Below are 122,439 nucleotides of genomic sequence, written 5' to 3'. Positions count from 1 at the left end.
CTGCAGAGCTGCCATTGTCTATCAATACCCTCCTGGTCGTGTAGTCAGAGATAAGTAGGATGATGACTATCGCGTCATCGTGTGGGTGGTGAATTCGTCCTGCCTCCTCGTCCGTGAATGTAACAGCCTGTTGGTCTACCTCCCTCGTCCTAGGAGGTCGTCCAGACAGTTGGATGTTCTGCACCACCTTCAGGTATGTCTTCCTTGACTTGGACGACTGCGCCGTCGAGTTTCCTCCTACAATTACCCTTATTTCTCCTAGTGGGAGGCGTGATGATTCTTCCACCTTGGCCTTCATTTTCTTGTCTCTCTGGTCTCGTCCAAGGAAGTTCCTCAGTTTTTCCTGTCTAATGAGATTTTCTATCTGCTGCTTCAAGTCAAAGCACTCGTCCGTATTATGCCCATGGTCCCTGTGAAAACGGCAGTACTTGCTCCTATTACGCTTGTTGGGGTCTCCCTTCATTTTGTCCGGCCACTTCAAGGATGGATCATCCTTGATCTGCATAAGAACCTGCTCGAGTGGCATAGTCAGAGGCGTGTATTGCTGATTCCTCGCGGAGGAACTGGCCTTCTTACCCTCCTTATCTTTCCTCTCGTCTACCCGAGCTTTTTTTGGACGAGTTCCTTGATCCGAATAACAATGGTGACCCGCTTCTGAACGTTCTGCCCTTTTTCTCTTCTTGGCTATGATAGCGTCCTCAGCGTTCATAAAATTCTGGGCCGAATGTACCAGATCGGCCATGGTCTGCGGTTCCTGCTCGTAGAGCTTATGGATGAACAAGTCAGAATTGACCCCATTGTGGAAAGCGGCCAGTAATAGCTTGTCATCCATCTCGTCCACCGTTAGGGCCTCCCTATTAAAACGGGTGATGAAGGATCGCAAACTCTCATTTTCCCCTTGCTCTATAGCCAGTAAGCTGGAGAAGGAACGCTTGTGACGCTGTCCTCCAATGAAATTGTTGGCAAACAACTTACTCAACTCTTCAAAGGATCCCACCAAGTTTGGGGGTATTTTACCGAACCACACTCATGCCGGTCCCTTAAGTGTGGTGGGAAAAGCTCTGCACATAATCTCGTCCGGGACTCCTTGTAGGTGCATGGTCGTCTTGAAAGTTGCAATATGATCGCAAGGGTCGCGATTTCCATCATACGAGTCCAGAGAAGGCATTTTGAACTTTGGAGGTAGGGGGTGACTGCTGATGGAAGCCGTGAAGGGGGAGTCCGTTCGGTGAACCATATCATCCACTGGGTTTGCTCGCCTCATGTTTTCCCTCATTTCATCCATGGCTTTTCTCATCTGGTCCATTTCTTTTTCCAAGTGCAGCACCCTTCTTGAAGCGGTACCCCCTGTTTGATCTTCGGACTCTACATTTTCCCCTCCTCCTTCCTGACTTGGGGCCCTTCCCTCCATGTGTCCTTGACGCTGCCTCCTGAGGTTGATCTCCCTATTCAACTCCTGGCTCTGACGTGTCAGTTCTGCCATAGCGGCAGCCATGGATTGTATGTGCTGAATAGAAGGCGGTTGCATTACAGGTGCTGATCTGCGATCGCGAAGGGGATTGCTGGAGGCATCCCTACTTTCCTGGTGGCCTGGGCTGGTAGCCCTTGATCTTGTTCGAACCATTCAGCCTTTTGTCTGGGATAGAATAACTCTTCCCCACAGACGGTGCTAACTGATGATGCAAAGAAGATCAGTAGGCTGGATGCTTCAGAGTTCAAAGGACTATTGGTTCTCTCTGTGGACTGAAAAAGAAAGAAAAGTGAATCAAAGGCGACCGGGGCTACCGGCCAAAAACCCTCCGATGGCAAAGTTAGTTTTTCTCTCTATGTTATCTGAGTTCCAACTTTTTGGGAATAAAAAATGAACATACCCTGGCCTTGTCTGAAACAGCCTTTATATAGTGTTCTTATAGGCGGTTACCAAAATTGGAACTTCTCCTGGATTCAAGGAGAGGTAGAAATCAAACGTAACTTGCATAACCGTTTAGAAGTTATGCTTTTGCCTCCACAACGGATACCTGGCAGTTATGCATGGGATAAAGAATTACCGCGCTGTATTTGGAGATTTTTCTAATTATGATACTCTCGTCCCATAATTCCTTAGTCGAGTATGTTTTGGCACAGGCGCAGAGGCTGCCTCGTCTAACAGTCACTCCTTCAGGACGAGGTTATCCGCGCTTTGGACGAGTGTCTATTTTCTGGTGGTGCCTACCTCATCCAGAACTCTTCCAATCTGGACGAGGTATCTGCAAGTAGGTTTCGAAGGGTGTTTACAATTCCAAATGGGCCACGGACGACCTTTATGGACGACTTGGAGATAGGCAAAATCAGTACCCCATCAACTGCTATTATGGTGTGTTATGAATAAAAGTGCACTAGTTCTTAAACTTTTGCACTACTTACAGACCAGCTTATGAAAGACGAGGCTATGTACTTTAGTATCTTAATAAGGCACTACCTTATAAGCATGTGCCAAGTTTGTGAACAATGTTCATGTAATAATATGATTTGGATTTCTTATGTATTTGAATTCCAGTTTCCTTGATAATACTCAAGGATGAGGCAAAAGTCTTAGACAAGTAAAATCTTTGGACGTAGGCAAACTCGTCCAATATTTCCTTTTAATGAGGATAAAGCAAAGAGAAAAATGCTAAGGCATGCTTGTCTAAGCTTTCCTTAAAAAAAAAATGAGGATAAAGCAAAGAGAAAAATGCTAAGGAATGCTCGTCCAAGCTTTCCTTAAAAAAAAAAGAGGCCAGGGCCCACTTGTCTAAGAAATAAAGTAGGCATTAACGCATGGCATCCCAACGACGAGCATATGGTCAAGACGATTGTGAACTCGCAAAAATATGAGTAATAATCGCCTAAAGGGCAGGTAAAATGATCATCATCGTCCTAAGTAAGTCGTCCATAAGGGAATCGTGTAAATGATCACCCAACACTTGGGAACATTGCTTAAAAGGCAATTGAATAAAAAATAAAAATACGTAAACTCGTCCTTGGAATAACAATAATGATAATCGAAAATAAACATTCATTAGACATTAAAGGGTGGACGACCATCGTCCAAAAACCCTTAAGAAATAAGCCTTGAAAGGCAATTGTTTATAAACTCATCAAAAGTACTCCAGACGAGATAAGTGTACTCTTATACATTTTTAAAAGAAAAAAAAAAAAAGAAGAAGAGAAGAAAACACTTGAACAAAGAAAAAATCTTCAAATAACAAAGGCATCAGGCATCAGGGTCGTCTTGAGCAGGCTTGGTCAAGGCATCGTCTTCAACGTTGACATCTTCAGAGCTGGTCTAAATAAAAGAACTAGCAGCACCTCCAAGTTGAAGGACGATAGGGCTGAAATCAACTTCTGAAAACTTTTCTTTCGCCTCCATGCGAAAGTCTTCAAATCCAGCCGCATAGTTGGCGTCCAGAAGGTCAGTTAATTGCTTCAAAGCCTTGAATTCCTCCACAGCTTCGTCCTTAGCCCTCACAAGGGAGTTGCTTAGCTCGTCGATCTTCTTCTGAAAGTGGTCAAGACGAGAGTCTTTTTCCACTATGTCAGCCTTTAGCTCCTCGACGAGGTTCAGCAAACCCTTGGCCTCGTCCTTAGCCTCAGCAGCCGTCTCAGCCCAGCCCTTGCAATCGTCTTTGACCTCCTGGATCCTCCTCTCGAATAGCAGCCTTATTCTGTCCAGCTCAGTAGCCTGCCTGGACGCAGCTATAAACTTCGACATGGCCTGCACAAGCAAATAAGAATTTTCGTATTAAGCAAAAAAAAAAAAAAACTAGTGACGAGAACAAATTCATATTAATTACCTTGAAAAGATCATGGACACCTGAGTGTTCAAAATCTTTCAGGGACATGTTATAGCATGCAGCCACGTCCTCGTTAGACACTGCTTATTGAAACCTCTCCCAGGCCAAGCCCTCACTCTCAAGAAGGTTAGGCACAACGTCAACGGGAGGCTGGGACGAGGTAGGAACATTGGTTTTGGACGGAGGGGGAACAGGCTCAGACGACTCTACGTCGAGGATCTGGACGGACGGTATTTGAGGAGAAGGAACAGGGACAGCGGGAGAGACGACCCCAGGCTCGGACGACTTCCTGTGCTTGACTCTCCGGCTGGGGAGGTTTTCAAGGTTAATGGCCTTTGACATGCTTCTCTTGTCGCCAGCAACAGGACGAGCCCTAGTCTCGGTGTCTTGCTTACCACGCTCGTCTGTGACCCCCTTGCCTTTGTTTTCCTTCATGGTAGCCATTCCTAAAATAAACAATAATAAATATAAATATAGGTGAATAAGTTAACAAATGTGTCTAAGACGACGTAAAAAAAAAAATAATAATAAAAAGAGATGGGAAATGCAAGACGAGAACTCACGTCGACGAACTGTAATCTCGTGGGCTAAGGCTTCTGGAGAGGGCTCTGGGCCAAGTCCCCAAGTCACAAGATGCTGGAGGGTGACCAAGGAATGGAAGCCCCTCTTTGGGTGAAGATGAGCCTTCTGAACGCGTTCCAAATAAAACTTGTTCAACGAGGGCCTTCTAACACCTGCAATAAAGACGAGAAGTTTAACATAGAAGGATATGTAATAAAGGCAATGTTACAGTAGTGGTAAGCATACCTTCAGGACAAAGGTTCCCTATGTCTCCTGTATAGGGGGGAAACGAATCCCTGCTCAACTCAATAGGGCGTCCTGCCCAAAAACCGGAGACGAAGAAGAACTCCGTCTTCCAACTCCTATCTAAAGTAACCAAAGATTTTATAATCCTACAATCTTTTCTCCTGGCCGTAAACTGATAGAAGCCACGAGATTGACTAATTTTAGAGGGTTTATAGCAAAAAAGGAATTCGTCCACGTAAGAGGACAATCCCCTTCAAAAACCTCCCTCCACAAAACCTGCATAGAAACAACTAGTCTCCATGCATTAGGATTTAGCTGACACAAACCTAAACCTAACCTAGTAAGCAACTCCCTAGCAAAAGCATTGAGAGGAAGCCTAAGACCCCCTAGAAGATAGGCTTCATAAACCCCAATGCCAATGTGAGGTTGGCAACACCACTCATCACGGACGGCCAATCTAGGATTTAGCTCGTTTGGAATGTGGTACCAGCTTCTAAGGGACGCTAATTTTCTCTCGTCTGTCCTGGCCGGAACCCCTACAGCTGTAAACAGTCTCAACCTCGTCCTTCTGAGTGGACGAGGGCGCACTAGAGGGGCCAGCCTTAGACCCTGATGTCACTCTCGTCCTAAATTCCTCCTGGAAAACTTCTAGGGGAACCCCAAGAACCTCAGAAACATACTCGTCCGTGGTGTTACCACCGCTACTACTGCTATCACTACTAGAACCACTATAGCTAGTTGTGTTGTGATATTCGTCTATCTCCCTGTTAACACTATTGCTAGACGAAGAAAAAACCTCGGACATTGTGGAAATGTAAGGGAAGCCTAAAGACGAGCATAGAGAAGATACCTGGCTCTAGATGAAGGAAATTAGGGACGCTAGAATACTCCTAGACGAGACGACAGACGAGAGATGTCAAACAAGGAAATTTGAAAAATGGAGAGGGTATGGGAGGAAATCCACTATTTATAGGCGTTGAAAAGTGAAACCCGAAATAAAATATTCAATTAGGGAGAACCACGTGGCAACTTCCTTAAAAACTCAAATCGACATGACGGTTAACCAAATAAGTGATGACACGTGGCACAATTTGGGGGCCGTTGGAGCCCCACCCTCTACCTTGAGGCATGTGGGATGATATGTTGAAGCGTGTCCAAAAATCGAAGAGCTTTGGACGACCCTTAAACAGGGGGCAACTGATAGGGTGCTGATTCTGCCTATCTCTAAGTCGTCCATAAAGGTTGTCCGTAACCCGTCTGGAATTGTAAACGCCCTTTGGAACCTACCTGCAACTACCTCGTCCAAGCAAGAAGAGCTCTGGATGAGGTATGCACCACCAGAAAATAGGTGCTCATCCAGAGTACAGACAACCTCGTCTTGAAGGAGTTTGTCTGTCAGACGAGACAGCCCCTGCACGAGTGCCAAAGTATACTCAACTAAGGAATTCCAGGACGAGAGTATCATACTTAGGAAAATCTTTGAATATAATGTGATAATTCATTATCCCACGTATAACTGTCAGGTATCCGTTGTGAAATAGAAGCAATAACTCCTAAACGGTTATGAGAGTTGCATTTTACCCTTGCACCTCCTCGAATCTAGGGGAGGTTCCAATTTCAATAACCGTCTATGAAGGCACTATATAAAAATTGATTCAGAAAAGATAAAGGTATGTGAATTTTACTCCAAAAAAGTTGGAACTCCAAAAATATAGAGAGAAAAACTAACTTTACTATCGGAGGATTTTTGACCGGCAGCCCCAGTCACCTTTGATTCGTTTCTCTTTTTTCTTCAGGCCACAGAGAAAGCAAGTGGTCCTTTCAAGTCCGAAGCATCCAGCCTACTGATCTTCTTTGCATCATCAATCTTTAATGTTGATAGTATAATAAAATTCCATATCAAATTATTATTGTTTAATGTGTATATAGCTATATATATATATATATATATATACACACACATATCCAACATCGTCATGGATTGCACAACCTAGGTTTGGCTTTGGTCCATTGTGATGAGAACAACCAATGTGTGGCTCGTGATTAGTGATTCCAACATCACCAGAGCCTTCTACTCCCATGTGGGTTCATGACAGTCCAACATTGGAGGAGGTGAAAAAGAACTAATGCATTGGCAGCCAAGCATGAATAGAAGACACAGCGACAGCTTTAAGAATTTTGTTTAAGGTGTTCCTTAGAAAGCATAAATTACACAATCTTATTTCTTTTTAACCTTTAGGTAATTAGGTTTGATTTAATGTTATTAATTCCATTTCGTTCCGGCTGTACGATGCCAGTAAAAAAACCGAAACAGTAACCTACCCTATTGCACTTCGAAATAAATTTTGGGTTATTCTAGTCTATTTCAGGTGTTTTGGTAAATACTAGCTGAAATTCAAGATTCAGCCGGCATGAAGTTTGTGCTTAAAAAAAATTGTTCTTAAAACCAAAACAAATTTGCATTTTGTAAATCAAAAAACCTCAAAAATAATAAAGAAAAAATGAAATGAACAAAAGTACTTGTACAACTAAAAAAATCGTATTGAGAAATTTGAGACTCAAAACTTGAGAAAAGGCACTGCCGCACTGGTACTGGTAGAAGACACAGAAGTTAAAAATAATGAGGAAGGCAAAACGTAGATGTAAAAATGTAGACGAAGATGTGATAAAATTTAAAAGTATGAAGTGTAAAAATCGAGAAGACAGAAGACGTGTATGATTAAAAATAAATAAGAAAAAAATAATTAAAATTGAGAAGTAAGTAATATATGTCTGGTGAGGAAAAATAATACTGTAATAAAAGGTTGAAAATTGTGTTGTATTAGGTAGTGTGCTTAGTCGTAGGAATCAAGCCACTGGCCAAGTTGTAGTAGTTTTGTTTTTTTGTTTTTTTTTTTTTAGTTTTTCCTTTTTACTTGAAAGACCCCAATATATTATTAAGTTGCTCAAATTATGGATCAAAATTTAATTTTATTGACATAAAAAAAATTTCAGGATGGTCCCAATTTTTTTTAAAGGTAAATAAATATAAAATTTTTAAATATAAAACACCCTGACTATAAGGTGGCACCACTACTGAAAAGACATTGCCATTTGATTAGTCACATTTACTAGTGGTGACAATCAATAGAGTAAAAGGAAATTGAGTCCTAGTTTTGGTGTAGGGATGTTTCATGGTGGTTCTAATACCATCAATTGAGGTGATTGGGCTATTATTATTACTAATTTGTAACCCCATGCATATGCATAGATATACTTAAAAGATACACATTAAAATACATAGTATAATTCTTACATATATAATTTAAATATTATTGATAGTCATTCTTATATTTTTTTTTAACTCTTTAAAAAATCTTATAAGAATGTTATTAGGTAAAAATATAAATTGTCCGTGTTTTAAATATTTTTATATTCATTAATTCTGGACTATTTGGTTTTTTTACACAATAACTCACTTAAATGGAGATTTATGATGCGGTCCCACATTTTATTCCAAAATTAAGAAATAAAACCCTCTCTAAAAATAAATAATTTTAGTCATATGAAGAAAAATTGGACTTCAATTGTAGAATCTAATTGGATTTTTTCTAAACTTTACCTATTAATATATATATATATATATATTTGACTTATAAATTTGAATTGTTTTTAGTTATACAGAAAAAATGCTCATAAATATAAAACCATTCAAACTCTCTCTTCCTTTAATTTTATATATAGTGTTAGACATATGATTATGTTTTTTATGATTTATTTATATTGGACTCCTCATTTTCTACACTAAATCAACAAAAAATTTAAAATTTTGATTAGATGGGATATATATATATATATATATATATATATATATATATATATATGAATTATAAACTTGAATTGTTTTTAGTTTTATTAAAAAAAACTCATAAATATAAAATCATTCAAAAATTATGTTTTTTATGATTTACTTATAGTGGACTCCTCGTTTTTTACACTAAATTAACTCATTTGGCACAAAAATTAAAAAACTTAAATTAAATAGGACACATGTTGGAAAATCAAACTCTAATTGAAATTCGATTTTTACATTGAATTAACTCACTTAACACATAAATTTAATAACTTAGATTAGATAAGACATATGACACAAAATTATACTCCAATTGAATTTCAATTTGAAGTTTAATTGAATTTTCTCTCAGTTTTACCTATTATTATATATATATATAGACTTGTGCAAATGCAAAGTGCAAACTAACCAAATATTTTGATCGGTCCTAACAGGCTAACAAGATGAATTAATTTTGAGTTGAAAGATGATATCCTATTGGTTGACGATTCTAATTATAGTATACATGCAAGCACTAAACAAATCAATGTGGTTAATGTTATCTTTTTAATTACTTTAAGATAATTAATTATATTTATCTTCAATAAAATGTATTTATCTTGATTAATTAATTAGAGTTGTAATAGTGGACAAATACAATCAAGAAAGAGCCCTAGTCTATTGGGAGTCCATCTTTCAAGAAACTAATCCCATATGGACTCAAACACTTATTGAGATAAGAATTCCTCAATTGTTATTCATCAAAAAAAAAAGAGTCTTCAATTGTTGATTCATATATTTTTCAGAGATTTTTTTCCAGTTTTTTTTTTTTTAAGACTTAAACACTTCTATTTATTATATATAAAGTAGGAGTCTCAGCTCTCAAGGTCTACAGGTGACCCAAGGGATCCAGATTATCACTTAAGATAATCTAAGGAAACCCTTAAAGCTAGTTTACCAAACCCAGTAAAACCCACGAATTTGTATTCTTTTGGGCATATTTTTCACAGCTCACACACCTTCTCACAATATACACAAATCACTATAGTTCCCCTAGGATTCACCTATGCACGCCAGTTTACGGAGTTTATAGAAAACTACTTTCATCAACAAGAAGCATCAATTTTTTTGGAGAACCCATTTAGCAAGGTGGAGACCTAAAGGAAACAATCCCAGATTAATAAAGGAGCAAAAAGAATCGGTACACCCTGTGGCCATCAGCCGTTTGATACCCAGAGTACATGTAGGTAATCTTTTATTATTTGATGATCCCTTTTGTTTTTATAACATTTTGATTAGGTTTTCACTATGCTTTGATATACAACTAAAAAAAATACAAAACAAAACAAGAAACATCCATTGGGATAGATCTTTCATGTTATTTTTAATGTTTTTGTTATGATAATTTTAAATCTGTGCATCTCATGTTAAATGCTATGATCATGTGTTGCTATATTCATATGAACATATCTTTAATTAGAATTAGTCTCTGAGCACTCGTTGTAACGCGATTAAAATCTGCAGCAATTAAGATCTCATGTTATCTAGAAACATGTTTATACATTATTAATTTAAATTTTTTGAATAAAATCGTATAAGAGATAAATACGGAATTCTGTTTTTTTATTGTTTAATTCCATCATCGAGGATTGATCTTTATATATTTTCTTTACGTAAGAATGAGGTTGACTCGCATGAAATAGTGAGAAATTGGTTAGAAGTTAGAACAGCTAGATTTTTTTGAGAATAGGTTAGAAATAGCTTGGAACATCTAGATTTGATATCTTTTTGGGCCCAGAATTTCATAGGAAAAGACTGAATTTTTTGGACAAGGCCTAACCTGTGTAGAGTTAAGAAACCCTTCTAAGCTCTCTTTTGGGTTTTTAGTGGACATGGCCCATGATTACATGTTGCATTATATACGAAGCCCTGTGTTCGCACACCATGATGTGAAAGGACCTTATTTACTACCCATAAAGACCTAACGCAAGTGTTACCCATTCTACATAGAGTGAATGAGTCTATAATGGAGACATCCTTTTCATTCAGCCAAAAAAAAAAAAAAAACAAACACTGCAGCTTTATTAATCAACTAAACAGGAAAACCACAAACAACTAGGGAAAAAATGTCTTATAGAACATGCTCCACCCAAACTAAAATAGAAAAAGAAAACCTAGCTATCTTGGTTAAGGTATAAGCTACAATATTACCCTGTGGCCTAATATGAAAGAATGAACGATTCACAAGCGAATCAACTATAGACTGAATGTCTTTTACAAGGTAACCAATAGATAGGGGAGTTGAATTGCAATGATTAAGAGCCTTTACCACTATCTCGAAATTCCCTTTAAAAAAAAAAAAAAAAGAGCTAACCTATCACTGGTGTTTGCTATCTGAGACTTTGGATGCTACCTTAGTTAAGTCAATTATTATTAGTAAACAATAGAATAACCTTATTTTTTTTATAGAGTTTATAAAGTTTCAACCTATGGCTGATGACTATGCTATTTATTATTAGATAAAAACATTAGACAATTTTTGGTGTAGAAATGCTTCAACACCAAATCTAAATTTTACAAACAAGCCAATTTTCCTGGTGGGTGAGGCTTAGGTTCAATACAAGTAGTGCACTGAACCCGTTAAGATTGTGATATGTTCAAAAATAGACACTTATTATAATCTTAACAAGTCTAATACAACTAGACACTGTAATCATGTCTGACCCCTTCCTAATTAGATTGGCACCTGCTTAGGTTGGTACTATAGTATTGAGTCTTTATGACTTTTCCACTATTGGACACCAAATCGGTGTGAATGTTATGATTGCTTGTATATAATCATGATAAATTAAACCCATCGCCTACAATTAATTTTACAGCACGACCAAAAAAACAAAAAATTACAGTATGTTAGCATGTGCAATTATTTATGTTACCTTTCACCAATGAAATCGCACTTTTCTTTGCCATGCATAGAAGAAGAAGCGTCTCGTCGTTTTGCGTGAATTCCACCGATGACACGCTTTACTTTGTCTGACACTTGTCATAGTACCTCTTGTTAGTTTGACCATGGAAATGCAAATCCGACTTATAGTTCCCTATATATCATGCCACCTTTTTAAACAGGTTCTAGATTGAAGCTGTACATTTTAGATACCAGAAATGCTATGTTTATAATATTTTTACAATATTTTCACAATAAATTACAGGTGGTTAGTTGTTATTAGTTCAAATTTGAATCTAACGCTAAGATGACATTTTTACCCCAACAATAACAACCGGTAACAACCTACCACTTAGGATTTGTTGTGAAAATATTGTAAAAATGTTGTGGACATATCATTTCTCTTTAGATAATAAAAACTGTTTAGTCTCCAATCTTAAACTCATATTTTTATATTTTAAACAACTTTACATATATTTTCACACACTTTTTTACTCACACAAATTTCAAAAAATTACAAAAATCTCATCTCAAACTACTCTACCAAACACCCCCTAAGTTTTTTTTTTAAGCTTAGATTTGTAAAATTCAGATATTAGGGGTGTTTGGGAGAGAAGTTTGAGTTATGTTGTGTTGGGTATTTTTGATATATGTGTAGGTAAAAAAGTATGTGAAAATATGTGTAAAAATTGTTTAAAATATGAAAAAATGTATTCAAACTAACCCACCAAATACCCCTAGGATTTTTTTTTTGTTTAGAAAAAAAAAACTATTGGGGACATTTTTGCGACAAGGGCCAAAAATGTCATATTGGCCCAAGTCTCCCCTTAGGTTATTTAGAAGTGTTTATTGTGGAGAATCAAGCCCAAAATTCCAAATATATAATGAACAAAAGGTTGACGGTGCTTTGATAAGAGATAATCAAAATGCTAATAACAAAAGTGTAGAAAAAACATAATAACATAACAAGTCTGAAACTTCGACCCACAATCACCGAGAAGCAATGTTATTAATTCTACACCGTTCTGGCTGGAATTTCTCGTGCTGGTGTTTAATCCGGAATGGTACTACCACCCATTCCACCAAGGGTCAAATTTCGGCCTATTTCGGGGTGTTTCAGCCGTTCCAGTTAATTCTGGCCAATTTCGGGTGGAATGGGAATTTCGGCCGGTACTGGTTTTGCCTATAAAAAAAAAATTTATCCTGCAACTACGTTGTTTTACATCTCAAATCAAATGTTCACAGATCCATTCACACATGTAAAGCTTCTATTTTGACAAGATCTAAAGCTTTAAATTCAGAAGAAAATAATCACAACCCAAAAAGAAAATAAAAAGAAAGAAGGAAATTAACAACAATGGCAGTGTCCAACCTTCATCTGCATGCCCTATCTTTTCTTTTCCCTTTTCATTTTTGGCTTTATTTTCTTTCTGCAGTGCATTTTTTCGCTTGCTTGTCTTCACATTTCATCAAACCTTTAGAGTGCTAAGAGCTTCAGACTTTTTTCTTTGTTAAGTTGAATGCTAAAAACCTGAGACTTGTTTCTTTTTGAACAATGAGGTTTGGTAAAGTTGTGAATGGCTCCTACTTCCAATATATAATTGTCTTTTAGTGAATCTAAAAATTATTATTTTATTTAATTTTTGAATGGTGTGATGGACTGATGGGTTATTACTTATTAGTATCTAATTGCCTACAGAGTGTAGGAGTAGAGTTTTCTTTATCACACAATGTGAGGGAATTAATTTATTATAATAATAAGTATACAAAAAAATTATACTCTATATATATTTTTAATTTTTTTTTTAGAATCCGAAACACCTTGAAACGGTACGCTGGAATAAGCTGATACTGAAATATTTCGTTCCACTTGACAAACCGAAACGGGGTCCAAAACGGAATTAATAACATTGCCGAGAAGAGGAAATTGAGAGAGGTTGTGAGAAAGAGAGGGAAGGTTCTCCTGTACCTATATTTCCACCCCAAATGTTCATAATTGCGAGAATGTTTCCTGGCTCAGTGTGTTTTGCTCTCAAGTTTAAGTTCTATGGGGTAAACGTGGTTCAACTGGTCTGAAACTTCGACTCACAATCACCAAGAAGAGGAAATTGAGAGAAGTTGTGAGGAAGAGAGGAAAGATTCCCTTGTACCCATATTTTCATTCCCAAGTTTCGGAATAGTGAGATTGTTGACTGGCTGAATGAGTTTTTGCTTTGAAGTTTTAAGTATGTGGGTAGAATGTGGTTAATTGATTTTGAATTTGATTAAGGCCTTTTGTATTGAACTTGGGTGCTTTAAGTAACTGTTTTTTGGTCAATAGAAGAGGCTTTGAACCCTAAGGTATGAATCAAATAAGTTATGGTCAAATTTGATTTAATTGGGTAAGAGGGATGCCTTGTGTTTTGCATAATTTGGGAAATAAAGTAGTCTAAATTCATGGGCTGATATTTCCTAGACATGGCAGGTTCTTGGAGATTGCATTTGGTTGTTGCAACAAATAAGACCAGCCACTTAGGGTCAGCTATGTGTTTTAGGCAAAAAAAATGGTACAACAGAAAAGTTGGATCACAGTCACCCAGAGCATAAAAAGCTGTTTTGGGGTGGTAATTTCAAGTACAAGATCTCCTCCATGAGACTAAGGTGCTACCAGTGTCTCTTACCCACTTGGTAGCACGTATGTGTTAAGCTCATGCAAACGGTTTGAAAGGAACCGACCCATACTCTCCAAACCAAACTTTCTCAATTTCTCCCATAAGTTACATGGGCTTGAGCAATGCTTAAAAAAATAAAATATAATTTAAGACATGAATTGAGTCCATAATGAAGTCAGGCTTGGTTGAATTGGGCTTGTATAAAATGTGTCGCGAGAATGGATATCAACAAAAACCTATCTTATGTTTAACGTATATATATAATTTTTAAAATGCTTTTTTTTTCACTGAAAAATAAAAGTATATTTTTATTTTTATTTAATTTACTTTTTAAATAAATGAAAATAAGTCATCTCTAACACATACATTTTTTTTTTAATTTATGGAATCTCCACCACACACACACACATACACACACACACACACATATATATATATATATATATATATATATTTTGAGAACCTCTCCACCACATACTTAGTTAAACAGTAAGTAGCAATGTGGAAATAATTGTGTTACCCATATCATATAAATTTATGAATAAATGAGATTAAAAGTTGTCAAATTTACCACCGCACACCCTTGGTGCGATGGTCACTCTACAAGTATAAGTGCTTGTAGGGTGTGGGGGTAAGAATCAGGATTCAAGTCTTTAGGAGCTTCACACACATATATACACTTAAATTAAGATAGAGTAGAATTTCAATCTTGTATAAAAAAAAAAGTTGTCAAATTTGATAATAGTAAAAAAGTAAAGCATTAAACTGCTCAAAGCTAATTATAACTTGAATAAATTTCATAATCCTTAACTAAAAGACAACTCGCCAATTATAACAACCAAATGTAAGTTTAGGAAACTTGAGCCAAGAGTTTTGTAACTCAATTGATTGACACATTTTGGTATGTCCATGACATCAAGGGTTTAATTCTCTCATTTCCTACTGCAACTATTAAATGATAGAACAATTTTCATCTCTCTAGCAATTTTTTTTTCTCATTTCAAAAAACTAAAAAGTATGAGATTTTTCTTCTATGTAAGCAAACCAATGAGACAAAAAACTGAGTTATAATCTATCTCAAAAGAATACCCTAATACTATTTTAGGTCGAGTTCGAACCATAAACATGTCATTACTATTAGACTATCACATAAACCACAAATACTCTAATATCTTGAGTGTAACTTTACTCACTTACTAAGCCTTGAAATTGAAACCTAATGGTAGGTGGAAACTTCGGGGTCAACCAAACTATAGTTATCCTTCAAACCCACCAAAGCAGCAGCCCTATTGACATTCACATATGGTGGGCACATAAGCAACCATGTGTCCTTTGTTTTTTTTCTACCATGTCTCCCTCTCCCACGTGTGTACTTGCCAACTTGGAGGCAAAAGCACGTAAAAAAGAGAGTGTGAAACTGTTAGAAGTTAGAGCCGGTTCCACTTTTGCCCATGTGTCACTCCCACAGAGCGAGTACCCAAAATATATTAAAAAAAAAACCCCCAACCTCGCACACCACACTTTCCTCTCACCTATTTCCCACATATCCAATTTCTTTTCATTCTTCACACCAAACCCAAACCCAAACCCAAACCCCACACGCTGTTCAAAACCGACCCTTCCATTTCCGTCTTTCCCTTCCGAACCCAAAAAAAAAAAGCAAACCAAAAGCAAACCCAAAAACCAAAAAAACAAAACTCTCTCTTAAAATAATCTGAGCCGTTGGATTTGATCATATCTGAATCTTGAAAGCCGAAGCGAGCAATGGTACGAGAGCCACATCGTGACTCGCCGACATGGAACTCGGAGCCGAGACTCGGATGATGGAACTCACCGATTCAAGCGACGAACTCAGCAGGGTTAGGGACGAGTCTAGGCACTCGGCGGAGGAGACTCGGTCCGGTATCGGAATCGGACTCGGCCTCGGAATCGATCTCAATGAGATCCCCTCGCCTTCGCTCCACGAAACCCTACCCGATTCCTTCGAAGTCGTCCGGAACTTCCACGACAACCCTCCGCCGCCGCTAGGTGGCCCTGCGGAACTCCCCGGTGCAGAGAACGACGCCGGCGCCGGCAATATCAACCACGCGCGCCGCTCCTCTGGCGCTTGTGGTGCGTGCGGCGGGCCTGAGGTTAAAGGCCAAGTAGTGGTCTGCGATGGCTGCGAGCGCGGCTTCCACATCGGCTGCGCCGGAGCGAGAGCCGGCCGCCAGGTTTTGAGCCACGACGAGTGGATTTGTACGGAGTGCGAGTGCAGCGGTGTGAAGAGCAAGCGTTGGCCTCTTGGGGTTAAGTCCAAGCGGATTTTGGACATCAACTCTTCGCCGCCGAGCGACGCTGATGCCGACGGTGAGGCCACGTTGGAGATATTGGGTTCGAGGTAAGTGCGGTCGCTCGAGTTCATTCATTCAAGTTAGAATTGTTACATTTGAAGTTTGAGAATTGCTCTAGTAGTAATTTTTTTGATACATGCTCTAGTAGTTATTGAATTGAGTGAAATTGGTGTAACTTTTTGTTGGTTAGTAGTTAAAATATGTGTTTTTAGTGGCTAAAATTTTAGGTTTTGCTTCATATTGGTAGTTTACTAGTTTACAACCTAGTGTTAGGCAATGGGTTTAGAGGGTTAGTTAGTTTGCAATCTCTACTTTTCAAAGTTTGGTACTGTATTATTATGGTGTGGTTTGACTTGGACTTGGGGTTTGGCAATGCTGTGTTTGCCTAGCAGTTGATGCATCTAACAGTCCCCTGTGGCTAATGTGTGTCTACGGTAGGCCAATATATGGCGCCAATATGAAGGTTTGGCATCCCATAACTGCCATGCGTTGCTTCGTGCCAGCATTTTTGTGAGGTAGACACATCATTGCCAAAAATGATGCTTTAGGGGTCTTAGTTTGAAACCTGGGCTTGTTATATTTGTGGACTACAACTCGTGTTGGCAAGCAGTTGATACCATGTTTAGCATCCAACTCCTAGAAATTCCATTTATTGGAAGTGGCCCATGGCCTTGCAATGGTATTTGCCTTTATGGTGCTTGTCTTGTGGCTATTTTTAGACTTCCTGTTTTACCTTTTGTTCTATGCAAGATTTTGAGGTAGTCAAATACCTAATATGTCACCACTGTAATTTATCCCCTTGAAATAGTTAGCCTTTTTTTTTTGGCTCTATTGCAGTCTCTGGAATCTGAAACTGCCTTTCATATAGTTTCTTAGGCAAGCTTAGAAGTTCTTGGTTCTTGCTGAGGTATAGTTTATAATTACTGCATTATTTTTTCTATGTTGCTTTGTAGGCTCCCCTTATTTCAGAACTTGTAATTGTATCACCCACTTGTTACTTTCTTATTTATTTAGGAATGAAATTACCAACTTCTGAACATTGCATAGAGCAAATCAGGTTATTATTCAAAGTGCAAAAGAAGCAGTTTTTGTCCATATTTCATTTTGAAATGCTATCCTCCCCTTAGCACCATTAGAAGCCTTAAATTCCCTAATATTTTCCTGCCTCCCCCCGGACCCCAAGAAAAAAAGAAAAGAAAAGAAAAGAAAAGAAAAGCGCAGCCCAGGCCTAACTATTCCAAAACCCTATAAACTGTTGACGCAAAAGAAAATCCTGCCTTATGTGGTGTATGTTGAAAAAGCATATATATCGCATACATATCAAGCATTGCGGACTAAAAACCAATATCTATTTCTAGTCTTGCACAAATCAACATTTTTCGCGAATCTTGAAATTTAGATAAAAAGTCACACAGTTTAGATGCTCCAAATAAGAAACCCAATAAAAAATCTTGAAACACTTTGATCACGTCAATAACTGTGTTTGGCCATGAGAGTGAGCTCTTCCTTTGTTGAAACTCCTAGAAACCATGTATGCTTGTAGCGAGATGTAGAAAAATGTGAGCAGATTTTTCTCTTTTATGTGCTTTAGCTGACACTCTAGGGAGTTCTTTTTACCAAAATTTCGTTTTTTCCCCTATCACAATCAATGTGTTGGTTGGCCATCCCATGGGTGTTTTAAGTACATAACTTAGGTGGAACCAAAGGAAAAATAAAACTTAGCTCCCGTGGATTTTGGAGTTATGTTATCTCATAAGTAGCCCAACTTATCGTTAATTATATTTTTCTCACTTTAAAAAATAATTTCACTGTTGGATTCAGTTAATTATATTTGATATCCCTTGACTACTTAAAATTGCATTTGACCCATCCGTGAAATATCCATAGTGAAATGGAAAAAAAAAATTTATTGTCACTTTATTATCAATATATTAAATTAGGAACTCAAGGATTGAAGATTTTGTGATGATAAACAACAACAAAAAAGCCTTAGTCCCAAAATTTTCTAAGCCGACCCTAAAAAATTTAGGACCAAGGCTTTGTTGTTGTCGCTGTTGTTTATTATCACTATATCTTCAATCCTTGAGTTCCTAATTTAATATCTTGATTAGTTTGATCAGGCCTGATACTTTGAATAATTAATTCCAATTAAATCTATCTAAAGGGGATATATCTGGTCTGGTGTCGAGATTATGGATTTTATCTTAAGGAATGTATACCCAATATATTGAGATTTTTACCATTCATGATTTCACTTTTAGATACATAAAACACCCTACATTTTATGTTTGAATGCACCATGTTCTCAAGATTGAGAGTGAATGCTCTTAGCAGTCACAAGTTTAATTATTCAAGTGACAGTAATTTATAGAATATAATAACCCACAACAAACCTGTTCAATGTAATTTAAATACATCAACATATCAATAAGAGGTTTACTCCATTTCCTTGATCAAGATAGACCATCATTATTGATATGTTGTCTAATCAGATGCAGTACCCAATTTCATCACTGCCTAAGAACTAAAGTTTATGAGTCAAAAGGGCATTGTGATTTAGGTGTGTTACAAAAGGGCATTCTAACACACCTAAATCACATACATGAGTTAATGTAACTCATGGACTATTCATCAAACGAATTCATAATGTCCAATGTTGATATAATTTCAGAAAATAACACTTATTAGTGAAAAATTTCATTCAAACTGGATTTTAGGGCACTATTACTTTGTATTTGGAAGGAAAGAAACACCTGGTCTATCGAAGGTTATGAAATCTTGGTTTTAGAAGTGAAATATATGTTAATTAGGTCCTTATATGAGTAATGAGTGGCTATCAGCATCATGATAGCTGACATTTTCTAATATATTTGAGATGATAGATCTTTGTAATTTTAGACAATAGTTGTTGTGCTCTTGTATACTTTCCATGTACATGGGTTGCACTCCTTTGTGCTCTATGATGAATTGTTACTTATAATAAATAAATAAATTAATGCAACAAAAATTCTTGTTTTCCAACAACCTAAACCTGTCAAGATTCGGACTTCTTAGCTCAAATTGGTCTTTCCTGCCATTATACGTAACCACACATATATTTCCTACTTTTGGGCTCTGAAGACCGATCTCCAAGCTAGCGTAAGAGTCCTTCATCACTGTGGTCTTATGTCAGTGTCATTTGCAAACTTCACCATTGAAGCAAATTGATAATCGAGCTTAGTGGAATCCATTGGAACATAAGCTTGTTCCTTACTGCTTTTAGGTCACTCTTGTGCTTGCTAAAGCATTTAATAGCTTGTAGGGTTTAGCTGCCATTTTGTTTCTTTGTAAGTGAGTTTATCTTATTTCATAACTTATTGAATTTTCTTTTGATTTATTTCATCCATACTTGTTTGTTAATATATTTAGCAAATACCTTGAAATGCAGCTTGTCATAAGTAGTTACTGGTTACATTTATTTTGGTTTTAGAAAACACACTCCAGGTGATAATTCTTTTGGTCGCAATCCATTTGGTGCTCCAGTGACACTCTCTAACTTTTTGCACGCGGGAAATGGCTTTGGATTTCAAAAAGCTTCTGGGGTTTTGACACACACTGTCAAATTGGGTTTTGAAGATATATTGCAACATTCACAGAGTACTAATAGAAAATATGAGGAGGTAGATTTGGGTTTCCCACTAGGAAGGTGTAAGAGTAGTAATAATACAGTTATTAGACGACCATCTCCGAATCCTAGCGAGATTTTTTTGAAAGCTCTTAGAGATTTTGTTTCTGAAAGGCATGGTGTACTGGAGGAAGGTTGGCGCGTGGAATTTAGACGATCAATGGGCAATTGTGAACTGTGTGCTGTTTACTGTGCTCCAGATGGGAAGATATTTGATTCAGTGTATGAAGTTGCTTGTTATCTTGGGCTGAAGCCTAACTTCAACACTTTGGAACCTGAAGTAAGAAGTGAGGGGTCTCAGGCAATGTCTGGAAGGTCTCATCTATCAAGGAAAAGGAAGTCTTCAAGAATTTCGATTGCTAATGGTTTTGCTGAAAATAAGGAAATTTTGATAAGTGATAATCATAAAGAGCTCTCATCAAATGGCCTGACTATGGAAGTCTGTTCAAATACTGTTGGGAATAATGTAAAAGTTACAGAAACTGGGACAGAAGAGAATGCTTACTCTGGGTCTCAGCAGTCTAAAGTAAGTTTTCTTTCCCTGCTTACAGAATGATATGTAAGCTATTTGATTTTAAAAAACTGGATGTAATTACTTTCAGCTAGTTCTTCTTGCCTCATTTTCGTTTATTTTCTACATTTTCAGGATGGGTTTCCTGTGCAGTTTGAAGATTTTTTTGTTCTTTCACTTGGAGAGCTTGATGCTAGGGCTTCATATCATGATGTTAGCCAGATCTGGCCTGTAGGATATAGATCCTGTTGGCACGATAAGATTACTGGTTCTCTTTTTATGTGTGAAGTGTCAGATGGTGGTGATTCTGGACCTATTTTTAGGGTCAGAAGGTGTTCATGCTCTGTGTTGTCCATTCCAGATGGGGTAACTGTCATCTGCAGGCAAAACCTTGGGCAGTTTGTTGATCAAATTAATGAAGAAATCGATGATATTACTTTCCATGGTATGGATTGTGATAATGATAGTGGAATTCAGACTATTCTTGCAGACCCCTGCCCGCCTTCAGAAAATGATATTTTGTCCTGTCTTCGGAGTTGTTCAAATGGAGCTTGTAATGTTCAGACATTAGGCGATTTAGGTTTGAGAGATGAAATTGGCGAGATTTTAGTAGAAGATCGCTCGTCATCTTCTGCATGGAGAAAGGTGGCTAAAAAATTCATTACTGCTTGTTCTGAAGTCTGTAAACGGAAAGGCACTTTAAAGTTCTTCTGCAAGCATGTTGAAAATGAAATAGGCATACCTAATAGTTACATTGCATCTGATAAATGCCAAGTGAATTGGACATTGTTATCTAAATTCTGCAGTTCACAGGCTTCCCTCAGCATCCCCTCTGTATTCCAGGCTGACAATGAGCTGGAGACTTCATTTAACGTATTGGAAAAATGGTTGGAGCAGGATAGATTTGGTTTAGACGCGGAATTTGTGCAGGAAATCATAGAACAGCTTCCTGGGGTGCGAGCTTGTTCACGCTATGAATTTCTGATAAATAGAGGTAATTATTCTGCTTCACCAACAGTTGGAAATGGGCTCCTAATGGTCAAATTGAAAGGTGCTTTACATTGCATTGAAGAAGAAGCATTGGATGGTTTATTTAGGAGATCCAAAAAAGCCAGGTTGGTCAAAAATCATGTCATTTATGACTGTCCTCCTCCTGGTAAGCCTTTGTGCTCGAGGGTTCCCCCTGAACTTGTTGGTGATGTTTATCAGGTATGTCCATACTCTTGCAAGTGTCACAGTTGATAGATTTAATTATCATAATTGTACTTTGTGGCATATGATTCAATAGCTACTATCTGAGGTCTTACCGGTTTTCTGTTATCTTTCTAGGCTTGGGAGTTACTGTGGCGTTTTCATGAAATTTTGAGTCTGAAAGAACCTTTGTCATTGGAGGAACTTGAAGAAGAACTCATCAATCCATGGTCAGATGGCACAAATCTTCTAGAGAAATTTGAAAAGGAGACCCAGGGGAGTCGTGGTGTACAGTCACATAGAATTGATGGTACTGGGGGATCAATCTTATCCCCAAGCTCTAAATCTACTCCTTCACTAGATACAGAAAATCTGCATGTGTTTATACAAATGGAAACAGGGGCGACGAAGGAGGCAGCTCAAGCTAAACTTGCATCTCTTACTTACAGTAGAAGCTCTGGTGTAGCCTTGACTAAGGCTCATAAATCTCTGCTAAGAGTGCTGATAGGTGAGCTGCAAACCAAGGTTGCTGCACTAGTTGATCCAAATTTTGATTCTGGAGAGTCAAAATCAAAACGGGGGAGGAAGAAAGATGTGGATACCGGTATTCCTGCGAAAATAACTAAGATCAATATGCTACCTATTAATGAACTAACTTGGCCAGAATTAGCTCGAAGATACATCTTGGCCGTCTTATCCATGGATGGTAATCTTGACTCTGCAGAGATTACTGCTCGTGAAAGTGGTAAGGTCTTTCGCTGTTTGAAAGGTGATGGTGGGGTGCTTTGTGGCTCACTTACTGGAGTGGCTGGAATGGAAGCTGATGCCCTTGTAAGTCTCTTACTTTTTTATGGCCATTATTTACTGAACCTTCCTAATTCAATGATTTAGACGTGCTTCAACATCATTTTGATTGGTACTTATCCACCCAAAAAAAAAAAAATCATTTTGTTTGGTTCACATCTTTGAAGTAAAATGTTGAGAACAATTGCCTTTAATATTTCATGCAGGGACATATAAAAAATGACAGTTTAACTACAAAATTGGTTGTAGCCTAAGACTACAACCTTAATAAAATAAAGGACAAAGTTTAGCTCAAAATTGGTTGTAGCCTAAGGTTACAACCAATTTTGACAAATCCACCATTGGATTACATCTTTTTCTTATATCTATTGTGCTTGCAAAAATTTCAAGAAAATTAAAGATCACTAGCTATGTAATCAATAAATTTTTTAAATTGCAAGTTTTTATAATTTAAAATTATGCATAAATATAAGCTTATAGATCATATAGTAAATAATATTCAATTGACACAAAATTTGACTTGTGTATTAAGAGAGTAACGAACATGCAATTTAACGATTAGATTTCTAAAAATATGTAGTAATATTTATTTTATTGTGTGAGTTTGTAGTATTAAGTTACAACCAATTTTATAGCTAAACTTTGTCCTAAAATAAACTTATATTTTATGCATTTTAAACTACAAAAACTTGCAATTTAAACAATTTATTGATGACGTAGCTATTGATATTTAATTTTCAAGAAAGTTTGCAAGCATGGAGAATATAAAAAGAAGATGTAATCAAATGGTGGATTTGTCAAAATTCACCTCCAATAAAAATATTGCGTAAGGTTGTAGCCTTAGGTTATAACCAATTTTGTAGCTAAAATTTGTTATTCTGACTTTGAACCTTGTGCCCTTTATTGTGATCATCATGGTTTCAAATAATTTGCATTCTTTTCATGTGGTTTAGTTTTGTTCTTGTTGCCATACAGAAATTGCAAAATTGTTTCTGTGGCTTCTAAAGGAATGAAAGAGATTATTGGAGAGCATGTTGAGCTTTTCATGGACTTTTTGTGTGATCCATAGTGAACTTGCCTGTGTCATTGTGGGATTTGTTGTGTGTAACTCTTCTTATATGATCTGTACATTGACACTACATAAAAGTTTCCTATTGTTATGGCTGTCTTTGAAAAATTGTGAGTATAAAAGGTAATAGCTAAATGCACGTTATGTCAGTTGTTTGACTTGTTTTTATTTTTATTTTTGATATGTAAAAAGTTTATTGATATCAAAAAAGGGGAACATGTTTGACTTTTTTTTTTATTTTTTTATTTTTTCAATCTCTAGATTTTCATGTGTATGTTTCTTGGTTCCATGATATGTGCCTCACATTTTTTTTATTAGTTGTGCTTTCTCTGCTGCATTATCTAATTCCAATATTTGTTCCTTTGATTCTTGGATTTGTGATTCAAGAAAATGATTTTGTTTTGCCTTTTAGTTACTTGACTTTCCTGATATACTACAATGGCTTCACTGCTGTGTGATATTTTCCCCCTTTAATTTTAGTTATATAAAAAAAATTTGGTCCAGATCTCTGATTTATACAAAGTACATATATTTTCCAGTGTCTGTAGTTGCTATAACTCATGGTGCAGTTGAAAAACGGAAAAGAAAAAATAGGATGCATGCTAATTGCTTTTCTTCTTTAACCTTCAGTTGCTTGCAGAGGCTACAAAGCAAATTTTTGGTTCTTTGAACAGAGAAAATGATGTTCTTGCCATAGAAGATGAAGGTTCTGATGCAAATGCAACTGGTGCTTCCGAGAAGAATTGTGTGAATGGTGATAATATACCTGAGTGGGCAAAGGTGCTGGAACCTGTTAGAAAACTACCCACAAATGTGGGAACAAGGATTAGAAAGTGTGTTTATGAAGCTTTGGATAAAGGTCCACCGGAGTGGGCAAAGAAGATATTGGAACATTCAATCAGTAGGGAAGTGTACAAGGGCAATGCATCAGGACCTACAAAGGTGCTATTTGCAATAACTTGTTTCCTCTACTTTCTTTAGTGAAATCTTTGTAGATATTAAAACCCTAAGCAACATGTATGTTACATATTGTATCCTATCACCTCTTGTTTTTTAAATTTTTATTTCATATCTGTCCATTTTCTTTACCTGAAGTTAAGTTAAAACAATAATTCATGTTAGCAAAAATTTAATAATTATTTTCTTTAAATGATTAAACAAAAGCACTAAATCTTTAATGCAGAATTTGAATTGTCGCATCTTGAGACATGCAAGGCTCTGCAAGAGGATTGAATAGTGTAGCATCATTTGACCATTATATCTTAAGAATTTAACGAAACCTGCAAATTCTAGATGCCTTTAACCTGTAACTGCTATTTTCTTCCTTTTTACGACAATCTGATGGATTATACATAGGTATCCTTGAGTTCATGTTGTAGTCATGAGTTCAATTTAATTAAATTAACAATTTTTTAGTACTATCCATACGTTGTTCTCTTCCTCCCTGGGTCCTAAAAAGTATTTACCACCTATAAGGTATCTTTATTGTTGTTATTCTTTTTTTGAAATATAGGTTTGATTAGTTGTTTCTCATCCTGTTCAGGAATGTCAAAGCAATGATCATGTGTTTTCTCTCTTTGTTCAATTGAATGTTCCTTGTAAGTAGCAGTGTCAAAACCTATGCTAATCTACAAAGCTGACTCAAGCTTAATCCATTTGCTCTGCTTAATACAACTTACTATAAATTGACTGACTTCGGGTTGGAGGCTGGGTGCAATGGGTCATATGATTGTCCTGCTGTGAAAAAGGAATCTTGAATATGTGATTGAACATATTAGCAGAATTTGCTCTGCTTCATTTTCTTTTGATAAGTAAATAAATTTTTATTAAGAAGTCTAGAAAACCACGCAGAATTTGTTTTGTATACCCATAAATATTTAGAATTTGATTTCTTATTTTATTGTTTTATGTTACATAAGCTTTCAAGGTGTTTATTTTGGTCTGATCTATTAACCTACTAGAAAAAAAATGTAAGTAGAAAGATCAACCATGCAACCTTGCAAAGGTCAAACCTTGTAATTAAAAATCTGAGATGAACATTGCATTGCAGAAAGCTGAAATGAATGCTGTGATCAACCATGTAACTAGTCAAGCTTAGTGTCTTTTTTATTTTATTTTATTTTTTATAACAAACAATGCAGCATGATTGATGCTGAAATGAATGCTCTGATTGATGGAATGCAGAAAGCTGTTCTTTCAGTGCTAGCTGATGTATGTGGTGACAAAGTGCAACAAAAATCTGTGAAGGGGGCAAAACAGAAGACTTTTATCTCTATATCTGACGTCATCATGAAGCGGTGCCGTATTGTGTTACGTCATGCTGCTGCTGCAGATGATGCAAAAGTTTTCTGCACTCTGCTGGGGAGAAAACCAGTAAATTCAAGCGATAATGATGATGAGGGATTTCTTGGATCTCCTGCCATGGTATCTCGTCCTTTGGACTTCAGGACCATTGATCTGAGATTGGCAACTGGGGCCTATGGTGGATCTCATGAAGCGTTTCTTGAGGACATTCGGGAGGTCTGTTTTCTAGCAAAAGTTTTTGCTTGGCCTAACTGTTTTGCCTCTGGTTTTTCCTCACAATGTTCTTTCCCTTAAGTCTTTAAAAAAAGGTTCTGTCCATGAAGTTCCTTAAACGTGTGGAGGTTGATAAATTTCTTAATGTACCTATTTCAATAACTAAAGTACGCTTTTGGCCCCTAAGGTTTCAAATTTTCATTCCGGCCTATTATGTTTGGTTCTGTTTTCATATTGGCCATGCTGTACATATCTGTTAGTAATCAGGTGACACTTGGTGTTGTATGGGTGACATGTCTTAATGGACATTACTTATCTGGCTCTGGTTGGTCAGATTCTTAACAAAATGGACGGTAAGGCCAATATGAAAATGGAATCAAACATGAAGGGCCAAAATGAAAAATTTGAAATGTAAAGGACTAAAATGAAAACAACCCCAATCTTGAGTGGCCAAAAGTGTGATTTAAACTTTAGTGTGTTTTTATAGCAAATATGAGTGGGATTGACAAATTGGAATATGATCAATTATGTGACCTCAGAGGCCAGATCCTCCCCCCCCCCCCCTCAGAAAAAAAAAAAAAAACATATCAGGCTATAATGGTTATGAAATGTACGTCCTGCAGATGAGGGTTGACATGTTTCTTAACACAAGACTGGAATATTTTATTTCTCATCATTGTGGTTATTCAGGTTTCAGTTTTCACTGACACAATTTTATTTAACCTTTCAAATGTGATAAATGAAAACTTTCACCTTGCAGTTATGGAATACTATTCGCACTGCTTATGGGGATCAGCCTGATTTGGTTGAATTGGCTGAGACATTATCTCAGAACTTTGAATCATTGTATGAAAAGGAGGTTTGTAGTCTCTCTTATTCTCTTGGTGTTTTTATATATGTAACAGCCTATTTGACCAGTTATTCATGACTTAAGCTTTTCAATTGTGTGGAAGATTGAATATAGTTCAGCTTGTTTAGAATTTCATAAAATAAAATTTGGTTATGCAATTAATCTGGTATTTATTTTATTATTACCATATATTTTTTGTTGCCGAACTTTGTCTAAAGTCACCATCTGAAAGATACCATGATTAATGCTACTATGAAGTTTCTACCTCCTTCATTATCTACCTATAAAAAAAAATAAAAAAATTCCCGAACATGCTTGCTGTGACATTTTATTCATCATAAAAAAGCAACTATGAAGTTCAAGGTTGCCACCAATGAGCTATAACTCAACTGGTACTTCCTCCTCCCATGTTAATTGGATGTAGCCATGTAGGGTGAGTTTATGGTTTCAAGATCTTTCAAGATCCACTAATTGGGGGTGTAACTTACCGATTAAAAAAAGGAATTTCAAGATTGTCAACATTGGCATTTTGGAAGGGACCATGGTGGATTTTCTGGATTGATTTATGTGATTGGTTTAGAAAGTTAAGAGCTTAAGATGTGAAAGACTATAGTATGATAATCATATACTCTAAATAACAACTGCAATCTTTTAAGTAAAAAATCTTCGCAAGATTCCTCCTCCCATACTATTAATGATATTGCTCTCTCTCTCTCATGCACGTTCTTTTCCACACCATCTTTTGCATAATATTTTAGCACCAGTGTTGAGTTTGTTTTCTTTTGATGCAGGTTGCTACTGTTGTCCAGAAATTTGGGGAGTACACTAAATTGGAAAGATTTAGTACTGAAACAAGGAAGGAAATTGACGAGTTTCTTGCTTCCACAAATGAGATTCCCAAAGCCCCTTGGGATGAGGAAGTTTGCAGAGTATGTGGCATTGATAGAGATGATGACAGTGTTCTACTATGTGATACTTGTGATGCTGAGTATCATACTTATTGCTTGGATCCTCCACTTGCAAGGATTCCTGAAGGAAACTGGTATTGCCCTACTTGTGCTGGTAAACGCATGGTTCAAGATGCCTCAGAACACATCCAGGTCATTTGCCGACGCCAGAGTAAAAAGTATCAGGGAGAAGTTACCCGTGTTTACTTGGAGGCACTTACACAATTATCATCTGTAATGGAAGAGAAAGAGTACTGGGAGTTCAGTGTAGGCGAGGTTTGTCCGTGGAACTATACTTAAATATTGCCTTGCTAGCTGTGCTGATATTGATTGTGTTCTGTGGAAGTTTGCATCAGCTGATGTTATTTTGGCCTTTAATAAGCAGTTTATTGTTTATTTGTTTTAATCCCCGGTAATTTAATTCAACTTGGAAATAATTTTTGTGTGTGGTAGTTATTGTTTTGTGCAATTTCAATGGATAAATGGCACATTGGCACTATATAGCCATGCCATTGCAGCATTGATATTATGATGCACTGTCTGTTTTCCTTCATCTGTGGATTTATTTCTCTCTCCCTCGTTCACCCCCCCCCCCTTCTCCTCCTCCTCCCCCTCTTTTTTGGTGGCTTTAAACCTTTCCTCTGCTTTTGTTTGGGTTGGATTTGTTTGCATATTCTTATCTTGTTTTCATTTTGTCTGTATCCTTGTAACTTATTGTATACTTCTGTGTAATGGAGAAATTAAGAACTGCTGGTATATTTGACATTGAGGTTCCAGCATGCAAATAGATAATAAATACTACATTTTGAAGTTTTTCTTATAAAACTACAGGCTAAAGCTTGACTTGTTTGTGTTTGTAAAATGAGAACAAATTATAATGTCTACTTGTTTGTGTTTGTAAAATGAGAACAAATTATAATGTCTTTCTCAAACATTACAATGTCTTTCTCAGACAGTACAATGTCTGGCAATAAACTTCTTTTTGTTGCTTGTTTGGTATTTCTTGGACATGGTGATGGTTGAGTTGCTTTCTTGTTGGCTTAGGCTTCGTTTGGGAGTTCATAAGGGAATGTAATGGAATGATGATAAAGGAATGGAAGATAATGTATTTAAGCAAGGGAAATGAATGGAAAAGAATGGAATGAAATGAAATTAAGTAACCTTGACTCCACAAGTATGTGCTTGTGGGGTGTGGGAGGCAAGGATCAGGGTTCAAGTCTCTAGGAGGGAGCTTCACTCACATATATACTTAGATTAGGCTAGAGTAAAAATTCTATCTTGTTTATAAAAAAAAAAGTAACCTTGATTGGAAGTTTTGAAATAAAGGAATAGAAAAGAATGAAAATGAATGGAATGTAAGTAATCTTGTTTGAGAGTAACATAGAGAGAATGGAATAGAATGGAATCATTTTATGACAATATTATTATTAGACTCTTATTTTAAAATAAAAGGGTTGAATATATAGGGTATTTTGGGAGTTTTAGTAAAAAATTCATTAAATCTAACTTCATTCTCTCTCATTCCTGCCAATTTTGGGGGAATGAAAATTTGAGGTTTTAAGGGAATAGAGAGGAATGAGTGTTCCCTCTCTTCCATTCCATTCCTTCCCAATTAAACTCCCAAACAAGGGAATGGACTTTCCATTCCCTCCATTAAAACTCCCAAACAAGGAAAGAGAAAAATATTCTAAAATTATTTATTTCATTCCATTCCATTCCCTCCTCTCAAATGAGGGCTTAGAGGTGTTGGGCGACATAGGAAGGCATCTGTTTGGGGTGTGATTCTGCAGTTTATTATGTGGAACATGTGGCGAGAACGGAACACCAGAATCTTCAATGGGGAGGAGCGTTCTATCATTGAGTTGAAGCGCATTTTCCTTCTTGCTTTATTTGAATGGAGGACTGCTTTGAGTGGTCTTGACATACCCTCTGTTTTAGATTTTGTAGATTTATGTAATTTTTGGTAGACTTTTGCTTTCCTTTTACACTTCCTGTGTACCAAGGAATCTACTTCTTTTTTTTTCTCATATTTTCAACAAAGTTTTTATTTACCAATCCAAGAAAAAAAAACTCACATACACAGTTTTATTGGCCCTTTGATTTTAGTTTGCAATCCTTAAGGTGTAGTTTGGTACACATATTGTGTGTTTAAACTGCTTCCACTTTCTTAATAAAACTGGTCTGCTTATATATATTTAAGAGGTCACATTCACAACATCTGCTAATTATCCACACAAAAAAATTGATATAGACGAAAATAAGGGTGATTGGAGTCTTCTTCTGTGTAATCATTGGACAGGTATAGTTTGGATGTATTGTTGAATTGCTTCTGAATTCAGGATTTTGTAGTGGTGAAAGTAGGAGATAAAATAATGTGGACTCAATTGATATGGTTATCAACTGAATTCTTGGGCATACTTCTTTAGGTAGTCTGAATGGTTGGGCTTACTTCTCTAGGTAGTCTGAATCGGTGGGCTTAACATCATTAGTTAGTCTGAATAGTACCTTGCGATCTTTAGGCGCTCTTTTGTGCATGTAGGCATGCAATCCCGTAAATTCAAGTTATATATACTAGCTGATTATGTGTGTTGGGAGATTGGAAAACTTGTGTTCAGGACTGAGAACAGTGTCAAGGGAACTTGGCATGGAAAAACTTGTTATACCCTTTTTAGTGGTAATTAATGTCCATTTTTACCTTGCTAATCTTTAGCAGCCTGAATGGTGCTGTTCAAGATTAACTGTCCTGTGTGCCTTATGATACAGCATAAGCGCAAATCGTTTCTGAACTAGCTGTACTTTTTAGACAAAATCATGATACAGCGTTTTAACCTGATTTTAGAGATCCAGACATGGACCCTTGTAGTTAGACCTGAAGCCTGTATGTGCGTTATGCTCTATTTCTATATGTCTTGTCTATTACTTTGTCATTGATAACCTGGTAAATGTATTTTCTTATTTTGTTCTTACTGTGAGAGTAAAAGTATCTTGTACATATTGTTTGAGGAATCATTTTACATGCATACACCAACAATTTTTGCTATGATGACGAAATATGGACACAACTTGTATGTGCTATACATATTTTTAAAATATGTTTTAGAGTCTCTGTTTCTTTTTCTCACTTTGGTTATTACGTTCCTTTAATGATAAAAAAAAATGATGTTCCCTTTTATTGAAATTGCAGAGAACATTCTTGCTCAAATTTTTATGTGATGAGTTGCTTAACTCAGCTCTTATCCATCAGCACCTTGAGCAGTGCACCGAGTCATCAGCTGAATTGCAGCAGAAATTGCGTTCTTTATCTGTTGAATTGAAGAATCTTAAGGCCAAGGAAGAAAACTTAACTGCACGGGCTGCAAAGGTTGATACAAGTATGCTTAATGGTGTTGGGGAAGTTAATGTAAAGGAAGGTGTTGCTAATACACTTACAAACCTGGGAAATTGTTTGGGACGGACGCAAATTTCAACCCATGCTCCTAACCATTTTGGTGTCTTCTCTAATGAACTGCCACATCCAGAGGGTGATCAAGATGAATCTGGGCTTAATGGTGTCGATAAACACCCACCTGTTGTCACTGGTTCAGAGATTAACATTCAAATTATGAATCACATAGATACTGAAGGTCATTTAAAAGATGTCAATGGTGTGGTGGATGACAGCAAAGTAGCTGGCAACCTTTTCTCCCATAGTGCTTCTCAAGAGACTGACAAATCCAGTAGACCAAATGGGTTGCCCATATCAAATTCACCGTCCCAAGAAATTAATGGCTCTGCTGGAGACATCCATTTCCAGGATAACTTGCAAGAATACAAGGGAAGGGAGATTTCTTTGTCACCTTCTGATCGGCAAGGACATAGTGCTCCTACCAAGGTGAGCAGTCATGCAGCTCAGCATGCTCCTGTTGGTGCAAATGAGTCACAAGCCTATCATCTTGAGTTGAACTCCATGAAGAATGACATTGTGCTTCTGCAGGACTCAATTACTTCTGTGGAGTCGCAGCTTTTAAGGCTTTCTGTGAGGAGGGAGTTTTTGGGAAGTGATTCTGTGGGTCGATTTTATTGGGCTTCTGTCACACCGGGTGGACATCCGCGGTTTATTGTTTGTGGGAGAGCTATGCAGCGTGGGAGGAAGATGATGTATCATGGAGCTGCTGCTGACAAGTTTTCTGTTCTGCAGAATTCTGCTTTATCTGGCATAGATAATCATGAGGGGTCAAAAGCTTCCTGTCCTTTTCTATCTGAACTGAATGATGCTATGGCCCTTTGTTCATCATGGTTTTGTTATGAAACTGATGCAGAAATTCATGAACTGACCAGTTGGTTGAAGACTAATGACCCAAAGGGGAGAGAATTGAAAGAGTCCATTTTGCAGTGGCAAAAGCTGAGATTTCAAGACTCTTTTCAAAATGAAAATGAAGGTCAGGATGAGCACCAGGCAGTTCTGCCATTGAGCAGAAATAGTGAGCTAGCTGGATCTTCTAATTGTCTTGTTTCAAAGGCAGCCACATTGCTTGAGGAGAAGTATGGTCCCTGCTTTGAATTGGAAACAATTGACATCTTGAAGAAGCGGGGGAAAAAGGTAAGAGTAGTCAATGATGAGAAGATGTACAGATGCGATTGCTTAGAACTCATTTGGCCATCTAGACACCATTGCCACTCTTGCCACAGATCCTTTTCCACTGATGTGGAACTTGAGGGGCACAATGATGGTAGGTGCAGTTTTGGTGCACCAGCCTTTGAGAAGGGTAAGGAAATAACTGATGTAAAGAAAGGCAAAGGGAATCCAAAATGTGAAGTCGTTCGGGAGGAGTACACAGGAGAAATGGATGGTGTTGAAACTTCAAAAGGTGGACGTTCTCAGCCTAGCTCAAGGCTGATTAAATATCAGAATGAAGGATTAGTATGCCCATATGACTTTGATGAGATCAGTTCCAAGTTTGTGACAAAGGATTCGAACAAGGAGTTGGTACAGGAGATTGGACTTCTTTGTTCAAATGGAATCCCATCTCTTGTCCCATCCACATCTCCTTATCTTGGTGATTCTACAGTAGTCTTAATTCCTCAGGAAGATGTAGGTCTTGCAGGTGATGGGTCCAAGGCTATCGAAAGACCTGTTTCAGAAGGAAATACTAGCATAACTAATGCTGGCCATGATGGTAGATGTGATAATTCTCCCAGAAGATCAGCAAATGAAGTCAGTCAAAAAGTACTGAAAACCAACAAGGCAGCTTTAGGACGGGTAGAGAAAAGAGAAAAAATATCCTCTTTAGATGGCCATTCTTTAGAGACGGGTGTTGGTCGCTGTTGTGTGGTGCCCGTGTCTTCCTTGAGGCCATTAGTAGGTAAAGTTTCACAGATTTCAAGGCGACTCAAGATCAACTTACTAGATATGGATGCTGCCCTCCCTGAAGAAGCTCTTAGACCATCAAAGTCGCATGTGGAAAGGAGATGGGCATGGCGTGCTTTTGTCAAATCTGCAGGGACAATATATGAGGTCAGTCTTGTCTCTCTGAGCATCTAACTAGTTTTCCCACACACCCCCCCCCCCCCTCCCCCGGTGCTGGTTCCTACACACAAATCATAATTACAGAGAGGAATGCCTTAGGGGTGGTCCTAAGGTGGCTTGAATCCAGATTCTCGTGGATCAAGAGACCTTAGATCATTCCCTTGGGGTTCCCCCCCCCCCCCCCCGCGGGTGCTGGTTCCTACACACAAATCATAATTACAGAGAGGAATGCCTTAGGGGTGGTCCTAAGGTGGCTTGAATCCAGATTCTCGTGGATCAAGAGACCTTAGATCATTCCCTTGGGGTTGGTTAGTCTCGTCTCTTGGTATTGGAGCAGTTTGACATATCACTAGCAAACCACATTTAAAGTGCTTTAATCATTGTTAGTCCATCTACGCTGTTTATTATGTCCTTAATGAGTACTTTGGGGCAGGAATAGATTGGAGTTTCTTTGATTCACAATACCTTAGTGAACTAGGACCTGATATTTCTGATCCAAGACATATTATAGCAATTCCAAGATTTTTGTTTTTTTCCCCCTTATTTACCATTTTGAAAAGCAACTTCAAAAGAAAACTTTACAGAATCCTTTTATTTATAATTAGTGTACTTACAGAAGTTTAAGCCTATCCCCCTTTGTTTTGTGTTCAGGGTAAATTGGTTTATCACAATTTTTTTCTAGTGCATTTCAAAATGATCTACATTGTAGAGAACTTTGGACTAAATTTAGTATTTGTAAGAGTATCAACCTGGCTTGTTTTTGAGTATATAGTCTGCTGTTATCAATTCTTTATACCTTGTGGAATGCATTAGGTCTTGTGTTCTTACTACCTGGCATACAGGCTAATGCTTTTGCTGCCCAGGAGAGCATGTTATGGCGACCAGCCTTTTGGCTCTGAATTTATTTTAGGGGATGCTTGTGCATGTGCACTTGTGCATTCATCTGAAAGATAATCATTGTGTGGACTACACGGACAAAGTTTGCCTTCCTATGAAATTATCCAAATCTTTGGTATAAATGAATGTAGTGAAAGTGAATGCATAGTCTCACTACTCTGTTTAACTTGTCAGTTTGTTTGTCGTTTGTTCGCCATTAACTCTCTCTCTCTCTCTCTCTAAATTGAAATATTAGATATTATGCAATGAAAGGAGTTTAAAATTTTAAGTGAACTTAACTTGTATTTGATCTCTACAATTTACAATTTAATAATTGTTGCATATTTAATACATTTTTGATGTAGTTGCAAAGTTAAACTTCCTTGGTTGTTTCAGATGGTTCAAGCGACAATTGTATTGGAGGACATGATTAGGACAGAATACTTGAGGAATGATTGGTGGTATTGGTCTTCACTCTCAGCTGCTGCCAAAACTTCTACTCTCTCTTCCCTTGCCCTTCGTATATTCTCCCTTGATGCAGCTATCATGTACGAGAAGATCTCATCCTGTTTAGATTCAACTGAAAATTTGGAACCAAGCAGCATACCAGATCCAAAGCCACTTCCAAGCTTGGAATTAGCAGAGAAATCCAAGGTCACCAGGAGGTCTAACAAGAAGAGGAAGGAACCAGAGGCTTAATCTTGGGATGCTTGACCTTTTCATTTCCTGAGGAATTCATTCCAGACCAATTTTGATATGGGGCAGCAGTGGCCCATTTGTTGTATGCATAGTAGATATGATCAGAGAGCCAGTTTGTGGGTTTTACTGGGTCATATGGGATCTGGGGACAGGTGACTGAGGTCGCTGTGCTGTTGCCAAATCGTTTGGATGTACATATGAGGTAAAAGCTGACTTGCTAACTCAGGATGCTCGGTTGGGAAGATGAGTTCTGCTCGGAGGACTTTGAAATACCGTGAGCAGTAATGCACGAGGATATATCCAATTTTGGATCGATTCTGCTGCAGCTTTCAGATTTGTTGCTTGGAAAGAAGATTTGGGGGTACATTTTTCTCACTGAGCAGGATCAATATACGTATACAGAGGTAATTTTGTAAAAAAAAAAAAAAAAAAAAAAAAAGGTGGGGAGGGGCAGGATAAATTAGGAACAGTCAAAGTTGAGCAGGTGTAGTTATATTCCATTCTTTATTCATCTCTTTCTCTATCCCACCTTGCTTTTGTAAATTTTTGAATTAAATGAGGGTGTGGTAGAGAAGTTGCGTAAAAGTAGTCACCATTGTGCTCGGATTTTGGCATTTCACTAAAAACTGAGTGACCAATCTACGGCTCTGTAGGTGATTCGCCATACCAACTCCATTGGGAACACACAAAACATGCGTGATTTGCCATACAACTCCATTGGGAACACACAAAACACGCTTAAGATTCCCACGGAAGGCTACTGGGATGACTTAAATCATACTTAAGCCTAAACCCAGACTCGTCTTTTTATTTTTAATGGACTTGTCTAAGTTGAATGGTCACAAACAATCGATTTTGATTGATCATGTGCTGAAGTGATCTAATTATAGATGCAGACCGGTATATGCTTCAGGCTATCAGTTTATCGGTCCAATCAACCTAATTCTATGGATGGAACTTCTGAATTGGTGAAAAGCTTAAAACTCTCTACATGCAAAATGATAATAGTAACAACTTAAGGGGAAAAAATCACGTTTTTAATGCAGTATGAGAGAGTTAGTAGACGACCTATGCTTAAATTTCAGAAGGTTTCCTGAGTACCTAAACAAACAGGTTTATCATTGTAAGTGGTTGGAGGTCATTTTTTAGGAAGCAGGGATTTTTGGTTAGAAAGGGGGAGATAAAGGAAGGCAGTTCTTTCCATCCTGCGCTGCCGGCACACTGTATCTAACAACACTAACACCTGTCACTGACTAATACACACTCAACTGAAAATTAGTATTGACGTGTTCTAAAGCATTGGTTCTTTTAAAACTTTTAAAAAGCTCACACACTTGGGTTGGTCGGGTGTGGAACCCCAAGGTTTGGTATGGCTTGCCAAATCCCAATGCTTGGCTCCACTCCTTTACACCCACGCCCGCACCCTGATGGATTTTAGTCCAGTCGGTGTATGGTATGCCCACCAAAGCCATGTCATGCCCATGGGCATGTTGCCAAGGCCACGGGCAGCCCCCCAAGGGCCGCTTATCAATAAAATTTGGAGGAAATGGTCAAAAAGCAGTAAATCTAAGGTATTGGATGAAAGAACAAGGCAAGATGATAATAACAAGTTCTTATTTTGGGGTGTGTTGGAAAGGAAAGAACTGATTCTAGAAAAGTTAAATAGCAAGTTGGAAGTGGGTGTAGGTTTGTGACGTCGTGTTGAATCCCTTCACATGTAAGTGTCCAATCCAATTGAATTGGACACTTCGTCCATGGCCTTTGTTCCCTTACAGAAAGTGAAAAATCTTAAAAGATACAGATCAATACATATCCGTGAGAGGCCATTTGTTGAATGAGACTATCCAACATAAAAGTTGCCTCTTCTCTTGTCCTCCCACTTCTATTTTTTCTTTTCTTTTTTTGTTGCGTAGGCATCTAATATTTGTGGGTGGAATAAAAGAAGAAAAATCACAAAGTCGGTAGGTGTGTCTAGATTGTGTTCTACTAGCTTTCTAAGAGGACACCTTGAAGTGATGGAAGTGGCCTCTCTCTCTGGATTTTGATGTACACTCGTTTCAAAATTTGCATATTTGGTCAATTGGATATTACGTCAACGAAATATTTTACTGTCAACATGTATATATTAAAGTTTAGGATGGCATATTTATGGCCGTAGATAGTGCTCTGCTTATGTTGCTTGGTAAAGAAGAATCAGCATCACTCAGATGTGTCTTTGTCATTCTGAATTATATTTTCTTTCCCCCACCACCTCATCTCTTTTCAATTTTTTTTAACACGGCTCGTACATTTGATTATTATTATCGAGTAACACGCTTGACTATAAATGCTAAAACTTATCCTAGTTCTTTCTTGATTGTTATAATGTGAGATTGTGAAACTTCTGGTACTGGCCATCAATTACTAAATTTGTTTTCTGTGGTTTCCTATATTCTATAATTTCGATTAGATATAAAAATGAACCACCAACTACAGAGACATGCAACACAAATTTAGAATCACTTCATTTTGAATTGATTCAACCGATCTTAGGACCTATTAGGCTAGGCAAAAAGTCAAAGGAGTGAGCTTCTTGAGAGACTCTAAAAGTAAGAAGCTAAAGATCTGCGAGCGATGCTAAAAATATTACACATTATACTACTTTTGTTTTTTAGTGAAATCAACAAAAAGTTACTGATAAAAAAAACGGAAAACATGGAACATGGCTTGAGGGCACGTTGAAAACATGGCAAGGAGAACCAATCACTTTTTTTTTTTTGAAAAATAATTACAATATTCTGTTAACTTCGTAACTCTAATCATTTCTTCCTTAGACCCCCAAGCACTTTATACATGGGGAGGTGCCAATTCAACTACAAGGCCTTTGGCAGGACTAATCACACTTAATGTTTCATCAATTACAAAAACATAATTAAACATATATTTATTGTATTGTTAAAGTTGACCAATCACATATATTGCCATGTTAATTTATAAGTATTTTATAGTATCTGTTTGGATATTGCATTTCACGTGGCATCCAATGTTTGCTTTTTTTTTTTTGTTTGGAAAAGCGCATTTCAGCACTTCCAATGGGTCCTGTGCAATGTTCATGGAACCTACAAATCTCTTTTTTTAGCAATTTTTTCATTAAAAATGGGTTACACGATACTATTTACACATTAAAAAATTAATTTGCTACAGTATTTTCAGTTTTAATTTTTTCAAATTTCAGCAAAATAAGCGGTATTCAAACGCACATATAGTAAAAATTGTAGTAGTTTTAGCATTTTTTTAGAGGTCCCCTCCAATCTCTTGTTGTACAGTAATCTTTAGTTAGGGTTGTTATTGTATCATGTCTTCAAAAGCCAATGGAATGGTGTACTATTAGCAATCATCTATCGAATTAGCTAGGAAATATTGATTTTTTTTTTGGATGAATTGTTTTTTAGCCTTTTGATACGGTAAGAACAAGTCAAACTAAGTTTAAATTCAAATCTTTTTATTTTTTTGGGTTGTAATTTGTTGAAATTATTTGGCTTGAATTGTAAGTTGTCTTAATCTTGTGAGACACTACCTACTAATTGGGATATTTGATGTTTTATCATTTTAAATCATTTATTAATTGATTAAGTTATTTTTAATATTTAGAGGTGGGGAATGAAAACCTCTGAACTTGTACAAACTTTTCACAAATTTAAAAATAGTAATCCGCTTAAACATGCTTTTGACTAGAACTTGATCCTACCGTATAAGAACAAGATACTAGAGAATCCAACCGTATATAAACACGATACTAGAGTAGTAGTACACCTAACCCTAATTATAGGCTCTAAGGTACCAGGTGGACACTTATTTATTTATTTTTTTCAATTTATTTCTAAAAACCTATTCTAGGAAATTGAAATAATAAGTTTATGACGTCCAATATTGAATCCTCAACCACCAATGCTATATCCTCTATTATATTTGTACCTTTTGGGAATTGGGATGCTATTGTTCTGGGGGCTTGAAATGAAGAGTTCACCTCTCTTCGAACCCAAAATGCTATTCTTATAACGCAATCAATTTCAAGCAGTAGACATCTTCATATTCATTCTAACCCTTGAAAATTCTTGATTTTCAATTGCAGAACAAAATTAGTAGTCAACTTGCTTTTTAGCCTCCTGCATTGGAACTCCCCTGCTTATTTATCTCTTAGTAACATCCAGAAATTGCTACCATAGAATCACACACCATAAAGCAGGAGAGTAAGATTTTCCTTTCTTTCATTTAAAAAAAAATATAGTTTTCAAGGGATTCACCCCTGGACATGCTAGTTTGCAATAAATCTAACCGCACAAAAATTTTTCACAGTTAATCATGCAATTATGATTGGTACAAAATAAATTTCATATTAATGATGGGGGTTGATATAAAAGAAAAAATATTTATTCTTTGCTACATTTAGAAAACATTGTAAAATTCTTCTTAATACTTCAACAACAAATGCATCCACAATTAACCAGTTCTTAAAGCCTAGGAACAAGTAATTTACTTCTCATCCACATAGAAGGATAATACAAGACGCCATTGACTTTATTTATTAATTAACTTGGTCTGTAGATCTCCATTCTCAGGATCTCAGCCACTAAACTAAGCGTTTAATTACTTCCTCACCTTTTTTTTTTTAGTCCAAATAGTTTGCAGATACTTTTCTACTAAGCAACTATTGGAATATGTGACATGTTACAAAGAGACAAACACACCCAACTACTAGTTTAACTTTAAGCACATTTTATGACCACTCCAACCATTCCAAAGGCTCTTCATCCTCCTGGTGTTGAGGTTCTGCAGCTACAAACACATTGCGGAAGTAACTGTGGCCATCATCACTCCCATCATCCTCTGCAGGATAGTTGTCACTTGGGAAGTACGAATCACCAGTGTCCAAAATCTGTGGACCATCCTCATCTACCACAGCACTCCCACAACTCAGGCGGTCCTCAACCTTCACACTGAATTGGAGGGCTGAAACATTGGTGATATCCCCCGGAAGTGGCTCAGCTTTTTGAGCTGAAATATCTGCTCCAGCCACCCCTTTAGCTTGAAGTTTTTCATTTAAGGAAACCACCTGCAGTCCAATTGTCATATTATGCAAATCACATTACATAAACTTGGCAGTGACACAACATTTTTCTCAGTGAATGGTGTGTAATAAAAGTAACATCAGTAATGAATTTATGTAAAAATAATATTACTTCAATCAAAACATGCAATTCAATCATAACATGCCATCTTAGCATGTGAAAAATGCTGACCATGATATTCCTTTCATAAAATTAAAAAAAAAAAAAAAAAATCACTGTTTTCATTCTGAACAAGTTTACTTGGTCATTTTTTTCATAAAGAATGAGCCTTAAAGGCATATATAAATAAAGCTACCAAGTATATTCCTTTAGTCACTTTATAATTGCCTTTTTAAATCAAGGTGGGGTTTAGAACAGATGCTATAGTTGAAAACACGTTTGTTTAAAGGGCAGAATCTCATTGGTAGGACCCTCTTCAAGCAGGTTCCAATCATCTTTCTATTCTAGCTCAGGTTTCTCAATCACAAGATGGAGTTTTGATTAGGAAGGCATCGAACTTGGCCAATAAACACAATCGTCCAAGTTCTGTTCCTCTAGCTTTCCATATGCTAGTAGATGGTTTTACAGACATTCAAATAGTGTGTAATTGCTTTTATCTATTAGTATTCTTCAAATTGAAGAGAAAACCCAGGTATAAGAATCAATTATATGCAGTAACCATGATACCTATATGAAAATTTAGATAATTTTACAGATCTCAAAGTATGCACAATGAATAGTAAATAAAAAAAATGTTTAAAAAAGAAGAAGAAGTAAGCTTTATGCTGAGCATATATCTATAAATATACCTCAGATTTGAGCTTCTCATGCTCCTTGACAAGAGTGTCATAATTAGAGTAGAGTGAGTCATAAGAAGATTTGAGGACATCATAGTCCCTTTCAAGCTGCTTTGTCTTCCACCGTGCCCGGCGGTTCTGGAACCATACAGCCACCTGTCTTGGCTGCAGCCCCAGCTTCTTGGCCAGCTGGGTCTTTCGCTCTGGCTCCAGCTTGTTCTCTGTCTCAAAGCTCTTCTCCAGCAGATGCACCTTAACATGTTCATTCTCATAAAGTTAGCAAAGAATACTCACTAAAATCACTCAGCTCATCCAATTAGCATATCTTCTCATTGTTCCCAATTCAATATTTACTCAAAAGCTATCAAGGAAATCAAAACAATCATAAATAATTAAACTGCATAGTCGTAATAGTCACACCTAGGTGCCCTATTACTTTCTTTGGTCCCTAATGAAAAATTCAGTACTCAACTTTTTGATTACCTTGATTTATTTACCTCCTTGGCAACCAAACCCAGAATCAATTCTGAGTAGAGGGTTCTAAGATCCAAGTACCTTATGCTTCTTCCTTCTTAACTAATACTATAATACTTTTTATCCTATATTCTTGACACAACTTTTATATGTCGACAAGAATAAGCTTTAATCCCAAAAATATTTCACAAAAGTTGGTCAAATATAGGCCTCCTCAATCGCATGACACACATATATTCAATTGCCTACGAAGTGAATGTGATGCTGATAAGGTTTGAGAACATAAGTAATATAACATAACATGTGAACATGTCATATCATAAAGGAATATAAGGTCTTGGAAGAAAGTAGATACGTATAATAAGATCTCAAGCATATTGGGACTGATGGTGTGTCAGCTAAGATTACTGTCCACAAACCTGCTCAGGGCTTAGGCGGCGCTTTTTCTCCGGCAACTGCTCGTCGTAATATTCCTCGTCGAACAGATCGTCCGGTGAGCTGAAAAAGGATCGCCTCTTTGAGCTTTCCTCCATGCTCATTATTGCTCTTCCTCCTTCCAACACAAACCCAAAATAAATAAATAAAACCTACTTATTAGTATCATAAAAAAAAAAAAACATAACTAGTATAAGAAACAAATAAGAATTTTAGGTCTAATTTAACAGTATCTCAAAAAAAAAAAAAGGGTTTAATTGTTCTTTACATGTTGAATTTTGAATGAAGAGGTTTTTTTTTGGCTTTAAAGATATTTGAACTAACAAACTTTACAATTAATATTTGCTTTATTTTGAGAATCACAGACAGAAATATCAAGAATTTTGACTTTTTTTTTGTTTTGTTTTCCATTTTCCGGGACCAGAAAGAACAGTATGATTTAGAATCCAAGGAAAAATACACAAATCATGTCCTAATCTACTTTTAAGGTCTAAAATTCATTTCCTCGTACTTTCCTTAGCTTTCTTAGTAACCAAACAGAAAGTTTAAAACAAACAAAGAAACAAGCATGTGTAATAATTAATGAATAATAAGAAAGAAGAAGATATATACCTCGAAAAATGTTGTCACCATTCCCGAGGAACAACATGTTGCTGCCACGGCAGGCGGTAGGGTCGAAGAAAAGGCGGCCGGATTCCATCATCCAATCCTGTGTTGACACGTGTGTTTTTCCGACTAGACACGGGGCGCACACACAAAAAAGAGAGAGAGAAAGAAGAAAAGAGCTTAGTACGTACGTAGGAAGACAAAGTTTGGTGTTTTTTTTTGTTGGTGATGATGGATTTGGAGTAGGATGTTGTAGAATTTGGTTTGGTTTGTTTTTTTTTTTTTTTCAGTATATATATTTTGTATGATATAAGATTAAAAGATCATAATCTTGTGACGGAAAAAACTGGTGCTCCAAAGCAACCTCGCCGGCGTCTCCAACGGACATATACAAAATCCCATCACACCTGAGGCTCCTGTCTTCCCCAGCTCGCTTTGCTTGTCCAAGCCACTTGTGTTTCACTTTGTGGAGCTGGGAGTAGAGAGTGAGAGAGTTTAGCTTAAAGCTTTAGAAAGCAAAGAAAACAAAGCAAAAGATCAAGGTTTTTGGCTTTGAAATATGGGGGGGTCAGAAAGGTTGAGTGAGATGGAAAGGAAGAGTGTAAAGATATTTGGTTGGCCGGAAAGTGGAAACAGTGGTCACCGGAGCTCTTGAGATTCCGGTGAGGGAAGTGGGTTTGCTGTTGCACTCTATTTTTTTTTTTTTGTGTGTCACTTCTAGGTGTTTTTTGCAGCTAAAGTTGAGAGAGGTGAGCCTGCCGGCTTTTATATTGGTTCCCTGGTTTTGAAATTATGAAATTGCCCTCTTGATTCGAATTTCTTGGGTGAGATGTTGGTAATTTTCAATGTAATTGCATCACAACGTAACACCATCGCATCATCCTACTCGTTCGCTAAACGGAAAATAGCCACAACTTTTCTTACATATACGAGTTATTATTGGATAGTACGAGATTATATACTCTCATTTTCTCAGAACGGTGGGTTTCACTTCCACCCATGTGAGAAGGAGGTAGTATGGAGCTATACAATAATTTTTTACATCTTTGATTTGGTTAATTATATACTCTCATTCCTGCCTAGGTGTTGTACGTATGGGTCCCATGATTTGCTGTCGGAGATTTGTTTGATCCCAATAAGTCAACTTGTTGCCCATAGTGAACAGTTTTGATTCTTCTACAGTTTGTATTTTTATTTTATTGTTTTTACTGCAGGATGTAATAAAATCATTTATCACCTACCATTCAATTTAATCCAATTTTCTCTAATTTAATCCTTTAAAAAAAAAATAATAATTTGGTCCAATTTTAAGACATAAAGGAATGATCAATTCACAAAGGAACTCATTTGGGCATATCATTTTATATTTTCAGCTAGATATAAACTCGACTAGATGTCAATAACCATGAGAATAATTCAATTTTTGTTTGATAATTTAATCCAATTTTAAGACATAAAGGAATAATCAATTCACAAATAAACTCATTTGGGTGTATTATTTTATATTTTAGCTAGATATAAACTCGAACAGATGTCAATAACCATGAGTTATCTAAATTTCTCTAAATTAATCCAATTTTGAAACATAAAGAAATGACAAATTCACAAATTTAGGTGTATTATTTTATGTTTTAGCTAGATATAACCTCGACCAAATGTGAATAGCCATTAGTGTAATTATCTACACTTTAATGCTCTCACCTTGTTATTTTAACCTAAGTTTGTTAGTGTACAACGCCAGCACACCATGGCAATAGGGAAAGGAGGAATTAGAAAAATAGAGTACAAACAAAAGAAGCAAACAATGTTAACATCTTGGAAATGAGTGGTATTGATGAAATACACATGGTGGGGGCAAGAAATTTGATATGTTGCATAACCAATTATGACATATAGCTTCTATGTCTTAAGGAACTAGTGTATGCCACTATTGTCTTGCTAATATGATGCACTTACATTACAAATATTTGTTGGGAAACCCTAGTGGCAGACACTTAAGAAGCATTAGATCATGTACTTTTCCTCAATGGTTGTATCATGCTTCTTCTTTTTTCTTTTTCTTTTTTGTTGGAGAGAAAGGTAAGAAGAATCATGCACTTATAGTTTCATAAAGTTATGGTTTCAATTAATTTAACTAAAATATAAGAAGTACTATCTTAGATTTGATTAAAAAGATTGTGTATCAACTTTTCAAGTACATTTCTTGGCAATGAAGATTATGTCAAAATGTCTCATGTGTGAAGTTTCTAACATCCATTTTCACTAACTACTACTTATTTTCATTCAGGGGAAATTAACCCATTCAGTTTAATTTTTCTTGTTACAATATAATAATTAGGAACTAGCCCATCGGCCATCGTAATGCTTTCACAAGTAATGTTGAAATGCAACTTAGGTTTAATCTTATTGTTACGTATCAGAGTGCTTAGTCCACTAGTTAAGGAATAGGGGTTAATCTTAATAATTTAGTTGCACCAAGTGTTTTGAAAAAGAAAGTTATAGTATATGAAGGATTAGATTGCCACTCAACAATAAATTAACTTAGTAGTACAATGAATATAAAGAAAAAAAAATAAGGATGTCTCGAAGTAGCAACGTGATACTGTTTACTCCCACATTAACAGTGAATCATATCAGTTAACCATAGATTTAATTAGTAACCCTCATGAAAAAAAAAAATTAGGTTGCTGTACGAATGTTAAATAATTACTCAGAATCACCGATTACACATCAAATAGAATTCAGCCCACCAAAGAAGTTTCCAACAAAAACAATGGCTACTGTACTAGCTAGTCTTATCTTATGACCTTTACTTAATTATTTTATTTATAGATTGTATACTATACTCCTAAAAAAAGATACCATAACCGACAAAATTATTTGTGGGCACATGAAAAAATTTATAAATATTTAATGGAACTATGATATGGTGTTCACAATTGCATATAAGACAGTGTAATTTTTGTGAAATATGTGAAGCATAGGAACCCACTAATTAAATAGTAAGATAATTGGAGAATGCAAAGAAAGATGGAAGGGGCCATAGTAGGTGATTGTTTTCTATAGCTTGTGTGGTCACCTAATTGGCAATGGCTATTACAGGACAACCACGCAATGGGACCTAGAGAATCAAAGTATAGTGGGAGAAAAAGGGAAATACAAAAAGCACAAAAACCAAATATATTTTACGTAAACAAAGTTTTTTTTTTTTATTACGTTTAAAATATGACTCAACTAGCTTGCGCACCAAAAAAAATTTGTTTTCTATAGAAAATAGAGAGTTCTATGCTTGTATCTCCAGGTTGGTGTTTCTTGTTCTAAGCAATCTTAGGCTATATATATTTGGTTAGGGGGTAGAGATGAAAAGGAGAGAAAGAGAAAGGAAAAATAAAAAGAAAAGAAAATGAGAAATATAAGAAATGAAATGTATTTTACATTTTTATCATTTTAATTTATAAAGAAATAAGGATATAAATGTAATTTTATATAAAAAGTTAAAATTTTTTTTAAAGGTATAAGAGTAATATTATGGATTTGGAGGAAAAAAAATTGGTGGGATCCATAAAACAAAGTATTTTCTCCACACATTTCATTTATCCTCTCTATTCTCTTCTACCCAAACAAAGGACAATGGGTTATTTATTCTCCATTCTCTCCCTTTTCCTCAAACCAAACACAGTTTTAGCAAAAGTAGAGAAAAGATAGAGAAAATTAACATAGAGATTTACACAATTAGACAATATATCTACATTTACGAGAAAAAGTGACTAAGAATTTCACTATTTGAAAAATGAGGGTTATCAACATACTAACATTGTCCAAGAAACCCTTACTTGATACAATAAATTTTCCAATATATCTTTACTATACCACTAACGCCTCTAAACTAAAGACTTGTATTATTTTCTGTTTCAGAATATGAAACCACTAAATCTAACACACACAAATATCTATCATTTATCAATCTTCCACACCACAACCATGAACTACAATCACAAAATTGCATACGTTTTCTAGCCAAAATAACGAAAAGGACGGCCCATTTTTTATGCCAGAAAACTATGCACGTTCAATGTGGAAGACAAAGTATTATATTATATAGATCAAATGCTGGAAAATTTGCATTTTGTTACTTCCATTGGAAAAAGAAAACTCTTTGTGGCCATTACTATATCGCTTTGACTTGGAGGTTCTATGCATGTGTTGTACAGTTGTACTCGAAAAAAAATAAAATGGTGCATATGTAAGCATTGCACATGTTTAGATCCTAGTGGAAATTTAAGTTTAGTGAGTTTCTTAGAAAGCTCTAAAACTTTTTTTTTTTTTTTTGGGTTGCAGGAAATAAAATAGCTATATAAATATACTTTCCATGTGTTGGCCAGTTGTCCACCAATGACTTGGAATAGACGAATACATAATATTGATTTTGAATAATATTAGGAACAAGCAGGGTGGAATTGTGAATTTTTATTTGAAAAGACCGAGTTATGATAGTAATGCTTTAGTCATGATAATTTTGAGGATTCCAAAAAGTTGCAAATTAAACCTCAAACATAATGGATTGATGTTACTTTTTGAAAACTTGAGATTTAATTTGTTACTTTTGAAATTATAGACTATACTTTGTTTTTTTTTTAATTTTTTTTATTTCACTATTTAAATTACTAGTTATGAAATTACATGGTTCAATTTGTTACCCCTCTTAAATTATAAGGTGCAAAACATTTTTTTTTTAAAGCACAATTGCAATAAGTCAAATATTTGGTGGGCCAACTCCAATTTTTATAAGCTATGTCTTTAAAATGCTCAATAGTTTTACATACTATTAAAAAAAAATCAAAATATTGTGGTGGACATCGCCCCTCACACTTAGGAGTGGTTCTGCCCCTAAAAAAAGCAATTTTTCACAATAATTAATGTGATAAATTATAATAAAAACAATAACATCATTTTCACATAGATTTATAGTTAAATATAATTTTTATTAGTAGTAATTAGAGTATATCAATTAAAATATTATTAAAAAATGCGAATAATTTTGTGATGATAAGCTTATAGAATCAACAACGACACTCACTAAGATGGAACAAAAACTAAAATAAGGACTTCCCATTCTAAGAAGGAATGGGTTTCACTTCTCCCCAAAAGATAACAAAAGCTATAGAATCTCTTTTGGGGAAGATGGTGGTAACCATTTAAATAACTTTATTATTAATCTTATATTCTTATCTAGCAAAGCATCACTTCTCGCTTAATTTATGGAATCAAGGAAACAACCTATCAATTCTTTTATTTCTTTGACGCGTTAATCTCCCTACCAATGAGCATTCTGCATATATTTTTTTGTATAAGAATATGTCTTTTCTGAGCGAACATTGTGTCAGAAAATTGAAGATCTTGGAGATTATATGTAGATTCTCCACCTTGATCGACAAAAACTTTCTTTCAAAGCAATTGTATTGGAATGGCAATACAAACCTGTAATGCAATTGAACTTATTACTGAATTTATCCAAGTAAGTAAAATGGCTCACGTTTGGACTTTGGAGGTTCTAGAAGAACCCGTACGGTTCCAAAGTAGTATATAGCATTGTAAAGTACAATTGCATCATTTAGAAAAGAGCTAGCTACTAAAAGAAACATTTTTTGGTACATGAAAAGACCTAGTGAATGAATCATCAATAACTAATTTTAGAAATGCATCAAATACCATTAAGTATAGGACAAAGTTCTCTCCATAAATCCTTCAATCTTCCACTAAAAAATTAACATAGTTTTATATTTTGAGAATATAATATTTAGATCGCATATTTTTTATATTCTTAATATGTGTGTTAAATTTTGTTAAAATTAGATATTAATTACTATCTGATATATATATATAAACGTATTTTTCATGCACAATTTAAGACTATAAAAACTTGAAATTTAAACATTTTTCATAATTATTGATTTATTATTTTCTTGAAATTTTTAGTAAGCATGCAAAATATAATAAGAAATTGAAATTTAACTACAGATTTGTTAAAACTCTCATTATTTAGTAAAAATATATAATAGGAGTTTGGAATTTCCTTAATTATAGTTTTTAACTTTCAATTTATGGTAATTTCATTCATGATGTCAAATTATTATATATCGTAACATAGTTGAACAAGTTATATTAAAAAGGAATTGCCTTTTTTTTTTTTTCAGGTAATTGTAATTATTCATTATCGAAATTATGGTAGGGTTTGCAACTTGTTGTAACCATCAAATAAAATAAAATAAATAGAAAGAAAAGAAGAAGAAGAAGTCGGTAAGATGGTTTGCAACTTTGCAGAGAGTTTTAAGTTGATTGTCTCTGTAATGCACTGAATTTTGCCCCTCTCTCTCTCTCTCTATTGCTTTTGTTATTTAATACCTTCACTACTAAGGTAAGAGACTAAATGGTGGTATCTTTTGACTAGAAACTTTTCTTTTGTCCTTAGTTTAGCTTTAAGAAAAGTTGGAGATGAGAAGGAATGGTGAACTTCAGAGAAAGAGAACTATAATGGGTAAGAGAGAGAGAGAGAAGAATGTAAAGTCACATAAAGGAAAGAAGCACCTGAGAAAGAACAATGCTTTTGAGATATGGTTTTTGATCGAGCGTGTATTTTGTGTGTATAGAGAAGATAGTAAAGGTCATGATGATAATTGATAAATAAAGTGTGGGATCGAGCATAATAAGGTAGTGCTGCTTTCTTTTCTTTTCTTTTGTTTCTTTCTTTTTGAGAAATGCGACGAATAGATTGACTGCTGCATGTCTCATACATTTGAGTTATACCAATGTGTTGTGTTGTGTTTCTCTTTACAACTAGTCTCTATCTTTCTATAGGGACCATCCACTACTATATATTACAACAAAGATTGGTCTAATTTGGCCACCTTTGTGTCTATATTTATTTATATATCAAAAATTAGGCTTTTATGGGTCTAGTATGGCACCCACTATATCTTTCTTTTTAAAATACACTATATTTTCTGTCCAGGAAATTATTAGTAGACCACTAATCTTCTTACCACATCAGTCCAATTCATCTTAGTATATGTAGGAGAAGGAATCATTTGCAAGCATAAATGGTTTCTGATAAGGTATTGGAATCTAAGTCATTCAAAATGATCACTTAGTACCGTACAGTTTATTTTTATAATATTTTTTTTTATAAATAAAAAATATACTTTAAAAAAAAAAGTGAAATTTTAAAAAGAGAATAAGAGTTTATTCTTAGAGGTTGTGGTTGTGTCATATGACTATCTTCTCTATCTAACAATTAACAAGTGGTTACACTTTACACCCTTTATATAGTTTAGTTCAAATGAGACTCAATTACCAAAACATTAAGTTTACCCTAGTTTATGTTAGGTAAAATTCTATTCCATCAGTTTTTAAAAATTAAAATTATACTTCAATTAAAATTCTATTAAAAAATATTATGAAATTTAAAATAATATTTGTATATTTATTTTGATCACTTATCATGATTTTGTGTTTTAATATAGAAAACTACATGCAATGCTTACCCCCAAGTGACTTAGTATGTATGTGTGTGTATATATATATATATTTAAAATATTTTTGCTATATAACTAATTAATTTAGTAACATAGCTATTTTACATTTTTCCTCATATGACTCACTAATTTTTATAATATTAGATTTGTTTCCACATATAATTTTAATTAATTTGGGCATCACAAAAATTGCACCGGTACTTTTAAAAAAGTGTGGTTTTAAAATGTAGAAACAAATGGGTTCAGACTTCAGAGTATAATAATAAAAGTTTGTGCTTCACCAAAAAAATGAGCCATAAAACAATTGAAAAGCCCAAACCTAGCAAAAGGAACAAGGTCTACACCAATCCAATATTACCTATAGCTAAAAACGTAGGCCCAAGATCTTCAGTAAGGATCATGTGATAACCAAGAAAGAAAGACTTGGGTCGAGAATATAAATTTTGGTATTGCTTGGGCTCACCACCCATGTCAATTGGGTTGGCCCATAAGATATTTATATAAACCTGCTTGTGATTGGGCCGAAGCCGATGTATGTGCTTTAACTGTTGAAGAGTTAACATTGATTCGCCGTGTGATTACTAGATTTGGCCAAACTAATTATAGTCTGTTTGGCACAAACCGTTAGTTTAACTTTTTCTCTGTTTTTCAATCCAAAAAACACTTTTTACCTGTTTTCTTATTATATAAAATTTTTTTTTTTTAACCTTTAGTTTTTTGTCACAAATTTATCTTAAAAAAACTATATCTTTTATATCATATTTAGCAAATAAGTTATTGAAAACTAGTGTTAGGAAATTTAGACCCCAGTTGATAGAATTAACAAGTTTTAAATCCAAGTGGTTAATTAAATTTATTATATATAAAACTTGTTAAAACAAACAAATATCAATATCATATCAATATCATGCACAGCAAAAAAGTAAATAAGACAAGATATGATAATTTAAGAAAACCAATGAAACAATTAGTTTCATAGTAAAAAATCTTGAGGGGAAACCTTTTCGAAAAACAATTCACTATAGTAAAGAGAAATTTCAGATCTAGTACAAATTCTTTATCCCTAGACTCTACAATCTCCATAGATGAACTTACAGTAAAAATCTTCTACCGCTTCAAAACTTGTGAACTCTTCAATATATAAATGCCACCCTTTTTACACAGATCCCAGTAGATGACTAACCAAAGATGCACGACTTCCAGTATGTGACTAACTCACTAACTTGAAGAAAATGTTGGCTGCAAAGTTCTTCACTTCATCAACAATGAAGATCGAGAAGCACTTGGTTACAAAACTTTAAAGCGCAAAGACACAGTAACTTCTTACAGAGAGAATAAGACATCGGTCACCTTTTGCATATGTTCTCCTTGTATGTGTTTTCCTTGTATTCTCATATGTGACGGCCTTTAAAATAAGCATTATCTATTGAGAGCTGTTGAGCTTTAATGAATCAACACTTCTTCACTTGTTTCTTGGACAGATTTGCATGACTTCAATACTAGACTTGAACTCTTATTCTTTGAAGTATTAAATACATCCTAGATCTATCAAAATATAAGTAAAGTATGTTTTGTCAAAGGATTATCAAATTCTAAATGACATATGTTCTTAGCTTGATTCACATATGTCCTAACATAAAAGATACTTTTTTTTTATTAGAAAGCAAAAAAAAAAAAAAAATGAAAGGATACCTAAATGGACATTAAGTGCTCGTTTGAGATGCACTTATAAGTTAGTTTTTTTTTTTAGAAGATACTTACAAGTTAATTAATTACTTTTTTTTTTCTATTTGTGGGTCCCACACAATCACTTTCTTATTTTATTTAACTTTTGTTTATTTTTTCTATTATTTATAAGCCCCACGAGTCATCTACCTATTTTATTTAACTTTTACCCTTCATTTATATAGTATTTTTAATAAAAACAATTAGATAAATTGTTTTCAAATGAACGTTAAATGACTTGACGATTTTTTTTTTCCTTTAAAGGAAAATTGAAATGGCCCTGACTTTGAGCCCATATCAAAGAACTTGTTTCATGCTGTTTTATAACAGGTACTTTCAAAAGGTGATCTCACTGGTTGTTGAATGACACATTTCTAAAACTTAGACGCATAGTAGAAAAGTGTTTCAAATTTCAAAAAGGTGTCAGTAGAGTGAGCCTTCAAGGTGTCATCAGAGTGAAGCTGAAGCCTGACATGTTTCATGTTTATATAACAAAAGCGTACACACATTGGCTCTAAAATAGTTCTATAGCACAGGAGTCCAATATGGAGAATGAATATAATAAAAACACACCTATATTGTCTTCCCTAAACATTAGCTGAAATGCCATTCAGCTACAGTGCTTTCTTAAAAATAAGAACATTGTAGGCTTTCCAAATGAATATTTTATTGGTTTTTTGAAAATTAGGTGTGAGTGTTTTCAAAAATAGAGGAAAAGTTGGTGTTTGAAGATGGAGAAAAAAAAAATTAAATGAAATAAAATTTAGAATAAAGAATCAGATATGGATGTTTTGAACATTTGTTAGCTAAAAAAAGTAGACTTGAAATAGATAAAAAATTTTGCACGTTCAAATATGAATACTCTATAATGAAAGTTTAGCTTTTAGTGAAAAGGAAATTTAAATTAAAAGGAAATTAACAAGTACAGAGTTAGTCTAGGGCACACAACATCCTCGCGTTCAAAAAAACGAAACACTAGTAGGGCGATTAGGCTAACCTAAGTTAGAAATTTTTTTATGAGAGAGCCCGAAAGGAGAGGAGAGTAGGGGAAAGATGGTGGTGAAGACGTAGACCCAATTGGCTTTACTTAGAAAGGCCAAACACCTTAAAAAAAGAATGGCACTTCACAAATAAAAAGGCCAATGAGAGTGAAGAGAAAATGTCCTTGGCAAATGGGATTTGTGTGTACACTTTGATGAAAGAACATACCATAAAATCCCCTCACTAACATCGAACTCATTATTGGATTATTATTGAAAATTCGGATTTGTGTTAAAAACACAAGAGCTATTCAGACCCCAAATTAAAAGATTACGGCTCGTTTGATTTTACTCTAACTTAAACTAAGTGTGGAAGGGAGTAAATACGAGTGAACAAATAATAAAATTACTCTAAGCCATATTCATCATATACCAGTAGTAAAATGAATGCTAAAAGAGTAGGGAAGAAAAATGCAAATACAATATAACACATCAATGTGTTATCGAAGAGGAAACCGAAAAATTCGACGAAAAACCTCTTTGTTGCCCTCCAAGTGGTAAATCAATCTACTAGACAATAAGTTAGGATATACGAATAGTAAGAGACCTTCCAAGCCTAATCTACCTAGTGCACCTAAGCCCTCCAAGCTCCTATTCCAACAAGGCTTCTCGAAACCGTATCTTGTTTAGTTTTACGAATCCCGTAATGCGCTCGATTGCATCTGCCAAAACTTGGCTTCTTCCAATACTTCCTAGCAGCACCAAAACCTCACTTGACACTCAGATTGGGTGTGGTAAGTGTTTGAGATATCAATCTCTCAAAGATATGGATATGGAGAGGTAGGAGTATGAGAAAAACCAAAAAAGATTGTGTAGATGATTGTGGATATACAATTTCTAACTCTCAAGTGTGTATGCTAGGGTTTTCTCTTTGAAAAGCACTCTTTACAATATATTGGTAATATGAGTATATATAGTGTGGGTGAAGACATGGTGGAGTAGATAAGCCAAAATAGTAAAACAGAATGTTTCGCGGGTATCGCGAACTACTCGCGAAAACCAACTGTCACCAGATTGTCATGACTCTTCGTATTCTAGTCATGTGCTCTTCACATGGCTTACTTCACGAGAAGTTCACTCACGAAATACTCACAAAAACCACTCTTTCTTCAATGCAAGCTTGAGTCTTCATACTCTCTCTCACACACAGCCCATACAATGAAAACCCACATAAAATACAACCTAAACATGATTAAATAAAATTACAATCAAATTTAGCATGGAATTAAAGCCAACACAAAATAGTTGTCAACAACAACTTTACAATTATTCATTAAAGCCCATGAGGATTAGGATCGATGCTGCCTATTTTCTCATATACTTGAGCTAGGCCAGAGTCTTTTCCTAACTCGAACATGCACAAACACAAGCATTAATGCATTATTACTCAAATAGTACATGTATTTTGGTTGGTATGTATTTTTTCTCTAGTGGGTAAAATACACATCAATATACTCTTTTCCTATTAGAGTTATATATAAAACCATTGGGTCTCTTGAATTTGGATGTATCATAGGTTCATAGAAATTGCGGGTTTAACAGACAATTGATATATATATATCATATTAACAATCAAAACTTGTTCAAAGGAAAAAATCTTTTTTGACACCACTTCTTCCTATGTCTATGAATTTTATTTTACCCAAAAGTAGACATTGAAAGACTCTTGTTGTATTTCCAATACCAACGGCAACCTTTTGTTTTTGTTTTTTCTGAAAAAGGAAATTAGAAAGGTTACGCCAGAGCTTTCTTTTCTATGAGAAATTATTAGATTATTGAGTTCCTATTATGGTGGCTCACTGAGACATAGACTTTTTAACGTAAGAAATGACCTCTTTGCCTAATAAATTGAACACCACAGAAAGTATATATGTGATTGGGTCTTCAATATCAAATTTGAACGTTGGTGGCTTCACCTGTTCATCAACAGCAAAACCTTCACGGGGAGGAAAATCAAATGAATGTAAATAATATGGAAAAATACACAAAACTTTCCTGTGGTTTCCTTGAAATCACGTAATCTCTTTGAGTTTTTGAATACCACACTTGATATCTACGTAGTATTGTTTTATGCGAAAACGCAATTCTAAGTATGCTTGTGTCATCATATGAGAAACGTAATTATCACTCATTCGAACTGATCGATGTTTAATGGTTTTAATGTCAGGTTTTATGTGAAAATTCAACTCTAAATATAGATACATGTCATCACATGATAAACTTATCATTTATTTCAATGCATGTTTAAGTTTAACAATTTTCGTGACAGAGACTAGTAATTTTTTCAAGGGGTCAAGCTTGTTGGAAAAATAACATGGAGTAAATAAGAAATTGATGTTTCTATGCTCACTTGAAAATATTATTAAAAAGAAATTGATGTTTTCTATGTTCACTTGAAAATGTTATTAAAGCTTAAAAGTGGTAAAAATCATGAGTCCCACATAGGAAGAAAAGAGATAATATATGAATTTATATGCTTGTGGGCCAAACATTGGTTTGAGTTTTGGTATGTGTGGACTGAGTCCTCTTGTCCAAATAATAATTTTTATTATATTATTTTTTGAGTCAGTTAATTTGTGTATAGCATTTTTTATTTTGAACATTGTGTCTCTTCACTAACATATATAAATTCATAGTCCCTCATTCATGAAAACTGGTTTTTGGAAAAAAAAAAAAAAACTCTCATAGAGAGAAAATAATTTTCTACATTTATTTGAGTCAAAGAGAGAGAAAGAGACATAGAGTAGTTCGCAGAGCACGAACCTAGCATGTTTCTTCGTACTGTAGATCATTTTATCTTTAGAGGCTGACGTCTGTGAGTCTCAAAGCATCATAGATTGTATGAGGGGTAAAATCTGCTTTAAAGAGATTGTGTCAAACACAAGACTTGATTTGTATCATTCACCCTTCACGTATTTGGTCTGTGAATTTTTAATTATTTGCAATTTTCTTCTTATATACTTATATTTAGATTTGTATGTTGTTCCTTTTGCTTTATCACAAAAGTAAATTATTGAAATATATCCAATAATCTTAAAGCAGACTTATATATTTTAATTTATTTTTGTGATTTATGGGGAAAGGAATTTCAAGTTTGTTGAAAATCGTTATTGGCAATTTTATACTCCTGGGCAAATCTTGAAAAAACTGGGTTTTGATTTTGTGGGTTTGCCGCGCAATATCTACTTTGATCTATTATAAAGTTAATGGTCTCTGTCTTTTATTACATTTTGGTGTCGGTTTGGCTTTTGATACTATTTGTGGATTTTTGTTGTCCATGGGTTGAATTTAGATATTTGTATAGAATCATTGGATTAGTGTCTTAGATATTTTCTAAGCTTTTTTGATAAAGTTGATTTGTGTAGGACAGTGGGAGGTTTTGACTATTCAATATCTACCATCTTCTTTAATTATATTATATAATATTAGGATATTTTTCTCTTTGGATTTTTAATTGGCTGGGCATGGTGTAGAGTCATGTGTGTAGACTGTATAATTGATGTTTGCTTTGTTTCTAACCTTTCACGTTTATCTGTAATCTCTTATCCCTTGTTTGGCTTGTTATGCTTAATTAACAATGAGCTAGGATTGAATTAGTGGAAGACCATGCATGCCATTTATCTTTGGTCTGTGAACTTCATAGAGATGTTTAGAACTTCCCGTGGGGAAAGGATATTAATGTTTGTAGAAGCATTTGGTATATCACTTTCATGAAGAAGCAGTTTCAATCTGTTTGATCTTTGGCCATTTGATATATGTAATTCTTGCAGTTAAATTGTGCAAGTCAAGCATCATTAAAAATGTCCTCAAACTTGGTATTTTCATGTTTAATAATTCCTATGAGAATTATTTGGATTTGTGTAAATCTAATAATTCATTATGTGAATAAAATCACTCCTTAGTGATATATATGATGTTTGACCGGTTTATAGTTTATAGTAACTAACTATGCTTTGAATGTCAATCATGTGTCCTTGGTCTTTTATGCGCAATGGTGCATGGGCTAGATGAGCTATTATTTTTGGGTGTGACTTCCGTCTTAGTCATTGGTTAGCTTTTTATCATGGGGCCCTTTAATTGTTAATCAAAATAGCATTATGAGAGCTATTATTTACAATTTCAAAAGTGGGGATATAAGCACAATATTTGGTTGTGTCAAATTTTAAAAATAATGAGACAAATTGCACATTGGTGAGATTATAATGATCGGGTTTCATAATGGCTAAGTTTGAAGCCCAACGCCAAAGATATTATTCATTATAAGGAACACATTTTTTTGGGTATTAATAAGAATGATACATAATTGTTGTATTTGAGCACATATAGTCTTATTTAATTGTATACATGTAAATATATTTTGAGCATGTGTGAACTTGATTAGATATTAATGTGTTTAATCCCAATATATGTTTTGTAATATTTTTTTGGATGAAATATATGTTACATGCCTTAATTGACATACTTGAGTTGTCTAAAATTTGGAATGTACAAGAGTCTATTATGAGTGCTTATTAAGCAAAGATGAGGCATTAGAGATATTCATTCATTATAAGAATGAAGTTGAGAAATAACTCAATGAATGCAATAAGTTCTTGATTACCATAGAACTTGTGGGGGAAAGCTATTATTTCCACCAGGTTGTAAACCTCTAGGATATAAATAGATATTTAAGAGGAAACTGAAAGCTGATGGATCTATTGAAAAGTACAAGACAAGACTTGTTGTAAAGGGTTACAAACAAAAGGAAGATGTGGATTATTTTGATACATATACACATGTTACAAGAATAACATCCATTTAGATGTTGATAGCTATTGTAGCATTGCATAACCTTGAGATACATCAAATAAATGTAAAAACTACATTCTTAAATGGTGAATTACATGAGGAGATTTATATGGAACAACCCAATGAGTTCATTGTCCCTAGTCAAGAAAAGAAACTATGTAGGCTTGTTAAATCTCTTTATAGATTAAAGTAAGCTCCAAAGCAATGGTATGAGAAATTTGACAATGCAATGATGTCAAATGGATTTAGAATCAATGAGTGTGACAAATGTTTTTATATTAAAGATACTCCAATGGCTATGTCATTGTGTGTCTCTATGTTGATGATATGCTCATTATAGGTAGTAATAATGATATCATTAAAGCTACCAAGAGAATGTTGACCAGTGAGTTTGACATGAAAGATTTACAAAATCTGATAGATTTGTCTTATCTTAATCACATTATCTTAAGAAAGTTCTTGAGAAATTCAAGAAATATGATGATAGTTCAGTGAGAACACCTATAGATGTAAATTTACATCTAACTAAGACTAAAGGGCAAGGAATATCTCAATTGGAGTATTCGAGAATAATAGGTAGTCTTATGTATATAATGAACTGCACTATACCGGACATAGCATATTCTATCAGCAAATTGGGTAGATACACTAGTAATCCAGGAGAAGACTACTGGAAAGCATTAGTTAGGGTTTTAAGGTATTTGAAATACACCCTAAACTATGAGTTGCACTACACTTGGTATCCAGCTGTACTAGAAGATATAGTGATGCTAATTGGATATTTGACACAAAAGACACCAAATCTACGAGTGGATATGTCTAAACACTTGGTGGTGTAGCAATATTTTGGAAGTCTTCTAAACAAACATGCATTGCTAGATCCACAATGGAATCAGAATTTATTGCATTAGACAAAGCAAGAGAAGAAGTAGAGTGGTTTCGTCATTTCCTGGAGGATATGCTAATGTGGATAAAACCTGTGCCTCCTATTTGTATACATTGTGATAGCAAATCAGCTATAGATAGGGCACAAAGTTATATGTACAATAGTAAGTCTTGACATATACGTCGAAGACATAATATCGTGAGACAGTTGCTCTTTAATGAAATTATTTCTATTGACTTCATAAAGTCGAAAGAGAAGATAACGGATCCGTTAACCAAAAGTATAAGTAGAAAGTAAGTAAACTGCTCATCGAGGGGAATGGGTTAGAGCCTATGACATAAAAGTCTCTGGGATGGCAACCCAATCTGGTTGACTGGAGATCCCAAGATATAGGTTCAAAGGGACAATCGAATTGTGGAGACTAGTTTTATCACTATAGAGATAACATCTCCCACCCATTCCAATGATGAAATAATGATGCCTTTAAGCAATGTTCAGGGTAAGTTTTGATTTTAATGATTCTTATATCTTGGAAAACCAAGTGGGGTATAGTGGGATACTCTTAATAAGAGTCACCTATATGAGTGTGAAGTGGGCCGCTTTTATGAGAGTTTTTAAGGTTGAATTCTCTAAAGTACTTCATGAATTTACCAAGATATGTTCATGGCTGAAATGAACACAACTATATGAAAGAAATATGTTCGAAAAGGAAATTTGTGAATTCTGTTGTCTTGGTATACACAAACGGCTGAACAGTTCAAGACATCATGTTCACTGGTTATCTAGTATATTCGATAGTCTTCACAAAGGAAAGTTCAAAGCCACAAGCTACTTCTCTTGATATAGTAACTTTTCTTCTACTTTCTCTATGTCTGCATCATCATTTGCATTGTGTTTATTAATTTCTATTTATGTGGGGGATTGTTGGAAAAATAGCATGGAATGAATAAGAAATTGATATTTTCTATGTTCACTTGAAGATGTTATTAAAAGGAAATTGATGTTTTCTATGTTCACTTGAAGATGTTATTAAAAGTGGTAAAAATCTTGAGTCCCACATAGGAAAGGAAAGAGATAATATATGAGTTTATATGCTCATGGGCTGGACATTGGGTTGGGCTTTGGCATATGTGGACTAGGCCCTCTTGTTCAAATAATAATTTTTATTATTTTATTTTTTGAGTTAGTTAGTTTGTGCATAACAATTTTTATTTTAAACAGTGTGTCTATTCACTAATGTATATAAATTCATAATCCTTCATTCATGAAAACTGATTTTTGGAAAAAACTCTCTCAGAGAAAATAATTTTTTGCATTCATTTGAGTCAAAGAGAGAGAGAGATATAAAGTACTTCACAGAGCACGAATCTAGTTTGCTTCTTCTTTGTGTTGTAGATCATTTTATCCTAAGAGGCAAACGTCCATGGGTCTCAAAGCACCGCAGATTGTGTAAGGGGTGAAATTTGCTTTAAGGAGATTGTGTCAAATACAAGACTTGATCTAAATCATTCATCCTTCACACATTTTGTCTGTGACTTTTTAATTATTTGCAGATTTCTTCTTATATTTAGATCTGTATGCTGCTCCTTTTACTTTATCACAAAAGTAAATTGTTGAAATATATCTAACTAGCCAAAATATACACACATAAAATTCTTTGATTTAATGAGCTAAATATGATATGAGGGGCAATTTTAATACTTTATACATGAAATAATACCAAAAGAGGGTTAGGTTTTATATTTAGAATTTCAAAAGCTTTCATGTTTTAGAGATATTTAGGGAGTTCTATGTACTTTTTTTTTTTTCCTTTCCAAATTATAATTTTTTTTACAGTGATTTCTAAATTATACCTAATTTAGTAAAGTAAGTGTGTGAAAACCTAGCACGGAATTCTCCTTTTTGGTAATGCGAACCATTTATTTGTGGACTTGTGTGACTTTATTTTTATTTTTTTATTTTATATCAGTGTGTGACGTTACTTATTATGATTTATCAGAATTGATTTTTTTTTATAGAGAATTTCAACCTATGGTACTCACTCTTGATAATAGCTCTTTATCATCAAACCTAGACACCAATTAGCTTTTTGGTGTAGGCGAAAATTAAATATCAGATCTCTTATTTAACCATAAGAGATTTTACTAGTTGAGTTAACTAGAATCCACGAGGATTGATTTCCTTAATTTTATGGTGTAGAAACAATGACCTGTTAGGGTGAGTAGAACTAGGAGTGTCAATTCGAGTTAGTGTGTCAGGTTCGTGTCGTGTCGAGATAGGGGTATTTAATTAAATGGCTCAACCCAAACCCGACCCATTTAATAATCGTGTCATGATCCTTCAACCCTAACCCGACCTATTAATAAGGCAGTTTGACTTGACCTAACTCACTTGACACACTTAATAAACAGGTTGTGTTTGGTTGGCACAAACGTAACACAACCCATTTTAATTTACATAATATTAAATATAATATCCACCTAGAAATAATTTTTTTTACATCCTAAAAGTAGTGCATATACTTCAAGTCTTCAACCTACATTCAAAATAATATAGTTCAACAAAAATATAACATTCATATAGAAATAAGTTCTTTACACTCCTAAAGAAGTGCATACACTTCAACTCAAAATCAAAATAACATAGTTCAACAAAAATAAAATAACATAGTTTAGCAAAAATATAATATCCTTAAAACTCACCTAATGCTAAGTATCAATATTGAAAGAGTTGAAGCCAATAGTAGACTAATCATGGCTATGACTACAATTATCATCCATAGATTCTTTATTGATGTCCGAATTCATAACATCTCCCACAAGCTCACCTAATTTCATTTGTCCAAGTTATATGCCAAGAAAATATATAAGTATTAGTAGTTACAAAATATGATTATGCCTCAACAGTTTTACAAGACCTGAATAATAATAGTGTAAGAGTAATAATAACTAATGAAACAAATAAGATTTGTCTTTCTCTCCAACAGTCAATCGCTAGTGCAAACCAATTATAAGAAGGTTTAGAGATTTAGGGTTTGTAGAGTTTAGAAATCTAGGGTTTGTAAAGTTTCAATTTCCAATTATATCCTTTGTAAGTTTTTGTAATTACTTGCTTTTCTTTTTAAATTTATAATATAGTGTTGATATAAAAGGTATTTGACAAATCTAAAATAATATGAATATTTATTTGTTATATGAGTTGTGTTAAATTGGTCATTTCGGGTTGACACAAATAAATTGGCGTATCTATTGTGGGTTACACGAGTTAACCCTTATATGACACATTTCTGATTGTGTTGGGTTGACCCGTTTATGACCTAAATCCGCTAAGATCCAACCCTGACCCATAAAAACCTATGTCAGGTTCGTGTCGTTTTTGTGGGTTAGGTCAAACATTGACACCCCAAAGTAGAACCAGAATAATTTCCCAATTATTTTTGTACTTGTATGCAGTCTGTCACATTAGGGTCGTCTGGACTAATAAATACATGTTAATCTGTTCAAGTTGATGTTTATTGATAGAGTTATGGATATTAAAATATGAAATTTTTGGGACAAAGTTACTTTCAAAATATTCTATGCATGATAAATGAACCAAATTGGTTATATTTGTCTAAATATATACTTATATAGATTTGAGTTGAATTGTATAAGTTTGTAAATAAGTTCACATAATATCAAATTATTATTTGTAGTTTATTGATAATATAAATAGTCCATTTGTGATAATAATTCTTATATTTGTAAAGTGGTAAAAAATTTGAGTTATAGTTTTACTATATATAGGAAAAAGAAATAAATTAATCAAGTAGCTTATAAACAAGCTCGAGTTTGTTTGAAAAAAAATTAATCAATTTTAAATATAGAATCTTGTTTGGTGATGAGCTCAAGCTTGGCTTGTCCTCAAAATAAAATTAAACGAACAAGTCTTAATTTTAAATATAGGTAAATTGCAAATTGTACCCCTAAAGTTTGGGGATAATTGGATTTTATACTCTGAAATTTTAGAATTTGAATTTTACCCCCTAAATTTTGGGGTATTTGGATTTTACACCCTGACGTTTCAGAATTTGGATTTTACCCCCTAAAATTTGTGAGTGTTTAGATTTTGCACTCCAAAATCATGAAACTTTAGTGCGTAAAATCCAAAACGCCCCCCAAACTTTAGGAGGTAAAATTCAAACACCCCTAAAATATAAGAGCTAAAATCCAAATTCTGAAACGTGAGGGTGTAAAATCCAAACACCCCCAAATGTCAAGGTGTAAAATTCAAATTCTAAAATTTTAGAGTGTAAAATTTAATCACCCCAAACTTTAGGGGTGTAATTTGCATTTTACCCTTTAAATACTTGTCTTGGCTCAGCCCGTTTACAACCCTATTATAAGTTGTGATTAATGAAACATTACTCTCATGTGAGCCTATAACTGAAACTACTTTTGTCATGCACCAATTACAACAGATCACTTCAGTTGTGAAGGTTATGAAACTTTTCATACGGAGAAACTTATTGTTAAAATATCAAAAAATAACCATTGGCCAAATAAATTTATTAAAAAAATTAAATACTTTATACTCACTTTGCTGATGAATAAAAAAAATTATTAGGTTTTCAAGTGCAATTATGTATATGTGTGTGTGTATGTATATGTATGTATGTATATTTATATGTGTACAAATTTTGCCCCTTAAAATTAAATCCTAACTTCACCACAGATTTTACATTTTCTTTTATGGTACATTTACCATGAAAACCCTTTATTTTAAGTGGATACTTATGCTTTGTTTGTTTCAACATTAACATTTTATGAAAATTAATAATTTTTCAAAAATTATTTTTTACATCTCATTTTTCTATATTTGGTAGCAAGGAGCAACCTTAAAATGAGTTAGAAAACTATCACCTAACTTCTCTTATTTAGTTTCGTGTAAGATAAAGTTATTTTCTTAAATTATTTAACTTCACGTGAGATAGAGTTATTTTCTTTTCTAGAAATTTTTAATGGAAAAGAAATTTATCTCATGTCAAGCTAAATAGAGGAAGTTAAAAGATGGTTTTCTTTTGGCCCATTTTTTTTATAATACCAAACACAAAAAAATGCAAAAAATTATCTTCACATAAGTTTTTCATTGAAACAAACAGAATGGTATTATCAACTTCTATATATAGTTTCAAGAAACATAGGTACTAAAATATTTAAAAATACCTGCTTGTGTTGATGGTGAGTACCAAATCAGTAGAGAGCTACTATAAAAATCTCCCACCATGACACTCACGATTAATTACGTAGTAAAAACTTCATATTTTATTTTTTTATTACATTGATAAAACTAAAAAGGAAACAATCAGCTTATCAATTGACGAATTTTTTTTTGAGATAATAAAATTACAAAACTTAAATACAATATTCTAATTTTTGAAACTTTGATTTTACAATTAAATTCAACTGTAGGGTTTTATTAATTAGAGAAACTATTCACTCCAGGAGCAATGCAATTTCCTTTCATACGAAAGAGAGTTTTATTTATTAAATTCATACTAAAATAATGAAGAGTTTTCTCATTAATATTTTTTTTAAATTGTCAAAAATGTATTATTAATTTACGTAAGAAATTACACCACAATTTCAGAAAATAATAAATATTTCCTGCCTAAAATAATTAGACCTATTCTTTATTCAGGTACAATCGCCCAAAGACTGCTTAGCAAAAGAGGCAAGTACAGAAGCTATTTATTCAGCAAAAAAAGAGAGTGCAGAAGCTATGGAATAAAGTTAAATTGCCATTAATTAACAGAATCCAGGAAGATTAGACATCACAGCTTGAACAGGATGATCATAACTTCTAAAATAAGTCCTACACAACTTTGACACCAACCTCCAAATTCAACCAAACCATATCTTAGTTTGCCATTATTGGCCCCTACAAACACAAAAGGGTGTTATACCTTCTCCAAAATTAAAATCCATCAAAACCATTTATCGGTTAATACAACAATTTGATTCAATTTAATGGGGTCACTATGCCTAACTTTATCCATAATTTATTTTATTATTCAAAATTAAAATCCATCCAAACTATTTGTAGGTCAATGCACAACAGTTTGATTAAGTTTAATTGGGTCGCTATATGCCTAACTTCATCCTTAATTTAATTTATTAAGATTATGTTTTTATCTATTATAGGTTAATGTAACAATTTCATTAAATTTAATTGGGTCACTGTACTTAACTTTATTCTTAATTTAATTTAATATGATTATATTTTTATCTTGCCCTCCACCCCACAAAGAACTTGTACCTATAGAGTGGTGGTAATTTTTTTTAAGAAAAAAAATGACAAAATTATGTATTTAAGTAGATGACAAAATTGTAAGTTCTAATTAACTTAATTAGTAAGAAATTTGAAATGCAATTTTTATCTACACAAAAAATTAATTGGTATTTCGAATTAATAATAAAAAGTAAAAACTACAAAAGCCGACGCCACATATCGAAACTCAAAAAAAAAAAAAAAAGTAGATGGCAGAATTTGTTGATTTCATAGATTACTTGAAGAAGCAGAGCAGTGAATATGTTTTCCACGTCTAGTACAAGAGGAAGAGAAGAAGAAAGCTAGAGCAAGGGGTAGATTTCGTGAATTAGGGGAAAGACGAAACCAATTTTACAACCCCACGTAACAAACCGTATCAAAACGAAACGCACACATAGCCGACTTTCTGCCACCCTCCCAAGTCCCAATCCCATGCACTCTACTCAACTCACGCCCCCGCACCTTGTTTTTCAAATTGAGAGAGAGAGAGAGAGAGAGATTCTTGGGGGACCGGTTCAACATAGAATCAGTGAAAATTTGCCCAAAATACCAACCACCCAGAGTATCTCATTTTTTTTCCATTATGTTTAATTCCAATTTTTTTTAAAGCTTATCCAATCTATGTTATCTTTTTTTTTTTTTTTTTTTCGAGATTCAAGGCAAGTATATCTTAGTAGGACACTGTACCATATGTATTTAAGTTATGTAACTTATTTAAATAAAATAGAGTGACGGGATTTATAAGATTAAATTTCTGGTGAGAAAAGGAAAAACAACCCGAAAAACACAAAAAAACAAAAAAAAAAATCAAAAAAGGGGAAGAGAGAGATAGTGTCTTACTCTTATCTGGTAAGCGAATTTTACTCCAACTCAAACTGTGTACTATTTGTTTGGTGCGCTTTTTTGGTATATATAAAGAGGCTTCTCATACCTCCTACTACTACTACACTATTCTATCTCTCTCTAAAGCTTTCTCTCTTTCTCTCAAACTTGAAACACTCTCTCTCTCTCTCTCTCTCTCTTCTTTCTCTGTGTATTCGAAGATGGTGATGAGCGCTGAATCTATCAGGAATGTGATTGGGATCATCGGTCTGTGCTCCAAAACCCTATAATTGCTCTTAATTTTTATGCTGAGAAAACAATGCGTGTGTGTTTGCATATATATATATATATATATATATATATATATATTGATAATAAGAGAGATCGTTAACTATTAAACAAAAGTTTTTGGTTTTCAATTCCTTAATTTTATAGTTTTGATGATGATTTTGAATATGATTAATTAGATGGCTAAGTTTGTTTTCGTTAATCTCTGTTGAGCAGGAAACGTGATCTCCTTCGGGCTGTTCCTCTCCCCAGTGTAAGTCTCTCTCTCTCTCTCTCTCTCTCTTTGCCAATTTATTTTTATATATTAATTATTATTAAATAATAAAAGTTGTGTGGTTGATGGATAAAAAGTGTGTTTAGTGTTTGCTACTTACTTTAGGAGCAATTGATTATTCCTTTAAATCACACGTTTCGGCTGCATTTTTTTGAGATCGGACCCACCTTGGGGATTTTGTGGAGGGACCCACTTTGATGTCACAATCATACTAGCTTTACATGAGATTGTAATCGATGGTGTTTTTTTTTTCTTTTTTATTTAAATAATATTATTGCTAATATTTTCGTAATGATCAGATTCGTGTGTCCTCAAAAAGAATAATAACTTTTTTTTTTACTATTTTTTTTGTTTTGATTTTATTGATTGATTCTCAGGAAAAAAAAAAAAACTTTAAAGGAAGCATGGAAATAACATTGAAAGTTAATGAAATTTGTGAAAATTCCATTGTAAAATTACTCTTTAATGAGTTTCTCTTTCTATCTAAAGTTGTAAGTTTGGTTTGGCTTAAATTCATTTAGAAAGAAAACTGTAATTAAAAGTGTAATATATTTTAAGAGATTGAGGTTATGGTTGTTCTTTATTATCAAATTATAATACCAATTAATTATTAATTAATTATTTGTAGTAGGTAAATGTGTTAATTACTAATTATTATTATTGTTCTTTATTATCAGACTCTAACACCAATTAATTATTGGTAGTAGGTAAGTGTGTTGATTACCAATTATTATTATTTTGTAATTATAACTACTTTATACTAGATAAGGCTTTAAAAAATGGGGGGTTTAAGGCTTATAATGCAAATACACGTGTAACTTACCTTCAAAAAAAGAAAAAGAAAAGGCGCATCTTCTGTCCAAGACATGGGATAAAAGCCGCACCCAAAAAAAATGGATAATACTTTATCATGAGTTGTACTTTCCTAGAAAAGAATATTTCATATGAATGTTTTAATTGCATTAATGACTTTGAGAATGTAAGTTTGACTAAATTTAATTGTATGTACCAGGCCAACATTTTATAGAATCATTAAGAACAAGGCCGTGGAGGATTTCTCGCCAATACCATATATTGCAACAGTACTGAACTGCATTTTTTGGGTCTTCTATGGCATGCCATTTGTGCACCCAGATAGTCTTCTTGTAGTGACCATCAATAGTGTTGGGCTGGGACTTGAGCTGATCTATTTAGCCATATTCTACACCTATGCTGCGAAGCAGAACAATGGACGGGTACGTACTATTTCTTGCATTATGTTCTTTTACTGATTTTGACTTCATGGAACTCTTTGTATGACACAATTTCTTTTTACCCACTTTGTAATTTAGTTGAATGTGAGACACGGGGCATTTATTTAATTTTTAAATGTTACAGGTCTTATGTCTAAATAAAAATTCAAGAATAATGAAGTTTAATAAACTTGTTTGGTAGGTGTTTTTAAAATATGTTCTCAATACACAACGTAATCATTTTGTTATTTAAATGTGGTGGGTCAAATTGTTACCAAATAACAGGCTCAAAAAAAATGTGGTTTCTTTTACAGCTATTCCAAATTGGGAACATGATAGTTTAACTTAATTTATGATTAGAGTATTGAAGTGTCCCTGAACTCATTACTTCAACTAAAAAAAATGTTTCTGCGATCATCTTATAAAGATAATACATTGTTTAAATGGTGCTTTAGTTAATGCAGTCCTCTACTTGCAGAAAAAGGTACTCCTTGGGCTTTCGGTTGAAGTGATTTTCGCGGCAATCATCATCATCATAACCATGACAACGTTACATACTTACAAGAAAAGGTCTCTGCTGGTAGGAGTCATCTGTGATATTTTCAACACTCTTATGTATGTGTCTCCACTTACAGTCATGGTACGTCCCTCTCTTCAATCCCATACCTTTAATACTTGGTCTATCTAGCTAGTTAATTACCCACATTTTGTTTTTTTGAGTGTTTGATATAATATATATTGACAAATATTTTGTGTATCTTTCTCTTATATCTTATGACAGAAACAAGTCATCACAACCAAGAGTGTGGAGTACATGCCATTTTATCTTTCATTAACTAACTTCCTTAATGGTTCCATCTGGACTGCCTATGCCCTCATCAAGTTTGACATCTACGTGCTGGTAATTTCAATTTCTGCTACATAGTTTTATGGTTTAATAAGAATTATGGCAATGATAATCATAACATTATTAATTATCATATGCCTTGCTACTAGGTGTCTGAAATAGTTGATATCTATTATCATTGTTCCTCAATCTTGTTAGTCTTGTATAATATATTGTTCATATACATGCAGGAACTTAACATGACCCTTTTTATACATATTATTCTTGCAGGTCAGCAATGGCATTGGTGCAGTCTCTGGCGCAGCTCAACTCATACTATATGCAATCTACTATAGGACAACTCCAAAACGCAATGATGATGCGCCTCAAAAGCCAACTCAGATCCAGCTCTCTGGTGCAAGTGTAGCCTAAAACATTCTGATAGCTATGTGCAGGGTTGCTCTTAGAATTTCATACTTTTGACCCTCTTAGTTTCCGCATCATTTTTGTGCGATGGAGCTCCGGCTTTAATCCGTTTGTTTTAGTTTTCTATCTTCATGCTTAGTTCTGTATTTTCGAGTTCTGGATCTTGTGAATACATTAGGTGCTGTTCTCTTGGATTATAATTTGCCATTATCAATTCTATTTCTTAGACGCCATGTATCAAATACAATGGTTCTTTGTTTCAAGAAAGCATGTTCCCTTTTGATTCGCCGTGTTTTTGTGACTGAATTTTTCTATAATGTGACCAGCCGAAGAATAATGTGCACCAATATTGGGCTATAGGCAGTGGAATAGCCTGTCAAATCAAAGCCCACACCATAGGAGGGTCTTGTAGAAGCATTTTGCCGTCTTCCATCGTTAATGGGCCTTAATAGCACACTGAGGCCCAATGACCATTCTAGGCTAATACACCGCACCTTTTCTAATAGGATTTTTAGGGGCTGTTCAGTATTAGTGTTCAAACTCACTTTTTTTTTTTAATTTTAAACAATATTACAAATTTTTTCACACATTTTTTATACACTTTTTCACCTATACATATTTAAAAAAATTACAAAAATTTCATCTTAGAGTTCAAACTCACATTTTTAAATTTTAAACAACATTACACACTTTTTCACACACTTTTTCACCTATACGTATTTCAAAAAATTACAAAAATCTCATATCAAACTAACATTTATTTAGTTTCTTTGTAAAAGGATCAACAGTGCCTGAAATATCTTCTTTATTCCTCATAAATGATGCTGAGCACAGGAACTAAATAATTTTAATTGAAAATATCTACATTAATTAAATAATTTCTTTAAAAAAATCTCCAAATACTCATGTAAAATATTGGTCAACATCCACTATTTCTAATTGTTTATACTTAATTATTATTACTGTTGATAAAATAAATGTAAAATCATTTATTGTTTATTTGTAATTATAGATTAGTTAAAATTTTCAAGATACCTCGTTAGTTAAAGCCTTAGAGTTTGTCATGTCATGCACTCATGGGGAAGAGGAAATTAGCAAGTTCACTCCTTTCGGGCCCGTTTGGATTGAGGAGGAGTGCAAGAAAATAAAGTAAAATTGACTGAAAATAAGTTAATTTTGAACTAATTTTAATCTACTCCCCCTCCCTCTCCTTAACTCAATCCAAACGCACTTTTAGTGACACATGGTGAATTCTTTGAAAGTATAATTAAAATATTTCATTACCTCTTAAGTCTTAACATTCACCATGCAAGCAATGTCCCACGCTGTGTGTTTATACTATAGATTTATTTTAAATATTTTGTAAGAATTTTTTTTTATAAGCTATTTATAATACTCACATGTCATTATATTTACTTGACTAAATTGATAAAGACTAAATTATTTTCACTAAATTACGCCTCAACTCTTTTTTTTCACATGTATTAAATTTGGATTTGTCTTTTTATTTTATTGGATTTTGTTTAAATTGCTTTACAAAGCAAACAAATTTGAGCAAGAATGCAATAAATCATCAATGCACCACTTATAGAAAAATAGAGATATATTTCTTAATTTTCATATCACTAATTAGTGGACCACCTACCAATAATTAAAATTATTTTCACTAAATTACGTGTCAACTTTTTTTTTCCACATGTATTAAATTTGGATTTATCTTTTTATTTTTTTTGGATTTTGTTTAAATTGCTTTACAAAGCAAACAAATTTGAGCAAGAATGCAATAAATCATCAATGCACCACTTATAGAAAAATAGAGATATATTTTTCTTAATTTTCACATAACTAATTAGTGGACCACCTACCAATAATTAATATTAATACAGTTGTTAATGACAAAGCACATTGCCTAACAAAAGGGGGGGGGGGGGTGGGGATGATATTTAGGCTACTACAACCTTGATTTCATATATGTGTGGAGTAATGCTACGTCTAAAAAATTTTCATAACAATTTAGAATAATTCTTAAGTGGTAAATTCTTTTTATTAGTTTTAATCTGGTTCTACCACTGATATTATTTTTCTATCCACTAATAATAATTTGTCACATAAAATTTGTAGTGAATATATCATGGATATAGTGTGCACACACGAATGTGTGTAACGTGCCATTAAAAGGAATTAGAAAATGTAAATTGTTGAGATTATTATAATTTAAAACAAAACAAGCATATTGCTTTAGTGAAATAATTAATATTTAACTATTTTAACTAAATTCAATGCGCGCGCACACACACACACAAACACACACACACACACACACACACACACACATATATATATATATATATATATATATATATATTATTGATTGAATTTGTTATTTTATTTTATTTTTTCATACAAGATAGAAAGATCTACTCTAGTCTAATCTAAGTGTATATGTGTACGAAATTCACTCTTAAAGACTTTAACCCTAACATTTGCCCCCACAACCTACAAACACTTATATTTATAGAGTAATCATCACACCCAAGGGTGTGCAGTGGTATTGGATGTGTTATTAAAGTTGCTTAACCTAGTTTTGTTTTAATTGTTGCCAAAATAATTTAATATGAGTAAAAATTGTCATGTTCCAATTTTTCTAAAAAATAATAAAGTAAGTATTCCAAATAATTATTTTATATCAATTTTTTTTTGAAAATGAACTCATTTATTATTCATTCAACTTCAAGGAATCGTAATACAATGCCTCTATAGCTGGTGGGGGGTATCCTCCACCCAAAACATATCCTCTGTTACATTTTTGGCGTATCTAGCTAAGGAATGTGCCACGGAGTTAGCCCCATGTTTAACATGGCTGAAACATACCCATCTAATTCCTTTCGCAAGCCATTGGATGTCTTGGATTATGTGCCCAAGCCGAGACTAATCAGCCCCTAGTGATGAGATTGAATACATGACACCTGTGTTATCCCCCTCAATGACCAAGTCTATAAAACCTGCATCAATAGCGAACTCCATCGCCTTTCTACATGCTAGAATTTCTACCTTTTCACTGTCACATACAGGAGAGCCTTTTGCAGACATAGCAGCCATCACCTCACCCTTCCCATTACGAACTATTGCCCCAACCCCTGAATAGTTTAGGTCTGAAAAAATTGCAGCATCGAAATTTAACTTGAATACTGGGTCCAGAGGAGGCTACCATGTACTTATGCCTACGCCCGTTTGTACTGGGATATCCAACTGTTCTTGGGATTGTTGGAACTCATTTAGATAATCCCACACCTTTTTGTTTAGCCACCTCAGGTCCATAACTTTTCCCCCACGTACAACTGCATTCCTTTGATCCATATTAGCCAAGCCTGCACTAGGAAAAATTCAAACTCAGCTGTTGTCAGACGGGCAAACATTTCATGAAATAATTGGAGCAAGTCCTGTTGGCCTTGATGGCTTTTCTGTAACCTCACAAGACTCCCTGCCCAAACATCATTCGCAACTACACAATCCCATAATGCGTGAACCTCTATTTCGGACCCCCTTATGCAGAGTATACAACCACCATCATCAATGATCTTTCTTCTCATGAGGTTTGCACGGGTAGGCAGGTTGTTTTGGCATGCCCTCCATCCGAAGACCTTAATCTTGTTAGGCACATTAAGCTTCCATAATTTTGACCAAACCTGAACCCCAAATGGATCCGTTGATGTTTCTGCCCCATCTTCATTTTTCTTGAGTTGTCTTGCAACATGGTAGCTCGGTTTAACTTATTATACTCCATTGTTTTGTATATAACCATATTATTGCAACTAAGGCTTGTCTGTGACTTAGCGGTATCCTCTAGCAACAACCAAATTTTAAAATTGGCATTGTTGCCATTATGCTCTTCCACACGTATAAACAGTTTGGTACATCCGTAGCTTCCAAAAAGTGATACCGTGGGAAGTATCTAGCTTTGAAGCGCTGATACATTAATGAGTCTTGTTGCTGAATTAGCCTCCATCCTTGCTTTGCCAACATGGCTAAATTGAAGGTTCGTAAGTCCTAAAACCCAATCCTCCCATCTTCTTGGCCTCAGTTAGTTTGCTCCAACTTGTCCAATGGATTTTCCTCTCCTCCACTTCCTGCCCCCACCAAAACCTTGCATACATTGCATCAAGTTCATTACAAAGGTTCTTTGGTAATTGAAATACACCCATGGAATATGTGGGAATCGATTGAGCCACTGCCTTAATTAATTAGCACCTCTTTCCCAACTTTCGATAACATCTTACCCTTCCACCCTTGGAGCTTTTTCCACACCTTATCTTTTAGGTAGGCAAATGAATGATATTTTGCTTGACCAACCAACGTGGGTAGACCCAAATAAGTCTCAAACCGATCAACCTCCTTCACTTCCAATGAGTTTTTGATCCAGTTCTTCCATTCTATCGATGTATTACTACTGAAGTACACTGAAGATTTCTCCAAATTTATGCATTGTCCTGAGGCACTGGCGTACACTTGCAAAATCTCAGTAATCACCTGTACATCATGCTGCCTGGCTTGACAAAAAATCAATGAGTCATCTGCAAACAAAATGTTGGTAATTCTTGGGGCCCGTCAACAAATAGAGTCTCCTTGTATCAGCCCCTCAACTTTTGATTTCTGCGACAAAGAGGTGAATTCCTCTGTACACAAAAGAAACAGGTAAGGTGAGAGAGGATCTCCTTGACAGAATCCCCTGGATGGATTAATATTACCTTATGGTTTCTTGTTTATCAAAAACTGAATAAGAGGGGATGGTGACGCAACACATAACTCTCTCCACCCATATTTCAGGAAAAACCAATCTAACCATAATACCTTGAAGAAAATTCCATTCAACTTGATCATATGCCTTACTAACATCCAGTTTAAGAGCAAGAGAGCCATTTTTTCCTTTTTTCCTACCATGTATGGTGTGTAGTGTCTCATATGCTACCAATACATTATCAGTTATCAGGCGGCCTAGGACAAAAGCACTCTGTGTCGGGGAGATTATACGTGGGAGGATTTGCTTCAATCTATTGGCCAGGACTTTAGAGATGATTTTATACATTACATTACAAAGGCTAATGGGACAGAAGTTAGAAATTTTCTCGGGTGATTTTATTTTGGGGATGAGCACAATATGAGTATAATTTATTTCAGGCACCGTATAACCTGAATTTAAAAAGTCTAACATTGCATTAATCACCGTATCACCTACAACATGCCAAAACTTTTGATAAAAGAGAGCATTCAAACTATCAGGTCCAGGAGCGTTTATTGGTTCCCTTTGGAACAATGCTGCTTTGACTTCTTCTGCACTAAACGCACTAGACAGTACTTGCTGCATGTCGGGAGTGATCTTTGGAGTAATAGTGTTAAGACAATCCTCCATCCTTTCACATGTTCCTGCCTTAAACAAATTCTCAAAATAATCCACTGCCACACCTGCAATATTTTCCATTTCCTCCACCCATATATCATTTGCATTTCTCAGTCTTTGAATATGATTTCTCCTTCTTCGTTGCGATGCTTTTGACTGGAAGAATTTTGTATTCTTATCCCTATGTTTCAACCAAGAAATTCTAGACCTTTGTGCCCAATAAATCTCTTGCATACGAAGTAAAGCATCAAGATTTTTACTAGCCTCCAAAAACTTAGCTCTACTTTCGTCAGTGAGGTCAGCCGAAATTAATTGTTCAATAGTATATAATATAAACTTTCTTATTTTAACTAAATGAGGTGCCATCCGAAATTTTAAATTAAATTATAGGTTTTTTCTTCTTTGTTTTGGTAAAAGGGCTTAGAAGTTTAGGGTTTCAATGAAAAGCTTATCAATATAATCATAAAAATTATTTCAATTACTTAATTCTATATTTCATTATATATAAGAGAATTTATATAATTATATTTTTAAGTTTTAAATTTATGTTTGATAAAAATAAAATCATTTTATAAAGGATTGCATATATATGAAGGGGTGGCAATTCGTGTTCACGTATCGGATTCGTGTTGTGTCGACTAATGAGTATCCGACTATATGGGTCAACACTAGCCCGACATATTTATTAAATGGGTCAAAGTTTCTCAACTCTAACACGACTCATTTATTAAACAAGTTAGTTGTGTCGACCTGTTTATCAGATTTTATCAAAACGAAAAGAAAAAACAAATTTTAATATGAACCAAGTTGATATAAATCATGAAAAACCAAACATATAAATATTTTTAATATAAAATTTAAAACTAATAAGTATCTGCATCACAAATAATCCTTCAAAACTAAAACATATCTCAATATTACAAATAATCAATTATAATATGTCAAATAAAATAAGCCACGACAACTAATAAGCAGTAAAATGCCATTTATGGCATGTTTGGATGTTTAAAAAAGGAGGGGGAGTAGAGTAGAGGGAAGGGGAGTAATTCAATTACCTTGTTTGAGAGTTTTTTAAGGAAGGAGGGAGAGGGATTTGGAGGGGTTTCAACTACCTCCAACCCCCTCATTTTTAATTCTCCCAAATTGGAGAGATTTGGAGGGAGAGTAGAGCACATAAAATTATTTATAAAGTAAATTACATAATTTACCCTTATTATATTTATAAAATTACAATGTTAAAAATAAGGGGAAGGGCTAATTACTCCCTTTCCCCTTACTAATTATAAAAACATCCAAACAAGGTGGAGGGTAATTATTCTCCTCTACTCTCCTCCCCACTACTCCCCTCTACTCTCCTCCCTCTCTAAACTCCCAAACAGGCCATTAATTAAATAGGTCAAACAAATTCTATATAATAGACACTAACCCAACTCATTTCCTAACAAGTCAATCATGTCATCCCTAAAATGACACCTAACTCGTTAAAACTCATCCCACAACTTACAAATTCGCACCATAAAAAGTTAGATCCGAGACACCCCTCAAAAATCAAAACCAGAATCTAGAATAATACTAGTAGTTGTTATCTTATCCAAAGCGTGAGGATGATGGCTCTTTCATAGCCATCTCTTTATTCTCCTACACTTAAACATACAAGTACAAGAGCCCCAAGTGACCAAAAACCTTATCTACTGTTATCCTCTCTCAGACACACAAACTGAAACATTCATCAATTCTTTTTCCTAAGACCCTGATGTTATTTGTCTTGTAAAACCATAGTGTGACATTCCATGGCAGCCATTATCTCCTGCCATTACTGTTCTTCTCTACCAAGCTCCAAACTTTTCACTCCAAAGATACCCACCAACCATTTTCGCTTCCCATTTTCCCAAAACAACCTTTTGTCCCGGAGATTTGGACCCAGATGTTCTGCACAGAATCCTCACCAGAAGGTATGGGTTTTGGATCTTATGCCTTTTATTCGTATTGTTGAATATTTTGTTTTACTGCATTATATTTGAATATTCAATCAAATTCTGAGTCTTGGAAATCGTTTAAGTAGGTCAAATTGTAAAGCTTATGGTATGCATAGTTTTTTGCTTTTCAAGCAAAGATCAAAACTTTGTTAAAAAGTTGATAACCTGTTGCAGTGATTGGTGTTTTAAGTAGGACTTATTAAGAATTTCACTTATTAAGCAGGGCGGGAGGTTATTCTCCTTGAAGGAGTGTGCAATTTCTACAGCTTTGGCAGTTGGGTTATTAACTGGGGTTCCTGCATTGGATTGGTCTGCAAATGCCTATGCTGCTAGTCCAGTTTTTCCTGATCTGTCTGTGTTGATATCTGGACCTCCCATCAAGGACCCGGGGGCGTTGTTGAGATATGCGCTGCCTATTGACAATAAAGCTATCAGGGAAGTTCAAAAACCACTGGAAGACATCACAGACAGTCTCAAGGTTGCCGGAGTCAAGGCACTTGATTCAGTGGAAAGGGTAAGACACTTAAAATGTTTAATATCCATAAATATCTATGTATATGTTGAAAAGAGCTAAAGTATAAAGTTACCGAGATTCAATTTTGCTTGAAAATGTAGAATCTGAAGCAGGCATCTCGAGCCCTCAAGCAGGGGAAAACTTTAATTCTATCGGGGTTAGCAGAGTCAAAGAAGGACCGTGGAATAGAACTGCTAGACAAGCTGGAAGCAGGAATGGATGAACTTCAACAAATAGTGGAGGATAGGAATAGAGATGCAGTAGCACCAAAACAGAAGGAGCTACTTCAATATGTTGGAAGGTAATTATTGTTGCAGGTTTTTTTTTTAGGGGGGGTGGGGCTGTAGAAATATTACTTACAACATGCTGACAATTGAATGGCCGGCCACACTATAACTCAATATAAGAACTGGAATGAGCATTGAATAGTCTTATGCTTTCAGCAGTATTTAAATCTAAAGCTGTGTCTAGATGGTTTTAGCATTAGAAAATGGTTGTGCTAATTGATTTGGTTTTTAGCATTACTTGAAAATTTCAGGCTGTGAGTGATTAACTTAATGAAAGAGGATTTGTAGACTGAGTGCTGGTCTTCTCCGTGTAATTTATATATTTAGATTAAGGAAAACTATACTTTAATGTTGGGGTGGAGCTCACTGTTCATGCCATTGCTTGGTGATAATGGTTGATAAACGAAATATCTTTGCTTGTTGGGCTAGATTCATATGATACTGGATTTTGGCTCAGGATTCTCTTTCCAGGGCCATTGTAATTCATTTATCTTATACACTTACCATTGATTGGCCATTCTCACTTCCTCGAACTATTATTCCTCACTTTTTAAGTCAACTATAAAGAATCCTTCCTTTTTCCCTTCAATTTGCTCAATGTTTAGCTCACCCAATTATGTAGTGATTGACTAACTTCTTGCCCTTCAGGGCTTTTCTCTTGTGTGAAAAATAGCATTATCATGGGTTTTGGCCTCCAATACATATATGATTTGTTTATTACAGCTCTCTCAGACAATGCTAAACTGCACAAAAGGTTTAGGTGCCAAAACAATGTCCAAGATTGAAAACTTGTAATGAAGATTGTTCCTTAATCCTGTGAGGGAATGGTTATGAGACTCGTTGGATATGTGTGCAATTATCAATAAAAGAATTAAAATAAAAACTGAGAAGGACTTGTAAAAGTAATCCTCCTAAGATAAACTCCTTCTCATATATACCCTTGTCATTGACTGCAGCTGAGATCTTCCTGGGGCATTGGGTTTCTGCAGTGTTGAAGAGGATATGGTGGATGGCTTCCCGTATGAAGTGCCTGAAGAATACCGAAATATGCCTTTATTGAAGGGGCGAGCAACTGTGGAGATGAAGGTCAAGGTTAAGGACAATCCTAACCTAGATGAATGTGTCTTCCGTATAGTTCTAGATGGTTATAATTCACCTGTAACTTCTGGGAATTTCATAGACTTGGTGGAAAGGCACTTCTATGATGGGATGGAAATTCAAAGAGGTATTGCATCTCAAGTTAAATGCATATGATTCTCACTTGTACCTAGGGGATAATATCATGTTTTTCAGCTACCTTGGTAAAGGAACTTGATTGGTTCAACTGCCATGCACACCATCATCAACTAAATTATTTTTTTATATCTTGGTTCTGTAATTGCACAAACACAGGCAATTTCAAAAGATTTCAGATATTTTTTTACCAACGTACTAGCATAGATTGACAATAATCCATATATTGTGGCAGCTTGCAAACTATCTTACTGTAACTTTTCACCCACACTAGCTTGCTCCCCAATCTTTCAATGTATACTTTAACCGATAGACTTGAAAAATATTTTTAACCATGCATCATGTTATAGCGACAAATAAAAATTTACTTATGTCTGAACAAGGCTTAGAAGTTCCCTTGCATTTGCTGCAGCTGATGGCTTTGTTGTTCAAACCGGTGACCCTGAAGGTCCTGCAGAGGGTTTCATTGATCCTAGTACAGAGAAAACCAGGACAATACCATTAGAAATCATGGTGGAAGGGGAGAAAGCACCATTCTATGGAGCAACTTTGGAAGTAAGCTTCTCAAAATTGTCTGTGTTTTTGTGCCTATTATTACATATGAAGACGAAACAAGAGATCAAAGGCGGTGACAAAATTTAAAACTAAAAAAAAAAAAAGACAACATGGTCTCAATATTTTTCAACTCCAATAGTGCGTATTACAGAAAAAAAAAATTGAAGTAATTTTGATACATTATTATAAAAAAGAAGTAATTTAAATACACTCTTTTAAACAGATAGCTCATCCTTGTCAAGAAAACTTTAGATATTGACTATGGATACTTGACTGACTTGTGTTTCCCTGGTTTGCTTCAAATTAAGTTAGTTGATTACTTAAGTATTCATAGAATTTTCTAGCCATTTGGTATATTACAGTTCAAATAGCTCTCTCTCTCTCTCTCTCTCTCTCTCTCTTTCTCTCTCTCTCTATATATATATATATACACGTGAGATGGGTTCAAGTTATACCTGGTGTAACTCTTTACAGTTACACATTTTCTAAACCATTGGATTTCAGTAGATCCAACGGTCAAAAAAGACACTCATTAATGCTAATATTCTGATTAGGATCTCATTAATTATCCCTTATTTATTGCATTTCATACCTATTTCTAAACCTAAAAAAACACAAAAAGTGTACATCTCTCTCTAATTTTTTTTTTCCACCGTTTCTCACAAAAAAAAAAAAAATCCCCTGCTGCAAGTGTCTCTGTCTCTCTATCTCTTTCTCCTCCACCACTCTTCCACCTCCACAGTCAGGTTGCCGGCAGGAAAAAAAAAAAAAAAAGCTGCTGGTTAAGATAAAGGAAATGCGTTGGATAAACTTTCTCAAGAAAAAAAAAATGTTCATCTTATGTAATTAGTTTTTTTTTTTTTTTTCATTTTTCTTTGTCAAACGCCTCAATGGAAAATTCTTGATTTTGAAATATATGACATAGCTCAATATTGAACTATACTTTTGAATGTCAAATTATATCTTTGTTTTTTAGGGTGAAGTGTGTGTATTGGAGAAACGATGGAGGATTTTTATATATATCTCTTTCTCTGTCTCTCAAATTATAGACGTGCAGTGGAGGATTTTTTTTTTTTTTTTGAGAAACGGTGGAAAAAAATTAGAGAGAGATGTATTCTTTTTTGTGTTTTTTTAGGTTGAGAGATAGGTATGGAATGCAATAAATAAGGAGTAATTAATGAGATCATAATCAGAATATTAGCATTAATAAATGTCTTTTTTGACCGTTGGATCTACTTAAATTAACGTGTTTGCTAAGATTTGTTGTTTTCAGTTTTAACATGAATGTTTGGACAGGAGCTTGGTCTGTACAAGGCTCAAACAAGGCTTCCGTTTAATGCATTTGGAACAATGGCCATGGCAAGAGATGTGAGAATTTGAACTTCCAACATTACTGTTCTCTATGTCTATGCAGCGATTTTGTTAATATGATAGAAAGGCTAACTAGATATTGTTTTTAAATTTTGTTGACAGGAATTTGAGGACAATTCTGCATCCAGCCAGATATTTTGGCTACTGAAAGAAAGTGAATTAACTCCTAGCAATGCCAACATATTGGATGGCCGGTACGCAGTGTTTGGTTATGTGACAGAAAATGAGGATTATTTGGCAGATGTTAAGGTTGGTGATGTCATAGAGTCGATTCAAGTAGTTGCTGGCTTGGATAATCTAGTCAACCCCAGCTACAAGATTGCTGGTTAATTACCTTTCTATATTTTTTAGTATTAAATACTGCATATGAGAGTTAATTGGTCACTTCCATCAAATTTGTTGATGAACCTAATAATTTATGTGATTTTAAGTCTGTACTTTCATTCCAGGATTCTGTAATGATAGTTTGAGAGAATTTTAGCATCTAAGTTGAGAGGGAATTCTTGTAAGACAATACCAACGCCAAGATCAGATTTATTCCATATTATATGCATTCTTGTATTCACTTGTTTATTGATGGAATATAGTATCATCAAGAATTTATTCCTTGATGATAACTCCTCTCTTTAGACAAATTCTTGATCATAAAACCAATTTCTAGGGTGTTGCTTGACTTGGTTTGGCTAGCTTTATTTGATGCAATATATTTTGCTGGGGCACAAGAAACTGGTTTAATTTAAAAGGCTCAATTATCTTATGGATTCCACAGGTGAATTTTGCAATTTAAAGTTATTGTTACAAATTGAGGATCTCCAAAAAGTTTTTTTTTTTTTTTGGATAGAAGAGGGAACAATAATACATTAGCAATTGTTGTATGTGTACACACAGTATCTAATCTATCAAATTCTAATGCTTCTAACACGAGTACAAACTACTTGAAATAAAAATCACCATCTTTCAATAATAAAAAATTAAAAAAAAAAAAAAAAACCTACTGGATTCAGCCAGCTTTAGCTAGAATGTCAGTGCAAGTGTGTAACCACTGATTGATCATCCATGTAAGATTGATGAAGCAGAATGTGTCCCACTGAAGAGGGCTTTACTAGTCAATTTATGGCTTATATTGTGGCAGTGAAACAAGATTACCTTAAATCCAACAAAACTGGGCCTTAGAATTTCAGGAAAACTCGATGGGTTCTTGGAATTTGAGGGAAAACTTTGTAAATGTACTCTTTCTTGGACAGGATCAATTTTTTCCTTAGTGGGGAGCTTCTTATGGTGAATACACTTATGGCTTTGGGCCTTTGGTCAGCTTTGTACCATTTCTTGTTAGTGCATTAACTAATTTTGATTTCTTACTCTACATAAATATATTTTTCTCAGAACTTGGTTTGTCTTGAACTCCTTGAACTGTATCATCTGATTGGTTTTGGATCTTTCATTGATCATAATGACTTGTTTGGAACTTTAATACCTTTTTCATAATAGCGAACAAGAAAAAAAAAATGACAAAGAAGTAGTGTCCAATTTGGCTGGTGCTTCTGACCCTACTTCTTGATTCCATAAAACTTCATAAAAGCAGTTGGATGGTGCAAGCTGCTCTTTTGATGTTAAGTTTGACCTTGTAGCTTTTATGTTGTCTTGGTGCTGATGCCAGTTGATTCAATTTTTGTGATTTTTGTTGCATTAGGAATTCACAAAAGAAGCAGATGTATCATGTTGCTTCTCGGAACCTTCTCCAAAAAAGAAAAAGAAATGTTACTTTTTGGAAGGTCAATTTTGGCTTTATGAGCATCCAAAGAACTGAAGCTAAATTTTTAGCAATACAAAAAACCACTTTATCTATTTTATCTTCTCATATCCAACAGCAGTGTGATTTTATTTTAACTTTTAACACAATAAAATAATATAAACACTACAATAAAATAATATTTCATTTAACCACCAAAACACAACTACAACCAAAAATAGTGTGATCGCATGGTGGACATTGGGAGAGACACAGAAAGAGAGACAAAAGCAGCCTGAACGCAAAATATATATATATATATATATATATATATATATATATATATATATATATATTTTACCTTCCAGGTACGGTACATAGCTAGCTAAAAGTAGCTTTTTACTAGCTATTTAGCACCACTATTGATAGTGCACTGTTGGGGGTGAACAAATTTACGTATTCTCAGTTTCTCACTTATCCCAAGATTTGTTTGCTGCTTATTTCAAGAAGAGAATTTTTTTTTATTAAAAGGTAGAGAATAGGAAATATTGAGTTATTATAATTTGTGTTAAGATAATAAAAAAGCTTCTTAATATATATATATATATATATACTCAAAATTATTTCAAAAAATAAGTTATGCACATTTGAAATTGGAAACAAAATAAATAATTGGCTGGCCAATATCTTTAGATAATAATACTCTAGGTTAAAACTTAGGTACATTTTATTGTATCTTAGACTCCTCAATTGAATTTAATCACATTTCTGCATTGACCAATGCAGTGCAAACAGGGATATCTTCTAATGACAATTAAATTCAGCTATTAACTTATTTGTCAATAACCTATTGGTTGAATGAATTTAATTGGGGAGTTTATGGTACAATACTTAAATTGTACCCAAGTTTAGACCTTATAATATATCAAACAAACAAAAAACAACTAGATCACATGACCATTGATAACTTTGGGAACTTATGCTCATCTTTTTCCCTCAACATCTAGATTACCTCAAAAAGGGCATGATAAACAACTATTATCGAGTATAACAATTCATAACCTCATAGAGTTGAGCCATCAAGTTCTCAGAAATGTGTGTGTCTGTGCAGGCCAACGCACATGCCCGTTTGTTAGAACAGATAATCCCTATGATCATAGCAACTAAACTATTATTTACTAAAATTTTCAGAGTAAGAGAAAAGATTATGAGAAAGAAAAAAACAGCTTTACAAAATCTATAGTCCAATAGAGTAACAAATATTGGAGAGCTTCTCTTAGCCTTTAGCCTCCACAGTTTGCTTTTCCCTTCATTTTCAATCTTTTAATTTTGAATAAGATACAAATTGGATCCAGAACGCTTATGACTTCGTTGCATATCACCACAATCTCTTTGCTTCAAAGAGTTGAAATATTTCAAGGCCCACGATACCTTCGGAAACATAAACAACCCTGAGCCTGATCATTTGGGATCATACCCCCACCCTTCGACGTGTCAATGGCCTCCAACATGGTCACTACCTCATCCATCTCTGGCCGTTTATCAGGGTTAGCATCCCAGCATCGCTTCATTACATTTGCAAGAGAGCTTGGGCAACAACGGGGTATCTCTGGCCTCAGATTCTGTGGTTTTATATATAAGTTTAATTTCTTTTCTAGCTTACAAAACTAATAAAAGTTGACATAATTGTTATTATCAATAGAAAAAGTCCTGCCATTGGTTGCCAAAGAAAAAAAAAACACAGCACAATATTACTAAGAGCTGTTATGTTTAATATTGTTATTGGTTTTTGATAAACTTGTTATTATTATTGTTAGTTCTATGCAAGCAATAACATCTGACATATTTTATCTACCTGGCGAACAACAGCTGATGTTACTTCCGAGAAGCTGAGATCGGGGTATGGCATATCACAGCAGTATATCTCCCACAAGCATATTCCAAAACTGTACACATCACATTTCCTGTTATATGGATTGCCATTGAGTACCTGCCCCATTCGAGATAAGTTAGATGCTTGCATGTTTAAAATCTGAAAGGCTATCTGATTAAGTACTTTAAGCAAAGCCAAGCTAAGCACTAAAAATGGGAAACATCAATCTACACCAAAGCTAACCATAATTTCCAGACTCATCCAAAAGTTAGGCAGAAACTATTTATTTTTTGTTCCCTTGCAATACAGCAAAGAATGCTAAAATTCATAAACTTGAATTTCATAGGTAGTGGCTGCTGAATAATAGAAGATGTCCTGTGCTTTGAGGGACCAATTAGGGGCAGCATGTACACTCTTAGGGCTTTAACTAACGAGTATTCTCAGCTTCAAGGATCAACATAAGCAGAGGCCTCTACAATGACTTAATTGATGAAACACATCTCAACAGTATATCAAGCATGCACACGAGTGGAGAGATATTTGAATCATTTGGTTTGTCACAGAGTTCACTTTAACGTAAATCAAGTGCATACCTCCGGTGCCATGTAACCAAGGGTTCCAGTCTCGCCAGTCATGTCATTAGGATTTGAAGCCTCAATACGAGCAACTCCAAAATCAGCTATTTTAACAGTGCGTGTCTTGTCCAGAAGCATATTCTCTGTTTTAACATCTCTGTGGACAATTTTCTGGGAGTGAAGATAGCTCAACCTATAAAAAGGGAGGATAATAGTGAACATGATATTGAAAATTCCGATATATAACAAATTAAATTTATTCTTCAAAAAAAAAAAAAAAAACTTAAAAACATTCAACAGATTTGAAGAATAAAACGAAATAAAGATGGGGTGTGGAGTTTTACCCTCTTGCAAGATCCAGTGCAAGTTGGACAACTACTTTAAAAGCTAGCTTCCTTCTTCGGTTCTTTATGAGGTAAGATTTTAGAGCACCGCCAGGACAATACTCCACTACAACACAACAAATATTACTCGGCATGCCCATGTGGCCATTATCTGTTTGTATGTTTAGCTCTGATGAACCCATTGTTGCCCCAATAAACTGCAGAAAAGGATTTGGAAATTTGCATGAATCAGTAAAGATAATTTTCATGTAAATTTCTAAACATTCTTAACATGAATTCGACAAGAGGTTAAACAAAATAGTAAATTTAATTTAATTTAAAAGGACAACCCTCTGGTTTAGCATATTTAGGCAGTGCTTAACACCATTTTTTACAAGCCCAGGAATAAGACACCACAAAAATTGAGCTCTAAGATCCACATTAGAGTACATCTTATCTGTAATGCAGTGTCTGATATCTCCTATCCATTTTGGATACTGATGATTTAATAAATGTTCTTTTTGCATGAATCTAAAACAAGTAGATTTAAGAAAATGAGAATGCAAAAGTAAGTACATATGAAGATAATGTATCACTTGAAAGCTTTCGGTTTATGGAAATTTTACATGATCATTGACAACACAATCCCTACCTTATTTGAAAGGAATTTTTTCACCCTTAAAATGAAGGAAACTGAAGATATATCACCAAATATTGCAAGAGTTTATGGTTTTGAACATGTCAACTAGAAATCTAAACAGGTGAAGCATTAAGAAGAATGAGAATTTTTGTCGAATAGCTAGAATATTTTTTTTTTCAATTTTCCAGACACAGTATGAAATAGCTTATGTTTCTGCAAAACAAAATGAAAGAATACATAAAACAGAACTTTAGGTGATCTGCATTTGAGAATTTAGAATTCTTGTAAAAACTACCTATAAATCTAAAAAGGTAAAGCATAAAAAAGAATGAAAGCTTTAATTTTCATAACTAAGAATGAAAAAAAAAATACCATTCTTGTGCAAGACAAGGTGAAGGATAATTCAAAATAAGAATAAACAAATAAATATCCATCCTACCAATTTGGCTAAACAGAAAGAGCATATTTACTCAATTGTGAATCCCAGTTAAAAGATCACATGCATCCTCTTAGGAATAGACTAGTCTTAGATTTAGGCAACATCTGTTTCCTTAAGACTTTTTTTTTAAACGTTTGTTTCAAAATAATAATCTTATACCATGTATGTATTATCACATTGCTTCTTTAGTTCTTTTAAAACCCCATGAAAGTGATGAAAAAAATGGAAACAAAAGAGAATAGTGAAGACATGAAATATTACTTTTGTTACATTAGGATGTTCAAGCTTGTGCCAAACAGCAACCTCCTGTGTAAAAGCAGCTCTAAGAGAAGCTATTTCTGCATCTGACCTATGGCCCTCCTCCCCCCAATCAAGAAGTTTAACTGAGAATGAGAAAAAAGAATGCTTTACTTTCAATTTGACTCACAATAACTAAAACAATAGCCATCATTAATGAAAAACCATCTTAATTTAGTAATTAAAATAACAGCAACCATAAAAATAAATAAAAAAACTATTATTATACATTATGTTTTGATGATCAAATAAAAACCACATAATATATCCAAACATAGTTATGGAGTAAAATTAAAGAATGGATTTGATTTTTCTAGCCAAATCAAAAGGATCAGTATGAGGCTTTTTGTGAGTTGCAAAAGTGAGCATCCATTTGGCGGCATCAGATATTGGCAGTAAACTTTTGTCACCAATATTAAGTTAATCACTCTTAAGTCCCAGCTATTTACCTCCACAAACTGAGTTATGAAATAAGTGCAGGTCAGTAATAAATTATCACACATGAAAGTTAAGAAAAAAACAACTTTGGAGTTAATGCTTATAACTACCAACTCAACTAGGTCTCGTGAATCACGGATTTTGCAAGTCTAGATCTACAAGGGTCAATCACAAACCACCCATGATTATCAATTAAAAAAAATTCACAGGTAGTCATTTTCTGAAATAAGCACAACACTATTCCTTTTAATTTGTAGCTGAGAAAACAAAGGGTTATAAGATAAAGTTAGTTGTAATCTCATGTTTCAAGCTGCTTACCTTCAAGAAAAAGGTCACTTTAACTAAGCATAGTACCTGAATTTGGCTCAGTTAAGTAAACATTGCTGTTTCCAGAGGCCCAAAGTATAAAAGTTAATGTATTTTCCTGCATTTCCTCATGAATAAAGCAACAATGGAGAATATAGAATATTAATACTGAAATTGAGGAACTAGCAACAGTAAATCCAGTAGATGCCCTTGCCAGCTAAGCCAGAAAAAGGCCTTAGTTTAAACTAAAACCCCACCATACAACAGCCAGAATCAGCCACTTTCAGATGAAGAGGAAAAATAAAACTTTCTTCTTGACCAACACTACTTTGAGCTATTCTTTGGTCACCACTTGTAGAAAGACTTATGTTACACATAAGAAATAAATGGGATGCACCACTTTCAAGAAGTTGATAAAACGATATGTTAGAAATCACTGCAAAAACCAACCATTTTTGAGCCAAAAAGGCCCAAAATCATGTCATTTAACAATATAACAAAGTAAATCCACATAAAATTTGGCAAAACTCAGAAAGCCCCTAAATGGTGTGCCACAAGCACACAATAACAACCATAATGATAAAAAAAAAAAAAAAATTTTAAAAAAGAACAAAGAGACAATAGCTCATATGCATATCATATTGCATGAAAAGAATTGGTATTCTCAAAAAAGATGGAATTTTGAGAAATGGGTTTTGTTTATTTTCACAAATGGAGTTTTCAAAACAAAACAAAAGGAAAAACAAAGGAATTTAAAAATAAAAATAAAAATAAAAAGGGGTATTCCAGTTATATTAACTATTACCAGCAACGTCTTGACCATCATAAATGCCACGGTGAACGGTGCCGAAAGTTCCACGAGCTATGACAGCCTTGATGATGAGCTTAGAGGGGTCAATCTCCCACTCTTGCCTCCTGGTGACAGTAGACCTTGCTGCTTCTTGTTCTTGCTGATCTTCCTCTCTCTTCTTGTTCTTTTCCATAGTCCATGCCCTGCTTAGATGTCTCTGAAGCTGTTCGTCTATGCTCTTCAGATCTATCTGATCCGCTCTCACATACCCACCACCACTTTCACTCTTCTCTTTCATCTCTCTCTCTCTCTCTCTCTCTATGGTGGTCGTGTCAAAGTTCAACGGTTAAGGTACAAAAAGAGTAACGGGTTCTAATTAATAGTTTGTGTCTTTTTGTGTGTGTATCTATGTTTTTTCACTTAACTATCGCTGCTCATTGTTGCTGTTGTTGCGGTGGTGCTGACTGCTGTGGATTATAATAATGTCTGTCTACTAGTAGTAGTAGTATCAGTAAGAGAGTAATACTCTCTCTCTCTCTCTTCCCTCTGTCTCTTTTAGTCGCTAGACTATATCATCCATGTGGGCACATGGATTTTGCCTGAACACGACGTGTGTTTCTGACCCACCTATCTCTCTCTACGACGTGTGTTTCTGAACCACTCCTCTCTCTCCCTGTGTGTGGCTGGCGTTGTTATTTTTATGGTATTCACGCACGGTCAATATACCTTTTTTCCTTATAAAGACTAATACTAGACTATAATAGTATTAGTACAGCTTCCTAAGGAACCCTGTCAGTCATCACTCTCTTAGCTAGAACGGCTTTGTGTTGTGTTTGGAATAGAGGTGAAAATGGGAAGGTTTCATACTTGCATGTGTGGTTTAGGGGGGTTCCGTTTGTTACTTAGATTGGATAAAATTCTTATCCCATATGATAAGGTGGGCTTAAAAAGTCCAACAGCGTTATCTTACTGTTCTACTACATCATTTGACTATTAAATTTGGAATCATTAAAGATACAGAACATAGGAATCTATTTTTTCATCTATGGGATACAGTATGAAGTCTTCTTTATAAGGCTACAACTTGGTGTACACACATAGTTTCACATATGTTCATACTCGCACGCGCACAAAAAAAAGAAACCTGAAACCGTGCATTGGACACGTATGCAAAAAAAATAACTAGAACAATGTACAATTTCAGTTTTTTTTTTGCATGTGTATAGACTTGTGTAAAACTGTGTGTAATTAGTAATACCCTTTATATAAATCAATATTGGTTTTGCAACTCTTTAAATAGGTTTTGTACCGAGGTGGCCAAATTCATCCGAGATGGGTTGGAACTTAATGACTAACTCATTAAAACGTGTATACTATCTAGTCTCGAGTCAAAATTGATTGTAGATTGTGACCGCTTATGGGGAAATAATTATGAATTTAAAAAGGGATTTGCTCACTATAGAGCGGAATTACTAGTTAATAGTTAGTATTCTTAAATGAGTAACTCTTTAAAACATGTCTATTATCTATATATTATGTGTCTTGAGTCAAATCAGGATGGCATACAGTGATCGTTTATAAAAAAATAACTATAAAAATTTAAAAGGGATTTGTTCACAATAGAGCAGAAGTACTAGTTAATGGTTAGCATCTTTAAATAAATAAATCATTAAATTAAATGTGTTCACTATCTATGTATCATGCGTCTAGAGTCAAAGCAAGATGTCATATAGTGATTGCTTATAGAAAAATAACTATAAATTTTAAAAGGAATTTTCTCATGAAACATGCCCACTATCTGTCTATTATGTGTCTCGAGTCAAAGCAAACCAACATCCCATGACTGTTTAGAGACAAAAAAAACTATAAATTTTAAAAGGAATTTGCTCACAATAGAGCATAACTACTAGCTAATGGTTAGAATCCTTAAATGAGTAACCCTTTAAAATGTGTCTACTATCCATGTATTATGTGTCTCAAGTCAAAGCAGGATGACATACAATGACTACTTAAAAAAAAGTAACTATCAATTTTAAAATGGATTTGCTCATGATAGACTAGAAGCACTAGTTAATGGATGGTATCCTTAAATGGGTAACTCTTTACAACATGTCCGCCATCTATTTGTTATGTGTTTCAAGTCAAAGCAGGATGACATAGTGACCGCTTAAAGGAAAATGCCTATTAAAAAAGGATTTACTCATGATAGAGCAAAAGTAATAGTTGATAGTTAGTATCCTTAAATGGCTAACTCTTTAAAATGTGTCCACTATTTAGATATTATGTGTCCCGAGTCAAAGCATAATGGTATATAGTTACCACTTAAAGACAAATAACTATAAATTTTTAAAGTGATTTGCTCATGATAGAGCATAACTACTAGCAAATGGTCAGAATCCTTAAATGAGCAAGTCTTTTAAATATGTCCACCATCTATGTATTATGTGTCTCGAATCTAAGCAGGATGGCATAAAATGACTGCTTAAAGAAATTAACTATAAATTTTAAAATGGATTTGCTCATGATAGACCAGAACTAGTTAATGGTTAGTATCCTTAAATGAGTAACTCTTTAAAATGTGTCCACCATCTATTTATTATGTGTCTCGAGTCAAAGCAAGATGGCATATAAAGACCGCTTAAAGAAAAATAACTATTAATTTTAAAAAGAATTTGCTCATGATAGAGAAAAGGTAATAGTTAATAGTTAGTATCCATAAATGAGTAACTCTTTAAAACTTGTCCATTATCTATATATTATGTGTCTCGAGCCAAAGTAGGATGGCATAGTGGCCGCTAATAGAAAAATAAATTTTAAGAAGGATTTGCTCACGATAGAGTAGAAGTATAGTTAATGGTTAGTATCCTTAAATGACTAAAATTTTAAAATATGTCCAATATCTATATATCATGTGTCTCGAGTCAAAGCATGATGCCATACAATAACTACTTAAATAAAAATAACTATAAATTTTAATAGAGATTTACTCATAATAGAGCAGAAATACTAGTTAATGGTTAGCATCTTTAAATGAGCAACTCTTTAAAAAAGGTGTCCCCTATCTATATACAATGATCAATTGTAGGGAAAAAAAAAAGATCGCTTATAGAAAAATAATTACAAATTTAAAAAGGGATTTAAAAAATGGTTAGCATCCTTAATGACTAACTCCAACCAGTATTTAGTGTAGATGGGGTTTGAAACTCAAATCTCTTATTCGATAGCAAAAGATTTTACTAATTGAGCTTACTAGAACTCACAATAAAAGCTCATCTTTTGTTTGGTTAATATATGGTTCTTCAAATTATAATTAAATTTATGTTATGGAATGTTCTAAGGGCACAAGTTATGGTACATTTAATACTCCATTAAATAATATTTTTGTACATTTTTCAAAAAAATAAAATCATATTGTATAGAAATATCTATAAAAGCACTCACAACCATAATGAATTTATGCTTGCAAGTTTTATTTTTTATTTTATATAAGATAGAAATTCTATTCTAGCCTAATCTAAGTGTATATGTGTGTGAAACTTCCTCCTAGAAATTTGAACCCCGACTCTTGCTTCCCACACCTCATAAACACTTATACTTATGGAGTGACTATCACACCAAAAGTGTGCGGTGATTATGCTTGCAAGTTAATTAATTATTGACAATTGTATTTTCTGTTTTGAAGATTGGCATTATAGCCCATTAACCTTTGCATGTAAGGCACTCATTAAAAGGAATTTTTAATTTTTTTATTATTCAATAGTAGGAACTTAATAATCTTTTTTTTAACCTTATAAGTTTATACTTAACAATTTTATACGTCATTGTTTAAATATATTTTTTAATTATTTTTTTATATATTTTATTCAATATATAGAGCCTTTATTAGAATATTTACATATCATATTTAATGACAACTACATTCGGATTAAGTTAAATCGAATCTAATCGGATTCAAATATTTTCTTCTATTTAAATGGCAGGATCGATATTTATTGTGCATTGCATTGATTACTGAATAGTTATATTTAAAAAGACAAAAAATAGACTCATATATAAAAACAGGAAAAAAGAAGAAGAAGAAGCAAGCTATTGGTACAATAAAAATAAATGTTTACCATTACTTTGAAATTAAATTAATGTCAAAGATCCAATCAAAAAATATATCATGACTACATGGCATATGAACAGCAACTGCAGCACCATGATTGGGTCCATAGGCTAATCTTTTCATAGCATCTAAGGTTTTTTTTGTTTTTTTTTTATTTTAAATTCCTCTTATGCAAAAAGGCTAAAAAGGGTGGAATCACACATGAATCGAATACCACACATATTGCAAGGGAAGGCCAAGATTTGGGGATTAAATAATTTGAATTTCTGGGCACTGCCTGGCTGGGAAGAAAGAGAAATTGTGAGTGGTCTAGGATTCTTCACTTTTTCCATACTAGGGGAGTTTCAGTTACATGATTGCATTAGTTGCATACTATAATACAGAGACATACAGACAGGCATAAAAGGAGATCTCTATTAATAAAAGGAAAAGAGATGGTTCATATGGGGAAGGTTGGATTTTAGAGAGATGCTTTAAAACGAGCTAAGCAATGCAAAAAAGAACTTTATAGCCATTTTAGTGATTTTAAAAATGAGTAGTGTTACTTCCACTTAATAAAGAAAACAATCATAACTTTTGTGAGTAGTGCGTTACAATTAACTTAATTGGTAATATTTTTAATGCTTGAATAAAAGATTTAGGATTCAATTTCTGCCTATATAAAAAATTAATTGGTATCTTAATCTGATGATAAAAAGTTAGCTCAATTGGTAATATTTTTAATGGTTGAATAAGAGATCTGGGATTCAATCTTCACCTACATTAAAAATTAATTGATATCTTAATCTAATGATAAAAAATTATAATCAGAAGTGGACATCATAGGTTAAAAGCCTCTAAAAAAAAAACTTTTGTGACTATAAAAATGGCACGTGGCTTTGAATCTCTCTTTTTATACAAAACTTGTCTATATGGGGAAGGTTGTATTAGAGGTACAGGTACTTCAAATAAGCAATCAAACAAGAACTTTTGCCACTTTCTTATGCTCCAAATGATTGTTAATGAACCCCACTTAATTTAAAAAAAAAAAAAAACTTTTTCAGCAAAAAAAATAAAATAAAATTTAACTTCCATTAGTACTAAAGTGACATGCATTTACTGACGTGGTATTTGTATGATTTTTTAAATCGGAACAGACAAAAAATCATAAAGAAATCAATCCCTATTTTCTAGTCCAACTAATTAATTTAATCAACAATTTTATATAGCGGATATTATTTAATATTTATTGAAAAATATCTAAAAATTTTTAGTAATGTTTATGTGATTTTTCACATCTTTTATATATATATATATATGTGTGTGTGTGTGTGTGTTAAACATGTTAATATTATTAAAAAATAAATATCATCCTTAAACTATACAAATAATAATCCCTCAAAAAAATTGAATAAGTTCTAAATTTCACTACATCCAACAACTTATGAAAAAGAAATCACTAATGAAATAATAAAAAATGAAAAGGTGGAAGTTTGGTAAATAGCAAGAAAAAGTGTAAACATAATTAGGAGGGTTGGATATGGTAGAAATAAAGTATATATATATATATATATATATATATATATATATATATATATATATATTTATATATATATGCAAACACTAGATTTAATATTGGATTGGCCTTGTGGTTGGCGTAGTCTTGAACTCGGCCAATCAACACTGACAGCCTCTTACGATGTAGAAATAGGTTTGTTGATGGAGGACTTGATCTTGGATCTTTTAGCATAAATCCACCGTCAACTCCTCCATGATCTTCGTGTCATTAATTTTTTTGATCCTTGGCTCACCAACTAACAAAACTAATATCTTTTTGTTGTATCCAAACATATAAATGTTGACTAAAATAACTAACAAAACTAGTACTATTTGTTAAAAAAATCTTTTGTTGCATCAAAATATGTAAATTTGTAAACTAATGTTGACTAAGAGCATTCCCATTAAGGATTGCATATGCTAAAAGATGCTTTTTTTTAGCATTTATAACCCAAAAATCTACTCCATCAAAAATTGCATATGCTAAAAAATTTACAATACTATTACAATGCGCTCTCATTTTTGAGACCGCACTGTAGCAATCTGATATCTTTTTTTAATATTTTTTTCTTTCTCTCTCTTCAGACTATCACTATCACTATCACTCTCACTCTCACTCTCTCATTTTCTCTCATCTCTCTTTCTCAGATTCTCCCTCTAGTGGGTCTGATGGGTCTCGATGACTGCAACTGGGTCTAGTTCCGATGGTGGTTGGGGTTGGTTGAGACCATGGGTTGAGTTGGTTAAGGCCGTGGGTTGAAGATCGGGGATCGGGGTTGAGGTGAGGATCGAGGTTGCTGGGGTGGTGGGTTTTCGCTATGGTTTGTGCCGTGGGTTTTTATTTTTTTTATTTTGGTGGTTGGGGGTTGAGGTTGTGGTTGGTGGTGGTAGTTGTGCCTGTGGCCGTGGTTAGAGGTGATGAGCTTGAAAAGCTTAGGCCATGGAGGTTTTGAGAGCAAATATCAGAGAGAAGGAGAAGCTTCTCGGTTTGTGCTGTGGGTTTTTTTTTGTGGTGGTTAGGGGTTGAGGTTGTGGTTGGTGGCGGTGGCTGTGGCTGTGGCCATGGTTTATCAGTGATAAGCTTGAAAAGCTCAGGCCATGGAGGTTTTGAGAGCAAATGAACCCCTTGGCTTTGCCCCCCCCCCCCCCCCAAAATATATTTAATTTTTTTTTTTGAGCCTTCAAATAAAATTTTGAACACCCTAACCCTAAATTTTGTTTAAACCCAATTGAAATAAACTTGAAATATGATCATATTAGTGCTATTTTCACAATATTTTTACAATAAAGGTTAAGTAACAAGTTGTAATATATTGACTTTTTATCTAAACCCATAACTAACATCATTTTTTTTACATACCTTTAACAACTTGTCATCTAGATTTTATTGCGTAAATGTTTTGTACTCATAAAATTGCTCATTTATTAAAAAAATAAATAAACATTCTCTCTGGATTCTAGCTTACTTTACAGTTGATGGTAGAATGAAATTATTTTTTACCTGCATTTCTTCTTCATCAACAAAAAATTACACCACTTGTACTACCTACTGATCTGTATTTGCATCTATGATTCTTTTCTCATTCTCTCTTTCTCCCTTCTATATTTTATTTCTATCTAATCAAGTAGTTTGATAAGTGTTCTACAATTTTTCGAGTCCAAAAAGTCTTTTAGTATTTGCTCCAATTTCAAGAGAATGACCACATGTGTGGTTAAAAATCCATACACTTCAAAAACAAAATCTTGTATAAGTTACTATTTATTTTCCTTAGTTTAACATTTACTCTTAGACCTACTCTTAGGTGTGTTGCTATTCTTCTTTATCATATATATATTTATTTAATTGATATTACATATGATTATAATAAATTATTATTAATTTGACAAATATTATGATTAGTTATTTATTTATATGCATTCTATTGTTGTTTTCTTACAAATTTTTAAACTATTAATAATTTTTTAAACTATTTTACAATATAGTTGTATTGTATATTATTTAGAATACTATGTTAGATTATTGTATGTAATATGACAATTGTATATACAAAAAGAAAAATTAATCATTTTATTTTTTACTCCCCCACAACAAAATTCTAGCTCAAGACATTAGTGACGCCCCCAAAAGAAAATCTTGGAGCTGCCACTGGAGAACAGCGGGAGAGAGAGACAGAGGGAGAATGAGAAATAATAATAAAAATGAATAAAAGATAATAAAGAAAGAATATTTAAATGAAGTGTTAAAAAAATAGAAGTTTTGATGTAAGAGATATTGTAAAGTGGTGTGTTATGTGTTATAAAGATAGGTTTTAAGATGGTAAATACTAAATTTTTTAGAAGCCTTGATGAGAATGCTCTAATGGTAAAATGAAATGTTTAATAGTTGAAAAAAGGGATATAGGAATACACATTGAATCAATATGGGTTTCCTATTATACATCCATAATAATTATAAACGTCTTTGTAGGGTTCAAAGTTTCAAGTCTCTTAAATTCTTTGGAAAAAAAAAAAAAAGGTTTTACCATAGAATTAAAACCAACACCCCCCCCCCCCCTCCCCCCAAAAAAAAGAAAAAGTTATTGTTGTAGTTTTATGTATAATAGTACTCACATGAGGGAGGTGCCTATGGAAATAGGTAACAGACAACGATTGCATATGGGTAAGAGACCAAATACCAGCTCTCCCAAAAAATTCATTCAAAAAAGGGTAGCACTTTCATTTTTCAGGATTACTTTCTATTAGTCTCATGCTTTAGTAAATTTTTTTGAACTCTTGGCAAAGATAAGAACAATAAGTCCATTAACACAAGTTAAAAAACTTGTGTTAATGGACTTATTGTGATTAACATATAATATGATAAGGGTAAATTCTAAGCATATTTCCTTTGGTGCAGCACATTAGATTTCTAAATTAATTATCTGATTCAAACTTAATATTCTGTATTGCTATAAAAATAATATGAATGAGGAGCCAATATAAAACTGATATAGTAAACAACTATACCCAAATTTCTAACATTGTTCAAAGAACAATTCTGGACAGCATTGACAATTTGACATTCACTTGCATATGCATGTAGTACGTACGAACAACCTTGCTAAAAAAATAAAAAACCGTACAAACAACCGTTTTGGTCCTAAAACAAAATATCAAAGTTCAATTTGCATGAAGCATGTCGTCTGAACACCCTCCTTAGGTTAAAAAAAAAAATAATAATAATAATAATAATAATAAAATACTTTAAAATTCCCTATAAAAATACTTTAAAATTTTATTTGACAACAAGAGTTGAAAATTATTGGATACTTTAGGAAAATAATGTTTTCTATATACTTATTGTGAATGGTGGTTTTCGATATGAATTTAATTAATACAAAGAGAAGAGAGATATTCAACCATTTTAAAATTTTAAAACAAGGTTAAATTAACATAATTAATAGTTGCATCATACCCTTACTTTTCACTTTGCCGACAGATGCCTATCTTGCTTTCAACTGAACCTACACTTAATTATTCTTTAGAATTTACATCTCAGCCTAGAGGATTTTCACCTAGAGAAGTGGTCAAGATCTAAATTCAATGGCTTAGATGTTTTAGTTTTACACAACTATTCTTATCGTTTAGTGGCCCAAACCCAAAATACGAGCCTGAATACAGACCACGAAAACCTGTACTAGTGGGAGAAACACCTTTGTGTGTAGGAATAGGATTTATAATTATGATTTTACACGCTGTGTTATACACTTCCATACACACTCTCTGTGAAAACACGATTTTCAGCTGTGTATCACTACTTTTTACTCATAACTAAGCTTTTTTGTAACTACAGCCCTATATATTCATGCCCGTGAAGCCCATACTTTTTGACTTAATCTGGCATGAAAAGAGGTCACACACAGGGACTCAACTTAAGGGTCACGGGACCAGGACCAGAGTTCCAATGGTTTTCTAAAGGTGGGCATGATAGAGATATTAGAGACTCTGACAGGGAAAACCTTAGGTGCATATAAATAAAATTTTGTGATTAAATTTAAACACATGTTTTGTTTTTTTAATAATTTCAAACATACTATTGTACTATATGTTGTTTAAATTTAATTAAGAAACCTAAAACATTGTGCTTTGACTAATATGTTACTGTCTCAACTGTCAATTCTCCTTTCCAAGATTCCAGACTTGTCTCAATTCTTACCACATACAAAGATAAAACCCACATACACACCCTAAATAGGAAAACCTAAGCACCAAAGTGTTTCTGATGACCACAAATGGCATAGTTTTGAGAGATGAAAATGTCCTAGTAATCCATTTCTTTGCTGGTGGTATTAATTCTCAAGGATGACGGTTCTTATCACCACACACCAAAAGAACCTACCTATCAAGGCAAGCTGAATGGGAGAGCAAGAGATGCAGTCGCCTAAGGCCCCAAGTAAAAAAAAGCCCCCAAATTTTAACCAATAAGGTTAGTTATGATCAATAAATAAAATAATATTTTTTACCAGATCAAAAACAAATAAAAAAGAGAAATGTAATGTCCACAATATTTTTGACAACACTTTTACAACTAATGCTAAGTAGTAAGTTGTTAATGCCAAAAAAATAATTATAGCAATATTTTCAAATAGAAAACAAAAAGCAACTTAAAACCTAGGATTTGTTGTAAAAATATATTGTGAATGTTGCACTTCTAAAAAAAAAAAAGAATAATAATAAGAGTTGAGTTAGCAAACTTTTATTAGTTCACATTTAAATCTACCACTAACACCACTCTTTTACTTACTACTATCAATCTATCACATCAAGTATAAAAAAATTTGTCAAATTTTTTCTATTCATAAAATATCTAAAAAAAGAAAAAAATTATACATAGTTCATGTTAATTAGTAGTAATTTTGCATCTAAAAAACAAGATAATCAATTTTTGCCTTAGGCCCCCAAATGCATCAAGCCGAGCGTGCGTACCTATATGTCAAACTTTGAATCAATATATCTTACCATTGGAGGTACAAGAACAAAGGAAATAGAAGCTTGCTGCTTCATTGATAGTTAATTATACAAAACTGATGGATTATCCCATTTAAAAATAGGCCATCAACAATAGACTACTTACAAATCTATTTTATGCAATTTGAATATATATTTCATAAAACCACAATGACTAAGGACAGGGTGAAACTCACTAATTTAATAAAACCTGTGTTGTGTGATGCTTTAACTATATAGAAATTTGTGGTCTTGCAAATAGCTTGACAGGAAGATTAGACACAATGACAATAATTATTTAACCTTTTTTTTTTCTTATGGGGAAACATATAGAGGCAACCACCACCAGTGACCTTATAGACGACGTTTCTTCTTCTCTGGTGTTGCATGCACTTGTGCTTTAATCCCATACGTGTGTAACTGAAAATTTTCAAAAGCCTCGGAGATTGCTGCCACCTATAATGTAAAATCAGTAAAAGGAGAGAACATTACTGCAACCAGAATAGAAGACATTTTAATAAAAAATGTGTTAGCATTTTAGCTTACAGACCAGTTCAGGCTTTTTAGAGTACACCCTCACTATCATATCTTGATATGATGTAGGCAGCAAGTGACTAATGCGGTCATCAGGTATCGAGAATTTATCCTCACTCTCATAATCCTGAATAAAACCTGAACTGTTAGAAATGATGCTACAAAGAAATCCTAACAGAAATCTTACAAACTTGATACAACTGCTTTCCTTTCATTCCCTCTTCTTTTCAATCAGATGACATCCCCTCCAATCGATATTTTCCCAACATGATTTTCTTAGGAATATCTCATGTACAATGGGGTTTTAATCTTATCATTATTATTCCCTACAAAACTTAGAAATTAACTGTTGCAAGTAGCAGGTAATGCTTTCTCTCAATGTTTCTATCATACAAACATGCAACATTACAAAACTCACCCAATAGAAGCATGGATAAGGACTCAACAGAGGCAGTGAAGTGTTCTCTCAATGTTTCTTAAGCCAAAAGGAACTGAATGGTGTGAGAACTAATATGTAGCATTGAAAATTTAACCTCTCGCCCCCGCCCCCACCCCCAACCTTCTCAAGTTATCTCAACGTTTCTACCTCTTGTATCAATTGTTATGGAGGAAAACTATTGATTTTCAAGGTTCCCTCTTTAGATTACAGGCAAGCCAGTTATCAGTTGGCTGAACAGCATTTTGCAATACTATAAACATGCATTTACCCTGTCTTAGTAATGCTGAAGTAAAGTAAGAAAACAATAATTTCAAATCTTAAATCAAAGATATTAAAAGCTAAGGACAATATGCTTAAACAAAACTAGAATCTAATAAGGTTCAGGTAGGTAAAATAAATTTGCGTACCTTAAAAAAGTTGATTCTGGAAGATTATCATGCACCAAAAATAGGGGAAAGGTATATGCCAAAAATAGATAAATAAATTATAAAGAAGAAAAGTCCAATTAAATTCATCATAAATGATTCATACTTCTTCAAGTACCTTTCTAGAGGATTTTGCCTTCCCCGAGTCAAATCAATCCTGACATTACTAACAGCAACATCCTCCTCTTTTAGTATCACTCCACCATTTTTCTATGATATCAGATTAAATTACACTCAATATTAGAGACTCAGCTTTACCCGCTTTCAAAGAACACAACACAAGCCAGTGTCTATAGCTAGGTTGAATAAGGACCTGACCTGGGAACAAACAATATCTTGAGGAGTGACATCTTTGAAATTTTCTAGTTTGTCCTTTGGTACAGCATACTCATTACAAAACTGCCACAGAGAAAAGACATAACATTAATAACATCAACATTTTTATGCACAGGTTCAAGTCCCTACAAGTGCAATATAACAGGTTCATCAACATTATGAAAATACAAGAGATCTGCTTATTGCCATTATTACTTACATTTTACATTAGTTTAGAGTATGAAAGGAGTTATTAGCTAGCTTGACTACCTGGTATAAATTCCTCCTACGAATGCGCATGATTAAGTCCCTAGATTCCTTCAGTTCAGGGTTTGAAGCGGTCTCGATAGTCTTCATTATCGTGTCATCTAGCTGCATTACAAAGGAAGAAAGATAACAAGGAAGTTCATGATATAAACACAAGATTATCATTACACCAAAGTTCAAGTAAGCAGCTCTTGAAACCTTCCAGTACTTAGAAGGATCTTGAATGAAAGATGAAATATTTAGATAATCGTTTGCTTTTAAAAGTGCATCAACCACCATAAGCTCTATTGCCTGTAAAAAGAAGATTCCCATATTAAAAAAGAGGAATTCAAATTTTACTAGTAATTCTTTTGGGGATAGGGGGATATGAAAATAAGGAAAGGAGAATTATGTGCTTCTCCATACAGATGAAAATCTTATTTGATTGAAAAATAATTTTATCCATTTTACCTTTACTTTTGGATGTGTATAAACTGTTCGATACAGATCTGCCCGAGTGGCAAATAACTTGTGAATGGTCAGATCTAGCAAAAATACCAATTCATAAGCAGGAGATTTAAAAATTAAATGTGAAATAAGTGAATTTGATTGAAAATACTAACAGTCCTTGGCACGATAACAGATCTCATCACCCAATACCCGCATTGACTCCATTAACCTGGAAATGGAAAAGAATGCACGATGCCAGAGACAACTTTCAATTATATACCTAAATCAAAGCCCCACCAACAAATAAAGTCAGTTAAAAGTTCGATAAAACCTCTGAAACTGAAAGTTGCATCCAAGACCACAAGCTCGGCAATCACGGACAATATAGTCAAACCTGAGAATTTTTAATTTATTGAAAGGTTAGAGTCTAGTAGCAATAGTATGAAGCAAAAAAAAAAAAATATATATATATATATATATTTTAAATGAAAGCTTGGATGAAGAATTGGAAATAAATAAATTTCCAACAGAGAAATAACCATATCTTACTTGTCCACATCAATTCCATTTCGGCCATTTGCAACAATATCATACAAGAAATGCTTCTCCCCTGAGCCCTACATGTTACATACAAATTAGAGACTGGAATTTGGCAATAAATTTGAAATGACACAAAATAGAATGAAACTATCTGAACAAACACAGAGTTAACTAGAAAAAGATCTTACTATTGGCCGTGCAAATTCAGAGCTTGCCAGTATCATCTCCTGCACAAGAAAACTAATAAAAACCATGAAAACAGAAAATCTAAATTTGTTATTTATTCATCCGAGAAACTGTACCATAGTGAAGAGAGGATCCCCCCCGCCCCTCCTTTTGTTTTTAATTTTTGGAAGGAGGGGGTTGGAGATTGGTGATCAGACAACCTTCTCAAGCCATCCAGCAACACATGGTTTGAAATTTAATTTTCCATGTAATGTAGTGTAGACTAGTACTACACAGAGAATCTCCAAACAAAAGAGCAGTTAACCACTAATTTTATTTTCTAGATGCAACAACATACAAGTTAGTTTATAGTTAAGGAACCATGTCATCCTGAATTTTTACAAAATAAGTCATTAAAGTGCCAGGTGATCATGCGCCAGTTATTTTGTGAGAATCAGTAACTTCATTAGTCTCTTCAACTCTATCCAATACTATCATAGCATTGGAAGAATTAAACAAAAGGATGCTAAGATACTCAATTGAAACACAGAAAATCAGCTTACCTTAACTTTTCTGATCATTTCTGGATCAATTTCAATATAGTGCTTATCAACAATATCGTCGACCAACTTCACTGACATTTGCTCATGAGACCTAGAAAATCAAAGTTTAAACCTTTTCATCTTTTGATGGGAAACGAAATTATTAGGAATCAGATACTGAAAGAATACAGTTCCCCCAGAAAGATAGAAACGTAAAGTTGAAATAAATGCATTCTAATTAACATACCAATGACCATCAAGAACCCGGGGAAGAAACTCGCGTTCAAACAAGTGACTGAAAGGCCCGTGACCAACATCATGCAGAAGCCCTACAAAATATATGAATGTAAACAAAAGTTGGCATAAAATATAAGCAACATGTGAGAAACATAATTCATTACCAGCAAGTTTCACAGTTTGAATATCAAAACGATCAATATCAAGCTCCAAACCCTGCAATAATGACAAGGAGACATACATGCTATCCACAAACTCTTCCAAATAGTGTGTTAACAAATACAAGTTACAATAAAAAACAATTTTGTACTTGATAATTTTTAAGCTTTTGAACAGCTTCACCAGCAAGCCAATACACCCCAAGAGAATGTTCAAACCTGGAATGCACAGCACCTGGATAAACCAAGTGTGCCATACCTGAAACACATGAAATATTTTATATGTAAGCAAGTTTTTGATCTGTACTTGAAGATCAACAAATGATCATGTATCAATATTGATGCTTTGAGTATATTTTAGTTACAAAATATCAATATGAATGGCATTGCAGTGTCGACTTAAATGTAAATATGTGTAAAGACTAAAGACAACCACTCTACTGTCATAAACTTATGGTCAAATACACACACCCACAAATATAGGTACGTACGTACGTACAAGAGTCACTAATAACAATTAAATGCAAGTGAGGGAAATTTTAATTGGATGGAATTGCTGCTTTTTCGAGCAATAACAATTGTTTCTGCCATCAAATCAGATAAAAGAATTTCACAGCAGGGTGTTACATTCTACTACAAGAACTTGATAGCTCTCAAAACTGCTACAAATAACTGCTTATGCCAAACTCTAAATTAGTTGATGGGTGCAAATGCAATTGTCCAAAGGTCAGAATACTCACCTAGCTGTTTCAGCTCACGAAGCCTGCAATATCAAAATCATTAATAACAAACAAAATAACTATTGCCAACTAATAAAAAATAAGCAAGCAATGACAAAAGCAAAGGTAGTTTTCCAAAACATATTTTGGTTGAAGCACAATCTAATATCCCTGATGGCATTGTAGAAATTTCCTTGCCTTTGAAACTGTTCGGTATCAATAAACTTCAAACAAAGCTGCACCCAATAGAAAAAAGAGCAAGTCAATCTAACTAATCCCATGAAGTGAAACTTCTATAACGGTAACCAAAATTTTTTAACTTGTATAAGGGAAGAAAACAAAATGTAACACGTGTCCAAACACAGCATTTGTACCCTAGCTTATACATCTTGTACTAAGTATTGAACTCTTTCCTTAAAAAAAATGAAAAAAAAAAAAAAAAAAAAAAACCCTCAAACTTTATACTAATTCTTTGGTATACAGTGGGTTACAGGTATACAATCTCTAAAAATAAAATACTTCGCTATACATATAGAGTAATTGACAAAGCCACGTGGTAAAATTTCAACAAAGGCACGTGACATATTGTCAGAAGGTCAAAGTAGGTACAGAAGGTTTTGGTTGAATTTAATTTTTAGGACTAATTCTAAAACTGAAACCTAAGTTTTAAAGAAAATCGATAGTAACCACAATTTCACAAAAACTGAAAGAGTAATCAACGAATAATGAGAAAATTAATAAAAAATTCTCTACTTAAAAGACAAATCACAGAGAGAGAGAGACAGTGTAAATACATAAATAAATAAATAAATATACTTACTGGGTCGAGGTATATGTTGCCGTGGACATTGTCGTGGACGTGTTTGGAGAGCCTGAGATCTTGTGACGAAGCGAAACTGTAGATTGGAGAGAGACTGAGTCCGTCGTTGGAATAAGCTCCCATTTCACTTCCACTATCTTCTTCTTTTAAGCTCTTGTAGAGAAACTAAAAATTAGAGATTAGAGAGAGAACGATGAGTTTATATATATATAGGAGGAACAGTGAAGTACAGGAATATTAGGGGTTTAAGCTTAGCTTTAAGAACGTGTAGTTATTACTTATTAGTATTTAGTTGTAGTACTAATAATTTTTTTTTTTTTTTTTTATAACCTACTAATAAGTTAAAAGTAATACTAGGGAGGTCTAAAATGGCACAATTTTGCACTATGTAGCGAGTTTTGAATGGTGAAAATATGATAGTAAGTTAATGTGAGACATACCTATATTACTCATAACTCGTCACGCAGTAAATTATGGCATAAAATTGTATCATTTTATATGTACCTAACAATACTAATAAAATTAATATTAGGCTAGAAAGAAAGGAAAAGAAAAATGAAAAGGGAAATAGAGAAAGTGGAAGTGAAGGGTTATTACCGTTATATTTGTGGCGGATGATTAAAACAGTAATAAGTTTGGCAGTGGAATTAGAGGAGTAAAGGCTAAAGACTAAAGTATACCGTATAGCCAAATTGTGTTTGTGCCTTCGTGAGTGATTGAGACTTGAGAGCATGTGTTTACTCTCATTCCTTTCACAATAATTTTTAAATTCTTTACATTTTTCTTAATTTTTTTATTTTGTTTTTTAACGATTGAAATTAGAAGTTACTTTTTAACTCCCAATCCAAACCAGTGTGTTCCATTTGGGGGAAGAGTTTTTCTAATGCTAGAACTTTGATATCACAACTTTAACTTATGTTGAGGTAATTCTTTTTTTCATATATGGCACGTGCGTCAATCCTATTCAATCATATATATTCATTTGCCAAAAAATACTCAAATATCACTTATAAAATATTTTGGGCCTCAAAAATATTTCCCCATCTCATCATAAGAATGGGCCACAAATATTTTTTTAACTCATTATCTAAATTGGGTCACAATATAAACTATCACAAGAAGTTCAAAAACTCATATCCTATCCAATTTATTATCATTATTTAGCTAAGTCTAAAATCTGTCATAAGAGCTCAATGTGCACATCCCATTCTTTTTAAAGCCCAAGACTACCTATACTTGGCAGTATTTCAAAAGCCCATAATTCAAATCCATGGCAAAACTATTTTATTAATAGAATTCAAATCCCATAATCAAAACTCATGGTTCAAACTTATGACAAATAATTTATTAAAGTTTAATTCTTATTAGCAACATCAAAACTCATTGCTACATGGCATCATTAAAGCCTAATTCTGATTCTCAAAAAAAAAATTAAAGCCTAATTCTTATTGCCAACATTAAAGTATATTGCTACATAGCATCATTGTTGAGGTCCAAAAGTTTACAATAAGAAAAAGCCTGGTCCATGGAATTGAGATTGTAGGCCTTGAAAGAACCAAAGGGCCCACCGCCCAACAAGAGCTCTTACAAAGAAAAAGATAACTCAAGTAGAGATGGAGTGAAGAGAAGGGCCTAACACCAGAAGAATAAAAAATAAAGAGGATGCCTTGTATAAGGAGTAGATGACCCAAGAAAGGGGATCCAAGGGGTCCTCAAGGAAAGCCCAAAAGGATAAGGGAAAGGAATTTAGGAAGCTCATCAAAATTGAGTCCCTTGGAGAGAAGGAAAAGATGAAAGGGACAAATGATGTTCTGATAGGTTTTTGAAGTTCGAAATTCAACGTGAAGAGTTTAAGGAACCTCGGCCAGAGAAAGCATGGGATAAGAGGAAAGGTGCCTGAAGACTTTCCGAGTGCATCCATCTCGAAGAGGAATCTATACTATTTTCAGGAAGAAGGGCCAACAAGGAAAAGTCACTATCAAGACCATGGAACCTTCGAAATGTCCCATTTAAAGCCTTGGGATCGAGTTCTGCCTTATTGACCTCAAAAGTAAATCTGACTTACCTAAGAAGATGCCTTCTATGAAAGGAAAGACAAATTAAATTGCGAAAAAGGTTATATCATTTGTGTCCTATGGGCATAATGGAAAAATATGATATAGCTAAGTTTACTTTGGATATTGGTGTCAAGCTATGCATGCTCTACTATCTGCTAAGACAAAAATTCAAAAATTATGATCGAAATACATCGATAATTTATAATTTCATAAAAAACACACATACATACACAAAGAACAAGAAATTAATAAATGAAAGATTGAAGGGTTGAATTTGTTGCTACCAACCTCTATTTCTTTTGTGCCCTTTGTTTTTACTAAATCCAGGCGCTAGAGTTCATTGGCTTGCTATGTGGTAACCGCTACAAAGACATGCCTCTTCTAATTTTGGACCTACTTATGTGTTGAGTCACTTATAGTTATTTCCTCAATAAAAGTGGAAAAAGAAAAAATACACACACTTATATATAGGCCTACGTCTTTAGCATGATACTTACATAGAGTAAAAATAACTTTTATTATTTGATGGAACATATATTCTTAGGGCTTGACTATATGTTTGTTGTTGTTTTTAGTTTTAGTTTGGCTAAACTGCAAATTGCACATTTTAAGTATAATTGAAATTAATTTAATTGAATTATCAAAATTTCAAATTTATTCAATTCAGGTTTTTTATCCAAATCTATTAAATAAATTGCTATTAAGTATAAAATTAACTAATGAAAAAAGTTGAGGAAAAAAAAAACTCACATAAAAAATCTATAATTTTTTTAATTAATTTTATAAATTTTTTTATGTAAGAAAAATATATTTTTTTAAGGGCAATTCTTTACGAAATGAAGTACCGAATGACACGAGATGATTTTCTATCGTAAAACCTCTTCATACCAACAAAATCCCCTCCATTTCAAATGGAGAGCATCCTTTTCCCAAAAGCTACATTGAGTGGAACTTTTCAGTAGATTTACTTGATTTTTCTAATATTTTATCTGCACAATAATCATGAGTCTGTGTTTTTATGATGCATTTAAAAAATAAATAAAAAAAATTATAGAAGATGTCAATTTGGGCATTTTGTTCAGAAAAGACAAATTTTCATGATATTCTTTGCCTAAAAAAAGGATAAATATAAGATCAAAATTCAAAAACATTAAATGACAAGCAGTACATCTTTGGAGAACTCTTGCATTTGTTCACAAACCCTCTCTCGTTCTCCTTCATTCCATGATCTATTTTTACGTTCCCTCCTAGGCACCTGCCGAAAGGAATCTACTAGGCCACATTTCTCTTTTGGGTCGATTACCAATCGTTTAAGAGCAGGAGCATTTTTTAGCAAATATATGGCAAACTTAATTTGAGTTGAGGTGCCATAAAATCCAGCAAGATGAACCTCCTTCAGATGTTCATGGACATGGTCATTAGGATCAAGCTCTCTACCTTGCTCAAAGTCTATTGAGCATCTCGTCAGCAATTAGAACAAGTATACACTAATCCGAATTAGAAGATAATTGAAACATGAGGTTTAAGCCTAAAAATGATGCAAGATGGACAACAGTTCCCAAAGTAAAAAAAAGGAATCATGAAAATATATATATAGGAAACCTTGAATAATTGACACACCAAACCAATTTTATTCCAGCAAATTATGCAAAGCTATTTGATGCCACAGATGAGTATGAAGAGGTTAATCTATATAAGTATAAAGAACTCCATTATGTCATGACAATAATTTCCAATTCAATATAATTTTCAATATTTACCACCTGAACTTCAACATGCATGTTTCTTTTAGTTTTGCAGGTAGTCGACAATAACTAAACTACTTAACGGACTTCTGATGCCTTGTTCAGGGTATTCTAAATAGATTTCCTAAAAATATCTGTTTTTTCCTTATTAGTAAGTAAAAGATTTCGTTCCAGTAACACTAACTCAAGATCAATACAAAACACAAGATAGCGTAAAGAGTTGCAACCAAAGAATTACAAGCAAAAAAATATCAAATTAGCAAACTCTATAAGAGTGAGTACCACTGTCACTGGGACCCAGGACAATTGACCATCTAGGGAGTTATTCTACTGCACAAAATGTCATCTTATTTCAACTATGAGGCAGAATGACACTTTTTGCGAGGCTTTGGGCGGTTATTAGGGTCGGATTTGTAAAAATGAGTGAAAAAGGGACAGAGAGAGAGAGAGTTAGAAAAATTGGGACCCTTGAAATATATAAACAGAAACAGTAAAACCATATTCCAAAGCCATGCTTGGAGTAGACAAGCATGAAAATATCTAGGCAGTATATATATCACTCACCTGCAAATAAAATTTCTGCAAAAGGGGAAAGGCTCTGAGAATAGCTGTCATCTTCAAGACGTCAAATTCCATCCTTCGACCAAAATACAGCTCCAACGTTTCAACCTTGCTGAAGATCACAATGCTTTTAGGTATGGACACCTACGTAGAGAAATACACTTATGATTACTAACAAATCTTTCACTTCAAAAAGAACAACAGAATTTTAATTTTTTGCACATACCCAATTAACAATGGTAACAACATGTAGCATCCTCAGATTAAGGAGGTCTTTTGCAAGTTGATGGAAAATATAATGTGCACTTTGTTCATTGCTTACTTGGAAATACACTTCTTCCAGCTTAGGGACTAAAAGCAATGAATGATTAGCCCATAAGGTAGAATAATATTCATATCTACAGAGGTTCACAGCCGACAGCTCAATTTCCTCAGCCCCAAGGCAACCGTCAATGATTAAAGTCCTCAAATGCAGTAATGGGGCAGAAATCCTTAATTTAAAAGGAAGCTTACAGTTAATCAAAAACAGACTGAGAAGGCTCAAACAACAAGAACAGATGGTCTGCACCTCAGATAGGACTAAAGGTACTTCCACTATTCGAGGATTCTTAAATATCTGGGTAAATTAGATCCCAATTTGCATGCTCGCAACCTCAGACAATTTAATTTGAACCCTGTGGCTTGAGAAAGAAGCTCACTACCAAAAACATACATTTCTTCCCTTTTCTATCTGCCGGTAGGCCCAAGACACTCCCAGGCACAATCGAAACATATGGTGGTGTTTTCAGCACCCATTTTATTGGCAAAACTGATCCATTGATCAATATTGTTTGCACAATCCATACCAAGACAGAAACGGAGCTAAAATGAAACAACGCGTGTACCCTCATAAAACTGCAGGAATTGATTCACTGCTCCAACAAATATATGCTTGTAATCCATGCAAGGATAACCAAGGAATGGCATAATGTTACGCCTATCAAATATGAGGGATAAACGGGAAGCACAGATTCTTGTCCATCTATGTGATAACACACTTGTTTTGACAGCATCCCTGAGTGTCAGATATGAGAGAATCGAAGAGAGAACATCAGTCGGCAATTCACTGATGATATCTTCTTGTCTAATACTAGTACTTAAACCAACCTACAAAATTAGAAGCAAAGCAAGTGATCAATAGATTTTCATCCTAGTTTTTCTTTCTTTCTTTCTATAAGTGAATCATATCAAGTTAAGCGAGCAAAATGAATATCAATATTCACAGATAAAATAAGATTTGCAAGATCACCAAGTCATTTAGAGTACTCAAAATTCTAAATTCACACAATCAGAGAGGGGTGTGCAACCAACCACTGATCTGCCAAAATTCTAAATCCAACTCAACCCGCTGAGTTGGGTTGGGTTGCCATTTTTTTTAGTAGGTTTAATTGGGTGCAGGTCAATAGATTTACAAATCCGTCTAACCCATCCCGACCCACATATATTTAATATTATATATTTAAAATATATATTATATGGTTTTGTTATTTACTCTTTTGGTTTGATGAACTAATTTATATGATTATAAATCTGTTTTTATTTGTATTAGTTTGATCCACTAATCAAATAGTTTATGTTAGTTTGGTGCTATACTCAGTCAGGTTTGATTAGTAAATTTGTTTTTATCTATACTACTATTTAAGGGGCTTCTCCTGTTTGGATTCTAATTTTGGATGCCTAAAGTAACCTCATCATATTTACTTACAAGTTTTCAACCAACGAGGATAAATATGTAAATTAAAACTCCAACACTTTAAAACCCACAAACTCACGTACATTTTGCAGTTTCTATTTCACTTTCCATCTCTCATTCTTCTTCAGATTGAAGACATTTAGTTTAACTTTACATTTCCTTTAACTTTACATTTTGCAGTTTCAGATTAAAGACATTTATTGTCAGAGGCTCCAACAAATTTTCAGGTTCTATCTTTTGCAAGTTCCTCTTTGTTTTCTTTTCTTTGGTTTATGATTGACTTTCTTTGAACTCTACTTTTTCTTTTTTTAAATGTAATTTTGAAATGAATGATTCCTTCATATACTCTACCACTATACTTCTTATAGAATTGTCATTTCATGTTGTAGGTATAGTGATCCAAAGACAGGACTGCCTTATGCTACAAAAAAAACATTCAACCAACAAATTTTCAGGTTCTATCTTTTGCAAGTTCCTCTTTATTTTATTTTCTTTGGTTTATAATTGACTTTCTTTGAGTTCTACTTATTTTTTATTTTTTTATTTTATATGTGTCACGTTAATTTTTTTTTTAATGTAATTTTGAAAATTTGAATTAAAATAAAAATAGTTACTACAATACTCCCTGATTAATGATCAATTACTATTTTCTCACTTTTTTTTTCCTTTTTCATATTTTTTTGTTCATTTTAAGAAATTTTTTTTTTTTACCATCATTGTATATGTTTTTGGCGTCAAAGTTTTATTTTTTACCATCATTGTATATGTTTTTGGCGTTAAATTTTTATTTATTTAGTTATTTATTTAAAAAGTTGATGATGTGGTGATTAGATTTTAAAGAGTTCATGATAGAGTTAAATTCTAAAAAATCTTTATCTTCTATTTCCTCACTTCTTCTTTTTCCTTCTTCATATATTTTTTTTTTTTTAGAATTTTTTTTTTACCATAATTGTATATGTTTTTTGCGTTAATTTTTTTTGTTTAGTTATTTATTTAAATAGTTGATGATGTGGTGATTAAATTTTAAAGAGTCCATGATAGAGTTAAATTCTAAAAAATCTTTATCTTTTATTTCCTCCCTTTTTTTTTTCCTTCTTCGTATTATTTTTTCTTTTTAAGATTTTTTTTTTTTTACCATCATTGTATATCTACCCACGGTCCTATTGAAAAAAAAAAGTTCTATAAAAAAAATAACACCCCCAGTACACCGAAACACTCTCATCAACTAAAAAAAAAAAACTCTCCACATTCAAATGACACTCTATCAATTATCTGCCCACTTAACTTCTCACAAGTCACAAATACAAACTCTTCCCCAGACCCCAGTAGTAAATAAAATAAAAAATAAAAAAACCTAATAAAAAAGAAACACACACTATCTAATATCTACCCACGTTCTTATTGAAAAAAAAAGTTTTATGAAAAAAAAATCCCCAGTACACCAAAACACTCCCCACGTTCATAAAAAAAAAAAAATACACTCCCCCAGTTGAAATAACACTCTTTATCCACTACCAAAAAAAAAAAAAAATAGAAGTTATCATTTTTTTTAATAAAATCAAAATATAATTCATTAAAATTCAAATTATACTTTATTTGGTAACTTTGGTTAATGCATGCATTTATTAAATATTCATTTAAAAAAAAAAATTGGAACAAAGATGACAACTTTAAACATTGGGTTCCTCTCTGGTCTTCAATTCTCTAATTCTAGAGAATTAATTTTTTTTTTAAATACTTGGTTTAACCCTAATTCTTTTATCTCTCTCAGGTTCACGTAAGCACAAATTTTTTGGATTGCATTAAAGAGTCATTGGAATGGAATATTAGATAAGTTCGGGTGAGAGACTTTACAAGAATTATTATATGTATTAAACCTCACATAAAGTGGTTGTTATCTAAGAAATTGTTGTAAAAAAATTTATTTTGTAATAGAAACTATATTTATCATTTGTATAATTCTATGTCAAATTCAATTTATATTTTTTTCCATAAGTATTAATTTACTACTTCATAGAAACTGTTACGTACATTTTTCTCAGTTTTAAATGTTATTGATGTTGTTGATATATTTGAAATTTAAACTATTTTTAACTTTTGTTATGGATGTGTAAGTGGCTATCTTTTAGGTCTAAAAAACTAAATTTTTGGATTAAACAAAAATTGATAAATGTTATTAAATTTTTTTTTAAAGAACAACAACACCAAAAGAAACATGTATCTCCTGCCATAAAATTTGAAATTTATGCTTTTATTTACTTATGTTATGGATGTTTAGTAAATGGCTAAATTTTAGGATTAAAAAGCTACATTTTAGGATTAGACAAAAAATTATAACTGCCATACATAAAGGTTGAAAAAAAAACAAACAAACGTGGATTTGTAGTTACTAAATTTTGGGATCTTTCTAGGAGCATTTTCTTTAACAAAAAACTTATTAATTTACTTATGTACCTTATAAAAATGCAATATAAGTATTGATAATCATAGTTTGTCAATTTTAAACTCATTGGATACCCAGCTATTGTAAAAATTAGTAGAAACATCCAAATCCCAATCCAAAAATGCAAGCCATGTACCAGGTGGTTGGGCAGTTTTTAAACATGGGATAGAAAGTGAGATTTTTTCTAAATTAGTACATGGATAGAACATGAGATTTTTTTTCTTTCTTATCAACAAACAATCATGAAGTTTTTATACAATTTTTTTTCCTAGATACTTCTAATCATTAATTCCCAATTGTATTAGCCTTTTGTTAAAGTTAAACCACCATTAAATACTTTATTAAAAAAAAATCTCAAAATACAATTGTGGTTTTATACAATTAATGTGTATCTCTTGTCATAAAATTTTCAATTTAAGCTTTTATTTACTTATGTTATGGATGTGTAGTAAATGACTAAATTTTAGGATTAAAAAAACTACATTTTAGGATTAGGCAAAAAATAATAATTGTCATACATAAAATTTGAAAAAAAAGAACAACATCAACAACACCAGAAAGGAAAAAAAAAAAGAAAAAAAGAAGAGAAACATGGATGGATAGTTACTAAATTTTAGGATCTTTTTAGGAACATTTCCTTTAACAAAAATCTTATTAATTTACTATTCCATAGAAAATGTTACGTACCTTGTAAAATACTAGCCTCTCAGCACTCACCGCACATAATACTCATCACACCCCTAAGTTTTTTTTTTTTTTTTTGTAATTGAAAAATGTAGTAATCTCAAATTATAATAAATGCTCTAAATTAATTATTACCCAAAAAATAGAAGAGCCTCTGAGCACGCGCGAGCGCATGCTCAGAGGCTAGTTAGTATTTATTGGGGACCAACAAGTGCAAGGCAGTACAGGAATATTCTCCCTTGTTGTTGTTTATGGACTACGCACCAGGCAGAGACAGAGACAGAGAGACTAAACTCTAATTAGAAACAAACGATTTTGTTTTATTAAAAAAACAAAACAAAAAGAAAGGGACCTTATGGGAAAATTGAAGGTCTCTCCACTCCGTATCGTCCGTAAGCCGGAGCTTTTCCCCATTGTTAGGCAATTTGGAAGCCATGATATGATATGATATGATATGATCTGATCTCCGCAACTGGGTAATCAACACTAGTAACAAAGAAAACAAAACAGACCATGAGAAAGACAGACCAAGACAAACAACAAAATCATCATAAACTCAATTAAACTTATAGTAATCTATCCTCACTTTGCTTGCAACTCACTAACTGCAAAAGAGTGAATAGCTTACCGTTTTGCAAGAGACAAAGAGAGAGAGAGAAAGAATATCTTCTACTTCTACTTCTACTAGCGGCTGGGAGGGTGCCGCACCGGAGTCCGACGCGGGGTGAAAAAAAAACTTAAACCGAAAATACCGGTGGACTGGACTGGATATTGACACGCTACATGAGCCATTAAACCACATTTTTTATAATTTATTTATGAGAAGCATCATTTATTTTAATACTTTTGTCAATAATAAATGTCAAAAACTTTTGTGTACTTATTCCTATCTATTTATTTTTCTATTATTATTATTATTATTATTATTATTATTATTATTATTATTATTATTACATGAGTTTTTTATTATTATTATATAAAAAAACATGCTTAGCAATATATACAATATATAAATAAAAATATTTTAAATAATTTTTTAATCGCTGCACCCGCACCTTATTTTTTCAAAAATTACCGAGTTCCACATCCACACCTCTACCCGTACCCGCACTCGGATCTGAAAACGCTCCCGTGCTTCATCAGAATATCTTCTACTTCTAATAACTATAGAAAAAGAGCAAATAGCTCTTTCTGTGGTGCCAATTTGGTTTAGTCTATTTGGTGAGTTGTTCAAAACTTACCGTTTTGCATATTACTTTAACAATTTTTTTTTCTTTGGTCAGTACACCAGTTTTGTTTGTGACATTTTTTTGTCCTTTTCTTTTCTTTTAAATGTTGAGAGACATGATACATTCAGAATGTTTTTACAATAAATTCTAGATAAAGAGGTTGTTATTTGTTGGATTTGCAAAAAAGTAATTTAATTTATTAATTCAAATTAGAACTAATAACAACTTATCACCTATAATTTGTTGTGAACAAAGTACTTCACAAATATTTATATGCGTTTAGACGGTATTGTTACACTTGAACAACAAATTTTCACAATATTTATTTTCACAATTATTGATGAGTTAATTTCTTATAGGGTAAACAAAAAAAAGATTGGGACTAACCACAACTGAAAATAGATTTATTGTGAAAATTTTGTAACATCATGTTGTTGTCATAATATTTTCACAATTGTGAAGATCTTAGTTCCTTATAATTTTTTTTTTAAAGTGAAGTCCATAACATTTTCAGTATTAACTTGTCATCTATAAATGTTTTTGTGAAAATATTGTAGAAGTAGCATTTCTTTAAAATAAATAATGAAATATTATAACGGGACCTACTACGACTGAAAATAAATATTGTGAAAATATTATAACATTTTATTGTGTTCCCAAACTTTTTTTTGTTGGTTTAGTCAAATTGTGTGAGCCAAAATTCATTGTTCCACTCAGTTTTCTTGGGCTGGTTTTTTTGTTTTTTTTTTAATCCACAATTTTAAGTGGTAGTCACAACTTAAATCCAATAACAATTTGTCACCAAAAATTTGTTATGGAAATGTTATAGACGTAAATAATAAAATATCAGACAAGGATCTACCATAGCTAGAAATAAAAAGTATTGTGAAAATGTTGTGACATTTTATTGCATTCCAAGACTTCATTTTTGGTTTAGTCAAAATTTGATGAGTCAAAATTCACAGTTTCAAGCACGATTTTCTTCAATTGCCTTTTTGTCTTTATTTTTTTTAATGCACATTTAAAGTGGTTGGTTTAGTTTAAAACCAATAACAATTTGTCACTTAGGATTTGTTATGAAAATATTGTCCACATAGTATTACTCTAAAATAAAATAATAGACCAAGGCCCACCATAACTAAAAATAAACGCAATATGAATATCTCATAACATTTTGTTGTATTTCTAGACTTCTTTATTGGTTTAGTCAATTTATTGAGCCAAAATTCACTTTTTTAAGCACAATTTTCTTGGGCTGATATATTTTATCACATTGTTTAAAGTTTAAAAAAAAAAAAAAAACACATAGTTTTACACACCAAAAAAGAAAATTGTGCAAAGCATTTTTCCCCTTTATGTTTAGGGTAGTTTCATACCCCCCTAAGCTTTAAAGTTGAATGATTTTATTATTTATATTTTGTAAATGAGTATATACCCCAACTGTTACTATTTTAGTTAAACCTTAATAAAATTTTACGACTCTTAGAATATTCCATTGTATACAATGTTTTTAAATACCCTACTAAATTTTAATGTCCCAAAAATTTTATTTGTGTATTTTGAGTTTTATGTGGTGGTCATACTTGGAAAGTAAGAATGATGATGCCTATGGTTTTTATTAGTTATTTAGAAAACACTAATTTGTTAGAAGCTTAAATCTTCTAAATTTATAAGTTTATCTCATGAAAACTTCAATGACATATGTATTTTTTTTCCTACTTAAAAGGGTGATCATTAAAAATTAAATAAGTTAAAAATCATAATTACACTCATAAATAAGATGACAAATAAGGAAATATGAATAACAAATTATATATTCTTTGTAGATGGTTGTAGGTATTTAATTTGATGAAAAGTTTCAATTATAGCATATATCATAATTCATTGATCATTAAAAATAAAATAAGTTAAAAATCGTAATTACACTCATAAATAAGAGGACAAATAAGGAAATATGAATAACAAATTATATATTCATTGTAGATGGTTGTTGCAAGGACCAAAAATTAATCACAAACCCAAAGGCCCAACATAGTTGCAATAATTCAAGGCCCAAAACAAAGAATTTGTAGAGAGGGAACACGACAACAAAGGGATAGTAGCGTCCAGAGGATTTTAACTAACCAAACAACACATGTCCTCGAATTTATCCTGAGGAAGGAATTCTTACACTCAATTCTCAATCCTTTCTATGTTTATCTCTATTCTCTTTTCTTCTCCACCAAAAGATCAACCATCCCCTTTCCTGGCCTCCTTCCTCCCTATTTATACTTCTTGCCTTTGTTATCTTGACCCTTCATCTCTCACCTAACCATATTCTTTTATTGACACTTGTCCATTTTTCTTGTAGAAGGTAATGGAAAGAAGCCCCTTAGCTGTGATTTGCGCTGTTCAAGTTACCTCCACATCAATGCAACTGATAAAGCTGGTGCTTCTTATTTAATGCGGCTCGAAAGCTTGTTGCAGAGCATTCAATGCAGTGTTCACAACTATCTACCCTCAAACCCGATATTTTCACTTTCTCTACCATGCATCTCCAATTTATCCCTTGTACTTCTCCAAGCAACTACACCTCTGCCTCCTCAGGTCCTCGAGTTCTTGACTTTCATCTTAACTACCATCTTCTTTGTTCTTTAAGCTTCATCTTTGGTCCTCAGGTCTTCTTCCTTGGTCCTCAGGTCCCCACAATTGTAAGTATTTAATTTGATGAAAAGTTTCAATTGTAGTGTAAGTGCACAATTGCACCTAGACCCAAAGATAGACGTGGGCTTAGGCCCAATGAGCCTTAAACAATAAGATTTGTAGAGTATGGATTTGAAATTTAGTTTGAGGGGTACTGGACACTTGATAAGCACGCTAGAACGCCACCATCTTTGCAAATGATAAACAAATATGACAAGGGAACCTCCGAGGACGTAAGCCGAGGACGATTTGTATATTGCTTCTCTTTTATGCCAAAAATTACAGTTCTTAGTTTCTTTTTGGCTAACTGACCGATCTCCCTTTTCTTTTTTCCTTTCTCCCCTTAAATATTCTTCTTGTTCCTTCCTACATCCACGTGTCTCACAAATCTTATCCTTCGGTGCCTCCTTTCCACTACCTTCTTGAAGTCTTCAAATAGTAGCAGGAAAGTTTAATTCTACTGTTCAGGGGTCATTTTCTCATTAATGCGGCTAGGGAGGTAGGTGCAGGGTCTTTAATGTGGAGGTAGCAGCCTTTTTCCCAGATATTTCTATTACGCCATTGCCTCTAGAGGGTACTTAGATCCCCCTCTTACCCAATAGTTCTTCCAGAACTCTACCTTTAATCTTCTTGGCAAATCCCAGGGCGTTCGCCGGGCCCATCCGAGGAGACATTCATCCTCGGATGGTTCCTCAGATGTCTGTAGTGTAGGCTGACCTATGGGCTTAGGAGCCCAATGACAAAAACAAACTGGCACCAATCAATCAAACCCACGACCCATTCGTTTATTTTATAAATCTTACCCCCCACATGTGGCATATATCATCATTCATTGATCATTAAAAATTAAATAAGTTAAAAATTGTAATTACACTTATAAATAAGATGACAAATAAGGAAATATGAATAACAAATTATATATTCATTGTAGATGGTTGTAGGTATTTTAATTTGATGAAAAGTTTCAATTGTAGTATATATCATCATTCATTGTGAAATTTCAAATATTTGTGACAATGTTTTATCAAAACTTAATTGTTTATTGTTAGAAGATGATAAAATTCGTTATCATTCTTAGTATAATTTTTTCATGAGTAAATATTGCCTTTAGTAAAATAGGATCTAAGAAATTATCATATTAAATAGATATTCATGTGTTAAATAGCTATACTAAATTTAAGTCCATGATTTCATGCGTCTTCAAAAAATATTTTATCTTAATTTTCCTGCTTAAGGGGCAGCATGTGTCTTGCACTTGCAACCCAACCTAGTGTATATAAAAAAAGCCAGTAGGCTCATAAACAGTGTTTTGAACAGTGTTTTTGGTTTAGTGAGCTGCCCTTTTTCTTTTCTTTTCTTTTTTTCTTCAAGTTCACCAATTTGATTTGGGCTTTTTTTTTTTTTTTTTAAAGATCTTTATATGTTTACTTTGTACTTATAATGTAAGCTCAAATTGTATACGCATAAAAAGTAGCAAATATTATATACATTTGCACACACAAAAAATTGTACAAATTTTGTAAATATGTACAACATTTGCCACTTTTTATGAGCCCATAGGCTTATGAACAATGTTTTTGGTTTAGTGAGCTACCCTTTTTCCTTTTCTTTTTTTTTTCTTCAAGTTCACCGATTTGATTTGAGCTTGTTTTTTGTTTTTTTTTAAAATCTTTGTATGTTTACTTTGTACTTGTAATATAAGCTCCCATTGTATACACACAAAAAGTAGTAAATATTATATACATTTACAATATATATTAGTCGCTAACCCGTGCAAGGCACGGGAAAGTTTGATAAAAACTATTTAAAATTTCACTTTGCTTAAAGTTATGATCACTTGGAAAAAGAAAATATACTTAAGAGAATACTACTACTAACAAAGCAAATTTGTTGTTTCTTTCAATCTTATGCTTGCAAATACTTGAATTAATTGTTTACTAATAAAGAAAATATATATGGTGAGACCATGGACCTTATCCACCCACCCTAAAAGTTCTTATATAGAAATCTCACAAAAATAGATAAAATGTAGGGAACACTCAAAATTTATAAAGCCAGAGATGAACTATATCAATGAATATACCAACATAGTATCACATTTAACGTCCCAAGTCTTAAGGGCAGCAAGCTCATCATTGGTTGTTCAATCAAATTAGCAAAATGCAAAAACGCCATTTGTCTTTCTTGGACATTTATTAGAAATAAAAAATAAAATCAACCTTAAAATTTGTAGACAATAATGTTTTCTTTCTACATCAAATTAAAACTGACAAATAAGCAGTATAATAAGAAATGGTTACATAAGTAGTCATCTTTGGCCATGGTCCTTCATCAATTGCCTTGGAAGCAACAACAACTTCTCAATTTATGTCTTTAGCATCCGCTTCAATAACATTTTTTTTTTTGCTATGTACCTTTGACAACATGGGCATCACATCCCTGCCCAGGGATCCAATGTCGAAATTTTTTTGCCTAAGGTCAAATGTAGTCATAGCATAACTTGCAATAGTCAATTAGTTTTGAATGCTAGGTGTACCTTCCATTCATCCATATAGGAGGAATTTCCATTTGAGTAAGAATTTTTTTTGGATTGAGAAAATGATATATATATATATATATATATATATATATATATATATATATATATATATATATATATATATATATCTGTCAAAATTGAAAATCCAACGAAAAAAAAAAAAAAACTAAATTTCTGGTCTTCCAATGAGAGTAAGAATAAGGAAAGAAGGTACCCATATATATTGGTGGTGACAGTTGGGCAGGTATTGAAATTGCTTCATTTCATGGGGACAGCATTAAGCTCAGGGATCCAAAACCACAAACACAATCAAAATTGATAGTAAAATTGGTCTTCCAAATTAGAACCCAACAAATAAAAATAAAGCTATGAACTACAGAATTATAAAACAGGGAGGTATGAGTTACAGACAATTATGGGGTGAACAAAAGCGTAATTAGAATATATATTATATATTAGAACAAAAGGCATAATTAAAATAAATATAACAGCCCATCCTTATGTGCTTTTGTTTCTTAAGCATAATTAGAATATACATAACAGCCCTTTGTATGATTTCATTCCTTTTGGTTAGCACAAGCTGGTTGCTCCCTTAAACAAATACAAATCCATCTTACAATTATTTGTGCATAAGACAAAATTCTATACATGCAAATAAAAAATTGATGCTCTTCTCAGCTATATCATAAAATTGTTCATCACAAGTTCAAGTATGCAATTTTAAGATTTAATGCAACTCATTGCAACATAATATAGGCTAAATCCTGTTTCTTCGTTGCCACAATACCCATGATAGCATGGTAGTGAGTTCGCATGTTTTTTGGTCCCTATCCCAAGCCCAATCCATGAGTTCAGCTAAAGAAGTCTAGCTGTCGAACACACATTCCATCATGTCATGCTGCCAGACCGACTGAATTTTGGAACACCCCAGACGACAGGAAGAGCATCTTCCACCTCGACCCCACAGAATCAGCTACACCTACAGCCTTCTGCTTGAAAAAGGTTGAGCAAGTTGGCTACAATTCATTCATAGCCCTCAAAACAATTTGGGTGCAAGTTACCACTACCTTGGTTGGGATTTCAAACAGTGCTATTTGGTAAGTTTCAATTTTGAGTGAGACTTTTTGTCAAACATGTTACATGTGGTGTACATGTTCTAAATGGGAATGAAAAGAATATTTTATGGCATGAATACACCAAAAAAATGCCACACTACCAATTGACCCTTGACAAAAGTGAAGAAAAAACTTCAAAAATGATCCATAATGAAAATTGAACTGGTTTCAAATTTCACTGTACCATTTAGCTTGGGTTGACCATGCAATATATCGCTAAAAAGCAAAATCCATTTGCTTTTCAAAAGCAATTAAACGTCTTCAAAAAACAATGGTGGAAAAAAAGGGAGCCAGCCTTTTCAAATTACACTATATCATATACAACATATTTAATCAAACAATTAACAGGAACATAAATCTATAATATGAAGAGGAAAGAAAACCTTAAATTTGTTGTGCGACCACTAGTCATTGGAGGACTCGCCCTGAGGAAATTAGACGAATCCCATCTTGTAGTTTTTGAATTGTTCAAAATGGTTATTCAAATATCTATTTCTATCACCAACAAAGCCCATCATCAGAATTCCTCTACCTACCCAAATAAATAAATAAAGCAATAGAAATTCTGTTTGTTTCAAAGTTTTTTACTTTGCTTGAAAAAAGTTGAGCAAGTTGGCTACAATCCATTCATAGCCCTCAAAACAATTTGGGTGCAAGTTACCGCTACCTTGGTTGGTAAGTTTCAATTTCGAGTGAGACTTTTTGTCAAACATGTTACATGAGGTGTACATGTTTTAAATGGGAATGAAAAGAATATTTTACAGCATATATACACCCAAAAAAAATGCCACACTACCATTGAACATTGACAAAAGTGAAGAAAAAACTTAAAAAATAATCCATAATGAATATTAAACTGGTTTCAAATTTCACTGTACCATTTAGCTTGGGTTGACCATGCAATATCTTGCTAGAAAGCAAAATCCATTTGCTTTCTAAAAGCAATTAAATGTCTTCAAAAAACAATGGTGGAAAATATTATATATATTTGCCAATTTTTATGTGTTTATAATGTAAATTTACATTGTCAGCATAATATATATTTCTATATATAAAAGGAGCGAATGGAAAGGTTACAGTAATTGATATAGTAGTTTTGTTTTATGCAATTTTCACTGTTTTGCTAGCCTTTTTTTTTTTTGTGAATGCGTAAAGCTGCAGTAGATTTGCTATATTATATTTGGTTTGTCCAATTCACACTATTTCACATTATAAAAAAATAACAAAACAAATTGGCACAATATTTTCACAATTTTTAAGGTGTTAATTCATTATAGGTCAAAATAAAATAATAAAATATCATATTGGAACCAACTATAACTAAAAATAAAGGTATTGTGAAAAAAGAAATGATATATCCACAATATTTTTCACAACACTTTCGTAACAAATAATGGGTGGTAAATTGTTATTGGATCTAATTTAAACTTACGAATGAAACTATTTTTTTGCCCACCAATAACAACCTATACTAACCTACTACTTATAATTTATTGTGAAAATGTCATCAACATAGCATTTTTTGTGTGAAAATGTCAAGACATCTTATTGTCATCACAAAATTTTCAAAACTGTTGAGTTGTCAATTCTTTACAAGTCAAAATAAAATATAACAAAATTATAAAGGTATTATGAAAATGTTGTGTCATTCTGTTGTGCGTTTAAAAAAATTTTGTTGATTTAGTCAGTTTTGTTGAGCCAAAATTCACTATTTCACGTACAATTTTCTTAGGTTAATTTGTTTTTTCTTTACACACCATTTTAAGTAAAAACACATAGTTTTACATACAAAAACAAAAACAAAAACAAAAACTTAGGAAGAAAACACTTTTCATCCTTTATTTTTGGGGTAGTTTACAATTTCTCCTTAAACTTTAAAGCAATTTTTCCTTTAATATTTTGGAAAGCGGCAAATATGTCATATTGTGCGTTATTCTTTTAGTTAAACTCTAATGAAAGCTTATGATTTTTAAAACAATTAGTTGTGTAATGTCTATATTACTCCCGCTAAATTTTAACGTCCCAAATTTTTTTCTTCACGTATTTTGAGTTTTAGATGGTAGAAATTCTTGGAAAATTGGAATGATGATATAAGGTATTTTATTTGTTATCTAAATAATGTTGCTTTTCTAGGTTTGAATTTTCAAAACTTATA

At 33.6% G+C, this 122,439-nt stretch overlaps 7 protein-coding genes across 9 annotated transcripts; 3 read left to right on the top strand and 4 right to left on the bottom strand.

Annotated features, from left to right (window-relative positions):
* Window positions 1–15,588: 15,588 nt before the first annotated feature.
* LOC142607633 (methyl-CpG-binding domain-containing protein 9) lies at window positions 15,589–35,577 on the top strand. Of its 3 annotated transcripts, XM_075779203.1 has the most exons (11): window positions 15,589–16,405; window positions 19,828–20,548; window positions 20,669–21,742; window positions 21,863–22,555; window positions 24,228–24,539; window positions 25,782–26,117; window positions 26,875–26,973; window positions 27,756–28,187; window positions 31,096–31,782; window positions 31,885–33,405; window positions 34,690–35,577. In XM_075779203.1, the coding sequence occupies exons 1-11, from the start codon at window positions 15,822–15,824 to the stop codon at window positions 34,990–34,992; spliced, it is 6,762 nt and encodes a 2,253-aa protein (XP_075635318.1). In that variant the 5' UTR covers window positions 15,589–15,821; the 3' UTR covers window positions 34,993–35,577. The 3 variants fall into 3 exon arrangements, with proteins under 3 accessions (XP_075635318.1, XP_075635311.1, XP_075635326.1); XM_075779196.1 differs by having other exon boundaries at window positions 15,590–16,405; window positions 31,096–33,405; XM_075779211.1 differs by having other exon boundaries at window positions 16,229–16,405; window positions 19,881–20,548; window positions 31,096–33,405.
* A 3,770-nt stretch (window positions 35,578–39,347) lies between these two features.
* On the bottom strand, window positions 39,348–43,416 carry LOC142621625 (homeobox-leucine zipper protein HAT5). Its single transcript, XM_075794936.1, has 4 exons — window positions 42,398–43,416; window positions 41,770–41,903; window positions 40,889–41,128; window positions 39,348–40,084 (listed from the first exon to the last, which is right to left on the bottom strand). The coding sequence occupies exons 1-4, from the start codon at window positions 42,486–42,488 to the stop codon at window positions 39,749–39,751; spliced, it is 801 nt and encodes a 266-aa protein (XP_075651051.1). The 5' UTR covers window positions 42,489–43,416; the 3' UTR covers window positions 39,348–39,748.
* A 22,213-nt stretch (window positions 43,417–65,629) lies between these two features.
* Window positions 65,630–68,824, top strand: LOC142621990 (bidirectional sugar transporter SWEET7b-like). The gene is made up of 6 exons (XM_075795392.1): window positions 65,630–65,760; window positions 65,998–66,034; window positions 67,068–67,290; window positions 67,766–67,927; window positions 68,069–68,188; window positions 68,405–68,824. Exons 1-6 carry the CDS (start codon window positions 65,715–65,717, stop codon window positions 68,543–68,545), a joined length of 729 nt encoding a protein of 242 aa, XP_075651507.1. The 5' UTR covers window positions 65,630–65,714; the 3' UTR covers window positions 68,546–68,824.
* A 6,756-nt stretch (window positions 68,825–75,580) lies between these two features.
* Window positions 75,581–80,431, top strand: LOC142621932 (peptidyl-prolyl cis-trans isomerase, chloroplastic). The gene is made up of 7 exons (XM_075795313.1): window positions 75,581–75,886; window positions 76,134–76,424; window positions 76,526–76,725; window positions 77,701–77,936; window positions 78,357–78,499; window positions 79,796–79,867; window positions 79,973–80,431. The coding sequence occupies exons 1-7, from the start codon at window positions 75,725–75,727 to the stop codon at window positions 80,198–80,200; spliced, it is 1,332 nt and encodes a 443-aa protein (XP_075651428.1). The 5' UTR covers window positions 75,581–75,724; the 3' UTR covers window positions 80,201–80,431.
* A 2,296-nt stretch (window positions 80,432–82,727) lies between these two features.
* On the bottom strand, window positions 82,728–88,109 carry LOC142621541 (serine/threonine-protein kinase 54). The gene is made up of 6 exons (XM_075794821.1): window positions 87,296–88,109; window positions 85,711–85,832; window positions 84,392–84,588; window positions 84,066–84,240; window positions 83,455–83,589; window positions 82,728–83,221 (listed from the first exon to the last, which is right to left on the bottom strand). The coding sequence occupies exons 1-6, from the start codon at window positions 87,576–87,578 to the stop codon at window positions 83,015–83,017; spliced, it is 1,119 nt and encodes a 372-aa protein (XP_075650936.1). The 5' UTR covers window positions 87,579–88,109; the 3' UTR covers window positions 82,728–83,014.
* A 9,784-nt stretch (window positions 88,110–97,893) lies between these two features.
* Window positions 97,894–103,750, bottom strand: LOC142625204 (uncharacterized). Its single transcript, XM_075798898.1, has 19 exons — window positions 103,498–103,750; window positions 102,876–102,913; window positions 102,699–102,721; window positions 102,111–102,217; window positions 101,965–102,016; window positions 101,811–101,892; window positions 101,585–101,675; window positions 101,045–101,083; window positions 100,866–100,933; window positions 100,648–100,710; window positions 100,490–100,545; window positions 100,338–100,411; window positions 100,086–100,178; window positions 99,891–99,992; window positions 99,624–99,704; window positions 99,424–99,515; window positions 99,288–99,303; window positions 98,458–98,568; window positions 97,894–98,363 (listed from the first exon to the last, which is right to left on the bottom strand). The coding sequence occupies exons 1-19, from the start codon at window positions 103,618–103,620 to the stop codon at window positions 98,262–98,264; spliced, it is 1,413 nt and encodes a 470-aa protein (XP_075655013.1). The 5' UTR covers window positions 103,621–103,750; the 3' UTR covers window positions 97,894–98,261.
* Window positions 103,751–106,704: 2,954 nt separating this feature from the next.
* LOC142632804 (uncharacterized) lies at window positions 106,705–113,155 on the bottom strand. Its single transcript, XM_075807140.1, has 5 exons — window positions 113,072–113,155; window positions 108,745–109,006; window positions 108,087–108,211; window positions 107,864–108,004; window positions 106,705–106,947 (listed from the first exon to the last, which is right to left on the bottom strand). The coding sequence occupies exons 1-5, from the start codon at window positions 113,153–113,155 to the stop codon at window positions 106,705–106,707; spliced, it is 855 nt and encodes a 284-aa protein (XP_075663255.1).
* Between the last annotated feature and the right edge of the window lie 9,284 nt (window positions 113,156–122,439).

This window comes from Castanea sativa, chromosome 1 (assembly GCF_040712315.1).
Source record: "Castanea sativa cultivar Marrone di Chiusa Pesio chromosome 1, ASM4071231v1".
Lineage (NCBI taxonomy): Eukaryota > Viridiplantae > Streptophyta > Magnoliopsida > Fagales > Fagaceae > Castanea > Castanea sativa.
This window is presented reverse-complemented; position numbering and strand designations above follow the sequence as displayed.

What these genes read in the sequence shown, in the direction of transcription:
- LOC142607633 (XM_075779196.1), top strand. Translation starts at nt 15,822, where the DNA reads ATGGAACTCGGAGCCGAGACTCGGATGATGGAACTCACCGATTCAAGC. An exon ending in ATGCATCAGGACCTACAAAG is followed by an intron (nt 24,540 to 25,781) that starts GTGCTATTTGCA and finishes GATGGAATGCAG; the next exon opens with AAAGCTGTTCTTTCAGTGCT. An exon ending in TTCTTGAGGACATTCGGGAG is followed by an intron (nt 26,118 to 26,874) that starts GTCTGTTTTCTA and finishes TTCACCTTGCAG; the next exon opens with TTATGGAATACTATTCGCAC.
- LOC142621625 (XM_075794936.1), bottom strand. Translation starts at nt 42,488, where the DNA reads ATGATGGAATCCGGCCGCCTTTTCTTCGACCCTACCGCCTGCCGTGGC. An exon ending in GCCGCCTAAGCCCTGAGCAG is followed by an intron (nt 41,129 to 41,769) that starts GTTTGTGGACAG and finishes GAACATGTTAAG; the next exon opens with GTGCATCTGCTGGAGAAGAG. An exon ending in ATGAGAAGCTCAAATCTGAG is followed by an intron (nt 40,085 to 40,888) that starts GTATATTTATAG and finishes ATTGGACTGCAG; the next exon opens with GTGGTTTCCTTAAATGAAAA.
- LOC142621990 (XM_075795392.1), top strand. Translation starts at nt 65,715, where the DNA reads ATGGTGATGAGCGCTGAATCTATCAGGAATGTGATTGGGATCATCG. An exon ending in GAATGTGATTGGGATCATCG is followed by an intron (nt 65,761 to 65,997) that starts GTCTGTGCTCCA and finishes TCTGTTGAGCAG; the next exon opens with GAAACGTGATCTCCTTCGGG. An exon ending in AGTTTGACATCTACGTGCTG is followed by an intron (nt 68,189 to 68,404) that starts GTAATTTCAATT and finishes TTATTCTTGCAG; the next exon opens with GTCAGCAATGGCATTGGTGC.
- LOC142621932 (XM_075795313.1), top strand. Translation starts at nt 75,725, where the DNA reads ATGGCAGCCATTATCTCCTGCCATTACTGTTCTTCTCTACCAAGCTCC. An exon ending in TGGGATGGAAATTCAAAGAG is followed by an intron (nt 77,937 to 78,356) that starts GTATTGCATCTC and finishes CATTTGCTGCAG; the next exon opens with CTGATGGCTTTGTTGTTCAA. An exon ending in CAATGGCCATGGCAAGAGAT is followed by an intron (nt 79,868 to 79,972) that starts GTGAGAATTTGA and finishes TTTTGTTGACAG; the next exon opens with GAATTTGAGGACAATTCTGC.
- LOC142621541 (XM_075794821.1), bottom strand. Translation starts at nt 87,578, where the DNA reads ATGAAAGAGAAGAGTGAAAGTGGTGGTGGGTATGTGAGAGCGGATCAG. An exon ending in AACATCCTAATGTAACAAAA is followed by an intron (nt 84,589 to 85,710) that starts GTAATATTTCAT and finishes CCTTTTCTGCAG; the next exon opens with TTTATTGGGGCAACAATGGG. An exon ending in GCACTGGATCTTGCAAGAGG is followed by an intron (nt 84,241 to 84,391) that starts GTAAAACTCCAC and finishes CCCTTTTTATAG; the next exon opens with GTTGAGCTATCTTCACTCCC.
- LOC142625204 (XM_075798898.1), bottom strand. Translation starts at nt 103,620, where the DNA reads ATGGGAGCTTATTCCAACGACGGACTCAGTCTCTCTCCAATCTACAGT. An exon ending in TCAAACTGTGAAACTTGCTG is followed by an intron (nt 101,893 to 101,964) that starts GTAATGAATTAT and finishes TATATTTTGTAG; the next exon opens with GGCTTCTGCATGATGTTGGT. An exon ending in ATCCTTCTAAGTACTGGAAG is followed by an intron (nt 99,993 to 100,085) that starts GTTTCAAGAGCT and finishes TTTGTAATGCAG; the next exon opens with CTAGATGACACGATAATGAA.
- LOC142632804 (XM_075807140.1), bottom strand. Translation starts at nt 113,155, where the DNA reads ATGGCTTCCAAATTGCCTAACAATGGGGAAAAGCTCCGGCTTACGGAC. An exon ending in ACCTTCAATTTTCCCATAAG is followed by an intron (nt 109,007 to 113,071) that starts GTCCCTTTCTTT and finishes CTAATTTTGTAG; the next exon opens with GTTGGTTTAAGTACTAGTAT. An exon ending in TTGTTACCATTGTTAATTGG is followed by an intron (nt 108,005 to 108,086) that starts GTATGTGCAAAA and finishes TTCTCTACGTAG; the next exon opens with GTGTCCATACCTAAAAGCAT.